The sequence below is a fragment of the Lissotriton vulgaris genome, chromosome 12 (assembly GCF_964263255.1).
Source record: "Lissotriton vulgaris chromosome 12, aLisVul1.2, whole genome shotgun sequence".
Taxonomy (NCBI): Eukaryota; Metazoa; Chordata; class Amphibia; order Caudata; family Salamandridae; genus Lissotriton; species Lissotriton vulgaris.
Genome location: NC_141700.1, coordinates 748,167,427 through 748,311,605, shown reverse-complemented (window position 1 = coordinate 748,311,605; position 144,179 = coordinate 748,167,427). Strand labels below are relative to the sequence as shown.

Here is a 144,179-nt window from a genome sequence, read left to right as displayed (position 1 = left end):
AATTATGTGGATAGAAAGTATGTGGTATTTAGTGTATAGGAATTCTGTAGAGTGGGATTATGTGTTATGGAGAGTAATTATGTGGTATGGTAGTCTGTGTTGAGGAGTGTTAATGTCAGGTTTAGTCATCCTTGTTTCCATAGAAACTCAACTATGAACTCAATGAGACAAAAAAAGAAGGAATCACTGAGGAGCAATTCTGGACCTAGTCAGAGGTATGAGCAGGGAGGCCACTGGAATGATGCGACTGTTTGGCTGCACCGACTTTCGCACAAATATACTTTTTCTGCATTTGCCACATAATTAATCATCTGCTCCCTAATCTGTAGATTTGAACAAAAAAAGCCTTGTTTCTAGCTCCAATGTTACAGCTTGTTGGAAGGCCCTTTGCAATCCTAGAATGGTCACATCTTGCTTATTGCTAAAAGTGGTTGTTAAATTGGTACTAATGGTATGCAAGCCACTCTTGCTTCCTTCTGCATCTCTCTTGCCTTTTTTTGCATTTCTGTTGCTTCTTCCTGCACATTTCTTTCTTTTTCTGCACTTCTCTTGCATCTTTCTGCAAATCTCTTCTACGTTCAGCATCTTTCTTGCCTCTTTCTGCATGTCTGTTGACTCTTTCTGCACCTCATTTGCTTCTTTATGTACCCTCTTACCTCTTTCTGTACCTTTCGTCCCTCTTTCTACACATCTCTTGCCTTTTTCTGTATCCCTCTTATGTTTTTCTACACCTTTTTTGCCTCTTTCTGAACCTCTGTTCCTTTTTTCTGCACTTCTTTCGTTTCCCTCTCTCCACCCCTCTTCTGTCTTTCTGCACTTCTGTTGCTTCTTTCTGCACTTATCTTGCTTAATTCTGCACCTCACTTGCCTCTTTCTGCACCCCTATTGCCTCTTTCTAAGCCGCTCTTGCCTCAGTCTGCCCACCCGTGTCCTCTTTTTGCACCCCTTTTGCCTGCTTCAGCAACTCTCTTAAATCCTTCTGAAGTTCTCTTGCCTCCTTCTGCACCTCACTTGCCTCTTTTTGCATCTCTGTTGGTTCTTTTGCACTGCTCTTGCTTCTTTCTGTACTTCCTTGCAACTTTCTGCACCCCTCTCGCCTCTTTCTGTACCCTTTTTAGCTGTTTTGTACCACTCTTGCCCCTGTCTGTACCTCTGCTACATCTTTATGTACATCTTTTGCCTGTTTCCACAACTCTCTTGTCTCTTTCCACAGTTCTATTGCTTCCTTCTGTTCCTCTGTTGCTTCTTTCTGCACTTCTCTTGCCTTTTTCTGCACCCCTGTTGCTTTATTCTGCACTTCCCATGCTTCTTTCTACACCTATCTTGCTTTTTTCTGCCCCCTGTTGCCTCTTTCTGCATTCGTCGTCCCTCTTGCTTTATCTTTTTTGCCTGTTTCTACATCTCACTTGCCTCTTTCTGCAGTTCTCTTGCTTCTTTCTACACTTCTGTTGCTTCTTTCAGCAATTCTATTGACTTTTTTTGCACTTCTCTTGCCTGTTTCTGTACCTCTCTTGCTTCTTTCTGCACTTCTCTTGCCTGTTTCTGCACTTCTCTTCCTTTTATTTGCAACCTTCTTTCCTCTTTTTGTACCTTTGTTGGTTCATTCTGTACTGCTCTTGCTTCCTTCTGCACCTTTCAGCAATTATCTTGCCTCTTTCTGCACTTCTCTTGCATGTTTCTGCACCTCTTTTGTACATTTCTGTATCACTCTTGCCTCTTTCTGCAAACTTTCCCCTATCTCTCCACCTCTTTTGCTTCTTTCTGCAGTTCTCATGCTTATTTCTGCACTGATCTTGCTTCTTTCTGTACTTCTGTTGCACATTTCTGTATCCCTCTTGCCTCTTTCAGCACCCCTGTAATCTCTTTCTTCACCATTCTTGCCTGTTTATTCACCTCTGTCTTAAAGGTAGTTTTAATCCCCATGCCCTATTAGGTACTAGTGCCTTACAGGGGAGGTCATGCCAATCACAGGGGTACCCCAACCCATAGTGCACCCAAGTGTATGTAAAAAAAAAAAAAAAAAAAAAATACAAAAATGGCAGCATTTATAAAGCGCACAGCTACCTCTGACGGAGGTGTCCCGGCGCTGGGGGCTGTCGGGAAGATTAGGCAAGCTATTACCCACAGTCACATAATGCTGGGTTAACCTGCCGCCGTGGCCAGGGATAGATCCATGAACCCTGTGGTCCGGAGTCAGGCACCCTGGCCGCTGCGCCACACTTCTTCCTCCTTACACCTACGTAGGTGTTTTCACTGTATTCTATGTGTCTTTCAGGATAACACTGGCTCCAAGCCTGGTTAGTCAGAGTCAGTTACCACCAGTACCAGTCAGTAAAACATTGTGGGCACAGGATGACTTTGCAACAAGGCCTCTTTCTGCAGCTCTGTTGGTTATTTGTGCATGTTTATTGCTTCTTTCTGTACCTTTCTTCGTCTTTCTGGACTTCTGTTGCGCCTTTCTGAATTTCTTTTACTTCTATCTGCCATTTTCTTCCTCTTTCTGTACATGTCCTACCTCTACAGGAATAGTATGAAATTAGCATTTAAAAAACCTTTGATATTCACTGAAAACACCATAGTTAGAAATTATGATTGAAAAAAACCTTTGAAATTCAGGGACGTTATCTTTAGAAATTAGCATTTAAAATTCACTGAAAAAAATGTAGGTTTGAGGGACATTATAGATAGTTGGACACTTCAATCGTACAAAACCATAGAAATTCGTCCGTTATAGTTAGTTGAGCTAACTATAACTTGTGCCCCCCCATGCACTGCATATGACACATATTACATAATTCACGACATGGTCAGTGACATCACTGATGACATCTCAAATTACATCACTGATTACATCACTGATGACATCATCCACGTGATATTATGATGCACCTCCTCACACCCTAATATAACTTTTGATACACCCACTCTAAAATACAGACTACCATTTTAGAAACTATAGACACACAATACCAGTTACTACATACCCACTCATTGATTCCTAGGTCTACACACATGTCCACTCATTCACCCATACAGTCACTCACACATGCAGTCTCTTATCAATACAGCACTATCATTTGCACTCATACACCTATACAGACACTCACACATCACCACTCATCCGAAGAGTTACTCACACACTTAGTCTATCATGCAAAGGACCTTTCACACTCCCATTTACTCACCAATACAGTTATACACATACCACCTCACTTATTCATGCACATACTATCACATACTTACTCTCTTATACAATCATTGATACAAGCACACACTCATTCATACAGCCACTCTCACAATCATTCACTCTCACATATAGTGATCTATATGCCCCAACACTCACATATACAGCCTTTCACATATATAGTTACTTACACATGTACTACTGAGACAGCCATTCACTTACCAACACACCCATACACACACTCACATACCTCTACAGCCCTTCATGGATGCACTCTTGATCCCATACGCCCAGTGAATTACCCACTCACACATCTATGCACAGAGTCACCCACCCCCACCCACCCACACAGACACTCGGGCACCCATACAGATACTCAGACAACCAATCAATAACCCACATAGACACTCATGTAGCTACTCTCCATCCCATGCAGCTGCTCACACACCAACTGACAGACTAAGACAGACATTCACACAGTTTAGTCACTAACCCATGCATTCAGTAAGACACGATTAATCACTCACTTATTCAGTCAGTCACACACCTACTAAATCACCCACTCATTCTTCAATACACCTTAGCATATATATATAAATATATATGCTATCTATCTATAAAGGGCATCTTTTGAAAGTATAAAATATATCTGCACTGACGAAGGCAGAAGCTGAAACGCGTTTGTCCATTTGTGCAATAAATCGAAGGAGATTTGATCTACTGCGTGTGCTGGTCTGGTCTTTCTTTGGCCGTGGAGCAAGATATATATATGGGCCAAGAACATAGTCATTTGGCACCGATAAATTGAGGACCTCTTCATTATTTGAAGAGGGTCTGTTGAAACAGTGATGGAATATATCGGGAGACTGAATTTGAATGGAGTAAATCTTAAATTCAGTGCAGACATAAGTCCCTCATCTGTACACTTTTTAGATCTGGAGGTATGTGTAATAGATGGCAATCTAAACACAAAATTGTTCCGTAAACCCACTGCGGGTAATTCAATATTACACGCTCAGAGTAGTCATCATCCTAAATTAATAAAGTGTATCCCCTATGGGGAACTCTTACGTATTAAAAGGAATGACACAAGGGAAATGGACTTCAAAATCCATGCTAGAGAATGTATGGACAGATTCAGAACACGTGGATATGATGAGACCACACTTCAGAGTGCACTCAGGAGGGTTAATGGAATTCCTAGAATTCAACTGTTTAAGGATAAAACCAAGGTAGTAGAGGAGAGCAAATTTCAGATGATTAGAACCTTTTCAGAAGAAGCGGATGAGCTAAGACAGATTCTTAGGAAAAACTGGAATCTTTTAAAACTGGATCCAGTTATAGGGATGGATATCACTGAGGGACTCTCTTACCAGTAGTCATCAAAGCGTCCAGTTGCCAAACCTGTTGGCTAACAGGTTGCAGGGATTTTATCCCTGCGGAAAATGCAAGGCGTGCTCAGGGAGCAAGAAGGTTTTATCATATAAGGTCCCAGGAAGGAAGAAACCGATGAAGATCAAGAAATTCCTTACATGTAGCACACCCTATACAGTGTACTGCCTGATCTGTCCATGTGGACTCCAATATATTGGGTGTACCATCCATGTAACTAAGAAGAGAGTTCTTGAACATACCAGGGCTATAAAAAACTGTGATATGACATATCCGGTAGCCCGGCATTTTCAATTGGAACATAAGAGTGACAGGGATCTTTTAACATTCTTTGCCCTAGATCATGTTCCCGCACATCCTAGAGGAGGTTACAGGGTGATGACGTTAAGGAGACTAGAGTCCCGATACATCATCAACCTGCAAACTAGAAATCCTGAAGGATTAAATACAAATGAGGAACTAGCAGTGCTCTGGGTAAATTACAAAGAAGTGATATGAATTTTGATCTCGATCAGCATATGATGTCAATTGTAATAGATATGACTCTGAGTGTTTGATGAGGAATTGATAAGTTATAGTGTGAAAAGACAATGCCCATGTTGGGTTTTATGTGAATGAAATGCTATGTTGTTATGGGCTTTATGAAGTATGGTATCGTGCCACACATGAAATACAGGTTCTTCTATGCTTGCGGAATCACACGCTGCATAAGAGAACCAGTAATCAAGCTATAGTACACCCATCTATGGGTTGCATGGTTTACTGATAAACAGTGCAATAATGACGCATTAATAGTAGAACAACATGCTCAAAGATGGCGCTGATATGTATGCAAACATAGTCTTTTTTTTATATCTGTGCATTTGTTTGAAATTAAATGACGTGTATAAAAAATGGCCATTTCGGGCGCGCCAATCTACCATCGACAAAGGCGACTGCCGAAATGTGTCTGGCCACTGTGAGTTCGGAATAAAGTTTTGAACTCGCCCCTGAGAGTGCTTTCCTTTCTTTATCACAAGGCAAGTTGGAGCATGGATAGTAGCGGGAGGCACCGCCCACGAAAGCACCTGTTCGTGAGTGTGTGAATTTGGTTCAACCAGGAGGAGCTTTAAATATAAATATATATATATATATATATATATATATATATATATATATATATATATATATATATATATATATATATCCAAACAGCTTGGCGAAGTTCGTGCCTGCGCCTCTTAGTTTGTGGCGGGCCTCGATGGGGTTTCGCCTCGCCCCATTAAATCCAAAAGTTTACCGTCTTTGATTGTTGACAGAGAGTCGAGGCCCAGATTAGCTTAGTTCAAGTGCTTTTATTCGGCAACACTAACACCCAACGCGTTTCGCAGCCTCCGCCGCTTTCCCCCGGAGCCTTACCTCATCCGCCGCATCTTTCCGCGCTCCTGAGTTCACCGGTCCGCCGCTCCTCGCCGCTCCTCCCCTCTCCTCCCCGCCTGTCCGCAGCTTCTCTCTGCTCCTCCCAGCCTATCCGCTGCTCCTCACCGCTCCTCCCCGCCTGTCCGCCGCTCCTCCCAGCGCTCATGTCCGCCGCTCCTCCTCGCGCTCCTGGACGTCGCTCCTCCCCGCGCTCCTGATGTCAGCACGCACGTCGCGGCCGGCGCTACTTCCATGGGACTACTTTTTTTTCTCGTAAATTTTTTAAATAACGGATATTTTTTTAATTTATATAGCCTATGTCCATCTGCATACCCTGACAATTTCAGCGATGTATCGGTGTGTGGATTGGCGCTGTGGTTCCCGAGTTTACCCGCCTCAAAGGTTCAAAGTTCTTCCTTTATAGTAGTAGTATAGATATAGATTTCCACACCAGTATTCTTTGAAATCTTGATTTCCCTTCCTCTGTTTTCTACCTCATTTAGTAGGAAATTTGTCTCCATTAGTTAAATAATCACTGCTAATGCCTGTTCCAGACTACAGGCCATAAGTTTGAACACAACCTTCCATCCTTCCGAGGACAGTCAACTGAGAACCATCAAATCTGTGAAAAGAAGATCTCATTGATAACAGCACTTTAAAATGACAAAATGGTGGTATGGATAGCTAAATAAAAATAAGTTGGCATTATTTTCTCTCCCACAATCTCCTGTAAGGGTTTGAGCAGATTCTCCAAGGGCCCTCAACTCAGTGCCATATATAATAATGCTTTGGGAATGAGCGACTGTCACTACCAGTGTGCCCAAAATTCTTCAATGGGTGGCCCAATGCAGCCCAAAGACAAATGACGATCTCAATATCGATATGGGAGTCTCGGGTGTACCATATCACATTCTGTAGGGGGGGGGCAATCATTTTGCACTACGACACTGGCTTTCCTCTCAGTGTAATTGTGTTGTGGGCTAATCTCCCATCACTGCTCAGTGGTCTGAGAAGATTAGTCCTTCCTTCTAAGTTGCAGCAGGGGGGCGAGCAACAGCTGTGGCTGCATGTTAGAGTCTGTGGTTTGCAGTATAACCCCCACACACAGAAAAGTGACAGGAAAGAGCGGTAACACCTCTGCTGCTACAGACGGGCATTATGAAGATCACACAATGCTATAGTGTACACCTGGACAGTGAATTTCGACCATGAAAATGTTTTCTTCGCCCGATTGCTGCTGGAAATCAAAATGTCCGGGGAGCAAGTGGGACATAAATGTTCATACATTTAAACATGCGCACAGCTGCCTGAGGGGTACTAATTCATTAGGCCCAGGGCAGAACCAGTTAATTATAATCTGGGTTAATTGAACTATGTGGCGGGGACAATCATGTCTCAGAGTTGACTTCATTTGATGGCAAGAAAAGGCAAACTATGCAGCATAATGCATCGCATTTTGTGATAGTATTACTTCATTATTACAATTCTTAACACTGTCTGCACGGCGGTTTTACTTCATTAATAAAAGTTTAACACCCTGATATAGCAATATTCAGGAGAAAGGTGACCAGTCAAACTTTGTGAGGGGCCTTCCATTGCACTGCAACTTGTAACCACACTTTTAGTCACTGTTGATCAGTGTGAGCTACAAACAAAACATTCTTCTTGTTAAAATCTTCAGATTATGTAGCAGTTGATGGATAATGTGGCAACTGTGGCAAACGACACGAAAATAACATGAGTGCAGTGACCATGATTATAAGCACTTGCACAGGAAGACTCTCCTCAGACCCCCCAAAACGAGAAAAGAGGTGTGCAGAGGGAGGCCTAGCTACGAACCTTACCCGAGTTTTGGAAAAAGAACAGCGAAGCACGTCTTTTCCTAGAAGCAAAACTCATGTGCTCTACTCCCATTCTTGTAGTGTTGGGTCAGGTAAGAGCAATGAGTGGTTAGATGACTGGATCTACAAATCATTAACGTGTCCTACACATTTCTTCTTGCGCCATGAGTACTGCATACATTCAAACGGAGCTCCCGGTCTCTGCAGGAACCAACAACACATCATTAATAATTACGGCGCAGAGGCACAGCAGAGGCACAGTACTGATGTCAGCACGCATGTCACGGCCGGCGCTACTTCCATGGGACTACTTTTTTTTCTCGTACATTTTTTAAATAACGTATTTTTTTAAATTTATATAGGCCATGTCCATCTGCACACCCTGACAATGTCAACGATGTATCGGGTGTGTGGATTGGCGCTGTGGTTCCCGAGTTTACCCGCCTCAAAGGTTCAAAGTTCTTCCTTTATAATAGTAGTATAGATATAGATATATTTTTTACTTTTTTCTTTTTTTGGTTTTTTTTTAAAAGGAAAAAAGTCAACAGGACGAACAAAACCATGAACTTTGAGGGAATAAAAAAAACTAGCATCAATGGTTATCAATTGCTCTGCAAACTAGGTCTACTGATTGCTCCCCATAACAAAGTAAACAATTGCACTTCACGCAGTGCATTCTAACTTTCACGAATTGGGGATGTATGTCTGGTGGTGATGTTGAAGGAGATGCTGCAGAGGTACTTAGTATTGCCGGTGGTGGAGGTGCATTTTGGGGGAGTCTTCTACATTCTTCGTGAGCATAGTTCACTGGATGCATGGATTGGAGGTGATTGCGCATACTAGCAGTGCCACAGGAGTATTTCTTGTTTGGATCTCCTCTGGACAGTACTGCCTGGCAAATCTTGCATGTTACTTTGGTGGCATTATATTTCTTTTGCCCGTCTGGAAAAGTTTTAAAAAATTCCATACGATGGATGTGTATCTTTTGGGATGGTGAATTTCTGGTACAAATTGTTCAGTAACAAAATCATCAGAATCAGATGATTCTTGCAGTGAAGTTCCGGATTCCAATGAACAAAAAGTGATGTTCTTTTCAGGACAGGTCTTCTCCTAAGGAAGGTCTAAGAAGAGTAATTGAAATGGGTGGAGCTCTTTAATAGTTAGAACAGTAAGTGTTATAAACCAATGAAATCTCTTTTTTTGGTCACTTGGGATCCGTGTTGGGTACGTACACGCAGCACGCATCTAGCGCAACTTCTCCAAATTGCATTTAAAAGTAATATAAGTTTATTTAAACTAAAAGAATATTATTGTTTTCCTCTTAATATTTATATTAAATACATATATATATGTATATAGATATATATATATCTTTTTTGGTATCGAAAAAGTTTGCAGAAGTCGTGCGCCCACTGCGTTGAACACGTAGATGATGTCTTGTGGAAACGCGAACCCACGTTGTGGCGTGATACATATATGTTGCGTATGTGCTGGAAGTCACATACGGGTCGCATAGCAATCGTGCATGAAAATACGCACCCGTCGCACACCATATGCTGATCCTACAGAACAATTCTAAAATGACGGCTACGTTCCGCGCAGTAGTTGAGAAAGGTGCGTTTTGGGTGCGGGACTCCTAAAAAAAACTGAAAAAAATGAAAACAGAAAATATGATAAAAATATTTAGAAAAATATAAAATATATATATATATATATTACATTTAAAAAATATATATATTAAAAATGTGTAATGTAATCTAAAAAATAAGATATCTAAAAATAAATATATTTAAAAAAAAATTGAAAATCAGTATCAAAGAAATAAATATAACAATTAATACATTTAAAAATTGTTATTGAAAAAATCTTTCGAAATCACTGAAAAAAACCTTGGGTTTCAGGCAGGTTATAATATGGAATTATCTTTTAAAAAACCTTCGAAATTCACTGAAAAAAACATAGGTTTTAGGCAGGTTATAGTTAGGAATTATCATTTAAAAAACCTTAGAAATTCATTGAAAAAAACCATAGGTTTCAAGCAGGTTATAATTAGGAATTAGCATTTAAAAAACCTTCGAAAACCTGTCTATATGAATAAATGAAGAGCTATTTGTATAAGTGTGTAGCTGAGTAAATGTAAATAGGATACATTGTTTGCAAAAGTGAGTAGGATGACCGCATAACTGAATAGTATATGTGCTGATGTGTAATGTCAATATAAATGTATAAGTATATTTGATTGTGTTCTATTGATCATTGACAACATGTATGAGTGAATCTATAGGTAATTGATTAGATGTGTGTGTAGAACTAGGAATCACTGAGTGGGTTTTTAGATACTTGTATTGCTGTGTATTATTTCATTTACTCTGTTTGAATCAGTTCACTGCATGTAACTTTGCAGTAAACAAGAAGGTGATGCTATGAATTCTGGGATATTGCAGACACTTTTGTTTAAAATCAAACAGATCAAAAATGTTGCCTGGACATAAATGAATTGAAAAGTAACTAAAAAAATTAATTAATTGAAAAGTTAAACATGCATGTTGAGGATAGGCACCTTATCTAAAATCTTCTTAAAATATGTGTCTATAGACCAGATTTATAGAGGAAAGCGAAGCCTTTCAAATCGTGTGGTAGGCGGGAGGCCAGGCTGTACGGCCTCTGCCTCTTTGCGGAAGACTACTTGACACATTTAAAGATGCCCAGCATCTCTATGCTGAAAGTTGAACTTCTTTGCATTGCATTCCAAGGCAGGGGAAAAATGTATTCAGGAGGACTGCCCTAAATAGGCCAGACGGCGTGATGCGTAGATGGCAGCTGACTTGTGGTGGATTGTTAGACTTGGCATCTTTTGGCGTGTTTCCCCACACTTTTTATTTTGAGTGTCTCCAACTCAAACTTCTTTGCTTCACGCCTGTCCTCCAGCTCCTCTTGGGACAAGTGAAAAAGCTTTTATTGTTCAATTATTTAAAATCATTACAATATGCTAACTGTATAAAAATAATTATCAAAAAAAATAGCTTGGGACAAGCTACTGCTGCTTTGCCTGGAGGGTTCCCCCTTCCCAAAAGCACATCCACCCTAGGAACAGGCTCCTCTGTTTCTTCACTGAGATTACCAGATTGCCCACTGGCATGTTTGGCTGCTACCCAGGCCCTCAGCGCCTTTTGTAGCTCACCCTTCTTCGTGAGGCCTCTGAACTGGACTTTCAGGTTCTTGCAAATCGATTTTAACTCCTGTACATTGTAGGCTTCCAATCTATCCCCCTCAAAGGCAATTTCCATTGACGCAATTGATGATGCTCTAGATTCAGGCATGTTGAAGTGGCAAGTTCAAACTGGCAAGAAAAAAAATATGCCAAAAAAAAAGAAGCTGTATGTGGTACGTAATGGTCTGCAATATGGTAGTAGTGCACACCAATCACTGTAAGTCAAGTGTAAACACAAGTCCTATCCCACCGCTACCACTAATGTTAGAAATAGGGGTCTCTAGTTGGTAAGGGCTTGCACCTTTGTCCAAGTAGGGACCCTTCTTCCTAGTCAGGGTCAGGGAGTTACACTCCTAAAATACTCCTGCTCACCCCTTTGGTAGCTTGGCACAAGCAGTCAGGCTTATCTTAGAGGCAGTGTGTAAAGCATTTGCACATAACCAACAGTAATACAGTGTAAGCACTACAAAAGGACACCACACCAGTTTTGAAAAAAATCCAATATTTTTATATACTTAAAACAAGACCAAATATGATAAAAATCCACCATACATTACTTTAAAAATAGTTAATTCTCAAGATGTCTTTAAATTGCAAAAATACTATGAAAACACAGTTCGTACGAGTCGGTAGCTCGGTCCGAGCCTATCGCGTTGCTGCAAACAACAGAGTCTCGCAGTTTCAGCTGACCACATCCGTACGGGCCAGCAACAGCGTGAACAGACTCGTTAACAGTACCTTTCTTAGTGCGGCTCACAGAGGCTCGGTGACGATCGTCCAGACGGCGTCGGTGAGACCAAGGCTTGCGTTGCAGGGCAAGACGGTGCTCGATGCGATGTTGTCAGGTTGGTGTGCAGGTGACAGAGCCGGTTGGTGGGAATCTGCGCTGGCGGAGCCGGAAAGCTGTGCATGACGAGGCGGTCACGGGTGTCGAGCCAGCGGCGATCATGTTGGTGAGACCAGGCCAGCGAAGTGAAGCGAGGCGGTGCAGGCTGCAGTGCCTCTTGATGCTGTGTAGGCAGTGGCTCGGTGCCGATCGTGCAGACGGCATCGGTGAGACCAAGGCTTGCTGTGCAGGTCGAGACTGTGCGGTCTGCGGTGCCTTCAGGACACAATGCCAGCAACAGAGTCAATGACAGAGTCAGACGCGTTTCCCTCTTCTCTGTGGCAACAACAGCGGTTCCGGGAGCGGTACCTAGAGGTTGGTGAAGTCTTTGCAGTCCGTGAGACTTCTTAACAGGAGGCCAGCTCGGTTTCAGGCCCTTGGAGATACTCAGCACAAGTAGAGAAAGTTCAGTCCAGTCCGTTCACTGCCCAAGGCAGAAGCAGCAGCTGCAGAGCAACCCTACAAAGCAAGAACACAGCAAAGGGGCAGTACTCCTTCTGGCAGCTTTTCTTCTTGGCAGGCTCCTTGATTCCAGCGAGTTCTAAAACCTTGGGGTCTGGGCCCCAATATCTATACCAGCAATTCATTTGTCCCTTGATGGCAGAGGGTCCTGTACCTAGTCCAAACCAGTTCTGGTCAGTCTTGGAGCACTTTGTTTACAAGACTCCTGTTTTTCCCTTGACAGTGTAGGCCAGGGACATCAGACGTACCACAGGAGGTCGAGCCAGAATTGCGTGAGGCAGACACAGCCCTATTCAGACCCAGGTGCTACTCTTCCCACCCATCCATGTGCAGATAGGTCTATTCAGCCCTGGGCTGACTCACCCTGTCTCTTGGAGTCTCCCCCATCCCCTGTTACTCACAAACCAGACAGACAATACACTACCGCGCAGAGGCAGGCTGGATGGTTAAGCAAGAAAATAACTACTTTCTAAAAGTGGTATTTTCAAACACGGAATGTTAAAATCAACTTCACTAAAAGATGTATTTCATCATTTTGAGTTCAGGCATATTAAACTCGAATTATTACCATGTTCCCTGGGTCAGTTAGGATTATAGGATGTTATAATCAAACTGCCCACTCTGGCCTATGGGGAACAGGGAGCTTTGCAATAGTGAAAAACAAATTAGGCTCTAATTCACTAATAGGATATGCCACACACACCGGGGCATGTCCTACCTTTCACATACAATGCACCCCCGCCCATGGAGGTACATTGGGCCTTACTTAGGGGTGACTCACATGTAGAAAAGGGAACCTTTATGGACTTGCAAGTGTGTGCACTTACCAAGTCGCCATTGCAGCCCCAGGCTGCGCACAGGCTCTGCAATGGCAGGCCAGAGTTACACTTTACGGGCTGTTTGAGTGGGTGGCACAATCCAGTGCTGCAGCCCACCAACAGCATTTGATTTATAGGCCCTGGCACTCAAAGTGTACTTTACTAGGGACTGACACATTAATCAAATAGGCCAATCATGGAAACACCAATCCATAACACATTTTATGCAGGAAGACTTGCACGTTACCACTGGACAGCAGTGAGGAAAGTGCGCAGATAATTACACCAGCAAAAACAGAGCAAATAATGGGAGGTCCAAAAGCAAAAAGTCAGGGAAAACACGCCAAAAGATGCCAAGTCTAACACGGATGATATGCTGTCTTTGATTATGCACCAGTAGAGCTGGAAGATGTTCCACTGGTGCACAATTAGCAGTTCTCTTGCCTCTAAATGGGAAGCAAACCATACATTTGGGGAGCAGGTGCTCCAGCTATTTATGGCAAAGCTCCAGTTTAAGCATGGGCGAATTTTGCGAATTCGCGATCCGCGAATTTGCGGATTTGCGAATTCGCGATCTGCAAAATTTGCGAATTTGTGCGAATTTGCGGATTTTTGGGTTTTTTGCGTGTTCGCTGGTTTTTTTTGCGTGTTCGCTGGGTTTTTTGCGTGTTCGCGGGGATTTTTGCGTCTTCGCGAGCCGCTTGCATAGCGAAGTTACCCATGCATTAGTTTATGGGAGAGGGAGAGAGAGATAGATAGATAGATAGATAGATAGATAGATAGATAGATAGATAGATAGATAGAGAGAAAGAGAGGGAAAGAGAGAACGAGAGAAAGAAAGAGAGGCCGGATCTCTGAAGGGCCAGATTCCTGAGTTGCCCCTAAAGAACATACAGCTTTTTATTTTTAGCAAAATGCATATGAAAATTGTGCTGTAAAGGTCTCTTTTAGTTTAACCCCTCCTGACAACTCAAAATGGGTGTATTTGCCATCCTCTCCCTTCTTCCTGTTTTTTATATCTGTATGTGCTTCCTGATGAGGTTTAATTCCTTGGACAGGTGCCTCGCTGCCTACTTGTAACTATTCTCTGACCCTGCTTCAAGGGTCAGAGCAGGGTCAGAGAATAGTTGCAAGTAGGCAATGAGGCGCCAGGAAGCAATTAGCAGCAGGTGTCCAAGTTGAAGTTAATTTGTTTGTAACCCTTTTGTAAAAGGTTACAAAGAAATTAGGTTCAACTTTTGCACCTACTGCTGTAACCCTTGCTTGGCTGAAAATTCGTCCCCGCTGATTCGTGGATTTTACAGCGATTTCGCGAGATTCGCAGATCGCGAAATCGCGGAAAATCCGCAAATTCGCCCGCGAAACGGATTTTACGCCCACCCTTACTCCAGTTCCTCCAAACGTTATATTGCCCCCTAATTAACTGATGTATTGTCACCCTTTACATTATTGCCAAATGGAAATAGATGTGTCACTTCTCATTAAACTAGGTTCAAAGTGAAGACAGAAATGAAAACAGAATTTAAACAGGTTACTACCTATAGTGGTCACCACAGATCAGACCATAGCATAAGTGTGAAAGGTTAACATCAAGTAGAGCAACTGTATCATCAAGGAATAACTGATACCATAGCGAATTAAACAATATCATTTATAAGAAATATCATGTCAATATAACGTTTTGAACAAAAAAAACACAGAAATTCACCAGTTATAGTTAGCAGAGCTGGCTTTAACTTGAGCCCCTTCTATGATCTGCTAATGACCTCACATAATGATCAATACATAGAAAAATTCACCCACACCTCCATTCATTTAAGATCGGAATTCCGATCAAGGCACAAGATGGACTAAATTAATTATGTCTATCTTGGCAATGGTTTTTACCTCTTTTATTTTGATTTATTTTCATAAAGGAGTAATTGATATTTAGTAGGCCAAATTAAGAACACATCATCAACTAAACAAAATATCACATTGATATAAATCAAGTCTACACAAAAATCAATTGTTACATATTATGCATAAATCACCACAAAAATCGACAATACATTTACACACATCAACAATTCAATACATAAATACATTCAAAGTCATTAAGCATGTCAAAAAAGCTGTTTCTATACAAACTATTTATATGTATGTATATTGAATCTCATTGCATTGCGCATTAAATCAATTGATTTAATGCGCAATGCAATGAGATTCAATATACATACATATAAATAGTTTGTATAGAAACAGCTTGATTTATATCAATGTGATATAAAGCCTGGGCTGCATGGCCAACTACCACATACAGACAACTTCCTGTCAAGTAAGGGAATCATTCAACCAGATGTTCTCAAGGCTCTATTGGCCCCGAGACCCCATGTCCAAAAATATCTTTCATTAGGGTAGGGGAACACACTATCCCCAGGCCCAAATGGGCCATGTGACACCATCCCTTGTGCCATACACTAATTATATTGGACAGGGGTGCAAGGCCCCAACCTAGAGCCCAAATGGTCTCAAAGGGACTATATAGCCCAGGGCCCTAAATTAACTATAGGGGAAGGGGTGTATGCTCACTAGAGCCTTAGGCGGCCCTGGAGACCCCATTCCCCAGTGCTAAAAATCATGGTTTTAGAGGAAGGAGGATCGTGGCCCCATCCCCAAGACCAAATGGGGCCTTTGGAACCCTTTCCAAGGGGACATAAATTAACTATGGCCTGAGCCCAAATGAGTCCCAGAAACCCAATCCCTTAACTGTAGGGGAGGGGGGTGGCCTCCTTTCCAAGCCCTAAGAGACTTAAGAGACCATGGGACCCCATCCTTGGATGCACAAATAATTATTTTATGGGAAAGGCAAGTGACCTCCCTTCACAAGCCCAAAATGAGTGCTGGGGACCTTATCGCCTGGGGCCAACCGCTAATCCTATGGGTGGGGGTGTGTGGTTCCCTGCTCCTAGTCTCAGTAGTCACTGGGGACCATATCCCTTGGGGACAATCATTAATAATGAGGGAGGCAGTTGCAACCCTTCTCTCTAAGTCTTCTTGGTCCCTGGGGACCCTATCCCCCAGGGCCAATTACCATAATTAAGAAGTACTCCCCTCCCTGAGCTCATTAGGCTACAGGGACCCCATCCCTCAGACTGAATTGCATACAAAAAGTGAGGAGGCATGTGAACCCCTCCCCAAGGCTTCATAGGCCCCAGTCACCCTATCCCCCAGGGCCAATTACAATAATTAGGAAGAGAGGGGCCACAGACTGTGGCCTGGGGACCGGGTTCCAAAGGGGCATAAATTAAGTACAGTGGAAGCACATGGCCCACCTCCCTGAGCCCAAATGAGTCCCAGGAACCCATCCTTTAATTATAGGGGAGCTGGGTGGCCTCCTTCCTGAGCCTTAGGAGACTTAGGAGACCTTGGGACCCCATTCCCCAGGGCCAAAAACAATGATTTCAGGGGGGAGGAATGGGGCCCTGCTTCCCAAGGACAAATGAGCCCCGGGGACCCTATCCCCTGGAGCCAACCACTAATAATATGGGAGTCATTGGAGACCACTTCCCCCAAGGACAACCGCTAATAATAGGGGAAGAGGTGTCAACCCTCTTCCCGAGCCTTCTTGGGCCCTGGGGGCTCTATTCCCGGCACCAAACTTCAAGGGGAGCAGGGTGAATGGCCCACCTCCATGAGTCTCATTAGACCCAAGGGACCCCATTCCAAAGGCTAAATGCACACAAAAAGGGAGGAGGCATGTGTCTCCCTCCCCAAGCCTTGTTAGGCTCCTGTGACCCCCATCTCCCGGGGCCAATTACCATAACTAAGAAAGGTGGGGCCATGCAATCCCCCTTGCAGAGACTATTGTGGCCCAAAGACTGCACGCTAGGGGCCCGATGTAGGTGGCCCTTTACCGATCGGAATCGGCCGAAAATACCGATTTTTGGCCGTTTCCGATCGGTAAAGGGCTATCGAGATGTAGGGGCACATTTTCAGTAATTTTACCGAATCGTTATCATTACCGAATCGGTAAATTTACCGAATCGGTAATATTTACCGATTCTGTAATGATACCGATTCGGTAAAATTACCGAAAATGCACTGTAGGTAGCCAATGTTCCATCAGCACATGGCTTACAGAATCGGTATTTTACCATGGAATACAAATCCATGGTAAAATACCGATTCCTGTGTACATGCACATCTGTGCATGTACACATGTGCCATGTGACAGACAGACGTGCCCTTAGGGCATGTCTGTGTTCCACATTGCACACATGCCCGTTTTGGGGGTGCTAGAGGGTGTCAAAGTGACACCCCCTGCACCCTTGTGAATTCTTTAATTATCGATTCGGTAAATACCGAATCGGTAATGCCTAATCATTCCTATGGGCTTCAAAGCCCATAGGAATGAATGGGCATTACCGATTCGGTATTTACCGAATCGGTAATTAAAGAATTGTTAAGGATTCGGTAACGAATCCAGATGTTGGGACCTACATCCCATTTACCGATTTTGAAATACTGAATCGGTAAAATTCGGTATTTCAAAATCGGTAAATGGGATTTACCTACATCGGGCCCCAGATGTCATAAAAAAGGGGAGGGGACCATTTGGCCTCCTCCCCAAGCCTTTTTAGGCCCCAGAGATCCATCCTTCAGAGCCAATTTCTATTTTTATGGTTGTGGCTGCATGGACCCTCCCCAAGCCCTAATAGGCCCATGAGACCCCACTGATCCCCCAGGACTGAATTCTAGGGGATGGGGTCATTGACCCCTCCCTTTGAAGTTCATGTCAGCCACAGGGGATGGGGTCGCCAGGCTCTACACAGGCTCGGGGAGGTAGACTGTGCAGCCCTTAGCCCCTTTTTTTACTAACTAACCCTGGGGGGCAAGGTCCCCGGTACCTTTAAAGGCTCCAGAAGGGATGCCAGCACAGCCCTCTTCCCTTTAAATATACAAATTGGCCCCAGCTATGGGGGTGCTCAGGCTTATATAGGGCTGGGGGCTGCACACCTCCCTCCTCTTAAACTTTAGCACAGGGAATTAGGTCCCCAAGTCCTGTAATGGCTGCCAGCAACATTTGACTTCATGTTTCTGACAGCCAATTAGAGCACTCGCTCCTGCAAGATTCTGACTACAGCAGAAAAAAGCTAGTTGGGCCAATCAGAACAATCTATTTTTTTTTATTGAGTTTGAGGGATTCTCACCAGAGTCCCTCAAACCCAACCATCTCTGCTATATATATATATATATTGACACCTTAATTTCTTAAAAACTACTGAACGGATTTACACCAAATTACAAAAATCCTTTTGCAGTAGTGTTATCTTTTTTATTTTAATTTTAATTTTTTTAATTTTATTTATTCGAACTTTATTTCGGTCTTTGCAACCATAAAAGTGCAAATGCAAACAGTAAAGCATTGGAAAGTTGAGTTGATGGGAATAATACAATAACTGTGCTACAATCATGGAAGTGCAAGTGCATATAGTACAGATCTTCAAGTTTAAATGCATCTCAAAAATCAACCTGATACATTTCTGGAATCATTAGTAAAAAGTATATAAATCAGATAAAAGGGTAAACAGGATAATAGCAAAAAGAGGTAAAAATTAGTATAGCCAACATAAAAAGAATATTTAATGTCCCACTATAAAATTATTGTCATTAGGTAAGGTTTTATTATGATCACTCTCATCGTTAAAGCTATAAAAGCGCCATTTTGAATATATAAAAAGTGTAAAGTCAAGAACAGCGGCAGCTACACATAGGCCTCATACGACTCTGGGCTGCCACACTCCTGTCAGGGCCATCCTTCTAATTAACCATGCATGGCTTGGGAATTTAGCCACACTGCAGGCCCGATGGGTTCGATCTAAGAATTTGCGAGGCGATGCAATACTGTCATGTGCCCAGTTGCCGGCAAATCGGTTTTAACCTCTTTGTCATGTGTGTAGAGTTTGCCTGGCATATGAACATAACATGGGCAACACTTTCTACAGGGGCCTTGCAGCACCGACAGTCCTTACACTCTTTTTGCAGTAGTGTACCTCCTGGTCCAGGACGGTCACGGTATGGACTCTTGTCAAAGGGCAGGCCTTGGCCTTTTTCACACATGCTTGATTAGTGTCAGGCTAGGGTCAAAATCCAAAACTGGGATATCAAATGCTCACTGATGGGCACATGCTTCATGAACCAAGACTGTGCACCATACAGGGGGCATTCCCATCCCAGCTTACCTCACCCAAACTGTTCGTGGGTTATATCTTAAATTACTAATTTCTATATCTAGTTCAGTTTCCACCCTACAGATGCTTTGTTGAAGCAAATGCAAAGCAGCTGCTCCAAAAACAATGAAAGCAACCAGAAAAAGTGTGCACCAACTGTTCTCAAAAGTACTGTTTCCCTGCCTTGAAAGTGAATCTCAGGACCTATAGAGGAATTATCCCTCAGTGGGATTCCGAAATTGAAGATTGTGGGGGGATGTTAAGGGGGATGTAGAAAATGTTTAGAATCATAAAAGGTATTGACTCACAAAGTTCAGAATAACCTATCTATAGTGCAATCAAGATAATTTAGAGTCAAGGATCTGATGCTGCTCTGCTTATAAATTCACCAGATGGCCTTTGACTGGAGTGTGCTCTGTGCATTGAGCTCTCCTTTAAAAAACAGCAATTACCACCTGGAACTGGTGCATGATGTGCAACATTACCACAAACCCCAGTGCATTCCTTGACCCTCTCCGGAGGGCTCTGGCTTTCATAAAAGTGTCTAATTGAGTTGAGTGTGCATTTACAGCTAGAAGAATAAACCTTTTGACAAAATCTCCAAGCTATATTTCAAAAGAGATGTCATTAATACTTGTGCGGACATCAGAAAAGGTGACATAATCATATTGTGGTGTTTGAGGCAAATAAATAGAGTATGCTATAACCTACTACAGATGAGGGTTTTCTAGATTAACTTCAATGTTTTTTTACTTTTGTTTAGGTTGTATACTGTTTTACTACTTGTGCACCATATGTTCATGTACTGTTGATGTACAGGCTTGGTTTAAAAAGTTTGCTAATTTTGGTACGAAGTGTGAGATTCAGGATCAATGGAGGTGCACACAGAAAATTATCACTGATATCTGGGCGCCCACAGGATCTCAAAAGCCACAGTGCTCTCAGGCAGCCCAAACGCAGTCCCATGACTGTTAGGGAGTGACAGGATGTGTTACCTCCAAGCCGGAACTGGAAGTATAGAGTCGGTCGGCACACTCCAGGGTGAGGCTTGAAGCACAAGCAGCTTTCCATCCAGAGAATACCAGGACATGTCAGTGTTTGAGCGAGGTAGGAGGAGGCAATCTTAAACTTTAAAAAGTTGCAGCAGTCTGAGCAGTATCTATGGCATCTAATACTGTTGATTACAGGTGGCCAACGTCTTGAAAGCTCTAGCCAGATGCCCTCCTCTGGTTCATCTCAGTATCCTCATGGACCCTCAAGCCAATTAGGGAACAGTGTGTGCCAGTAAACTCTGCTCCACCAGCCGACTGAGTTTTTTTCTAAAACTCGGTGTTCCAAGCTGAGAGCGGAGTGAGAAAAACTCTGTGGACTCCGCCGGCGGAGTGGAGTTCACCGCTCAACCGCCCCAACCAGTCCTGGGTACAATATGTGGATTACTACAGCAAGGAACTGAATGAATGGGAGCAGGGCAGTTAAGTGAATGATGACAATGGACAGTACAATCTGGTTATGAGAGTGCACATGCTCAGTATTTCATTTACAGAGCTGTGCCAGAACGTAGTTGACAGCAAGTTGACTGAACGGAGAAAACATGCTGAGGAGGCGGACCTCTGGGCTAGCACCAGAGTGACCAAAAAGGTATCTGTCGAGGGGATCCCACAAGGGTTGTCTGTGGTCCCACTAGAAGAAAGAGGGAGAGATAAACTTGAAAATAAGGAGTTCTCCAAAGGCCACCATAATAATGCCCAAGGGTGTAGTGGTAACAAGTCCAACTCTGAGTTCAAGATCAAGGGGTTCTCTGACAAACAGACAGGGGGGTTTGTACCCCAAGGCACAGAGTGCTATAAGTATGGGCACTCCAAGGGCGACTTCAAATGTCCCAAGAAGGCACAGCCCCCACTGGTGGGCAGTCACCTGTGTTGGCAAGTGTGGCAGTCGAGGCAGAAATAGTTGCAGTTAGCTTTGTGGAGCAGACAGAGGTAACCTTAGTTTGCTGCAGGATAAGGAGATCGTGCCAAAAGCTCATATGCCTACCAATAGTTCTAAGTACAGACAGTAGGTCATGATCATTGGACAACGGGTGGAGGCTCTGAAGGACACAGGAGCCAGCATGACTACTGTAAAGTTTCAGCTGGTGTCCTCAGAGTAGGTCTTGCCTAACCCATTCCACCAATTCATAGCTGCAGACAATCACAAGAACCATCTACTGATAGCTTTGATTCCCTTTGAGTGGGGGGGGGCTCTCAGGTTCTCCAAATGTAGCTTTGAGCACTGCTATGCCTGTAGATTGTTTGTTGGAAAATGACCTGGAGCAAACTCTCTGGAGGGAGGTAGAGCTCAGGTCACACTCAGAGATGTTGGAATTGCCTGAATAGGTTGTTATGACCACATGGTCCATGGCTGCCTGAGATGGGAGTTAAGGTCACCTGGAACAATGGCCGAGAGAGCTGCCAAGAAAGAGAGGGGCAAAAGGCTTGGAAAACCAACAACTGGATTTCTCACGGACGAGGTTGATGGGCACCTGAGGAGGATGCCCCAGAGCCAATCAGGGAGGACATTGCTGCCCTGGGCAATCTGCCTGAGCCTGCTGGTTGGCAAGCTGGTAGTCGGCCCATGAGGAAGGAATTCTGCAAGAGGCAGAAAGAGCGCCCCACCATAGAGGGATTAAGGTGGCAACCTGAGGCCCAAGTAGCAGGTGACGCCTCTGGAGATCACCCAATCTATTGGTAGAATGACACCCTATATTATGAGCCTAAAGCTCCTGAATCTCTGCTGCCAGTGTGCTGGTGGTACCCCAGTGTTACAGGACCTTCCTACTGGGTTTGGCTCATGGGTGTGGCAGGGTATGCTCAGATGTGAGTCCCTTGCTCACTTTGCCACTGGATTCAAGCAAGCCGGGCTGAAGACGGCTGGAATGCCAGAAACCGGTCCTCGGAAGCTTGTTTCCGGTCCAGGGAAGACATGGCTTGGCAGTTCGGGCTAGACTGTTCCCATGAGGCACAGGGTCAGACTGATTTGCATATAGCCATGTCTGAACTGGGGTGGCAGAGTGGGCTAAAGAACGGTGATGGATTAAACCCAGATCTTTTGACTGGGTGTGAGTGTTTGATTGATTCAGATGCTCCGTCCATCACCACCCCCCTTTTGTACCTCTCTTGGCCGCCATATGTGTGGCAGGGTATGCTCAGACGTGAGTCCCTTGCTCACTTTGCCACTGGATTCAAGCAAGCCGGGCTGAAGACGGCTGGAATGCCATAAACCGGTCCTCAGAAGCTTGTTTCCGGTCCAGGGAAGACATGGCTTGGCAGTTCCGGCTGGACTGTTCCCATGAGGCACAGGGTCAGACTGATTTGCATATAGCCATGTCTGAACTGGGGTGGCAGAGTGGGCTAAAGAACGGTGATGGATTAAACCCAGATCTTTTGACTGGGTGTGAGTGTTTGATTGATTCAGATGCTCCGTCCATCACCACCCCCCTTTTGTACCGCTCTTGGCCGCCATAAGTGTGGCAGGGTATGCTCAGACGTGAGTCCCTTGCTCACTTTGCCACTGGATTCAAGCAAGCCGGGCTGAAGACGGCTGGAATTCCAGAAACCGGTCCTCGGAAGCTTGTTTCCGGTCCAGGGAAGACATGGCTTGGCAGTTCGGGCTGGACTGTTCCCATGAGGCACAGGGTCAGACTGATTTGCATATAGCCATGTCTGAACTGGGGTGGCAGAGTGGGCTAAAGAACAGTGATGGATTAAACCCAGATCTTTTGACTGGGTGTGAGTGTTTGATTGATTCAGATGCTCCGTCCATCACCACCCCCCTTTTGTACCGCTCATGACATACCCTTGGCAGGACATCTGGGGCAAGACAAGAACTTTGTCAGGCCTGTTTCCTACTTCTATTGGGCCTGGATAAAGACGGCCTCAGGTGCATTATGTAGGTCCTGTCTCACCTGCCAGGCCAGTGGAAAGTCAGGGAAAAAGCTGAAAGCTGCCCTGACCCCATTACCTGTCCTAGGCACTCCCTTTAAGAGGGTAGGCTTTGATATTGTTGGACCCTTGGAACCTAAGACAGCTTTAGGCAACAGGTTTGTCCTGGTCTTGGTGGACCATACCACTCACTCCCACTCACTATCAGAGGCCATCTCTCTTAGGTCAGACACTGCACCTGCACACTTGCAGTGACCAGAGCCTGATGGGGATATTGGCCTGTGTGGGGTTCCCCAAAGTGGTGGTGTCTGAAAGAGGCACTAACTTCATGTCAGCATACATGAAGTCCATGTGGGGTGTATGTGGGGTATTTTACAAGTTCTCCACACCCTGTCACTCCTAAACCTACGGTTGTGTGAAGAGATTCAACAAAACCTTGAAGTTCATGATAATAGGCCTACCTGAGTCCATGAGGTGTAAGTGGGATGTCCTTCCATGCCTTCTCTTTGCCTACAGGGAGGTGCCACAGAAGGGAGTGGGGTTTGCCTCTTTGATCTCCTCTATGTCCAGAGTAAACTCCCAGGAAACCCCCTCAGGATGTGGTCATCTACATGCTGGCCCATCCACAACCAGATGCACTGCTTCTGGAAAAATGAATAAAGCAATCTTGAGGCCAGTCAGGGTGTTATGACACTCTGATTTGACCAGAAGGCCTCTCAGGTAGAGTTCCAACCGGGCCAGAAGGTGTGGGTTATGGAGCATGTGGAACCCAGAACTCACCAGGATCACCGGACAGACCCATATGAGGTGCATGAGGGGAAGGGGGAGTCAACCTACTAGATGAATCTCAAGAGCTTAATGGTGCTCCACATGAACCGCCTCAAACCCCACTTTGAATGGTCTGAAATGAGCATGCTTCTGGTGATAGATGATGGAGTGGAAGAAGAGAGCAAGCCTCTCCCTGACCTTCTGTCTGCCCAGGAACATGATGGGTCAGTCGAAGGTGTAAACCTGTCCCCTGCTCTGGTGCCCAGTTTTGTGGCCCTAGAACAGCAGAACGACTGTTACCAGTTGCTAGGAATATTCACTTTTCTTTTCTCCCTCACCCCTGGACTCACACCTGTGCATCCATGACATTGATACTGGAGACAGTACACCTGTTTTACATTGTGTTACAAAATGTACATTTTGTGAGATAAGTGAGGTCCAGTATCAAGGAGGAAGTCTCCAAGATGCAGGTGTTAGAGCTGATTGAGCCCTCCGGCAGTTCCTTTGGTGCTGGTACCCAAGGCTGCTACGCCGGGGCCACTCCAGAATTTAGGTTCAGTGTGGACTACTGGGGTGTCAACTCAACTTTGTTTTTTAACCCCTTGCCTGTCACAGAAACTGATGCACACTCCAACGCCGAGTTAATGAGCTAATTGACAGGCTGGGTGCTGCAACGTTTCTCTGTACTTTTGATTTAAGAATAGGGTAGTGGCAGATCGCTCTGATTAAAATGGGGTTGATAGACAAACTTTTAAGAATTAGACAGTAAAACCCAGTTCCGAGTAGCATTGTTTAGAACCTATTCGCTAGTACGACAGTTGAGTACTTTGCCTATGGGTTTCTGAAAAAATATTGGTCCAAGATCAGAGCAGGTATTTGGTGATCTATTGTTGTTATGAGTGGAGGGCAACCTGCTTTGTAATTCTCTCTGTTGCTCCTTATTGTATATGACATCAGAGCATGGCACAGGGGCAGTCATAGCATAATTAAATGAGGAGGGCCTAGACCAACCAGTAGCCTTCATTATCAGGAGTTTGCCTCCACTGGAAAGGAGGGGGAGTGCGATGGAGAGGGAGGCCTTTGCTGTGTTCTGGGCACAGAAGAAGCTGAGACCATATTTATTTGGGACACACTTCTGGGTTCAGATAGACCACGGATCCCCTCGGTGGCTCATGCAAATGAGGCGTGAAAATCCCAAACTGTTGGAGTGGTCTATCTCCCTGCAGGGAATGGACATCATGGCAGGACATCATCCTGGGTCATACCACGCCAATTATGATGGTCTATCCAGGTTCATTCACCTCAGTGATGAGAACTCGCAAGGGGTTAGATAGTTTTTGCAAATTGCTTCCAGCGTCTTTTCCAAGCTGACCCTCCCTGGCATCTTGTCTGTTGCCCTAACTTATTTTAAAGAATCTTGACTAATGCTTTTAAATATCGAAACAACCTCACTTCTCTCCTGAGTTTCTTTTTTCACCCTGCCCTGCACTAGGTACCAGGCCTTTTCTTCTGTTCATTGCTAACCTTTTGTAATTGCATTAGAAGCAGCACGTCCAGTATAAACCAGGGATATAGGCACTTGTGATACATATGTTTGATTTTATCTGCATGTTTTTCACTTTCTTTTACCTTTTGTAAAGGTTTTTAATTAACCATACATTAAAATACAATGGATACAATGGACAATGGTTTAGGTAGTTCTTCCCACTTTCAGCTGGGGGGAACAAACTTTAGACCTGTCAGACTTAGGGTGGTCTTACCCCCAATATTTTGCCTTCCTCCTTTTTTTCTGACCTTGTGTTTTCTGACCTTAGGACCCTGAGCACTTTTGGCACTGCTAACCAGTGCTAAAGTGCATGTGGTATCTCTTCTAAACATGTTATTGTTGACATGTGCCCATGGCCTGCAAATGATATGCTATTAGTGGGCCTGCAACACTGATTGTGCCATCCACTTAAGTAGCCATTTAAACACGTCGCAGGCCTGCCATTTTAGATCCTGTGTGTGTAGTTTAAACTGCCACACTAATGTAACATAAACCATCTATTTTTCAGATTTACATGTCCTTGTAGTCAAAAACACTTCAATTCCTTTTTCACTACTGCAAGGCCTATATCTCCCAGGGGATAACGTTGGGATTACCCTATTTTATATGCGTAATTTTAGAAATGGGAAAATGTAACTGGTTCATTTTTGGTACCTCTGGAACCCTAGTTTTAAACAATAAATTATGGTGAAGTTGGATTTTAAATTGCAGTTCTAAAAATGCACTTTTAGAAAGTTGGCAATTTCTTGCCTTATCCAATTGATGACTGCAGCCTGTCTCCGGTCACATGATTGAGTATAGTTGGCAGTTGGGCTTTGTGTATTCCTCCTAGACAGCTACACACAATTTTTTTTTTTAAACTGTGTGTCCCCGCGCTGACTGCAAATGCAAAATCCACCTAAAGGAAGAGAACAGGCAAACGGGGATTAGTTTTTGGGAAATAGGTGAGTTTTGAGTCTGGCTCTGAATCTTGTTTCAGATGGTTCCATACGTAGCTGAATTGGCAGGGCATTCCAAAGCTTCGTGGCCAAGAAGCGGAAGGATTTTCCTCCCATCTTCGCTTTGGTGATGCGAGGGATTTTAAACAGCATCGTGCCCGCTGATCTAAGATTTTTGATTGGCCTGTGGATGGTCAAGAGGCCTCTTAGATAGCTGGGGCCTTTGTTTTGGGCAATGCGATGTGTGTAGCAGAGAGTTTTGAATATTATTCTTTCTTTAACAGGGAGCCAGTGAAGCTTGGCAAGTGCATTTTTTGCCGATGCTCTACTGGGGAGACCGAGCACCAGTCGCGCTGCAGAGTTTTGTATGCATTGTAACTGGTGCAGGCTCTTTTGATTAAGACCCAGTAAAAGAACATTACCATAGTCTAGATGGGGAGATATTAAAGCATGGACTATAGTTTTTCTTGCTTCAATTGGAAGCAGGTCAAGTACTTTGCGCAGCACTTTAAGGGTGCTGTAGCATTTCCCTGTCACTTTATTTACCTGGGCTCTACCTGAGAGATTAGGGTCAAGCATGACACCGAGGTTCTTTACCTTCTCTGCAGGCACAGGAAGTTCTCCCAATTCGCTAGGCCACCAGGCGTGGGACCAGACGGAAGGGTTCTTCCCTACAATCAATACCTCCGTTTTATCTCCGTTCAAACGGAGGCAGTTGGCGTTCATCCATGTCGCTATCCCTAGCATACAGTTTGAGAAGTTGGAGGCTAGGTCTCTACTGTCTGGTGTTATTTTGAACACCAACTGGGTGTCGTCAGCATAGCTGACAATGCCCACCCCAAATTCCTCTACAATGTGTGCCAGGGGTTCCATGTAGATGTTAAATAAGGTAGGGCTCAGACTTGAGCCCTGTGGAACCCCATGGCTAACACTGCGAGGAGATGACTTGAAGGGAGGGCAGTGAAGTTGGAAAGTTCTGTCCGAGAGGTATGACTGGAACCATTTGAGAGCAGAGTCTTTAACTCCCATGTCTGAGAGTCGAGACAGCAGCGTGGTGTGCAGCACGGTGTCAAATGCTGCACTTAGGTCCAATAGGACCAACGCTGCTGTCTCTCCCTCATCCACCAGTTTCCGGATCTGCTCGGTGGAGAACAGAACGGCAGACTCCGTTGAATGGCCTGCTCTAAACCCTGATTGGGAGGGGTGGAGGAGAGATTCTTTCTCCAAAAACTCCATGAGTTGGAGATTGGCCACCTTTTCTATGATCTTAGCACAGAAAGGGAGAAGTGAGATTGGTCGCAGATTTTGAAGCTGGGTAATTGGGATGTTCGGTTTCTTTTTTAGTTGTATTACCTGGGCAGATTTCCAGTTACTCGGGACGATGCTCTCACGGAATGAGGTTGTGATCATGTTGCTTATATGATCCAGTAGTACGCTTTCCATGACCATTTTGTATTGTTCCGGAGGGCAGGCATCCATAGGGGAGCCAGAGCTAATGGTGTTTATGATATTCATCAGTTCCTGTTTGTTGGGGGTCCTGAAATTTGTGAACTGGGGTTTTTGCGGGCGGACGTCTAGAGTCTCTGCCTTATTGTTATCTGACCTGGTGCTAATGGTGAATGTGGCGTGAATATTTTCTACCTTTTTCACAAAGAAATCAGCTATTTGTTCACATATCTCCGTGGAGTAGATGTCTTTAGTATCCAAGCGAGATAGTGTGGTGATTTCTTTATAGATACCGAATAGTTCTTTGGTTGGGTTTTTAGCTTCTGTAATTCTGCATTTGTAATAAAGACTCTTCTCTGCTCGTACCAATTTGTGGTATTTTTTCAGCTCAGTTCTATACTTTTCTTTGAGTTCTGGGGCGTAGTCTTTCCTCCACATTCGTTCAATGAATTTGCATTGTGCTTTAGCCTTTTTCAATTTTTCAGAGAACCAGGGGGCACTTTTAGTTTGACGAGCTGGGGGCTTGGTCGTCCAGGGAGCAGTTTTGTCTAACGCTCTTGTTAGCCATGATTCAAAGTTGTCCCATTCCTCCTGTAGGGACGTGGCTGCAGTCAGGGGGTGATCGGAAAGTTCCTGCAGCAGTATTTCAGGGGTGCATTTTTTAAAGTTTCGTCGTCCGTAAGGGGGGTTTTTCGCATATGACTTGGTGATAACGTTTTTAGCTATTCTGAATGGCACCATACTATGGTCAGACCATATCAATGGAACTGGTGGGGAAGTTTCAATGCCTACGCAGTTTGTAAATATGGGATCTAATAAATGCCCTTGATGATGCGTAGGTAGGATAGATAGGAGCTTCAGATCAATAGTATTGAGAGCATTCAGAAGGAGTTGCGCTTCCTTAGAGTGGCTGTCTTCTAGGTGGATGTTAAGGTCGCCCAATATGATGATATTTTTATGTCTTACGGCTAGTTGGGTGGCCAGTTCAATAAGTTGGTTACAAAAGGATGTTGCAGCTCCAGGAGGTCTATATATTAGTAATCCAGTAATGGTATTGGTGGTGTCTAATTTAATAGTGAATCTTCCGCATTCCGTATCCGTGATTTTTTGTTCAGTTAGAGTGCACTCAAAGTTATTTTTAAAAATCATTGCCAGTCCTCCCCCCCGTTGTTTCTGGCGGTCGATTCTTAACAGGCAATAATTACTCGGTATAGCCTCTAATATCTCTGGGGAGGAGGCTTCCTCTAACCATGTTTCAGTCAGAAACACGATGTCGAGGTCTCCATTAATCAACAGGTCGTGAATTTCATTTTTATGCTTAGGCATAGATCTGCAGTTCAGTAGTATCATGTTTAGGTGCTGAGTTTTATTTAAAGTGGAGGTAGCGTTGGGAAGTAGTTGGTGGCATATGTTGCATTGTGCGGGTAAAGATAACGGATCTGTAGCATGCATACAATGAGGTGATAAGGGCTTATCGAGATTCAGCAGGTGTGCTTTAGTGTACTGATATCGTAGGCTTTGGTTGTTCTGGGGTAGCATAGGAGATTGGGAGGTGGATCTGTGGTGTCCTGCCCCGCGCCCCGTCCTGTCGCGGACGGGCGCAGACGGGCTGGACTCTGGCTTGACTCCGGCGCGCGATCGGCGCTCCCGCAATGCGCGTCCGCTGCGCGGAGCCATGTGTGTCTGGTTTTATAACGTCGGCCGAGCGACGTTCCCAGCGAGCCCACACTAAGATGGCCGCTGTTGTTGTTCCCCAGTCCCTAGAGATGACGGCCCTTCAATCAGCCACGCCCCCAGAGTGAGTCCGAGCAAGTAATCAGCTCGTGACTGTGAACCAACAGAAATTATGAGGTACTGTACACCTTTCCTCAAAGTGGATGTGGGTGTAATGCGTGGCAGTTTAAGTAATTCTCTAAATGCACTGAATGCTAGCGTGGTAAGATCGCGTCTGGTGTATCAGCGCGAGGGGGAGGGAAAGGACACACAGGGAAATTCAACAAATCGGCAAATTTTAAAAATAGCAAGGTTTTAAAAACGCATGACCTCCCGGCTCAAGCCTCAGGAGGAAAGCAAGCAGGGAACTTAGGTATGACTAAGTGGGTCATTACTGGCAGGATGGGAGGGAGAGGCTCGGCCCAGCCTCACTTGCATAGGCTGTGTCCTGTCCACACACAAAGGGCTGCATATCCCATGTAGTTAGTCTGGAGCCAGGGCAGGGAAGACAGTGCATCTGTGCACTTCAAAGGTATTCCTCTAGAAGCATCTCCCCACTTCAACAGCCCTACTGTGTAGAAAAGGACTTCAGACACCACCACTTCGGTACACTGCTTGACCTGTAGATACTCTGCCGGGAAGAAGGACAGCTATGCTGCTGAAGAACAGCCAATCTGCTGGACTGCACTCTGCTGGACTCATGTTATGCTGTGCTGACCTGCTGACTGCTGTCCTCTTAGCTGGGTGTGAAGGACTGGACCTGGATCTCTTGAACCCAGAACCTAGAGCGACTCCAAGGCCTAGTTGGCTGACCTCCTGATCTGAAGCCTCAGGGACATAACAGGCTTCCAACTACCTTTCACCTGCACCTGGACTTTGCCTTCTGTGAGTCTACTCTGCCACAAGGTGCCACCCTTATCCTGGACCCTTGGAAGTGAGCCTAAGGTGCTTGCCAGCGGAACTGACACATCCTCTCTGGTGAGCGACATCCGAGCAGAATCAACACATCTCCTCGGCTCAGCCACACAACCCCTAACAGAAATAACCCATCGCCACTACTGCATTGATTAGGCCTATTGCAAAGACCTCTATCATCCATCGCAGTCCTCAGAACCGACACATTGCCCAATCACATGGCAAATCGATAGCTCAGGTCCTCACGTTTCTTATTGACGGCAGCCTCGATGCATCACCAGTGCTGAAACCCTGACTTCGGTGTTCACATTGCAAGTCCCATCGACGAGATCCTCGATGACACAACAGTTCCTCACAAATCAGAATTGCTACATCTCAGACCCAATGCATTACTTTGACTGTGTGACATATCTTTGACAGAGGTCCACGCAAAGCGCCACAACAAGGATTTAAGGTACTCTGTTCAGCTGGCCTAACTAGGTCCCTGTAGCCAGCACACGCTCTATCGCGGTTGGCATGAATTTGTGAATTTGTCCTGGTCCGGCTCAACCAGCTATCTCCAATTGGCGCTTTGTGCTCTGTGGAGCTATTTTCACTTCAAACTTTAGAATTCGATATCTCCAGTTCTTTAAATGAATTTTTGTCATGTTGGTCTTATATGATTGATTAAAAACTTACTCTATACGTCTAAAGCTGCTTTTAGGCTCCTTTTGTGGTGTGTTTTTACTGTTTGAAGTGCTGTGCAAATGCTTTACACATTGCCTCTAAATTACGCCTGACTGCTCTGTGGCAAGCCACCAAGGGGATGAGGAGAGGTTTATTTGGGATTTGTCTGTTCCTTACCCTTGCAAGGATTGTGGTTGCTGCATGACCAGGGCTTACATCCCAGTCAACCAACAGCCCAGATTCAAACAAGAACATTATTTCAAAAACGATCCTTCAGCAGAATCTAAAAACATAGTTGTTTTTACGCCAACACATTTTAGGTCACTATTTAGCTGTGGAGATTTTCAAATTACTAAACAGGCACTGTCCTGCCTGGCAAATGTGCTGTTTTCACTGGTCACACTTTTCATAATAAATTACACTGTTGTATCTATTAGTACCTTATCGAAAAGCAATGGCTACACATTTAGCAATGTAGGGTATAATTTGGGAGCAAGTAATGTGGAATCAGTAGTTAACAAACAAAAAGCACCATTAAATAGTTCTATATGCTACAGAAGATAAAACAATCATTATTCTTGTTAATCCAGTTTTGTATGACCCTTACCCCATACCTAAATTTCCTTGAGAGACTCAATTGGATGACACAAAATTCATGGAGTAAATGGTAGAAAACCAAAAATACAGTGCAGGAAAAAGTGGTGAAATGCTGTCAGTTGCTTGCTAAAGGAGTCATGAAAGTATGACTTACAAACAGTGAGTGAGGGCAGCATGTTGCAGTTTAAAATGTGACTTTATTTTCATAAACGGAATATATCTGTTTGTTGGGCTTGATAAAAGTCTGCTTTAATGAATCTGGATTGGTGATAACAAGCCATTTTGAGTCCAAGACATAACTCAAGACTATCAAAGAAAAAAGTGAAACAAATTGCCAGCTTCTTGACTTCCCTAGTTATAGTCCTTCACATCTGACATACATTTAAAGCTGGCACCTAAAGGCTGTAGAATGTGTGCATGTCACTTCATCTTCAAATTGTCTGGGTTAAAGGTGCAGTCCTTGATCTCGATTAAATTGACAGAACTAGCAAATTCTTTTTACAGCCCCTTTACCTTATTGCTCTTTCTTGCATCCCGTCCCATTAGGTATTCCTTTGTGTTCATCTCTGATCTAAATAAGATGATATAACATTTTGGGAAATATATGCAGGAAACTAAGGAAAAACTAGAAGACAAGATTGCAAAAATTTCCATCGCGATCATATACTTTCCCGTTGTGCTGAGGTAGGCCGGAATGAATGAGAGCCAGACACTTAGGAATGCAAGCATGCTGAAGGTGATGTATTGAGCCTCGTTGAAGCTGTCAGGGAGCTTTCTAGCCAGGAAGGCCACTATGAAACTGATGGAGGCCAGAAAACCAAGATATCCCAGCATGCACCAGAAAGCAGTAAGAGATCCCTCGTTACATTGCATTAGGATAATTCCAGGCTTAATGTCAATATTATATTCTGTAAAAGGAGGAGCCAAAACTAACCAGATAATGCAGAGCAGAATTTGAAAAAGTGTGCTCACAGAAATAACTGTATAGGACAAGTGAGGTCCAACCCATTTCCTAAAGTCACTATTGGGTTTTGTGGCATTGAAGGCAATGACCACCATTATGGTTCTGGCCAAGATGCAAGAGACACAGAGAGCAAACGTGATTCCAAAAGCTGACTGGCGTATGAGACATTTTTCTACTGTGGGATAACCAATAAATGCCAAGGAGCAGAAGAAGCACAAGGTTAGCGACATGAGCAAGATGTAGCTGAGATTAGAATTACTTGCTTTGATGATGGGGGTGTTCCTGTGATGAATGAAGAGACCCAGGATTGCAAAGGGGATCACTGATAATGACATGCTGATCACTGCTAAGGTGATACCAAAAGGTTCTGTGTAGGCAAGAAACTCTGTGACTTTTGGGATACATCTGTCCTGGTTATTGTTGGGCCACTGATCCCAGGGGCATGGCATGCATTCCGTAGAATCTAAGAAATGAAAATGATGAAACATACATTATTAGAGCTATTTCCTTAACTAAAGCACAGCATTCTATCAAATGCCCCCTTTTGCTTGTTCTCTTACCTAGCTGGTAAGAAATCTCCCCCCGTAGGCATTGCACACACTGGAAGCAGCAGATTGGTTTTCCAGGTATGACACCTTTTCGGAATCCAGTGGGGCAGCTGGGAGTGCATACTGAGACAGGGATCTGGGTGGAGAAAACAAGGTCAAATGAAATTAGAGTTACATTGAACCTTTAAAGTTTAGTTGAACATTTTAGATATAACTACCAAAAATGTTTTGTGCCTCAAACATTCATATGAAAATGAAATGGCTACATACAGGAGGCATGACAGAAGTCCCAAATGGGACAGAATATAATGGTGGGAGTATATTGCAGATACTAACAATGACAGATGTTTGCTGAAGGGAACCAATTTTAGTGGGATTAACAAAGGAGCAAACAGAAATTTACATCACTTCATTTCACAGCATCGTTTTCTACAGCAAGTGGTATCACTGGGTTCCCCCCAAAAACATTTTTACAAGAAGATAGACAAGAATACCTAAATTCTCAGTATATTATCAGAGGAATTGATGTTACTTCAGTTCTCTGAATGTATCTCTATTGACAGTAACTTCAAGGCAGTTGACAGTGTTCATCTGTAACCGAAACAAAATCTCAGCATTTCCCACCAGCCAGCTCTACCAGAAGGAACATCAGCGTGTTTCCCGGTATCCATCTCTGCATGAGTAACATGAATGGTTTCCTATCAGAATCACTTTTACAAGAAGAAACCAGACAAGCAGACCTCATTCCCCAGCATCTTTTTCACTAAAGGAAGTGAAATCAATGTAGTTCTTTCATATATAGGGAAGCAATGGTTCTTCTGGACAATGTATGAATACAATGGCAATTAACACTGGGAAAAGGATGTCAAAAGAACAACTTTAATGCAGAAGAGAATCAGGAGACCAAATGCTGTTTGCACAAAATAGCGTCCGTATTGAAAAAGCATATAAACTGTGCTCTGTGACTCAAGTGAAAAATAGAACCAACACAACTTTAGTGACCAATTGTAATATACAGCAAGATTTACTAATACATGAAAACAACCATTTCTGAATAAACAATTTCCTAGAACAGCGTCTGTATTAATTTAGAGAGGCTTTAAATGGTTCATTTAAAATGCGAGACAACAATGTTTCAACCCTGCAAACAATGGGGGGTCTCATCTGGATCTAAAAATGAAGAACACCTTGATCCAGCAGTGAACTAGCAACAGATACTCCATACCATATACTCACTTGGGCCCATAAACACACATACATGCACAAGCCAGTAAAAACCGCTGGAGTCAAAGTTTTTGTTTATTCTTACTTCCAGATTTGTTACCCATCATTCCTAACTAATCTTTCACTGATCAAAAGTTCTTTCCTCTGGTCAATGGACCATTAGTTGAACTGGTGAAATGACATAAGGTATTTCTCTTTGCAATGAAATGACCAACAGACTCTGGAAAATTGTAAAGCTTTATCTGAATTAATTTCAAGTGAACCACTTACAAAGTGCAGTACAGTCTCCGTCACTCATAGGAAGGAAGATTCAATTAATCAATCATCAAACAAATATATATCACTCTCTGTGAAAACCAATCCCCATGGCCAACGAGCTGGGAAGGGTACCCTGGGAAAGATCAAGCAACAAAGACTTCAGGCCAGGAATCAGAGAGGATAGATGACCTCTCTAATACCGAAAGCACCCCTCTCTGATACTCTCTTCCTCCTCGAAATTCTTCCGCAATCTTCTTCTAAATTAATTAAGTCAAAGTTGATGGTTCTGCATTCGATTCTTCGTCAGTCCGACAGCATCCCGATCTCTTTAGCATTCAGCAAAACTCTGTCTCTCTCAGCATCATCATCTGCATCGCATCTGCGTCTCTATCGGCATCTGACTAACTAACTAAAATCTACCTCAATTTTACCTTTCAATATTCATGTACCACCCATTACTGTTTCAATATCACAAAAATACTAACTCTGATTGGACAGGCAAAGGGAGGTGATCATCACACCATGCTTATTTTTCAATTTAGTCTTTCAATCCATTTTTCAAAGATCCCACCCTTTAATTGTTATTCATAAATCTTTATTCCCACCCGTATTCACATTTTATTAGACACAAAAGTATAATTTTCATGCGTTCCCATTCATTTCAGAGGACTTCGGTGCTGGTTCCTAGGGTATGTATCTCTTGCGTCCTTGGACTGTGTTCAAGAGTCACATCACTTCTGCTGGCTCAATCACACCATGCATGTATGGAGGTCAGGTGGGTTATAGACTTTGGATTTGTACGAGAGACCCAAATGCATACTAATAGGAAAGTCAAAAAGACAAATAATAATTCCCAAATAAAATGGTTTCACTGTATACCACCAATCTCCACACTAACCCCATTTGGTGCACAGACATAATATCGACTCCAAAATATCGACTGGTCATAATATCGACTTTTAAATATAGACTGGACAAAATATCGACAGGACAGAATATAGATGACCAAAATATCGTTTTTAAGGTAAGTGATATAATATCGAGTGTTAAAAATATAGATAGTAAAACATATCGATTTTTTTATAATATCTAATTTTTTATAGTGTATTTTTATGGTATAATATGTGTGAAAAGTGTGTATTTATGTTATAATTAATTTTTATTAATGATTTTAGTTTTTATAATTATTGCGTAATTTAATTCTGTAGCGGGTTGTGGGTTTATAGGGGAATAGGGTGGGAAGTATTTTAATTATAATTAAATAAATATATAGATTTATTTATTGATAGTAAATTTAAATTAATAGTTAATTAATTTATAATAGTTAATTAATTAAATTTTAATTGGTAATTAAATATAATTAATTGATTAATTGGTAATTATGTAAATTTTACTAAATTATTTTTGTAGCGGGTTGTGAGTTTATAGGGGAATTGGGTGGGAAGTGATTAAATTATAAATAATTAATTAATTACATTTATTTATATTTATTTAATTTCAAATAATTGTTAAATACTTTTTCATTATTAAATAATTAATAGTAAATATTTTTATTAATTAGTATTAATAGGTGATCAATAGAAATAATTATTGTTAATTAGTAAATTTAATATATTAATTATTAAATTGTATACAAATATTATTTATTTTTAATTAATTATTAATAGATATTCAATAATACATTTTATATTTATTTATGAAGTATTTACTTTCCCTAATGTTGTATTCTCTGGAGTGGGAATAGTAATTTTAACCCCTACGCTATCCAACTTTTTCCCTACTGTTGCACCCACTGGAGTGGGAATAGTAATTTTAACCCCTACGCTATCCAACACTTTCCCTACTGTTGCACCCTCTGGAGTGGGAATAGTAATTTTAACCCCTACGCTATCCAACGCTTTCCCTACTGTTGCACCCACTGGAGTGCGAATAGTAATTTTAACCCCTACGCTATCCAACGCTTTCCCTACTGTTGCACCCACTTGAGTGGGAATAGTAATTTTTACCCCTACGCTATCCAACGCTTTCCCTACTGTTGCACCCACTGGAGTGGGAATAGTAATTTTTACCCCTACGCTATCCAACGCTTTCCCTACTGTTGCACTCTTTGGGGTGGGAATAGTAATTTTAACCCCTACGCTATCCAACGCTTTCCCTACTGTTGCACCCACTGGAGTGGGAATAGTAATTTTTACCCCTACGCTATCTAACGCTTTCCCTACTGTTGCACTCTTTGGAGTGGGAATAGTAATTTTAACCCCTACGCTATCCAACGCTTTCCCTACTGTTGCACTCTTTGGGGTGGGAATAGTAATTTTAACCCCTACGCTATCCAACGCTTTCCCTACTGTTGCACCCACTGGAGTGGGAATAGTAATTTTTACCCCTACGCTATCTAACGCTTTCCCTACTGTTGCACTCTTTGGAGTGGGAATAGTAATTTTAACCCCTACGCTATCCAACGCTTTCCCTACTGTTGCACCCACTGGAGTGGGAATAGTAATTTAAACCCCTACGCTATCCAACCCTTTCCCTACTGTTGCACTCACTGGAGTGGGAATAGTAATTTTAACCCCTATGCTATCCAACGCTTTCCCTACTGTTGCACCCACTGGAGTGGGAATAGTAATTTTAACCCCTACGCTATCCAATGCTTTCCCTACGCTTGCACTCTTTGGAGTGGGAATAGTATTTTTTACACTTCTGCTATTGTACGGTAATACAATAGTATCTTATTTAATTATAGTATGTTACTATATATATATGTTTTAACAAATATGATTGTAAAACATTTTTTTTATTTATTTCATTTATTATTTAAATATTATAAGTTAATTTAAGTATGTTTAAGTATATTTTAGTAATTAAATTTTTATATTAATTTAATTTAACACTGTTTTTAATAAAGTCGATATTTTTTAAAACTATATTTTTGTAAACGATATTTACTACTCGATATTTTTGTACTTACCTGTTTGTAGATACAAACTCGATATTTTGTCTGTCGATATTTTGTCCACGATATTTTTGCAAGTCGATATTTTGTCCCTCGATAATATTTCAGTGATCCCCACTATCCTCACTCCCCTTTCTATCTGGTGACCCAAGTATTTAACCCCTGTTCAGCAAAATTGCAATTTTTCTGGTGACACCTTGTGTCCTCCGTCAGCCAAATGATTCAGTAATGCTATTGAATCAGTAACAGTCATCTCGAGATTTCGATGCCACAAGTAAGTCATCGATATACTGCACTAAGACTGAATTTCTGGGCACAATTAACTTTTCTGGGCACTTTTTCAAAATGTGATTGAAAATTGAAGTATTTTCTGTATAGCCTTGAGGAACTTGGTTCCATGCATCAAATTTAAAAGAAAAAACATACTAGCTCTCGGAATGGAAAGGAATGGAAAAAGATGCTTGACACAAATCAATTACAGTAAACCATCCTGTATTCCAGGGTATCTGATACAAAATCAATGCTGGATTTGGTACTACAGGACAACAAGGCACTACAATTTTGTTAATCTTTCTTAAATCCTATACTATCCAGTACTTTCCACTAGGCTTGTTGAGTCCTATTATAGGCGAATTACAAGGACTACTCATTATTTCTTTTAAGATGCCCGGTTTAATCATATGGTCAATTTGTGAAGCCACACCTGCTTTCACTTCTGGAGTCATTTTGTATTGTCTGGTGTTGGCGTAAACTGCACCTTCAATCACCATCACATTCAAGGGGTCTACATTTGCCATTAGCTCTATTTCTCTTCCGGTGAAATCCCATACTTCTGCATTCACGTTGTTTTTAGCTCTTCTGGTAAGTCATCTTTTGTCATCAAAAAATACATTTAATCTATTTCTGTGCCTTGTTTAGCTAACGTTGTCTTATATACAATATCCTCATCAGGGGTTTGAAGAGTAACACCATCCGGGTGTTGTGCAGGTCAATTTGCACAGCAAATCTCTTCCTAGTAAATTCACTGGGCTAGAGTCGCACACCACGAATCTGTGCATGACTTTAAAATTTCCGATGTGTACCTCCATAGGCTCTGTAATTGGGTCTCTAAACTGCTGATTCAAGACTCCGACTACTTGGATTGCTTCTCCCGAGAGGGGTAGGTTTGAGATGTCTGCTGTTCTCACAGTAGAACAGGTAGTATCAGTATCCAATAGTAAAGTCAATCAATCAGGAGTTTGTTAAAGCGCGACTACTCACCCGTAAGGGTCTCAAGGCGCTAGGGGTGGGGGGGAGGGGGGGTGCAGGTCCCATTCCATCAAGGAGGGGGTCTGTCGAAGAGCCAGGTTTTTAGGTTTTTTGCGAAGATGGGGAGCGATGTTGTCTGTCTGAGGTGGAGCGGAAGGGCGTTCCATGCTTTGGCCGCGAGGAAGGAGAAGGAGCGGCCTCCCGATCTGGTCTTTCTGGTGTGAGGGACCACGGCATAGGAAAGCTGGGCTGATCGTAGGGTCCTTTGGGGTGCGTGGAATTTGAGTCGGCTGTTCAGGTATGCTGGTCCGGTGCCGTGGAGGGCCTTGTGTGCGTGGGTGAGCAGCTTAAAGGTGATTCTCGCCTCGACGGGGAGCCAGTGGAGTGTGCGCAGGTGCTGGGAGATGTGGCAGTGTTTTGGCAGGTTGAGGACCAGTCTTGCGGCGGCATTCTGGATGTTCTGCAGCTTGCGGATGAGGTTTTTGTTTATTCCGGCGTAGAGTGCGTTGCCGTAGTCGAGTCTGCTGGTGACCAGGGCGTGAGTGACTGTCTTTCGGTGTTCGAGGGGGATCCATTTGAAGGTCTTACGAAGGAGGCGGAGGGTGTGGAAGCAGGAAGATGAGACAGAGTTGATCTGGCGGTCCATTTTGAGCTCGGAGTCCAGCATGATTCCCAGGTTGCGTGCGTGGTCTGTGGGGGTTGGCGGGTTTCCGAGGGCGGAGGGCCACCAGGTGTCGTTCCAGGCGTCGGGGTTTGGGCCCATGATGAGTACTTCTGTTTTGTTGGTGTTTAGTTGTAGGCAGCTGTTTTTCATCCATTTGGCGACGGCTTCCATGCCTTCTCGAAAGTTGCGTCTGGCGGTGTTGGGCTCGTTGGATTGGGAGAGGATGAGCTGGGCGTCGTCTGCGTATGACACGATGTTGAGTCCGTAGGTTCTGACGATGGGGGCAAGTGGAGCCATGTAGACGTTGAAGAGCGTCGGGCTGAGGGAGGAGCCCTGGGGGACTCCGCAGGTGGTAGGTGTGGGGTCCGAGAGGAAAGGGGGGAGTCTGACCCGCTGCGTCCTGCCGGAGAGGAAGGAGCAGATCCAGTCGAGGGCCTTGTCCTGGATTCCTGCATCGTAGAGTCTGCGTATTAGGGTGCGGTGGGAGACGGTGTCGAACGCCGCTGATAGGTCGAGGAGCATGAGGGCTACTGTTTCTCCTTTGTCCAGTAAGGTGCGGATGTCGTCTGTTGCGGCGAGGAGGGCGGTTTCCGTACTGTGGTTTTTTCTGAAGCCGGATTGGGAGGAGTCGAGGATGTTGTGTTCTTCAATTAATGTGGCGAGTTGGCTGTTGATGGCTTTCTCGATGACTTTCGCTGGGAACGGGAGCAGGGAGATGGGTCTGTAAGTAAGTAATAAATTTATTGTGCAGTTAATTAAAACCATTACAATGATTGACCCACTATTATAAACAATAAAACCTCAATTTTCTTTATAAAAAAGCTGATAGCCATAGTTAAACAAAAACATGCGTTAAGATTGGGAAGAAAATCCACACCCCTGGCCTCGGTAGTCCATAATCTTGTTTCTTCACTTCGGCCGGCAAATATCAGTGGCAGTCCGTGAGATAAAGGTACCCCCCTTTATTAAAATCTTGACTTCAGAACGATGACAGACCGGGATGCGCCGATTTAAAATGCATAGTGCTGCCTCGGCTTCCGTTGGTTTGTGCAAAGTATGTCGTATAGTTAGCCTTTCAATGGTTTCCTTTGAGGTTTGGGTGTGGAGAAAGAAACTTGACATTGTATGCTTAACACACAATTATGGTTGTGTGCACTTTTTTTTAAAATGTAGGTCAGCTGCAATTAAAAACTTTACCTTTTTAGTAGTTTTTGAGGTCGGTGGGGTCCGCTGAGGGTTTCTTCGGGAGGGGGTTGACCTCGGCGTGTTTCCAGTCGTCGGGGAACGAGGCGGTCGCCAGGGAGCGGTTGATGGTATGGCAGAGCATGGGTGCGATGGTGTTGGCGGCTCTGTTGAAGATGTGGTGGGGGCAGGGGTCCGGGGGGGCCCCTGAGTGGATTGACTTCGTTGTCTTCAGTGTGTCTTCGGTGGTGAGGGCAGTCCAGTCCTCAATCGCTGGTTTCTGGGTGTCGGGGGTGGTTGGTGAGGGTTCAGTGTGTTGGTTGTCTTCGTCGAAGTTGTCGTAGATTCTCTTGATTTTGTGGTGGAAAAAGATGCTGAGTTTGTCGCAGAGGTCTTGTGAGGGAGGGATGTCGGTAGACTCGCTGGTTGGTTGGGCGAACTCCTTGATGATGCTGAAGAGTTCCTTGCTGTTGTGTGCGTGGGTGGAGATTCTGTCTTCAATCGCTTTTTTCTTTGTTTCTCTGATGAGTTGATGGTGGGCGTTGGTGGCGGCTCTGAAGTTGTTGTGAGCTTCTGTGGATTTGTTGTTTCTCCAGGTCTTTTCGAGGCAGCGGCATGTGTGCCTGGACTCTCGAAGTTCGGTGGTCCTTGGGTGTCGGCTGGTGATGCTAGCTTGCAGTTGTTGTTGCAGCCTGGGTTGAGTGCGTGGAGTGCTGCTGGGTCGTAGCGTTGGCGGGGCGGAGGTCCAGGGTTCCTGGTGCTGGTCACGGACGGGTCGCAGACGTGCTTGACTTTGACGCGCCTTCGGTGAACCAGTGGCTGCCATTAAGTAGGGGTCGGGGAGGGCTGGACAGCTGGGAGGCGGGAGTGGGGAGGGGAGCTGGATTGGGCCGGTCGTGCTGGGGGGGAGGGGCCACGGGGGCAGCAGCGGTGGGGAAAGGTAAAGGGAGGAAAGAAGGGATAAAGAAAAAAGGGAAAATAAGCAGAAATAAGGCACAAAAGAGCAGAGATGCAGAAAGGTGAAAGATAGAAAGGGTAGAAAAACGAGTGAAAACGAGTGAAGGAGCAGAGGGAGAGAAAGGGAAAATGGGCAGAAATAAGGCACAAAAGAGCAGTGGTGCAGAAAGGTGAAAGATAGAAAGGGGAGAAAAACGAGTGAAAACGAGTGAAGGAGCAGGGGGAGAGAAAGGGAAAATGGGCAGAAATAAGGCGCAAAAGAGCAGAGGTGCAAAAAGGTGAAAGATAGAAAGGGGAGAAAAACTAGTGAACGAGCAGAAAGAAAGAAAGGAGACAGAGGTCCACTGGACCACCAGGGATGAGGCGCAGGGAAACCTGCGGGTGGAGGAGGGCCTCGATCACCAACACTCAAGAGTGCAGGGGCAGGGGCAATTCACTTAATGGTTCCCATACTGAACTACCACAGATCTTCGCAGAGCAGCGCTTGCGCGCTGGCCCTAGGCTCGACCTAAAAATGGGGGGAGAGGAAGGTGAAAGCAGTAAAAAACATGGCAAAAGCACACACAAACAGGGAAAAGCACAGAGAAAGCAGTGAAACAAGGCAGAAAGCAGGAAAAAGCACTCAGGGAAATGGGGGAAAGGAAGGAGAAAGCAGTAAAAATGAGGCAGAGAGCAGGAGAATATACTCAGAAGAATGGCGGAAAAAGGCAGGAGGAAGCAGGAAAACGAGTCAGAAACAGGAGAAAGCGCTCAGATGAACATGGCAAAAGCAGGAGGAAGCAGTAAAACGAGGCAAAAAGCAGGAGAGAGCGATGCAACACAGGAGAGCTGGGCTTGGGATGCCATAATTGTTTTTTCCACATAAGGTGTCCATGACAAATTTTCTTCCTTTTTTTCCAACATCCTGAGTATTCTAAAGGTACCCAGGTTCTATGGATTCTTCTCAAAGGGACTGAGAAAATGACCAAAATAAAGCTACTTTTAATTTATTGGGCATACATTGGAAAAAAGTGTTCTGCAAAAAAGTGTCTGTTTTTCCTGAAATATTGCATCAACAAAAGATTTGCTGTGCTAACGTCACTGTCTTTCCAGCTTTCAATACCATGCAGAACTGAATCAAAAAGCGTGTTGAGTTTTACCACAGTTGTTGTGTTTTTTTAAAAAGAGGTAGCCTTTGGGGCAAAAGAAAGTGGCACAGGTGTTGCAGTCTGTCATTGGCCACACTCCCACCACAAACCATAGTGCAACACCTGCACCAAAGGCAAAATTGCGGGTTTCAGGGGAACATTCTATCTCCCCGGGATATATTTAGGGAAACCTCCCCATCTGGGACAAACTTCCTAACTGCCCCAAAGGCGGCAGAACCTAGTGTCTAGTGGGCTTTCTGCCCCTGGTGAGATTTCTTGGGGTAATTGCCCTTATCTGCCTCCCAGGGTGACAGAAAGACTGTCTGTGCTCTTTTAGGGTAACCAGTTCCGCCCCCTATTTTTTTCCTAGGTGTCTAGTGGGCTATCTGCCCCAGGGGGGCTGATTTGGGGTAATCACCCCTTCTGCCATCTGAGTTGCTGAAATACTGCCTGCTTCCTTTCTGGGGTGGGGACATGTTCATGACCATGGTAGGCAGCCTCCAACTTTATGTTTGTTTTAATTACCCTGGTGTCTAGTGGGCTTTGTGTCCCCCCATGGGGCATATTGGAGGAAATGTCCCCATTTGCCCCCCAGTGAAGCAGAGAGACTGTTTGTGCCCTTTTTGGGTGGACACATGGCCATGCAAATGATGGCCAACCCTCTCCCCTTTCTTTTTTCCCCTTAGTGTCTAGTGGGCTTTCTGTTGCCCCTGGTCAAAAAGACTGCCTGGGTACTTTCTAGGGTGGGGGCATGGCCATGCCCATGGTGGGCAGCCCCCACACTTATTTTGTTTTAGAAAAATAGAAAAAGTACCCTGGTGTCTAGTGGGCTTTCTGACATTCTAGGGACATATAGGGTTGATCACCCCAGGGGCCCAAAGACTGTCTAGTTTGTTGTTGGAGTGGAGGTATAGCTATGCCTATGGTGGGACATCTCCCACCCCTATATTTTCTAAGAACAAAAGCCCTGTGGTTTAGTGGGTTTTCTGCCCCCCAGCGAGGCAGATTGGGGTAATCACCTCCATTCTCTTCCTTTGGGCGAAGAAAGACTTTAAGGATATTTGAGCATGGCCATGCCCAAAGTGAACATACCCCACCACTATATTTGTCTAGTTTGTTGTTGGAGTGGAGTGTCTAGTTTGTTGTTGGAGTGGAAGAAAGGCTATGCCTATGGTGGGCCTCTCCCACCCCTATATTTTCTAAGAACAAATGCCCTGCGGTCTAGTGGGTTTTCTGCCCCCCCCCCCCCTCCCCCCCCCCAGGGTGGCAGATTCGGGGTAATCACCTCCATTCTCTTCCTTGGGGAGAAGAAAGACTGTAAGGATATTTGAGCATGGCCATGCCCAAAGTGAACATACCCCACCACTATATTTAATATGGATGTATGACGTTACAACGCATACTTTAACAACGCATACCATTACATCGCAATTTTTACAACACAGGATCCTTTACAATGAATGCCTTGACTTAATATGCCTTGGTCTCTAGTAGGCTTTCAGCCCCCGGGGCATATTTGGGGTAATCACACCCCATTCACCACCCTGAGGGGCAAAAAGACTGTTTGCCTTGTTATTGGGTTAGGGGCATGGCCATGCCCATAGTGGGTAGCCCTGACTCCTAAATTTGTGTTTGAAACAAATTCCCTGGTGTCCAGAGGGCTCTTTGCTCCCCACTTGGAGTAATCACCACCATTTGCTCCAGCAGAAAGACTGCCAACCCATTTGTTTGGGGTGGGGGCATGGCCATGGTGGGCAGCCCCCCTACTCCTATTTTTTATAACATGCCCTGCTGTCTAGTGGGGCAGAAAGGCAGTTGCCACATTTTTGGGGATAGAGCCATGGCCATGCCCTTGGTGGGCAGTGTCCGCCTCATAAATTTTTTTAGACAGATTGTCCCTGGTGTCTAATGGGTGTTTTGCCCCTTGGGGGGCAGATTGGGAGTTATCACCCCTGTCTGCTCCCAGGGGGTGCACAAAGACTGTTGATGCATTTTTTAGGGGTGGGGATGGTGTTAGTCTGAAAATCCCCTAGCTGTGTTATTCTTGCACTGTGCTATATTAGGTAAGCATTATAAGGCTAAGTTAGTAGACGCTGCCACATTTGTATGCAACCCACTGAGTTATCCTCGCAACGTGTACGTTTTAGCCAGCTCGTATGACTCCATTTTGTATTTCACAATCATTAGACTGCTTGGGCTGTGCTTGTGCTAGGCCTCATTCTTTAATCTGCTCGCTTCAGCAAAACACTGTAGTTCGTTATTATTTTCTCTCATGTTCAAGGCTGTGCCCTGACGTGCTAATGAGCTGATGTTCTGTCTCCACATTCCAATGTTAATGTGTAACTCTTCTCCCACATTAGGAGACGCTGAGACTCGTGACAGTGGCCTTGGACCACTGATAGAGTGTACCCATCTGGCAGGTGTTAGCTCATCCATGTATGCCCCTCTTTGTCTCCTGCTGCCTTCTGTGGACATTTTCTGGGTGGGTGTGTCTTGTGCTCCTGCTGAAATGTATAATTGCTATTCTTATGCTTAGGAGGGGCAGGCCCTCTCTGGTCATCTTATGGTGCAGGTCATGATGGACTCCTCTGCAGAGTATATATTGAATAAAGTAAGTTTGTATTCTCTACTGTCTGACCGACTCTTCATTTGGGCAGGCATAGCAGGTGGTTGTGTGTACAACCCGCGGGTCCCTAGAGGGCCCCATCCATCAATGGAAAGGCCCATTGTTGGGAGGCCCCACTCATATATATATAATTTTTAACAACATTTCCCTGGTGTTTGGTAGGTTTTCTGTCCGCCTGGAGGTGGCAGATTGGAAGTAATCATCCCTATCAGCACCCAGGGGGGCAGGAATACTGTTGACACATTTTTGGGGATGAGGTCATGGGAACAGCTATGGTGGACAGCCCCCATCCCTATAGATTTTTTTATAGCAACACTTATGTGGGGCCTTGTGGACTTTCTCCCCCGGGGGAGCTGATTAGAGATAATCACCCCATCTGCCCCCCCAGAAGGACAGACAGACAGTTGGCACATTTGTTTGGGTCTGGGGCATGGCCATGCCATTGTGGGCCACCCTAATCCCATCATTTTCTTTTTTAGAATTTTCACTGGTGTCTAGTAGACTTTCTGACTCTTTCAAGAGGGCATATCAGGGGTAATCTCCCCATTCAGAACCCAGGGGGACAGAAAGACTGAAATGTGAGTGGGGGTAGGAGAGCACAAGCCCTTGACTAAGGGGCCAATCCCCCATGTCCTTCGGACCTAGTGGGTGGAATCTTACTTGGCATCGCTCTCCTGTACCTATACCCAAGCAGGAATCCACTGGGCAGAGATATCATTGGATATGGGAGATTCTCTCCTCTTCAACAATACCTCTCTCGAAACAGTCAATGCTCGGGAGCTGAGATATGCTCCTGAGCTCCGATGCAGTGAAAGTAAAACAAGGCCATCCGCTCATTTACTTTTACTTTACTGCAATGACGTCAGTGCACTCTACATACGGATCAACATTGCAGTAACAAAAGACACTGTGGTTGCTCAGGAAGCTCTTTCTGAACAGCCCAAGCTAATAATAAGATAAAGGGAATCCTCGGTGCAAAGCAGCAGTGGGACCTTTATACCCCTCCTCAGTATCGGCCAGTGACCAACAGATACACCGAGGAGGGTGTACATTTCTCAGTCAGTGACCAAGAGCCCCTCTTAAGAGATTATGACATTGTGTTTTATTGAATAGCATTTTAAAGCTAAAACAATAAAGGATGGCTTGATTGATAGATTTGACAATGTACTTTCACAGGATGCCCACAGTGCCCACTCTGAATATTCTGTGGAATTTAGAGGAGTAATCCCTGCCCGTTCAGGTGACCCTATTGTTTGTTCCTGGGAAACATTCCACACCTTGTTCACACCTATTCAAGGCTGAACACAGGCTGGGATAAGCTGAATAGTTAATGCAAATTAGCCTCTGGGAACCTCAGGCAGGGGAAAAGTAACTTTCTAAAAGTTATTTGTCTTTAATATTTATTGAAAAAACAAGTTTGTTTTGGATTTATAAACCTATTTTAGCTGGTCCCTTTCCTGCATTTGTAGCATTAGTATTTTAATTAGCTCCTTGGTTTTCTACAAGGACAGACAGGACTGGCACACTGAACATATGGTAATGTTCATTTTCTTCATGTTTCACTCTTAAATGCTATGCAGGCTGCCTTGTTGGCTTTAAGGAGTACATAGGAGTGACTTTCTAATATTTAAAAAGGAGGTTTTTTCCTGTCAAAAAGTTTTGTTTACCAGCTCGCAATGCAGCGGTCAGATTATATGGGGTCCGCCTGAAGTCATGGTTTCTTTTTTTACACTAATGGATGGCACCATAAGTGCTGCAGTCCACAGGTGACAGCTAACTTTTCATGTTGTGAGTGAATTTCTGTACTATATACTACGGTCTTATAGAAAAGTTAAAAATGCCAATTAGGGATTAGTCAATTTCTCGATGTTGTAGGGGTCAGAGCACATACAGTGAGCACTGGACAGCAGCAGCCAAAGTGGTGAGTCTGAAATCCAGCAATAGCATCAAGAAAAAGGCAAACAATCTGCGGTGACCATGCAGAAAGTGGATTTCGTACAGGCCCCATCCCAGGAAGTGAGTACAATGAGATTCACTAATAGTAAGTGGTCTAGTGTTCCCTACTCCAGCTCTCTTGAGTCTGTCATCTAGACTGAATGCTGACAAGATACACATGGCTAGGTACAAAAATTAACCCAGTGTAGCCTACTCCATATGTTTCATGCCGACTCTGTGTACATGCTTACAGGTACACATATACTGTTAGAATTGGGGTCTCTAGTTAGCAGATATCCGTACCCTGTCCAAGAAGAAACCCTCACTCTAGTGAGGGAAAGTAAGTTAAACACCTGAGATAACTCCTGCTTACCCCCTTGGTAGCTTGGCACAGAGTAGTCACACTAACCCCAGATGCAATGTGTAAAGTAGTTATACACACACAAGGCCTCCACACCAGTTTAAACAATAGCAAATATTTATCTGAATCAAACAAGACCAAAACAAAAACAATCCAACATACATAAATCACGATATGAATTTTCAAAGATTAGATAAAGTTGAAGCTCTTAAAAATCAATAGTTGCACTTGATTAAGGCAAAGTACCTTGGATGCATCCAAAATTAAAGAGGATCCGAGGTACAGCTGATGCGTTGGTTCCTTACTGATACGCAGGGGAAGTGATAGGTTGTTTGAGGACATGATACCTCGGCTCCTTACTGCAGTATCAATGAAGAAATTGGCGCCCAAGGATGATGTGCCAAAAGCCAGGTCACGCTGCATCAGTTTCTCAACATTGAAACAGGTGCTGCATCCGAGTCCACTACCAGGAGATGCAAAACACAACAGTACATGTCGTACCTCTTAAATACCCTGCACTCTGCCCATTAGTCTACCTAGGGCCTACCTCAGGGATGCCTTGCATGTAGTAAAAGAGAAGATTTGGGCCTGGCAAGTGGGAGCACTTTGACAAGGTTTGCAACATGCTGTGATTTTAATTTGAGAAAGCTCACAAATGTGAATAAAGAGGGCTAAACTAACTGTGAGTCTTATCTCAATTTTATTCCTGGGACACACTGTCCTGAATAATTCACCAGGGTTTTCTGTTTTGGAGATACTCATCTTTACTCTTTCACTCATTTCTGTCTTCTTGCTGGACACAAATTCTGTGTTTCCAGTGAGTAAGCAACCAATGATGCTAAACGTGGGCATGCTGGTAAGAACCTGCATGTAGCGTCCCTGGTGTTGCGTACTTGAGGTGCTTTCTCACTCTTTCACATATTTCTGAATTATCCTATATTCACATATTGTGGTTGAGGGCATACTTTTTGCGGATTGTATTGATTTCATTAAATTTGAATAGTTGGGGTATCTAGGACTGGCATAAACTGGACAAATTGCCACCTACTGGGTGGAGGTAGACACCCCCTCTATAGACGGCTGTCCTCTGTAAAAATGTCTGCCCCTCTTAAAGCCAGGCCTTTTTGTTCAAGTAAGTGGGACTACAGGCCACGACAAAATGGAACTTAAAACTGCACATTAAGACATAGTAGTGGCAGGTCTAAGACATGTTTGCAAGGCTACTCATGTGGAAGGCACAATCAGTGCTGCAGGCCCACTCGAAGCATTTGGTTCACAGGCCCTGGCACACATAGTATGTGGTACTGGGAACTTACTAGTAAACCAAATATGCCAATCATGGAGAAACCAATTACCTTACATTTTGGGGAGAGACCATATGCACTTTAGCATTGATCAGCAGTGGTAAAGTGCCCAGAGCGCTAAAGCCACCAAAAAAAAGGTCAGAAAATACAGGAGGAAGGCAAAAGATTTGGGGAGAACCCTGCAATAAGGGCCATTTCCAACCCATGCCATACACATTTCCCACATAAATGAGTGAAAGACCTGCTTGGCAGGGGACACTAGAAATCCTTCCAAAGCAGGGACATGTAATAAAGCCTGCTTTATACTATAAATAGTATCAGTCCCACCTCTGTCAGTTGTTTACAACCCATTGAGCTGACAGTAACTCCTCCCTGAGCCCCATCCTCTTCAACATCTATATGGCCCCTCTCGCAGCCATCATCAGGAACTACAGACTCAACATTGACTCCTATGCTGACAACACCCAACTGATCCTCTCCCTCACTGACAAACCCACAACCATTAGAAACAGCTGTCATAGCGAGATGAAAGCCATTGCCACCTGGATGAAAAATAACTCAACTCAGACAAGACCGAAGTTTTCATCCTGGGACCCACCCCCTCAGCATTGGATGACTCCTGTTGGGCGTCTGCATTGAGAACACTGCCCACTCCCACATACCACAAACAAAACCATAGCATCATACCGGACTCCTCTCTCAAGATGAATAGTCAGATCATCTTACTCCCACATGCGTTGCCTGCTTTGAAAGACATTCAGATGGATCCCCACTGAATTCATAAAAACGGTCATCCATGCTCTCATCAGCAGCAGACTACATCAACGCACTCTATGCCGGCGCCATCCAGAAACACCCCAGGAAACTACGGGAAGCTCAAAATGTCACAGCCAGACTGGTCCTCGTCATCCCTCACCGCAGCTATATTAATAAATACCTCCGAAAACTCCACTGGCTCCCAGTCAACAAAATAATCACTTCAAGCTCCTCATACCTGCCAACAAAGCCTTCCTCGATGCAGGACCAGCGTATCTGAACCACCCTCTCTCATTCCAAGTACCAACCAGACACTTCGCTCTTCCCAGCTGTCCATGGCCAATGTCCCTCAGATCCACAAGACTAGAAGTGGAGGAGGATCCTTCTCCTACCTCACTACCAAGACCTGGAACACCTGGCCTTCCACCTCGGACAATCCCCATTGCTGACCAAGTTCAGGAAGGATCTCAAGACCTGGCTCTTCGACTGAACCCCAGCCCTCAGACGGTTCAGTTGCCCCTTCTTCCTCCCCAAGCAACTTGAGACTCTCACGGGTGAGTATACGCTCTTTACAAACCCCAATTAATTGATTGATATTTGACACAGAGATCCCAAATGGTGTGCTAGTGACCAAAGAGGTCTTTTCAGTGCCTATTCATGTCATATACATTAACTTAAGTGCACACAAGTAAACTTTTGCGTTAAAGGGTTTCCTGTTTGCTTTGGGGAACTTGAAGCAGTGGTGCATGCTATATTAAACTATGCAGAGGACCTTTATCATTCAAATATGTATCCTTCGTCAGGGGAATTTTCAAAGAAGTTCTGTCTAACCTACTTTGATCACTGCCTTCTTTCCTCAAGGTATCTTTATAGAACGCTGAAGATATTTGTGATAACCTCGCAAAACACAGTCCATTAACTCACCTACACTTCATCACAATAATCATTAAAGAACAGTGTATTTTCAATGCTCAGATCACATCAGTGTCAACGATCTCCTGCATGACTACCAGTTTGGTTTAAGATTGGTTCAAGCTACCGAAAAATGAAAGCAATCTAGATGGTACCCTCTTGACCAGAGATAAGTATAACCCCACCTCCTGATAGCACTGGACCTTTCAACTGACATCAACACTATTGATCACCTCAAACTCCTTGACAATCTGATGTTTCAAATTGTGTTTATTCTTTCCTGGTTCATCTCCTTCCATTCCAAGCAACACGAGAGATCCCTTTCATGTGCACAGACCCTGCGGGTACCCTAGTGTCCCCTGTCATCTTTAACCATCACATTCTATTCACAGAGAAAATCAAAATTCATCAATACATCAATGATACACATCTTTACTTGAAAGTCACCTCAAACAGTACCTGTGTCTCATTTACACACACAGTTATCCATAATCCTCAACCCCACAAAAATGGAATCTCTACTATTCACCAGGAACAAACCAGCTCAAACTGGGCTTAATGACATGAATCTGAGCAGATCTGTATCCAACTTTTAATTTTTGCCAGTTCACTCAGATTCTCTTTGTGTGCCAACCTTTTCCTTCATCACCACTAAACCCTAGATTTCCTGCCTGGTATCGTCTATCTCTCCTAAAGAAATTGAGATTGTTCCTCCAGGTATTGACTTCAGAATCTTATTTCTCGAAGGGCCTGAAGAAATATAACCACATAAACATATCTCCCTACTCGTTTTCCCTAGCTGCCCTCACCATCTTCAAAATCAGCTTCATCATCCCATTCTACATAATTAGAACCCTTGCCTCTCTGACTGATAAGTTCATCACATTCAGTCACTTCCGGCACACCTACAATCATTGAAAGTTAAGTGCTAAAAATGAAATACGAAGCAGAGTGCCTTTTTTATGTATAGATATGGGATCTGGAATGACATCCCTGCAGTGCTTAATCTGAACAAGTGGTTGTAAGTGGGGCCCCAGCCAGAACGGGGACCAGAACTTTTTGGGAAAATGTAGGAAGAGAAAGATGAAAAACAGTGTCAACTGGAGGAAGGAGGGATGAAAAGGATCTTACAAGTCTATCATACAGCAGAAGGGGGAAAATTGGTGGATGGAAAAGATGTGATATGAAATAAAGGCTAGCCAGTGTTGGTATTTAGCAACCCTAACTTTTAGCATGATTTCCAGCAGTTTTCTCAGAACAATTTAGGTCCTGTACTTATTCTTTCACAAATTAAGCACTGCATCTCTATATCCTCCAGGAATGCCATAACCCCAATTTATGAAAGAGCTGTTGACACTCCTCTCTGAAGAATACCACACCTCAACAAAGTAACAGTACACTTTTACTTTTAGAGCCCAGCTTCGCCTACCATCACTCATTAACTGTATCTTTGACCTTGACCCTGTAGGATGCTTCACTGCCTTTTTCCTCAGTTTGTGCTATCTCAATAAGACACACATGTTTACAGCTCTGCTCAGTTGATGCTCAAATGACTTGGAATGCCTCCCTTTAATCAAGATAGAAATGCCTTGTTTCCTCTTTATCAATTTTTTTTTGTTTTATATCAACAAGGTCATTATAAACAGGTATATATGGAAGGAATTGAGTACCTGTATAAATTATGTTGTATCACAATGGTACATACATCAGCATTTATACTTTTATCAAAACAACAGGATTTTTGTGTCATCAAATAATTTCAGATCTTTGAAGCTTGTGAGAGATCTATTATATCTTCCTCAAATAGTCTATCAGGCATGTCTTGCTATTCTTGATTGTCATCTGTCTTCCGCTCAACATTTTGTACCATCTTCACCCATTTTTCTTTGACTAACAGCCATTCATGCTTATCTTTTCCCCAATGTTCTAAAGGTTGGTTGTGGCCAATGTTTCATTGTCCTCTATTTAACAATCAAAGTAATAATGCCGCAAATGTACAATGATTCTTAAACTTTTTAGGTTTTGGGTATAATCGAAATATAGAAAATGTGCCTTTACTCCTACACAAGGAAGTCATTCTAGATGGTATAGCATGGTGAAATACCTGACTCTTAAACAATTGTGAAACCTGATGTACATGGGGAGAGTGGTCATCAATTGTAGCGCAATTGAAAATGAGCTGCTTTAGCGTGTCCAGTAACATTTGATAGCACATTAGTGTAGAACATTTGTGGGCTTTGCACTTGAAATGGAGCTACCCTAAATGAACTGACTCTTGAGCAATACATCCCAACTCCAGCTTCTTAAATTAGGTCAAAGTGCCTGGTAAACACTCTATCCATAATCCCTCAGATAAAGAAGTTTACCAATCCTGTTAACTTCTACATCCAATCAATGACAAAGAGCAAAACCCTTTATGTCTACCACAAAATAAAGTTGGCAGGTCATGCTTTGATTATTTCTTGCTTGGACTCTGTCAATGCAGTCTTCGCAGGCATTGCCCAGTCATCCTTGGCTGCACTGGAATTGGTCAATCATTATACAGCAAGACTCGAAAGGGTTGGAAGAGACTTTGAACACATTTCACCAATTCTGAGGCAACAATTTCAAATCTTAAGTTTAGTGCATAACTCATACAATTGTCCACCACACAAAAATACTTATCTGCCTAACCTGTTGTTCATATTCTGCAGGTTGAAATGGTCTGCGGCGCAAAGACCTTCTCTACTAATAAATTCTGAGATTATAACAGCTTAAGCATTAAAACATTTGTTTTCAGGGATTGCTGCAGATTTTGGGCTATATTTTTGCAGGCTGCGAATCGGCCCATTGAACCCAAAAAAAGGATTTTTTAATGGACAACCATCAAATCGTGATTCTGTAACTTGTTACCGAATCATAGTTTGGGTTCACGAACTAAGACAGACTCACTATTTGGAAGGGGTGTGTTATCGGGAATCTGAATGGTAGGTGGTAAAGTTTTGTGACTGAAATGGGGTAGCAAAACATATGCACTTCAACACCAACTCAAAGTTCATGGTAACCTATTTGCATATAGGAAGTGGTCCCAGAATGTTTTAAAAATATTTTTTAAGAGTAGGCAATGGACGGCCGGCTTCTCTTAAAAAATAAAAATGAAACATTTCAGTTTTTATTTTGAAATGCATCCCATTTTCCTTAAAGGAAATGGGATGCTTAAAAATTAATTCTTTATTGTATTGACCCCTGCAGGCCACCATTCCTGCAATGGCAATGATTCCTAGTGCGTCAAAAACTGCCACCTACCATATTATGTTGTTGAAGTTGGTCAATTTGTGACCCACTTGGAATAGCTAATTTGGAAATCAGGGCTGGATTTCACTTTAGCGCACTGGTAATAACGATTACTGAAAAGAGATTCGTAAAAAACACTATTTGGTAATCGCTATTACTAATATTAATGTAGGCTATTACAAAAACTTCACATATCTGAAGTTTTTGTTTAAAAGGGTTTTTCCTTATTGCTGCATTACTTCATGTGATTATACTTTTACCTTTAATTTATTTTCCATGTTATCAATTGTGCTATAGTGTAAAACATGCTAATAGCATTTGGTGTAGGTGCTCTATAGACGCATATTAAAGAAAAAATTCCTTGCTTACTGTAAGGCTGAGATGGGCTGGAAGGACCTATCTATTACAGACTTGGAGCCTGCCATAGCGGGCTCTACTGGCCATTAAAGGCCCGCTCCAGTGGTTATGGTTTAAACCAAAGGCGAGGGCCTTTAACAGGAGAGGGGGCCTGTAATGGACGGTAGAGCTCGCTACGGAGAACTCTAAGGGTATTAGAACATTCTGCAACTTGAAGCCAAAATGTTCTAATTTGTAAAACAAAGGACTCACAGAACCCAAGGGGGGTAAAATCCCCTCAAGCTCCGAGAAGCCTTTGTTCACAGCTGTTTCTGTGAACAAACATTGGAATGCTGGAGCTCTGGGCTTCCGCCAGCCATTAGAAGCCCAGAGCACTCAATTGTTTTCAGTGGAGCACCCAACCATCCAATGTTCTAATTCATATTCAAAACTGTTTGCACTTTCATACCAAATGTTGTATTAGCTAGTCACTTATTCTGTGTTTGGATGTTTGCTTTGACCACGCTATTAAATTAGACACAACTTATGTGACATGCTTTTCCTTATACTTAGTATTAAATCAATACCTGAAAGTTGACATTTCCTACCTGTGTCTTCCCTGCAACCCATTGCACAGTGCTACTGTTGATCAAGAAGGTTCTCCCTAGAGGGGCGCTGGCATCATAGCTGCCCACCTTCACATGCTTCATGATGGTCTCAGGATCCCGTTGCCAGTTTACAATGTCATAGAGTGCTGGGGGGTTGCCATGTTCGTCGAAGAACGTCTCAGTAGTTTCTCTCCGCAAGCGCACCTTCTTTATGTAGTGAAGAAGCTAGAGGAGGAGAGATGTTGGAGAAGATGTAAGAAACATTCTGCATTGAACTAAATATGTATGTATGTATGTATGTATGTATATATGTATGGATGTATGTATGTATGTTTGAGAGCTTTTTTATAGCCAAAAGGCAGTGGAGTGCTGTACATCGCCTGAGTGTCCCAATTATTTAGAGGAGCAAATCCCACTTAGCTGTCTTCTGTTTTCTGCTACCATGATTGCGTTCCTCAAAGGAAATTCACTGTGTCTCTTTGAGAAATTTCTTTTGGCAGATTAAAAATCAAAGATGTCACAAAAAATAAGGATTTGTATCCTAGCACAGTACTCTGCTACAGTGGACAGGGACTTTACAGCTAGTATTACACAGTTTGTTGTTACAATTAAGACTTCGGGTTTTTCCTGCTGGACATTTCTATCATCAAGCCATCCCACCCCTTTATAAATTGCAAAATTATGCTCTAGGATGCGTGGATTCCCGCAGGATTTTCAGGATAGCTGACAAACAAGACAAATCCACACATAGTGCATGTTAAAAGAGCTTATATACAAAGTGACAGTCCTGAACATCTGTCATGGAATTATTATTGATCAGAATGTAACTAGGATTCCACATATTTCTAAATTTGCAAAAGCTCAATCCTTCTGATTACATCTGCTTAATATAATCTACCCATCCCTCCCTCAAACATCAGGACAGCAGTACAAGCATTGCTATATCTAGGGGTATCATAAATGACCCAATTTAGCAGCTTGAGCGGAGGTTGGGGGAAAGAGGGTAGTTCTGTGTAACATGAATTATTTAAACTGGTTTTATGAGCTTCTTTAATAAGTGCTCATCAATTTCAGTTCCTGCAGAGGAATGGGGGGGTTGTGGGAGGGAGAATTAGAGAGAAGGATGGGGAAAAGGAGGGTATATAGAAGGAAGGAAAAGAGGGTGGGTGGATGAATAGATAGATGGAGAAATAGAGGAGTGGTCAAAGAGGTGATGGCTGGACAGTAGGGTGGTTAAAGGGATGAACGGAGAGAAGGATATATTGGAAAAGGATTGTGAGATGGTGTGACGTTTCCGCAGAACAGAACGATGATGGTGATACATCTGAGTGGCCCGGGGGCACTCCCCAGCACCACCTTGTGGGAACACTACTCTCCGATCCAGGGCGGGGCTCCACCCCTGATAAAGAACCAGAAACAGCTGTGCGGTGTGTCGAGGCGGAGAGGGAGAGAAGCAGAAAGCCGGAACCGACACGGGAGGAAGGAGAGAAAACGACGGAGCAGGAGACAGGAGGAGAACAGAGCAAAGTCGAGCCGCTGGTGGAGGAGGACCGAGAGAGGGAATCGCCGCTGGAGAAAACCCCACAAGAAGACGGGACGTGGTCAGAGGAAGGCGCAATGGACGGTACCGCCGGGACCCCAATGGTGGGTCCCGGCCTCAGGCAAGTGCTTCAACGGGCTGGGAACACGATGGTGGGCTGGTGGGGAGTCCAGGCCAGCTACGCAGGATTGTAGAGGAGAAAAGAGGGGAGCCACAGGCTACCGAGATTGGCAAGACGGGAGGGAGGAAAGTAGCAAAACCGGCCGAACTAGTCGTCAGGTATAACCCGTTAGGGAGAGTCCCTAGACTTTAGTGAAGGAGAGCTGGTTCACAGGTCCCCGCAGAAAACCTTTTTTTCTGCTAACACCGGTGAGGTGAACGGCCCTAGAAGAAGGCCCTGTCTTTTATGATTTACTAGCAGACTAGTAGAGTTCTGTAGGGAGATCTGAACGGGAGAGTAACCGTTTCTGTTTTTCTTTTATTTACCGAGAGCCACAAGAAGAGAAGACGACAGCCAAGTGGAGAAGACCTGAGATCCCCTGAGCCCACAAAGAGACACTGGTCACCTCAGTTTACCTTGTTCAATACAATAAACGATTTTCTAAAGCTCATCAAGTCTCACCCGTTCTTGGCCACTCGTGACAGATGGATGCATAAAAGAGTAGATGGATGGAGAAATGTGTGAATGAAAAGAACGATGGAAGGATGGCAATGTAGGATGGAGGGAAGGATGCACAGATGTATAGGAGAAGGAGGGATGTATGTATGCATGGTGACAAGGAATAATGGTTGGATAGAGAAAGAAAGGACAACATGATGGAGGGATGGATGGATGTAAAAAGACAAAGTAAAATACAGTAAGCTTAGCAAGAAGGAAAGAAAAAATATGGCAAAAACATCAGAAAGAAAGATTGAAAGAAGGAACACCTTTTCACACATTCAGAATTCCCTCAGCGGGAGCAGTGCCCCCAAATGACAGTGGGTGTGCCTCACCAGCTCTCGAAGTGCCATTTTGGAAATGGTAAGAAGTAGGGGCTATACAATTTTGCTAGCTACTACCTTGGCCGCTTCTAAATTAGCCAACAGCTATACAGCGCTAGCTAGCATTCCTAAATCTACACTAGCTGTTCTAAGTCCATCCTACATTCCACAGTTAGACTCATTACAGCAGCAAAGAAATCTGACCATATCACCCTACCTTCCAAAAAAAACATATTGGCCTCAACCTGCATCTAGATTTTCCTCTGAAATGCCATGTATCATGCACCAAACATATACATTGGACCACCCACTTGCATGAAGGAAAAGCTTGAAACTACAGGAGTGCAATTGCAATAGACAGATCCAGTCTTTTTCCTGATCTCCTCAAAACCAGAAAACTAAATTCTACACCCAGGTTTCCCCCCCCTCTGTCACCTAGAGTCTAGAATCACCTGCCAGAACACAGAAGACTGAGTCCTAAACTGCTCCTCTTTTAGTAAGAGCTAAAGACTCATCTATTCAGGGTCCACCTTACATTTACCAATTGTTTCTCAATACTGTTTTGTTTCTCTGCCCAATATAAACTGTTGACTGTTGCTGTTGCTAATTGCACAGTGCTCTGCTTATCATGTGCTCATATCTGTGCTATACAAATATGATTAAAAAGTACATAATTTCCGGTTCTGGACCAATACTGTACTCCCCAGCAGTTATTGGTCACTTTGTCATGGTTCAAGATCAGAATACCTACATTTATTGACAAATGGCAAGGAAAAGTGACAGTGACAGAAGGTCAGTTATACGAATCTTTAAGGCAACTGCGTATAACATAATTGAACAAATACACTAGAGAATATATTTAGTTACTCTAATTCAGATATTTTTATAGGCCAAATGTGTAACAAATACAGTGGAACTCTACATAATGAGGAATACTGGCCACTAGGTCAGCCGCACATTTACATAAGAAATGACAATGACAATTTATTTTGCTAATACGTTTGACACCATTCCACAATCTCAATGAAACTTTTTTTAAATACTACTTTTGCCAAGTTTGTGCAAGGACAGTTTTAGAGTGATCCATCAAGTGGAAGTTGAGAAAAGAGTGGGTCCCAAACCATGCTTTCCCCATTCATTTTTTCAATAGGAACTTTAGAAAGCTAGCTCTTGGTCCAGAAATAGGGTTTTTTGTGATTTGGTGTATATCCTGTCAGTAGGTTTTAAGCAGTTAATGCTATTAAAAACTTCTACACTGTGGAGGATCTGCAGGGCCATCAGATATCAAGGATGAGATCTGATTGGGTGCCACCACATCAACAAGGAGGTGGCTTCAGCCATCTGAAGACTCGGGACTGAGTCCTGAGTCTTAGAAAAAAAGTTACAATAAACATAAGGGGGCTGTGTGGTTACAACCTGACTGTACAAAATGAAAATAAAAAAAATAAAAATGTTGATGCAAATTAGTGAAGGATATAATGTGTGTTTTAAACCCCCTCAGGGATGTGCTGGGGTGGGGGCGTGGCATATATGTAATTAAGGATGAGAGGGCCCCTCCCCAAGCCTCTAAGAGGTCCAGAAGTAACATTGGAAAAAAACAGTAAGTATCCTGGGTTATTGTACCCATGACCTGAAGAGAACTTAGAATATTTTTTGGGTCGAGCCTGAGTCAGTGCGCATGCGTTGCTCTGGCAATGTGCTGTAGTAAAAAGTGACGCAATAGCGGCGCAAAAATGACGCAAGGGGCTTGTAAATCTGCCCCATTGTAGGCTATGTTAAATTCCGATTAAGGACAGCAGTTTACATTCTTGATATTCCAGCCTTGTCTCCTAGAGGTTTAATGGAAGGCTTGCCTATTGTTTACAACGTTGCACTCATACTACACATTTGCCTGACCGGATAGAGAATCTTGGTAGGTGCAACTCAGTTGCCGGATATGCGTATGATGCAAGATGCTTGCAATATAATACTGTGACACGTACATAATGGGTGAAAAGGTCAAGTATATGCTTCCTTTTCATGTGAATGTTTTTTTTTATGTGAATGCTTATTGACTGGGTGCTGCTCTACAACAGACTGTTTGTTGTGTGTCTTTACTTTTCTGTATTCCCTCCTTCCTTCACCAATAACCAACTCGCGTGCACACTGAAAACCAGTAGGAATTAGCACCTTTGAATTGTAGGAGATGTTATGACTGCCACACTCTGCAGAAGAGGAAAGCAGGTGGGGCACTCAAACCCCGATTTAAAGTTGCTGTGGTGAAGTGTGCCCAGTGATGTGATGTGATGTGAAAGTCATTTATAAAGCGCAACATACACTATACAGTTTCTTGGCGCTAGGGCAAAAAGGACAGTGGGCAACTGCCTGGACAGGGCACGGGAGTGCATAGCAGCAACAGGGAAAACAAAAGAAAGATAGAAGGGACCGGGAAGGAAGAAAACATTTTAATTGTACGCAATGCGAAACAGGTAAGTCTTAATAGAGCGGTCCGAGAAGAAGGTGCACAAGGTCACGGGTACTAACAGCAGACCATTTTAAATCTGATCTGTGCCCCGTCTGGAGTGGATGTTGCCTGCACATCACATGCTTGCTCTTGATAAGGAGAGCACTTACCTTCCAAACTACAGTGGATGACCATCCAAGGACTTGCCACAACTGAAAAGATATTAGGATGGGTGTTCCACTCCAAAACACGCCCCTGACGATACAGCCCTGAGTAGTGTCCATCAAACCAATGCCATATGTCAGGTCCATGCCAGTCTGTGGCAGCCGGTGGATTCTAAAAGCGGGGCGGTCACTGAACGAGTGAGCAACCACATCTGAATTGTAGGAGGCAGGGCAAGTCCTAGGGTTTGTGGTGCCCCAAGCAGAATAGGAGCATGTGAGGCCCCCCTAAGATGTACCATCAAAGGATGTGACATCGCAAGAAGTGGTATCAATAAATATTAATGTTCTGCAATTGTTGAAGCAGCTTTGCATGAAACCAATTCCTTGTGTGGATATCACTAAAATGTCTTAAACCTAAATAATAATCCTAATAAAGTAAGTTTACATATTTTAAAGCTGTGTTGCTTCGAAGTACATTACATGAATCCATCTTGCTAAGCAAGCTAGCCTAGGTGTCTTCAAAACGGATATAATTGCTACAGTATTCACTAATTGTTTCCGGATTAGAACATGATAAAAATTCCAAATTAGATTGTCCCAGAACTATACAGCAAGACTTCAAGTGACTCCCCAGCCCTCCCTTTTCACTAGTTAAATATAAGACAAGGCATTTAGGGGCTCATTTATGAAAAGTGACGCATTGTTGAGTGAAAACAGCGATGCGTCACTTTTCACTGCGCCCTCCTTGCGAGACCAACGATGCATCATATTTACAGTATTACGCATCATGGCGCAAGGAGTTACAGATACGTCAGTATTTCTGACATATCTGTATGGCGCAAAAGTGACGCATTGTTGGAGTGTGTCACAAAAGTGACGCAACTCCAGCAATGTGTCCTTTCACATGGGGCAAGCCCCATATGAAAGGGCCTGCGTCAGTATTACACCTGCTGTGAGGCAGGTGTAAGAAATTGACGCGTTTGTGTACTAGTAGTGGCGCAGTGAAATCTTATAGATTTCATTGCATCACTTCTATGACCCTATCTTGCGTCAGAACACCCCCCCCTGTATACATTATACTGGCGTAGGTATAATGTAGCGCAGGGGTTTACAAAGTGACGCATCTACCTAGATGCGTCACTTTGTAAATATGGTGCAACAAGGCACATTTTTTACGCTGCTGGTGCGTCACAAAAAGTGACGCACCGGCGGCGTAAAATTGACGCACAGCCCTATAAATGAGCCCTTAGTTTTCAGCAGGCATGGGGGATCATCATAAACAGATACATGCTATCTCCGCTGAATGTCCTGCAAGAGCTGCAGAAAACAATGAAAAGCACAGATTACAAAAAAAATAAGCAGAAGAGACAAAACAAACATCTTACACAGGTGGGATGACTAATATATTGTCATGCAGAAGTTCCAAAGTCTATCCCGTACCTTACACTGAGCACCTAAACATAGGAATTATTCTCAAACTCCAGTTTTAGGAGATACAAAGAGCTGAACTAACAAAGATATACAGAAGAGATGCCTAAACAGAAAAATAGCTTGTGGCCTGGGAAAAAAATGCAAGATCTACCTCCCTTTACCTATTGACTACCTGCTCACACATGCTCCGTGTTTGGCAGATCACTCCATGTGCATTGATATACTATATGGAATGCCCCCTTACATCACAGCACCCTCCAGCCCACGGTCCATCTCCTGTACAATCCCTTCTTCGCCTCATATCTCAAGGTAGGACAATTCTATCTGTGCTCCCAAACCTCTGCCATTTCCCTAGATCTTGCTGTCACTCCTAGAGGTTTGTTTGTTATGGGAAAAGGTGCACATCATACTGTGCATGCCAAGGCCGGCCCATTGTCATTCTGCACATGACAATGCATAGGCTGGCTATGTGTGCATGGTCAGATTGACTGTGCACCCAACCACAAGGCTGCAGCATCCCTTTGGATTGTGCACCAGCGGCCAAGCCAGTCCAAGCAGGGAGCCCAGTTTATCCACAGACATAAATAAATCACTTCACCATGTGGCCTGGCCTTAGCCCCATCAGTTAAATGTGAATTATCTGTCTTTCCTACTTGAATCCAGCCCCTTCCTTGGGCCTTGCAGCATGTAACTCTTGCAGGGTGGACTACTGTCCATTATCACTTTGCAGGACGCTTTGCACACTCAGAGATATTGTAAGATGTGTGTTGGGTATGGGAGACTAGTAGTCACAGAACACATTTCTTGTTGTTTCATGACCTTACCACCCGATCTAAATCAGTGTACTTTAAAAGACATATTTTACATCCCAAACCTTTATCACATCTGGAAGTAAGCTTTCAGCGCTCTCTATTACCACCCTTGGATAGACAAGTTTCTAAAAGGAATAACTCTTAAACAAATACAATGAAATAGCCAGCTCTGAAACAGCAATTACAAACCACTGTATCCACACCTGATGCTTCCAGTCAATCACCTATTGCTCCTGACCCAAAGAAAAGGTCTCACAATGTACTTTAGCTTTCCCCTCGTACAGAATATTATTAGGGTACATTTGAGGAAAAGGTAGCTAGGAGATGTCAGAAGATGCAGAAAAGGTTTGAGCCTGCTGAAGGTTTTTTAAGCAGAGAAACAACCATTGCTTGAATGTATGATGAGGTTAGCAAGATATTGCACAGGGAGTTCAGGGCAGGAACTGTGATCTCTAAATTTACACTCAGGACATGGGCAGGAAAAGGTCCCACTGGGAGTAATATTTAACAGAAAGGTAAAGATGGGTAATGGAGTACACAGAAAGCAGGCTGAAATTTAGCAAACACATTGAGGATGATTCACGATGAAAACCCTTTGTGAAGGATGACACAAGCATCTCAAAACAAAGACAATGTTTTTACATGTTTTAACAGGAAAATAAAGAGATAGGAAACTGCAAACTTTGGCAGAAGACTCAATGGGTATAGTAGTGTTCAATGGTTAAACGAAATATTTACCTGTTCTCCAGAATTTTACTCTTTTTGCTGATTCTGCCCAATTAAATCTACCTCTCCCCTCTATGCTCTACTTATCACAGCATTTCTTGCACATACTATTGCCTACTCTTGCTTGTTCAGCCCCCTCTTATATCCACATTACCCCTGCATTGTCTTCTTTTCAGTTAGCTCTCCCCAAACACCTTGCCTTCTCGCTTTGATTCTGCCCTCAATTCTCTACTCCTTTCTTCTCATCTCACCCAGCCTCTCACCTTCTCTTGCCACAACTTTTTACAGGTTCTTCCCCCTTTGCATCAATCTCTCCCTTTTACCCAGCATCCTCTTGCTGGTTCTACCCTGCCTACATCCACAACACCTGTCCATATGCTGCTCTTTACCACTCTTCTCCCCCTAGCCTCTTCCTTATTTCAGATATCCTCTATGTTTACATTCATTTCTCCTGTTCAAGAATCACACTCTCCAAACGCGTTTTACCTTTTTGCATGGATTCTGCCCTTTGTAACATAACTCTCTTTTGAAATACTATTATAGGTGGAAAAGCCACTGAAACCTCAAGCCTGTTGCTCGGGTATGTTCAGCTCAAGATCCCTCGGGAACCTCACGCCCACAATTAGCCAAGCTTTCACAGGAGGCGAGGTGCCCTCGTGGCTACAACTCCCCACCATGCATCAAGGGCAGCCAGGGTTGAATCAAGGTCTTGGCTCAGCATCCTGTGAATCCAGATAAATCTTCATGCTGGAAATAAATGACTGCAGTCTGTGTCTGTTTTGAAGCATTTTTATGTCCATGGCTAAAGTTTGTGCTATGCCAAACTGCCAAAAAAACAATGTGGACCCTGCCTGTTACCCAGACTTTAGTCTCATGCACCAAGAATTAAAGATGAAGCTTTAAGCTGTAATGCAATAAAGACATACCCATGTAGTGTCCGAATTACACAGTGAGAAACTGGAAAATCTAGGATCAATTCCAGCTTCCCTGCTTGACCAAATTGTGTGATCCAATGCAAATGCTTTATTTCAGCAAAACCACATTTTGTTTACTATCACACATCAGACCACATTCCAATATGTGTAGCTAGGGTGTGTGCTGTAGAACACTGCCTGAGTTTGATGTAATAGACTATATTTGGCTGCATGATTAATAAGAATGTAGCCCGCTTATTGAGTGCACAGGAACCCTGACATGCCTCTTATCCAGGGCCACTGGATTTATTTAAATTTGCGGTCACTGCATCTTCCACATCATTATGGATTTGCTGCATTAGCCATCTGCTACATAATCTGTAGCAAACAAATGTTGTTCTAGCTCAAACGGACCAAACGTTGCCACAGTGGAAACCCCTTCACAAAGGTTAACTGATCACCTTGCTGAGCTTCTTGCTGTATTTGGGCCGCAAAGGCCCCCCAAAGGAAACACTGCATGCCTTTCCAGGGCGGAGTCTCCACCATGGAAAAGCATTACACCGCCACCATCGTAATATGGATGGCGGTGCCTGCAAGGCACCGCCACCATATTGCAGGCCTTTTTCGCCCGGGAGGCAATCGTGACGATTGCCTATCGGCGGAAAAGCAGTGATAGGTCTTTCCGTCCACCGCGGTACCCCCGCCATGCTAATGTGGAGGGGGGTAATAGGCCATCCAGAGGGGAAGGGCAATAGCGATTTGCCCGCCATTTTAATAGACCCCTAAATGTTAATAAATGAATAATTATAATTAAAATGTTATAAATTAGGTGTGTGTTGTAATTCTAGGGGGATAACGTGGGAAGATATTTAAGAAATAATTCATCAACAATTAATTATTTTATTCATTACTTAATATTTTAATTGTGTTATAATATTGTAATTACATTTATATTTTAAATGTTGGCTGCAACGTTTGTGGGAGTATATTGTGGTAAGTTAAATAATCAATTAATGACATTTTTTATTTGAGATTCATAAAAATGTATAATTATGTACATTGTTTAATTGTTTTTTAAATGAAAATTATATATATATATATATATATATATATATATATATATATATATATATATATATATATATATATATATATTTATAGTAATAGTTTTTATTTGTGTTCAATTAATACATACAAGCCACCTCCCCAGGGCTTTAAATAAGACGGAGGGGAGCCGTGCAGCCCGCCACCTGGAGCCCTAGATGGCTGTGGAGACCTCCACCCCACAGGGCAGGCTCCAGCTACCTACCCCCGGGATATTACAGTTTGCTATGGCAGGGCGGGAGCATGGTTGTCATTGCAAAACCTGCTCTCACTTCCATTAAGCAAAGCAGGGTGCTTTTGGACAAGGGGAGCTGCATGTCAGAAGCTCCCCTTGTCCAAAAGCAATACTCCCGTAGGAGGTGGGGAGGCCGCTGGGACCGCGGAGGCATTGGGACTCCCCCCCGTGGTCCCCAACATAAAACCAGGCCCTGGGGGATGGGGTCACTGGGGCCAACAGTGGCCCAGGGAAGGGCTCCACGCGGGCCCCTCCCATATAGATAATTTTTTTCTTTTTTTTTAAACGAGGCCAGGCACCGGGGATGGGATCCCCAGGGCCAAAAGTGGTCCCGATTAAATAATACAAATAAAAATAGAAAACAAGGCCATGCCCAGGGGCATGGGGTCCCCGGAGCTGAAATTGGCCAATGGACAGGGGCCACACAGCCCCTTTCCCGTTTGTTTTGTATTAAAACATTTTTTTTTTAAAAGGCTCATACCCTGGGGGATGGGGTCCCCAGGGCCCAAAAATGACTAAGAGAAGGGGGGACACACAGCCCCCTTCTAAAAAAATAAATAAAAGAGAAGCTGGCATCTCCCCAGAGTCCCCACCCCAACTCTGTACCACTCGGCAAACGCGCCTCCTGCTGTGTTTTGGGTTGGGGGATGAAGTCCCCTAGAATCTTAAGGGTTCATAGGGGCCAACTAGCCTACCAGATACTTCCAGTAAGCCCCACACAGTGGGATTGCTGAGAGGCGGTCCAAGGCCGCGCCCCTTTTTAAACCACTCTGCAAACGCACCTTTTGGAGCACTGCTGGTGGTGCGATGAGGTCCTCTTGTGTCCTGAGGACCTCAGGACTGAAGTGGACTCCATCCCTCGAGCAGCAGTGGACTATGAGGCGCGTTTGCAGAGTGGTATAAAAAGGGGGCATGGCCTCGGACCCCTCTCAGCAATCCAACTGTGTGGGGCTTACTAGAGATAACAAGAGTGCTAGTTGGCACCCAGGGACCCTCAGGAGACATGGGGACTTCATCCCCCAACCAAGAGCGTATCAGGAGGCGTGTTTGCAGAGTGGTGGAAAAAGGGGGCGTGGCCTGTGTCCACGTCTCAGCAATCCCACTATCTGGGGCTTACTGGAGGTGTCAGGTAGGCTAGTCGGCCCCTAACGATGCCCAGCAGCAAAGGTGACTCTAATCACCATCCAAGAGCGCTCTGGGGAGTGCGTTTGCAGAGTGGTGGGCAAAGGGGGCATGGCCTGCTTTGAAAACTTACCAACGCTGCTGTGTGGGGCTTACTGGATGTACGCTGGTCCCCATGGTTGTCCTTGGGGGCCATCTACCCCTCCTATTACCTCCAGTAAGTCCCACACAGTGGTATTGCTAAGAGGTCTTCGGAGGTCATGCCCCACTTTCCCCGCCACTCTGCAAACTTGCCTCCTGCACACTACAGGCTGGGGGATGAAGTCCACTTTATTCCTGAGGGACTGTGGGGGGCCAAGAAGCCCTCCTGGTACCTCCTGTAAGTCCTACGCAGCGGACCTCCCGAGCACTGGTCGGAGACCCAGCCCCCTTTCAGCCCCTTTCAACCCTCCCACTAAACAAACACAATCTCAGCTGATATACTGTAAGTAACCTCCCCCCATTAGCATTGAACTGCTTGGAGAGTTCCTTCTCCTCTATAAATAGGGCAAATTCCCCTATACTCCTTAACACCAGCTGCCAGTGATGCCAGTTCTCCCTAATGCCTGAACCTCCTGGCATCACACATGCAAGTTACACAGCACCAGGTAGGGGTGTTAAGGCTCTGTTGGGTAGATCATTGTCATTTAAACCATTGCAACAATCCAGCCGGGGCGGAGCCTAGTATCGCCTTGTTATACCAAGGCCTAGCAGCAGGGCTCTTAAATGGGATCAGAGGACCTTAAACAATGGCACATTTCTGATTTCTGTCCCAAATTAAGGCTGCAGGGACTAACCAAAGGACAGACAGCTTTAGGCCTCTGCATAGTCACTGATGAGGTGGCTTTCAGTTAACACTGTGTTTTCTTTTTGCTGCTATCTTTCTTGAATTTGAAAGACAGACTGTTTTAGCTCTCCAATCATCGCTTCACTCATTTAAGAGCAGTGGAGAGGTTTTAAAGTGGCATCTTTTGAGTTGTCTGAGAAGGCAAACTATTTTCTACATACAACAAATAAATTGAATGGTCTTTAGATGAGGCAGTTTCAATAAGAGATTCTGGGAATGTTCAATACATGTAATGGACATTAGGTGTAGGTGAATATTTATGGTGAAAATGGACATAAGCGTAGAGTGCAAAAAATTTTTGTTGGTGTCAGTTATCACAAAACTCAGTTGTGCTCATTTGATCACCCTCAGAAGCATGACAACTGAAGTAGGCCCAGCAGAAATTTAGTCATGAATTCTATGCATCAAATGCTCATCTCAACAGTGGATGCATTACCCATTGAGCAATTTTAAAATACCTGTATCTTGGACATCTAGATTACACCTGGATTTCTGCAGCAAATGACCAATTGGAGAGTCTTCTTGAAATTAAATCTGTGACCCTGAACTATGTTACTGGTATTTCAAAGTGAGGCATGCTAAATAGATACAGACCATTGTTCTATATTAGCAGCGGTCCACCTAGGCCACAATTTAGCTATTACATTGTTTAGTGAGTTAACATATATACTGTGTAAATCTGTGGACAATGGAAATATTTCAGGTTCACTAGGGTTATGAGAGAGACCGAGAGAGAGCTGGGCAGATGTAGGTGATGGAAAGAGAAGGTATGGGGTGGTGGGCGAGAATACTACATAGTAACAGTGCTGAGCGAGGGATCCATGGCTACTGAATCAGTCCTCCAGTATTCACATTCCGCACCAGTCGGAAGCTAGTGACAGAGAGTATGCTGATTGAATGGAGGTGTGATTGACAAGCCCTCCGTGACAGACCAAATTATCTATCCAGTCTAACAAAATTAAATACAAAGTCCAAATCGGGCAAGTGACGTGCAGAGGACACTATTTAAAACTTTGTGAGCAAAAAGGTGTGATTCGCAGATGTGAGCCTGTTTTTTGTTTCTGCCCAGGTGTTTATTTGATCCTAATACAGCCCTGGCTGTCTTTTGTTGTCCAGTTATGGGAAATGGGTACATTTTCATTGCTTGTATTTGGGCCCATGTTCCCGTTGCAAGACCACGCTATTTGGTGGTGCAAAGGGTACAAGGACTATGGTCATTGTGGAAAATGTCCAAAGGGTCTGTCAGTGATTGCCAATATGTGCATGCACTTTTAGGTTACAGCTGCTTGCCCCTTTCAAAGTATCTTTCATTTGGTTGCTATTTGGAATAATCGGCAGCAAAGTAACTTACCTGCCATGGACGGAACGCTAAGATATTTGCACAGGTGCCTTGAAGGAAAGGCCCGCCACCTTCCAAGCAGTTCCTTAGATCCTGAAGAGCCAGAGCTGTGGCATAAACTGCTTTGTAGATAGTGTAAGTAAGTCTAAAATCAAGGATGCTGTTGAGGGGAAGGCTGTCCAGTCTCTCAGCCCCAGTGCAGTTCTTGATGTTGTTGTCCCTGGTCAGGAGATTTTCCCTGTCCAACCACTGACAACTAAAGGCTTCTTCCCAGAACCTTCCCACAAACGTATCCCCAGGAGTTGCTGAAGGGTGGATGCTGGTGAAATACTCTTGAAAGCCCAACATCTCTCCACTGTGGATTGCAAACCCAATGGTGCCTGATAGGATGCCAGAATATTTCTCAAAAGGGGCAAGAACAGAAGTTGACCAGGCTTCGCTGGCAATCCAGATCTTCCCGGTAATATTCTGCCTTATCATCTCATTCAAGACAGGAATCAGGTAAGCAATAGATGAAAAGATCACAATGGCATTGGCGTTTGAGTTTTTGATAACCGGTGCAATATGAAAAGCATTCTTGTCTGCTCGGCTTATGAGGATGTTCTCGTTGAAGGCCACACAAGCCCCAGCCGTGATTAGCTCTTGCTGTACTTTTTGACTGCCCAGTTGTCCATATTCATCATCAGAGGCCAGAATTCCAACCCATGTCCATCCAAAGTGTATTACCAACTGGGCCAGCCCAAGAGATTGGAAGTCATCACTGGGAATAGTGCGGAAAAAGGAAGGAAACTGGATACGATCGCTCAAGAGTGGGCTTGATGAAGCATAACTGATCTTTTGCAAAATAAAAACAGACACTTATTACCATATGGCAATTTCAATTAAAAGTAATTTCAAATGGTGAGCTGCATACGATATTCTCCAAAGAGATTTTCTTATCTTTGGTTTTCTGTTGGCTTTTTATACTCAGGGGCAGATTTACAAGCCCCCTGCACCACCAGTAAGTCACTTTTTGTGACGTACTGGGGGCATATGTTACTGCTGGATATTTACAAAGACAGGAAGTCACCCTGCTTGGATTTTTCTGTCCTTGTAAATATGGCCCCTTTACATGCAGCACTTTGTGTGAAAGGGGCGTTCCGTGGGTTTTGCTGTGGGTGTTCCCACCCAACACCCATGGAACAAGACACATTTCCAGATTTACGAGGAATCATAAATCTGGAAATGTGTCTGAATGCTACGCATCCCCAGATCCCCAGGGGAGGGGTAGGGAGGTGCAACGAGGAGAAATGTTTTCATTTCTCCTCATTTTTTCCTCTTTCACTGCATGCTGCATTCAACAGCATGCATGCATGCTCATGACCAGCTCAGCTCATCATGAAGCACTGCGCTCCTGTGCTCATGACGAGCTGAGCTCGTCACAGGTGCATTGGCTCCCGTGGAACGTTCAGCACAGGAGGGGAATTCTCCCCTCACCTATGCGTTCCACGGGCCATGACGAGCTGAGCTCATCATGAGCATGGGAGGGGTTAAGACACCAAAACTTGCTAGCCTCTTCCGATGCTTGCTTCTTAGAGTGCCAACCATTTTGAATGAGAGACACAAGTTCAGAAAGAACAGAATCAGCAGATAACTCTTTACGCCACTGATGTTCATCAATGATACCATCCCCAACAACACAAACTTGGATATCATTATCATCGCGACTTGCGCCTTGTACATAATTTTCAACTTTTATCACAAGTCTAGAAAGTGTATGAGCTATACCATTCTGAATGTCAGGAATGTATATTATGTCAAAGTCATACTCTTGAAGAGCTGTGAACCCTCTGCTTTTTCTGCTAGACACCATGTCTATCCCTTTCTTTTTGAAGATTTCACAGAGAGGCTTGTGATCAGTCTTTCTCATAAATTTGGGACCCCACAAAAACTTTTTTAGTTTCTTTACAGCCCAGAATACCGCCAAGGCCTCCCTTTCAATAACAGAATAGCGAGATTCAGCATCTCTGAGACAGCAAGAGAAAACATAATAGTTTGCATTCCCCCTTCACCTTCCTCCTGAAGAACAGCTCCCAAACCTTTGACACTGGCATCAATAGTGATAAAGAAAGTCTTCAAGGGATCAAAACTTGTGAGATTAGGAGCACTACTGAGTTTTTCTTTTAAAACTTAAACTCAAAACTACACTCTTGAGACCACTTGAAATCCACCAGGAGTGGGCCTAATTGGCGGAGTACTACCACGCGGAATTCCACAAAGTTGGTCAAAAACTCTGTGAATTCCAATTCCGTAACTTTGCTCTGTTGGACTCCCAATTAAGAAAAAAGAAACTTCATATACTTTGTTAAAGTCACAAGCATTTCTGTCTTTACCTGCTAAAATGCATGAGGTCATTTCACAAAAGTGAAAATGAAAATTTAGCAAGCAGGGAGAGAAGTGATGATTTTGGGATCCTCCCTAACCTATGGAGAGAACCAAGCAGATGCCTTGAAAACAAAGAGCACATCTTGCTGAAAAATTCAGTGGTGGTCCCATCCTCTTAGGACCACCTTATAATTTAAATCTTTTGCATTTGACTCGTGAGGGACACCTAGCAACGACTAGTTGAACTGCAGCTCTTTGTAGAATTATTTTGATATTGGATACTATAATATTCACTGCCCACTGCTAATCTTGTCCCATAATGCTTTGCAGGGCCTTTTGTTGGAATTGTATTTTTGCCCATAACTGGGCTTGGGGTGATCCTAAGAGGATGGAACAACCACTGAATCTTTCAGCATGATATGCTCTTTGTGTTCAAGGCATCTGCTTGGTCCTCCCACCAGATTAGCGGGGACCCAAACATCATCACCTCTCTCAGTGCCTGATATTTTTTATTTCCAAAATTCACTTTTTTGAATTGGTTATATGTTTTTTAGCATGTAAAGATGCTTTATCATTTGTGGGTTTAGTTTAGTAGCTGACTCCGCTACATAGAGGAACAGAGTTTTTGCCTGAATTCCCTGATCTTAATGGAATGTGTAGTTAACAAATCTCCACAAACTTTGGCAGCAGGGCGGAGTTAATTGCCCAGGCCTAAAATCCACCCCTCTCCTCAAGATATACCTCATGCACTACTTTTCTCAGGAAAGTTCTCAATTAATTTATTATAATACATAATCATTCCAAAGAACTTCATGAGTTCCTTCCTAGATGTAGGAGCAGACATTCGAGTGATGGTGTCTACAAGATTGGCCTTAGGAGCAATACCCTCACCTGAGACAGTTTGTCCTAAATAGTTAATGGAGGATATTCCAAACGGATACTTTTCAGCTTTAATTGTGAGGTTTGCTTCGCTCAATCTACCCAAAATGCTAAACAGACGATCCTCATGTTCTCCATAATCATTCCCAAATACTCGGATATCGTCTTTGTAGATACACACACCCTTGCAATCTTTAAGGATTTTTTCCATTACACGCTGAAAAACAGACGCCGCCGACACCGGGTCAAACAGCAACCTTACAAACCTGAATGTCCCAAAGGGTGTTATAAATGCTGTATAGTCCCTTGAGGCTTCAGCAACGCAATTTGGTGGTAAGCTGAAGCTAAGTCAATGGTGCTGAAAACTTTAGCTGCTCTTAAAAATACTAACAGCTCTGAAAAATTAGGCAGAGGATAATGATCCACCAACATGCAATTATTGAGTTGCTTCAAGTCTACACATAGACGGAGAGACCCATTGGCCTTGTGGGCTTCAACCACCGGAGCCAACCAATCCTTCCCTTGAACTTCCTCAATAATTTCACCCTGCTTAAGTTTGTCCAATTCATTTCTCATTTCATCCCTCACTGACAAGGGAACATTTCTCACCTTGCAACTAGATGATGGAGAGTTAGGATGGAGGTGTATATTAAGCTTAAATCCCTTGGTGCACCCAAGCTCATCTCTAAGAACAGTAGGAAAACTTTGGAGCATATTACCAAGGGCCTTATCGATGCTTTAGCGGCACTTTTTGCCGCTAAAGAGACAGTTTTCTTTATCGCCCTATCAGCAAGCCGTCGCTAACAGGCGTTAGCGACAGTTTTTTGGCGATAGCGGACAGTTTTCCTGTCGCCTAACATGTCAGCGATAATTATCGCTAATGACATGCAAGGTAGGCGTTCCCAACTAAAAGCGACTGAAAACAGTAACTAACACAACTTCCCCCTGTTAGCAACGCAGGTAAAGCGATGAAAGAAGTCACGCTAAGCGCGATTATCACTAGAATTTAACACCTGCTAAAAACATGACTTAACTGTTTCTTCAATGGGAGGTGGATTGTCAGGCTATGTCCATCATGGCGTTAATGCATGAATATCGCTGAATTTCCTGCGATATTCCCGCATTTATTCACTACCGCTGGATATTTTATTGCATTGGAGATGCACTGTGCTAATAGCATGCTATCTCCGCGATAATATCCAGAGATAGGCGGAAATAAAAAAAACACGCTAAGCGCGTTTTGCGATAATTATCACAAGTTGTTGCTAATATCCCCCTTGGTTTGATCTTCCTTACAATATCAAGATCAGGTTTTTCGCAAATTGTGTTAACACATTGCTTCAGTTTGATGGGACAACTGCTACCTGGATCCACCATAACGCCTAAATCTCCTTGATGGAACCAGAATATTATGCTGTTCCCTTTTTCTGACACATACATTTTGCCAGAGACGTACCTGTCTTTGTACTCAATGAGCCCATTGACGTAACCACACAGTGGAATGGGTTCCCCACCATATGCCAAGGGGCGTATATCAGGCTTCAGAAGAGAAATTTTGTGAGACAACTTGTTTTGATAGAAAACTCTTGAAACAATGGTGATCTTAGCCCCAGAGTCAAACAAAACTTGGGTGAATTTGTCTTCCACCATGATGTCATCCACTGGGTAAGACTTACGTTTTACCCCAGAATCTACCTGAACAACTATTTGACCATAGGCAAAGTCCTCCTCCAAGATTTCAGCCTCCAAAATTTTAAAAAAGGAATCTTGGTTTTACAAACCACAGAATTGTTTTTTTTTTTTTGCATTTGGAACAAATTACATTTAATACAGGCTATTTTTGTAATTAGCTAAATGTCCTAACTTGTCACATTTGTATAATACAGGTTTCTTTTTAGTCTTGGAGACAACATCAGGTTTAGACATGGTTTTCAATTCATCTTTAACCACTTGAACAGTAGTTTGCTTTTCTAGTTTATCCTTCATAATGGTGTTAACACACTTGATGGAATGTTCCACCCTTTTTGCCACTTGGATTACGTCCTCCAATGAGGGTTCGTCTCTCAACAACAGCTCTTCACGAATCTTGTCAATATTGCACCCAAACATGAATTGGTCCCTAATTCTCTCATCCAGCAATCCTGCAAACTTGCAAGATGAATTGAGCTTTCTGATTTGAGTGATGTATGCCTCAACCCTTTCACCTTTGTTTTGTGACCTTTTGGCAAATTGATACCTATCCAATATAGTGCTAACTTTAGGCAAGTAGTGTTCATTCAGTTTTTTCATACATATCTCAAACTTTTTCAAAACCATGCCCTCTGCGTCACTGAGTTCAGGGAGATGATCAAAGACATCTTGCCCTTCCGATCCCAAACAGTGAAGAAGAAGAGAAGATGTGTGCTCAGCGCTGAGACTAACCCCACAAACATTCGCATAGTGCTCATATACTCTTTTTCATTTCTGCCACTTAATTGGTGGTTCCCCATGAGAAAAAAACTGGGGGTCTGTAACGTTCTGCATGGTCACTGTTAAAGCTAAATGGTGAAATGCTCGAAGAAATATCAAAAGTAAAACACTTATTGAAGAGACTGTGCAAATAGTAACACTTAAAGTCTGTGTGAATAATAATACTTTAAAACATGTGTGACTGTGACACACAGAACTGATGAGGATACTAAAATCAGAATTAAATGTGTGTGTGTGTGTGTGTGTCACAGAAGTGGCACACTATGCAAAGTGACCTATAAGAAAAACAGCACAGTTTAAACAGTGTGTTATACACACTAACAATGCACAGATGCAAGAAGAAAGAGTATTCAAACAATTAATCCAGAACTGTGTGCGTGTCACAGAAGTTTACATAAACAAAATAGAATCCACTCTAGTGGTGGTAGTGGTCCCTACAATGGTGAGGAGCACACTGAGTTGTGTAAAATACCCCTTACACACCAACAGGCCCCTTGGTGTCATACTTCATCATTGGGGTCTTCGCACCCCTCTACGGGATGCGGCGTGCTATGACTTACGACTACGTAGGAGCACTTGAAGTGAACTATGTGTTGGTGGGTGTGTATTTTTTTTAAGTGTGAGTGGTGAAGTGGTGAGAGGTGAAGGTTAAAAAATACCTGGCTCGTAGGGTAAAAATACATTTTATTAAGCCCTTGGCTGGTATCGTTAAAAGGGTGCAGGGTGAGGTTGTTACTGTGTTTTAAGGTACATCAACCTCAGAAAGTGCGTCAACATGACATGTTTCGGAGTAGGGAAACTCCTTATTCAGGACAAGGGAGTGCACAAACCTTAGGTGTAATGTTCCTAATTATGTTTATATTCCAAAAGTCTGTTGCGCCCAGTTGGCGATAGAGCAGCATGCTTCGATGGGCTGTCATCCCCTCAACGCGGCTCCGACAGCCCATCGAAGCATGCTGTAACCGTAGCCACGTTGAGCCGGAAGACAACCCCCAATACCACGCAGTGGCTCATGAGGCCACCCTGCCTTGATATATAAGTCTTGTTCTAGTATCGCCAACTGGGCGCAACAGACTTTTGGAATATAAACATAATTAGGAACATTACACCTAATTTGTTGTATCAAATACCTTAACATCTACACTGCATGTGAGTACGGTGAGGAGGTTTGTGCACTCCCTCGTCCAGAAGAAGGAGTTTCCACACTCCGAAACATGTCATGTCGACGCACTTTCTGAGGTTGATGTACCTTAAAACACAGTAACAACCTCACCCTGCACCCTTTTAACGATACCAGCAGAGGGCTTAATAAAATTTATTTTTACCCTACGAGACAGGTATTTTTTAACCTTCATCTCTCACCACTTCACCACTCACACTTAAACCCCCCCCACAAACACCAACACATAGTTCACTTCAAGTGCTCCTACGTAGTCGTAAGTCGTAGCACGCCGCATCCCGTAGAGGGGTGCGAAGACCCCAATGATGAATCATGACACCAAGGGGCCTGTTGGTGTGTGAGGGGTATTTTACACAAGACAATGTGCTCCCCACCCACCATTGTAAGGACCACTACTGATGGAGCAAGGATTTGCACGTGAAGCGCCTTGCCCCGTGCAAGAACCTCGCCAAATGTATAATATTACTAAAATCATTGTTGTCGTTTATTACACGTTTTCCCAAACACGCGGGTGTCCCCGGATGCTTGCCTGTATGTCTTTTTCATATTAACGAAGCTTGCACTAAGAAAAATGGCTGCTTCGCTGAAATTCAGTCTGCGCATGCGTCGGTCATACCCATGTGATGTGACGCACTCGCATTCTGGAGGGAGTTCTGTGCACATGCGCACTGTTGCTAAAATGGCCGCTTGACTCTCACCACGCTCTCCGCTTATTGCTGCTGCTTTAGCCTATCTATCTTTTCGCACTAAACCTTAATGCTATAGTCATTATAAAGTAAGGGTTGGATAAGATTTTTCATGGTATACAGTGTGATCATTCTGGATGTGATATTAATTTGTTTTCGCTTACTTTTCATGTACCGCGTCTTTGGGGGCTGGGAGTGCTTGAGCTACGCCATGTTTGAAGCTCCTCTGGGTTTTGCCATGTGACCTGGGAGAAACTCGACTGCGCAAAAGCTGAACCAAGCCAGCTGGCTCCTGAAGCAAAATGCGCCTGAGAACCCAGCACAAATTGTGGACAATCACCTTGAAATTAACAGACTTTGTTGCAACTGTCTTATGCGCTCATACTTTCTGTTGTATTCTATGGATGGGAACGTGAACCCGGGGGGCGGGTATGCAAACCTGAATATTAAATATGGGAAAGCTGAAGTTTAGGAGGTGGTAATGATCGCACCACCTCTCCTGACCAATCAAAATATGGGAAACTGTCACTTGCAACATTAGTGGGTGGTCTGAGGGTCCCCAGAACTGTATAATTGCCCTAGTTTAGCTTATGGAAATTGTCCGACTTGTCCGAGTAGCAGACCTGTCACTGACCCTACGATCTCAATAGGTGCTCAATCTGAAAGTGCTGCGAAGCACTTTGTCCATACTTTCCACAAGCTCCTAAGGGGTGGAAATTCCTAAGTGCTGGCGAAGCACTTTGCTGGGAGATTCGAAAATCCAATCGGGGTTTCTGGCGGATTACTTGCAGAAAGGGGTAACGCAGGCGTTGCTGTCCGAAGCTGTGGGTGTTGGTCGTTCCCTGGGAGGCCCAGTCCTTTGACCCGAACCTGAGGGGTATCCTGTCCTGATCTGTCCGTGGGTTGTACCTGTTCGCATTCTGGTGTGCCTTTTCTGAGGGTCCTTGTCCCCGTCTTCCCAACTGACCCGTGGCCAGGGTTGGTCTCAATCTGAATTAGGTAAATATTGTTTGTGGGTTTGCGTATTCTCTGTATCTTGTCTCTCTCTCTCCCTCTCTCTGTTTCGTATAAACTATTAAAGCATTCTACCTGTGATATTGCTCTATTGCCGTTGAAACATCCAGTATATGTGTCTGATTTAGTTTGGTTCCTTCTCTCCCCCCCCCCCTCCTTTAGGAGTTCATTGATTTTGTCCTAAATAATAGCTTGTTCCCATTTTTCCCTTTCCTTTAGTGGATTGCAGTAAACTTAGTAAGAATAGTCTTAAGTGATAAGGATAAGTACATGTTTTAGGTCCCTCCACAACTCTTGTCTTAGTATAAAATTGCAGTGATTAGTTTTGTGCCAAACCCTACCTCTAGTCTCCCCATATATCTTAATGGTCGTGATTTTCTTCGTGCAAAGTTACCTATTGGTGTTGATATTAATGTTTGACATAGTGTTCTGCATATCGCTTATTGTCTTGGCATCTTCTTTTTGAATTTTCATATAAAGTGTTAAACTTCATCAGGTGTCTGTGGTCATTTTACAGAAAAGTGGATAAATTATATGGACGTAAAGAAATGTTTTAAGGTCCTGTCTACTATTTTCCCTTTTAGCTCCAGGTCCATCGTAAGTTTGTGCCTGTGGTAAGTCAGGTGCATGGTAAGCAGAGGTAATCCTGAACCATTTATTACTCATAGTAGCGTGCTAGGATCTCACCCGGTTCACGGGAATCACTGATTGAAATTGAAATGCACGCCAGGGCCCAGTGCGTGTGAGAAAATTTGGTGACCCGGGTGAACTGCGCGCTCTATCAGTAATTTTCTGGCAGCCAGAGGATGGTTTGGACTAGTTAGATTAGGTAGACAGGAAAAGTTAAGAAACAAACCGTGAAAATAAAATGTGCTGCTGATTTTCTACTATATTGTTTGAAATTTTTGGAATGTTTTAAAGATTTATATGTAAATGTATATGATTTTTACATTGCTGCTATAAATGTTGAATTAACCCAGAATTGTTTGTGAATGTTCAGTGTAGTCCGAATCCCCGGGGAAGTATTTTAGCTAACGGTGAGCAGAATCCGGTTAGCTGTTGAAGTCACTAGGGTCTGAATCATTAGTGCAGGGTTAAATGAATAACTGGAAGCACTAATTAGGATCTTTTGTTATATCTGAATAATTGATAGCTACGAGTCCGGTATTAAACTTTCATTGCGATATCACCTAGTAAGGGTCGCATACGGAAGGAGTAGTAGGGTCTCCGAGGCTTGTCTGGTAAGTAAATAGTTCACTGGTGAAATCCCGGCTCAGTACATATCCCTGACGACAGTGGATGAGTCGGAAGAATAACGGGTTCTATATTACTTGAGTGTGAGGTTAGGCAAAGAAGTCTACCCCGAGTGAATGAGAAGTAGACAGAAGTGGTTTACTTGCAGTAAAAGGAAGTTTTTCTATCTGTTTAGAACACTCAGACATAGTGGCAGACGTTGTGTGTTAGTAACTAAGTTTTGCATTTGCACTTTAGGAAGAGTTAAAAGTTTCCGTTACCTTGTAAAGGAGGGAGTCAGTCGGAGAGCTGCTCTGACGTCACTCCGTGCCGCGCTGGTATTGGTCAAGACAGCGGGCGTGTAGTGAAGCTGAATTTGTGAAGGAGGGGTGAGTGCCGCAGAGTGAGACTCTGTCTCGCGAAAAGGCCGCGCACCCATTTGCTAAGAATTTTTGTATTCTCTGACCTGATTGGGTAGTGCGAAGTAAAAGTCGCGCTAGCATTGGAAGCACCAAGGTAAACAAAATTAATCAAGCCGAGTTCGAAGAGAGTCCTGAAGATTATATGTGGTATCCAGATTTTATACCGAATCCAAAGTACCTAGGATTTTATAAGGATCAGCTTATGCGAGGTAGACCACACATGATGTACGGAATAAAGAGGAAATTGTCATTTTCTGACAAAATAAAGAATTTTTTCAAAGCCGACAAGCCCATTAGAACGAGGGAGGGTGTGCTCATTCCCCCGCCGAATACCCCTGCTTCTTTCATGATGTTTGATAAAGGGTATCACACTTGTGTCTGGTTAGAAAATTGGGCAAAATATACTGCAGATGACGGAGTTCTAGCATTCCCTGTTGAAGGTACTTTTAATGGTCGGATCCTGTTTAACCTAAGGACCCGTATGAATGACTTACACCCTAGACCTAGGTTGACTCAGTACGAAGCTCTGGAGGAATGGGAAATTGAGGCTGCAGAGCGAGATAAACCCAGGATGGATAAGGGAGTGAGTAAATGGTATCCTAAGCTTCCTACGCCAACTAAAGAGCAGAAAATGAAACAGTGGAGGCAGTCTATGATAACTGAAGGGCTGTTCCCTATGATGGGGGTGGCTGAGGAAAGGAAAGGAAAATGCAAAGAAAAAACCCATCACCTAGCTCCTATGGGGGACTTAGATGATGAACACTTGGAAGATTTGTTAATGAAAAATCCACCTCCCTATGATGCAGACTCAGAACCTGTGCCCTCTCGAAATCCCTTTGCAAAGTATCCCAGATGTAGGAGGGACAGTAGTACAGATGGAACAGGGACAGACAGTAAAAACAGTGAAAAGGACAGGTTTTGCAGACCCAAACCCACAGTCCCGAATTATCAGCCATTCGGAGAAGATCCTCCGCGACTGGTCACTCCGACCGCTCCGAATATTTATCCGTCCTTAGTACCCCAGGTATTGCATGACAAAAATACTGGAAAGGTATTAGGAGAAAAAGAGAGAGAGGTCCTGACTAAACAGCGAGATGAGTTAATTCGAACCATTACCCAAATGCAGCCCCATCCTGATTCCTTGACTATTCCAGTAACTATTGGCCCAGCTATTCCACTGTATAGAAATGACATGACCAGTCCCCAGCCTCCTGTTCTCCCCTCGATGCTGCCTACTTCTAGCATCCTGACCTCGAAGAAGGAGATATTCATAGATGAGGATCAAGAGAGTGAGTGTGAATCTGAAAGTTTGATGGATCTGCCCATAAGGGAATCAAGGGCCAGTGTAATAGGGACAAGAAGTCAGCCCAGACCTAAGGAGGTGGGAATTGAAAGTGCAACGGGAATTAGGAGTGCCACTTTAGTTTCCCCTAAAGAATTGGACAGATGGACAAAGGAGCTAGAGAAGGAGGCCACTCCCCAACCTAAAGCATTGGAAATATATAAATTGAGAATAGAAATAGAAGAAATGATGGCTGGAAACGTAGGAGTAGAGCGCCTAAGCTCGTATAACGAAGAAGAGTTGCTGTTTATCAGTAAAAACCTTACCCGGAGTGCTAGGTCACTCCATGAAAAGATAATGGATACAGCAGAAGAAATGGGAATAGATGTTAGTCGCTCCAAAATCCTTCAGAAACCTTACAGAGTGGATTTTTCAGACAAAGATTTAGAAAGCCTGAATGTAATGGGAAAACAGGTCCAGGTAAAAGAATTGTTAAAACTCCTGCAGAAGTGGGGCGAAGTGGGGAAATGGAGAACCCGGTGGGCAAAGAAAAAGGAAAACAGCAGGGCTGGGTCAGTGACTTCAGAATTCGTATTAAAGGAAGTAACACCAACAGAAAAATTGTGCCCCATGAGGGAGGTCCCGGGAGGAAAATATGTCCATGTCCCTTGGTCCCGACAGGATATTGTGTCATTTACAAATGACTTCCCGAAATTACGGGAGAAGCCAGTTGACTGGTACAGGCAGGTAGAACGCTTCATAAAAGTTCAGAAATGTCTGCTGAAAGACCTGGATGGGTTTTTCGACATTGTGGTCCCTGTAGATCTATGGACCGAATGTAAAATAGAAATTGATTGGCCTAATGATGAATATCCCAGAGATGAGAAAACCGGAGCTCCCTCACCTGACGTAATGAGGAAATATGACCAGGTCATACAGTACCTTAAGAAAAAGGTTCCCGCAAAGGAAACAGATTGGACCCGAATAGATAGAACCACCCAAGAACGTGATGAAACTGTTCACTCCTATTATGAAAGGCTACTGCAAGTGTTTAAAACATACAGCGGTATCGACAATGTGGACCTGAAAGACATGACACATTTCAGTTACAGATTTGTGCTAGGATTAAGGCCTGAAATTTCCCAATGGATTAGAGACAATAAAATCAGTTGGCAGGGAGAACCAATAGATGCTGTCCTGAAATATGCAAAATATTGCGAAGATGAAATCGAAAACAAAAGGAAGGCCCTCAAGGAGAAGGTAATGTGGGCCCAGGTGAAATTAGCCGAACAGCAAGAAAAGCAGTTAAGTAAATTGACTTCTGATAATAATGCTCAGAATGCCACTGCTGGGGGAGGAGGGAAGCCCCGCACTAAAATGAGTAGAGAAGAAGCCATGAAGAAATTCCCGTGCCATGGGTGCGGCCAGATAGGGCATTGGAGAGACGAGTGTCCACACCTGCAGGCCGGTAATGCCCCTGTAAATGGTTTAAATCCACAGGTGCAGAAAGAGGGGACGAGAAAGAACCAGCAACAGGTAAAATTACCCCCAGTACCTCGCGCTCCTAGACAGAATTTTAAGAATAAGGGTCAGCAGAATGAAAGGGCGGAAGTATGGGAAGTCGAGAATGAAAGAAACGCAGTCATTCCACAGTATTTGTTAAATGATACCTTCCTTTGTGAAGATCAAGATTGACGGGGCCTGAGAGGGGAGGATGAGGAGTGTGTACTTGGCGCCTCCTTACCGGTAGACCAGACTGGACCATACATTGAAGGAAAGGTTGAAGGAAAAGATGTCACCTTTCTGTTGGACACTGGTGCTACCAGATCTACTGTAAGAACAGTGGATGTTCCTAACCTACCCCTCTCGGGAGAAGCAATCCAAGTAGTGGGAGTCTCAAATCAAATAATAAGTACTCCAGTAACCGAACCAATGGAAATTTCTATAGGAAATTTCAAGGAAATGCACAGATTTGTGGTCTGTGATTCCAGTCCCGTAAACCTGCTAGGACGTGATTTGTTGTGCAAGATGCGTTGTACCATTTACTGCACACCAAATGGTGTCGAAATTCAGACCCCCGATGAAGATGGCCTATACAAACTGATGTTAGTTAGACAAGATGCTGATATTAAGACATTGACAATTGAAGATTTACCTGAAGAGCTCCAGTTAAGAGTAGTACCAGAAGTGTGGGATTTCACCGGAAAGGATGTAGGCCTGATGGCAAATGTGGACCCAGTTAAAATAGCAATAAAAACGAATGCTGTATACCCCAAAACCAGACAGTACAAAATGAGTGCAGAAGTGAAAGCAGGAGTGGCGACTGAAATTACCCGGCTGCTCGAAGCAGAAATAATAGAAGAAGTGATGAGCAGCCCCTGTAACTCGCCTATCATTGGGATCAAAAAGCCTAGTGGAAAGTACAGGGTAGTGCAGGATCTGCGCAAGGTAAACCAAATTGTTGTACCTTGCTGTCCTATTGTACCTAACCCTGCAGTAATTCTCTATCAGATTCCCTGGAATGCAGAATGGTTCACTGTCATTGATCTGTGCCACGCATTCTTTTCCATCCCATTACATCCAGAAAGCAAATTCCTTTTCAGTTTTGAATTCGACAGTCATATCTATGTTTGGAATCGTGTCCCCCAGGGGTACACTGAAAGTCCATCGATTTTCAACCAGATACTGAAAAAGTGCCTTGAATCCCTAGTGCTGCCAAGAGAGTCTGTTCTGGTGCAGTACATAGATGACCTGTTAGTGGCATCTAGAACCCAAACTGACTGTGTCACTGACACCATTGCCTTGCTGAATCACCTAGGAAAGGGAGGACATAAAGTGTCGCCTGACAAATTGCAGTTTTGTAAGAACTCAGTGAAGTATCTGGGGCACCAGATAGAAAAAGGAATCAGGAAAGTAACTACTGAAAGAATCAAAATAATTAGAGCAATGGAACTGCCCAAAACTCAGAAAGAAGTGAGAATGTTTCTAGGAGTTGTGGGTTACTGTAGACAATGGATTGTAGGATTTGCTGCACTGGCCAGGCCCCTGATAAACATGACCAAGAAAGGAGTAGAAGACCCCGTCAGCTGGGACAGTGAAAGCATGAATGCTTGGGTAACATTGAGAAATTGCCTATGTACCGCTCCTGCATTAGGTATGCCGGACTACTCTAAATCTTTTGAACTATTCTGTGACACCAGAGAAAATTGTGCTCTTTCAGTTCTGACTCAGGAGCACGGATTAGTTAGACGCCCAGTGGCCTATTTTTCGGGCACCCTAGATCCGGTGGCTGCTGGATTGCCGGGGTGTCTGAAGGCAGTTGCTGCTACTTGTGTCAGTCTGGAACAGAGTGAGAACATTGTCATGGGACATCACGTCGCTGTATATGTTCCTCATTCTGTTGTAATCCTGCTAACTAGAACTAAGACCCAGTACCTCACACCTAGTCGGCTGACTAAGTATGAAAGAATCTTGATTGGTGCTGAAAACGTCACCATTTCCCGGTGCAATGTCCTAAACCCAGCGACACTGTTACCTGTCCCCCTGGATGTAGAATCAGAAGAAGAAGGGGACCATAATTGCGTTGATCTGACTGAGTTCAGTACAAAGCCCCGTCCAGACATTCGTGAAATAGCATTACTTGATGGGGATGAGACAATGTTCGTGGATGGCTCGTGTTTAAGACATGAGAATGGGGGCCTGAGTGCTGCCTATGCTGTGGTTACATTAACGAAGACCATAGAGGCATCATACCTAAGCGAGGTGAAATCTGCACAAGTGGCAGAGCTCATCGCGTTATCCAGAGCCTGTAAGAGGGGTAAGAACAAAAGAATAACTGTGTACACCGACAGCCAGTATTGTTACGGGGTTGTTCATGACTTCGGCCAGTTGTGGTTGCAAAGAGAATTCATGACTTCCTCCGGCACCCCTATCAGAAATGGAAAAGTGGTGCATAACTTACTGGAAGCTATCCAATTGCCCAAAGAATTGGCTGTGGTCAAGTGTGCGGCTCACAGATCAGGAAATGATGATGTGACCGCCGGTAATAGATACGCTGACCAAATGGCACAGTTTTGTGCCCGACATCAAATGTCTCTCCAAATTGCATTGTGGAGTGGAAACAGCTGCCAACTTATGTTGTTTGAGAATGTGTCAACATGGGAAGAACTAAAGGAGTTGCAACAGGCAACAGACAGGCAAGAAAAAGGCAGGTGGGCAGCAAATGAATGCAAGTTGAGAGAGGATGGTGTGGTGGTAAATCCGGCTGGGGTGCCTGTACTGCCTGATAGATTGGTAGACCCCATGGTCAGAATGATACATGAACCAACACATATGGGAAGAGACGCTATGTGTCGGGTGTTTGAACAGGTGTTCTGTAACTCAAAGTTCAGGAACCAGGCGGAAAGGTTTTGCCAGAGGTGCCTAGTGTGTCAGCAATTTAATGCAGGAAAGAAGACTGTAGTAAAACAGAGTACAATTGGGAAGGCAGTAGGACCCTTTGTAAGAATGCAGGCAGACTTTGTAACCATGCCAAATTGCAAAGGATATAGATATATCCTAGTCATAGTTTGTCTGTTCTCCAGGTGGGTGGAGGCTTACCCAGCAAAGAAAATTGATGCCCTAACTACAGCTAAGCTATTGCTCAGGGAGTTGATACCTAGGTATGGAATCCCAGAGACTATCGAAACGGACCAAGGTGGGCATTTTGCCAATGATGTGCTAGAAGAACTCTGTAAAGCATTCAAAATGAAGAAAAGACTACATTGTGCCTACCATCCAGAGGCTTCTGGAGTAGTGGAACAAATAAACGGCACCCTGAAGTCCAGGTTGGGAAAAATGTGTGATTCCACAAAAATGAACTGGATAGAGGCTTTACCCCTTGTGCTGATGAGTTTGAGAAGTATCCCGAACCGAAAGACTGGCCTGAGTCCCCATGAAGTGTTGATGGGGAGAGTGATGCGGCAGGCATGGGTACCCGGACACAAACTGCTAAGCATTTCTGATGATATGGTGCTAGAATACTGCAAGCAGCTGGGTGACCAAGTGCGTTCTCTCTCTCAGCAGATTGGAGAGACAGAAGACGAGTGGCCAAAGACTCCAGCACACAACTTGCAACCAGGAGATTGGGTGGCGTTAAAGAAACACACCCGGAGCAGTTGCCTGAAACCCAGGTGGGGAAAGCCACGACAAGTGATCCTCGTCACTACCACTGCTGTAAAGTGTGCTGGTGTACCGAAGTGGATCCACGCCAGCCACACGAAGCGGGTAGCTGGAGAAGACGCGACTATAGCTGAAGGCAGCTCAGCTGATGAGGCTTCCGAAGAGGAGAGTCCGGAACTAGCTGACATCGAGCTGCCGAGCACAAGTCAAGGCGTTGAATGGTATCCCGCCGACGACCCGGTTCATGATCCAATACGAACCCGGAAATATTCCTACTTAGACAGTGAGTGGGATAGTCCAGGTGAGTTAGAAATAGACGAAGCAGATCAGGTCCACGAGAATCACATCACACCTGATCAGGAAGTAGGCCAAGTAGGGTCAGATCAAGGCATCGAGACTCCTCCTGGAACTCCGGAGTCTGGAAAGGGACAGATAGTAATTAGAGCTGACGTTCATGCAGAAGAAAGCGAAGGGATCGAAGAGCATGAACAGGAACAGATAGAACTAGATCAAAGTGCTCAGACAGAAGAAGAATAATTTTATTGCTCAGTTAATTAAAACCATTGCAATCAGCATATTTACATGTGAATGAACTTAAAATAAAACTTTTGTCTAGTAAAATATGACTATCAAACATTTCAGTTAGATTAATTTTAAAAATGTTCTAAGAGCTTACTTGAGCAAAAAAAAAAAAAAATATATATATGTTGGAAAACGATTAGGCTTTCGGTTATCTAAATACTAAGTCATTTTGTGAGCTGGAAGAGAATAAAGAATAAAGAATAAAAGGCAAGCTCGCAGACTCCCTGCAGCCTTTACAGATTCTTTGGGGTTCGTAATCCATCCGTGGTAATTGTGGCTTGAGTTTGTGGTAGCGGCTTGATGGGACGGTAGTCGGAGTTAGATGTTGTGTGGATTAGTGTCTTCCGGGCTCTCCCTTCTGTCATTCTGCTTCTTACCAGCTTTTTCCAGGAATTTTACCAGATGACTTGCTAATTGGATGTTTTTTCCATCAAAGCATGCTTTGACTGCCTGCCGGCATGTCCTTATTCCCAGTTTTTTTAGGGTTGGCTTTAGATGTTGTCGGCGCTCTTTGTCCAGACCTTTACAGATGCATATTAAGTGAAGGATATCCTCTTTTGTGTCCCCACATAATCGGCAACTTGGTGGCATTTGTGGCCGTTTCCACGGGGGAAGATGGATTTGAGATGGGAGGATGCCCAGCCTTAGTTGTATGAATTTCTCCTTTGTAGACCGTGTGAAACCGGCTCCTAAGTAGCTTTGGCATGAGCTGCTGGTGTAGTTTTGGATGACGATCCAGCCGTGTGCCCTTTTCGTTAGTGCAGCTTTGTCCTCTATTAGAGACTTGGTCCTTACAGATTTATTTGCTAGTTGTTTGAACAAATTATGAGAGATGTTGCTCTTCCAGGCTTCTTGTAGCTCCAAAGTTTCTATGGAGTGCTTTAGGTAATTTGCGGCAGCGCTCGTGTTTCTCCCTGATAGCTCGTTCCAGAGGTGATAATCCATGGATGAGGCATCGGCTCCTCGTATTTTGTGCCAACTTTTGGCATAGACCCCCATTCTTTCTGTTACTTGGTTTCTCAGGCCAAATTCGAGTCTTATCTGTGCTTGTGAAGTGTATTTGGGCAGATTGAATAACATTCGCATTGCCCTGGCTGTTGTTTTGTTCAGTATCTGTGCGTCCCTTCCTCGGAGACATTCACTTCCATAGGTAATAGCCGGTGTTAGTTTTGCTTGGATTATTTGTAGGAGTGGGGTGAAGCTGCAGCCAGATACTTTCTTTTTAAGGTTTCTCAGTGCAGCTGATATTGTGGTACCTCTCCTTGATATTGCTTCCTTCTGAGGGAGAAATGTCCCTTTACTGTCAACAATTACACCCAGGTATTTGTACTCGTCCACAGTTTCCACTGTTAGGCCTCCCATTTGCCAGAGAAATTTAGATGTGGCCGGCTTCCCATTTACTCTCATGGCTTTTGTTTTGGAGAGGTTTATGCTGAGGCCGTTCGTGGCTGCGTGGGTGTATGTTGTGTTGATTAGGTGTTGTAGCCCTATCGGCGTCCGGCTAATGAGCACGATATCATCGGCGTACATCAAGTTTGAGACTGTAAGTCCTCCTAGTTTTGGGGCGTGAGGATTGCATTCGTCTAGCATTGGAGAAAGATCCGACATAAAAATATTGAAGAGGGTCGGGGCTAGAACGCACCCTTGTTTGAGGCCCTTGGTCGTCTGTACTTTTCTTGACAGGCAGTCTCCTGAGCCTAGCTTGATTTGTACCCATGTGTCCGTGTGTAATAGCACCAGTTGTGATAGTAAAGTTGTCGGCATTTTCCTGTTGGCAAGCTTCTCCCATAGTAAATTTCTGCTGATGTTATCGAAAGCGGAGGTGAAGTCGATGAAGCATATATAGAGGGGTGAACTGGCGAGTTTGGCGGATTCAATTAGCAGAGTTAGGGCCATAATGTTTGTCATTGTTCCTAGTTTTTTCCGAAAGCCTGTTTGGGTGATGGGGATTACTGCATTTTCATTTACCCATTCTGTGAGCTCCTCTAGTAATAGGCCAGCATAGTATTTGGCCTCATTGTCAATTAGAGCAACGAGTCTGTAATTTTTTGGATCATTTTTGCTGCCTTTCTTATGAATGGGAGCTATTATTGAGCCTTTCCATGAGTCGGGAATCGTTCCCGTTTCAGAAATCTGTTTGAATAGTGGCAGTAGGGCTGCTGCCCAATATTCCGGTTTTCGTTTGTACAAAATGGGAGGAATTCCGTTGGGGCCTGGCGCCCCCTCTGTCTTCCCTTTTGCTATCCTGCTTATGATTTGTTTTTCTGAGAAGCACTTTAAAGTTGACTCTGTTTGTTGTATGCAGTCTGAGTTTTTTCTATTGAGTTCTAATGTCTTCTTGGCGGAGTTATTTGTTGTTGTATTGAAATGGAGCCATAGAAATTCAGACCAGGCTTCTTCGGTGATGTGTGAGTTTATGCTGGGTTTTCTGGTATCCTGGAGGTCTTTCACTGTCTTCCAGAATCTTCCACTGGTGTTTATTCCTTTTGCATCATGGAGCAGCTTTGCCCATAGGTCATCCTCTGCCTCCCTTTTCAGGTTCCAGATTAATTTCTTCTTGATGGATTTTTGTTTTTGCAGTTCCTTTTGGACTTCTTTGTTCGGGCCTTCTCGGTGTAGTTGCCTCAATAGTTTGTTGATGTTTTTCTTGTGAATCTTTAAATTGGTGTTCCGTTTTATTTTCTTGTCTTCCTCTTCCTTGGAGCTTGGTTGGTTTTGATTTTCCAAGTTTTTAAAGGCTGTTTTTGAGCTTGTTTGGGCAGTTCCAAGGCTGCTGGTGAATGATTCCCATCGGCTTAGATTATCTGTCCGGGACTCTTTGCTTTTTTCCCACAGTTTTTTCGCTTCTTTTTCGAAGCCTTCTAAGTTGTGCGTTTTGCATTTTATCCTTTTTTGTATAACCATGTATGATAATCCCACATTGGCTACTGGTAAGATGGCCGCGGCCCCATAGGTGTCAAGAGTGATCTCTTGCGGTAGGTGGTCGCTGGCTGCGGTTGTTCCTATTCGAAAATCCCGAATTTTGCCAAACAGTTGTAGAGATGAGAATGTGAGGTCTATTGTGGAGCTTGCCATTGTGTTGTGAAAAGTGGCTGCCGATGGGATGTCGTTTATGAAGCGGCCGTTTAGAGCTACAAGGTTAAGATGTTCCAAATCTTTCAGGCTTTCTCTTGACAATCTGCTTTGTTTTCCCCATTTGCTGGCCACCTGTTGGGGGATTCCCCATATGTTAAAATGTTCTTCTAGGAATGAGTCCCTTAGCTGGGGCCCGCCTAGGTACATATTAAAGTCCCCTGTTACTAAGATGTTGGTTGTTGACTCCTCTGACAGTATCTTTGTTACTTCTGCAATTAGTAGTTTAATCCCGGCTTTTTTTTCCCGGGGGTGAACATATACGTTTAGCAGTATTAGCTTTTGATTTTGGTCTTTTCCCCCTAGTTCCAGCACTATTGTTGCTCAGACAGCGGAAACAACAGCAACCAAAAGTAAAAAGAAAGTGCGATTTGAATCTGAGCAGGGTCAGAATAGGGACCAGGCAGAAGAGATAGATGAAAGACCTGGAACTAGCCAGTCAGGTAGGGAAACAGAAGTGCCACAACAAAAAGTAAAAAGAGTGCACGAAGAAGGGCAAGTTTCCTCAACTACTGGGAGGAAAGGAGGCAGAAGTGCACCTCGATACGTAAAGAGACTGAGGCTCAGACTAAAGACAGCCGGAGAAGACGACAAAGACCGAAAAAGGGCTCAAAGTGAAAGAAGGACAGCCCAAGGAAAATCGCTGAGAAAGAGCGACAGAATAAAGAAACAGAGCAAACGGTATCGAAGCCCTGAGTGGACTTACTTTGTGTTGGAAGAAATAGACGAACCACACCACAGTGGCAACAGTGAAGACGAGTCCATTGCTGATCGGAGCTCTGACGAAGACCCTCCTTGAAAAAGCCCAGAAGTGAGCCTTTGGTGCAAAGAAACGAAGAGGGGCAGCGAAAGCCACCTGTAAGCTAAAATGTCTGATCCGAGTGTCTCTGGGAGGTCCAGATGTGGGTGTCTAAAAACTTGCTGTAAAGTATGCTTTTGTAGCGTAGCTGTGCTAATAGTCATATGGATAGGACTAACAATCTTCTTACCGTTTATGATAAGTAAGAATCCTAACCTTTCCCCTACTGAACCTGAAGCAGTAGACGTAGGGGCTGACCCGACTGCAGAAACACCACGAAGCTTAGAAAGACGCGACAAACTAGTAGGCTTGACACACACACGACCTAATTTAGAAGCATCAGATGAGGATGGACTACATTTTCACAAAATGAAAAACAGGACACACCTAAATGTTTTTGCTAACTTGTTAGTGCATTACGTAGAAGCTATGGAAATAGAAGACTGTTATGTCTGCATGAAGCTACCTACCTCAGTAGCTGAAGGGGTGACATACCACCACCTACCGTTAACCTATGGAATTTCCTGTAGTATTTTAGCTAGCTTGTTCTATAGAAGCACCTTGCAATACTATTATTCAAATGATGACGTAGTTTTTTCTGAACTTCCTGTTAGAAAACACTTGAACCGTGTACATACTACAAGTGACGTGACCCGTTATATGGGAGAATATTTTCTGACTATAGGTAATATAGATTTAAATGAAGCAAGAGAATCTAATCTGACCTGTTCTCTGCAAGAGCAGGAAAAGATGTTCATAAAGATGGCAGACAGAAGGAGAGAAAAGTTTCAAAAGAAAGCAAATGATGAAAAGGATAGAGTCCCTAGGTGGGCTGAACACATGGATAACACCTCGCAGGGTGAAGCTAATCCTGCCTTGTTGCTGGATTTTGAACGAAAGGGGAAACTTTGTATCCATAGGGAAAAGACAGAGTACTATAACAATGAATTCATCGGTTCCAGCGAGTGTGAACATAATTACAAGGTAATTGGAGGTTGGGGTTTCAAAAATGGGTCAGAGCCTGTGTTTCCCGGAATATATTATATATGTGGGAACAAGGCTTATTTCAAATTGCCGGATCACTGGTATGGAAGCTGCTACTTTGGCATTGTTTTCCCGAAAATATACCATGTGAATAATGCCGCTGGAAGCAATGAAGAAACTAATGGCTTAGTGCGTAGTAAGCGCGAAAGTGTAGGTGAAGTTATAGGTGATATTTTCAGTGCACTGATACCTGGAATGGGGGTAGTTCTGAACACCCATAGAATCTGCAAATTGTCTACAGTAGTGGACCGGTTATCAACGGACACTGCTGCTGGATTCCTGCTGGTCAATACTGAAATGGTTGCGATCAGATCAATGGTTTTACAAAACCGTCTTGCCCTTGACACCCTATTAGCAAAAGAGGGCGGAGTCTGTAGAATGCTGAAGGCGCAACATTGTTGCACTTACATTCCAGATAAAAGTATCGAATTAAAACAATATGTGAAGAACATAACTAATTTGGAAAAAGAACTCAAACCATTGGAGGTTGACAGTGCCTGGACGAGACTGACTGTAGGTCTCTCCTCTATAGGTAGTTGGTTTGCTAACTTAGGTAGAAACCTGTTGTGGAAAATACTGATGCCAATAGTTGTGATAGGTATAATTATATTGATTATTTTTATCTGCTGCAAATGTCAGAAGTGTAAAAAGAAATACACAGTAAATCAGAGAGGGGTGAAAAGAAATATTGATGAACTGGAATTAGAAGAATTAAAGAATACTATCTACAAGAAGGCGAAAAATCACCACTCTCATAGAGAAGCCGAAAGAAAACTGAACAATAAATTCATAGAAATTGAAATGAGTGATGTGGATGAATGAGAAAAGTTGGCATCTGTTTCCATTATGTAGTGATGATAGTAAATATCATCAAAGAGGGGATTGATGGAGCAAGGATTTGCACGTGAAGCGCCTTGCCCCGTGCAAGAACCTCGCCAAATGTATAATATTACTAAAATCATTGTTGTCGTTTATTACACGTTTTCCCAAACACGCGGGTGTCCCCGGATGCTTGCCTGTATGTCTTTTTCATATTAACGAAGCTTGCACTAAGAAAAATGGCTGCTTCGCTGAAATTCAGTCTGCGCATGCGTCGGTCATACCCATGTGATGTGACGCACTCGCATTCTGGAGGGAGTTCTGTGCACATGCGCACTGTTGCTAAAATGGCCGCTTGACTCTCACCACGCTCTCCGCTTATTGCTGCTGCTTTAGCCTATCTATCTTTTCGCACTAAACCTTAATGCTATAGTCATTATAAAGTAAGGGTTGGATAAGATTTTTCATGGTATACAGTGTGATCATTCTGGATGTGATATTAATTTGTTTTCGCTTACTTTTCATGTACCGCGTCTTTGGGGGCTGGGAGTGCTTGAGCTACGCCATGTTTGAAGCTCCTCTGGGTTTTGCCATGTGACCTGGGAGAAACTCGACTGCGCAAAAGCTGAACCAAGCCAGCTGGCTCCTGAAGCAAAATGCGCCTGAGAACCCAGCACAAATTGTGGACAATCACCTTGAAATTAACAGACTTTGTTGCAACTGTCTTATGCGCTCATACTTTCTGTTGTATTCTATGGATGGGAACGTGAACCCGGGGGGCGGGTATGCAAACCTGAATATTAAATATGGGAAAGCTGAAGTTTAGGAGGTGGTAATGATCGCACCACCTCTCCTGACCAATCAAAATATGGGAAACTGTCACTTGCAACATTAGTGGGTGGTCTGAGGGTCCCCAGAACTGTATAATTGCCCTAGTTTAGCTTATGGAAATTGTCCGACTTGTCCGAGTAGCAGACCTGTCACTGACCCTACGATCTCAATAGGTGCTCAATCTGAAAGTGCTGCGAAGCACTTTGTCCATACTTTCCACAAGCTCCTAAGGGGTGGAAATTCCTAAGTGCTGGCGAAGCACTTTGCTGGGAGATTCGAAAATCCAATCGGGGTTTCTGGCGGATTACTTGCAGAAAGGGGTAACGCAGGCGTTGCTGTCCGAAGCTGTGGGTGTTGGTCGTTCCCTGGGAGGCCCAGTCCTTTGACCCGAACCTGAGGGGTATCCTGTCCTGATCTGTCCGTGGGTTGTACCTGTTCGCATTCTGGTGTGCCTTTTCTGAGGGTCCTTGTCCCCGTCTTCCCAACTGACCCGTGGCCAGGGTTGGTCTCAATCTGAATTAGGTAAATATTGTTTGTGGGTTTGCGTATTCTCTGTATCTTGTCTCTCTCTCTCCCTCTCTCTGTTTCGTATAAACTATTAAAGCATTCTACCTGTGATATTGCTCTATTGCCGTTGAAACATCCAGTATATGTGTCTGATTTAGTTTGGTTCCTTCTCTCCCCCCCCCCCTCCTTTAGGAGTTCATTGATTTTGTCCTAAATAATAGCTTGTTCCCATTTTTCCCTTTCCTTTAGTGGATTGCAGTAAACTTAGTAAGAATAGTCTTAAGTGATAAGGATAAGTACATGTTTTAGGTCCCTCCACAACTCTTGTCTTAGTATAAAATTGCAGTGATTAGTTTTGTGCCAAACCCTACCTCTAGTCTCCCCATATATCTTAATGGTCGTGATTTTCTTCGTGCAAAGTTACCTATTGGTGTTGATATTAATGTTTGACATAGTGTTCTGCATATCGCTTATTGTCTTGGCATCTTCTTTTTGAATTTTCATATAAAGTGTTAAACTTCATCAGGTGTCTGTGGTCATTTTACAGAAAAGTGGATAAATTATATGGACGTAAAGAAATGTTTTAAGGTCCTGTCTACTATTTTCCCTTTTAGCTCCAGGTCCATCGTAAGCTTGTGCCTGTGGTAAGTCAGGTGCATGGTAAGCAGAGGTAATCCTGAACCATTTATTACTCATAGTAGCGTGCTAGGATCTCACCCGGTTCACGGGAATCACTGATTGAAATTGAAATGCACGCCAGGGCCCAGTGCGTGTGAGAAAATTTGGTGACCCGGGTGAACTGCGCGCTCTATCACTACCACCACTAGAGTGGATTCTATTTTGTTTATGTAAATTGCTAGGGGAGATCGAATCCACTTTCCGTCTCCCTCCCTCCTTTGTTAAAAATTTGTGTCACAGAAGTGTCACGCTTAAAAAAATAAAAGGCAATTCTTAAAATAATTTCCAATGTGTGTGTGTCACAGAGGTAACAAAAAATATTGTAACATAGTACCAACACTCGTGCTGGTATAGAATACCTGAAAAAATAAAGGTTACAATACAAAATTTTCTTGAGATGTACTCTCAAAACTGTTGTGGCAAATGCTTCCAATACTGTGTGCGTGTCACAGAAGGAACACCCAACGTACAAAAAACAAAATGCAACTAAATTAAATGTCCAATGTGTGGGTGTCACAGAAGTAGACACGCAGTGGTTCTTGTGTGTGTGCGTGTCATAGAAGTTGACACGCAGCAGCACTCTGAAGAAGACTAGACCGATAAATGCTCCTAATCTGAGACGTGTGCCTGTCACAAGAGTGGCAAGCAGCGATTCAATGGAAGAAAGGACAAGGAAAAGACAAATCTAAGATGGACTCCAAGCAGGTCACGCACCGTCAAGGACGTGACTGCACCCTTCTCAGATGCTCAGAAGCATTCCTTCATAAAATGAAGAAAATTTCAGCGTACCAAGAGGATTCCAATTCCCGGCTGAGATAGGGGCTCAAACGGACTGCACAAGGCAAGGCTGATTTTTTTGAAAATAAGCAGGAGCAGAAAAGCTCGCACCGGCGGCTCCGCTCACTCAATACAATACAAAGAGTCTAAAAGGTGGCACCAAATCTGAAAGTAGGAACAAGGTTAACTGTGGCAGTAACTCTGCTATACACAATAAAGAGAGTCTTAGAAGTGACACCAAATCTTCATTAAAATAAAATCAGACAAGCAGACATCCATCCCCAGCTTACAACGGCACACTTTCCCTGGAAATTTCCTTGGAGAAGCTTGAGATGCCGACTATGCCAGTGTAAGATTCTGAACTGAGCGAAAAGGATCAGGTAAGAAGGCAAGTTTACAGGAGAAATTCAGATTTATTTCTCTGAAAGAAGAACCCATCCACAGCTCCTCATCCAGTCAAGGCACCAGTCCTGGTCATTTAAACTAATACATTCCATCACCTGGGAGACCAGGAGCAAGTACAGAAGCCCTAGTTGCCATGACATGGACATCCTCAGAAGAACCTGCTATATGCAGTGGGATGCAGGATACCACAATATTCAACAGGAAGAACAAACATAAACTGGACAAGCTGGGACAATTAAATCAATTCCATAAGAAGTCAGCATAGGAAAGTGGAAATAAAGGCAACCAAGGGTACACAATGAATGGGCTGTAAGCCCCTGTCATTTCTTGGTAAAACCAGAATATGTTTTTTGTAAACAGACAGCTTTGGCTGTCTAGTAGGTTAGAGGCAAAAAGGGAAAACAAATCAAACTGTCCACTTCTGCATCACAACGTATTTGCTTGCATATATGGCCATCCTGGAATGCTTTTCTTTTTTATGAGCAAAACCATAACATGATGGCCACCATTGAATCACCACACATGTGCATTAGTGGACTGCCATCCTTGAATGTTTTTTCTCATAAGTAAAAAGCATTCAGAGATGGCCGCCTATACCCGCTCATGCTTATTGAAGCACTAGCGATCATTTTGCCATTATTATTCAAAGTTGCATTTCCTATTCCCAGATGTTTTTCAGCAATTTGTGAATGAAAAGTGTAAAATAAAGCATACACCGTCCACAAAAGTATATAAAGGAGTGGCCCAGGAGTAAAGTGGAGAAATGGAAAAGGAAGGCCTGAGAAGGGATGGAAAAGCAATGAATGATTGAGCAGAAAGGAGCTTGGTGGTGTGAGGGTGCTGGACCCTAACAAAAGCAGGTGTGCAAAATATCTATTAAAAAGCCAATGACGCAGGTGATAGCAATGGTGTGGGAGCAACAAAGCAATGGAGAAGTCAGGATAGGCTTTGGAGGGTAGATGGGGAAGAGAATAAGGAAGGCTATTCACTACTACTAAGGGCCCGATTGCGATGTAGGACAGACTGGAGTCCAGCGACATCCCTCTAGAAATGGAACGGAAAAACTTCCTGTCGTCGGTTCCAGCCCAGCTATAAGAATGTGACTGAACCCTGTTTGGTTGCAATCCTATACTTAGGTATGGGAGCATGCATGCTCTCATAGCAAAGAGCAGGGGTGTAATTCATCCCTGCACCCCGTGGCAGGCACCTGTGCATGGATAGGTGCCCCCTAGGCCACCATTGTAGGTCATAACCAACAAAACTGTGACAACAACTGCAGTGGTTTAGGTAATTGCTTCATAAGCTGGGAAGATATAACATCAAGAAACACCCAAGACAACCACACAAACCAGATCAAAATGGGTGGATAAAAAAAAAACAAGGACGACAGACACACTCAGTACGCCCGACCAATGAAACCCCAACAAACAGTTATACGGGGATCGCCCGGGGTGACCAAGAATTAAACAAGACAAAAGATCACAAGGTCCACCTAAATTCCACCCCAGATGAAACCATGCAAGCAGACAAAACACATACAGATCTATGCCTAAACAAATCTTAGGGAGCTGATACAAACTCATGAAAAAAAAAATTCTCCAGAAAGTGTCCGGGGCACTCACCTGATCAGGAACACCCCCATAAACAACAAGGACACACAACAAATCATCTTCACCCCACTATATAACCCAACATGACATTCTTAAAAGGGGGAAAATATTAAAATTGACTGCCAAAATGCCAGGACTGAAACACATAGAATTCATAGATCTGCTACAAGTCGAATTCTTACCCAACAAGGACTTTAAATGGTCTGAATACCCTTTAACTACATGACAGATTGAAGAAATAGTGCAATTGATATTGAACCACACAATCTATTTTGAAATTTGGGGCATAAAACTAACAAAACAAATGAAGAAATGCTTGCCCCAACCCCTAATGGTAAAAGCTCACCACCAAAAAGCACAACCCCCAACGAAACTACTGGGAAAATCTTAGTTCTGCTCTGTCCTGCAGAACACACAAGGAAGTAGCCCAAACCAGCCCCAAAGAAGAGTAACTTTGACATGTAAACTGACTCTAACTAAACACAGTGAAACTGGCTTGCCACTACACTAAATGCACGCAAGGTAGAATGACCCAGGGAGCTCACACCAAGGAAGAGGAAGAAAGACGATCTACATCTCTTACTCATGGAACATAGCCGGAGCAAAAAAATTGTTAGAGGACGCCACACTTTCCCAAGATTGGGAAGTATATGATATAATAGTATAGCATTCCAAGAGACATGGGCCTTTTATAACTTGCCCTTGGGAGGTTACATTCACTACTTTGTAGAAGCAAAAAAAAGGAGCCCAATGGCCGCCCAAAAGTGTCTACATCACTTTAAATCAAATCCAAATAACTCAAATCTCCAGATCCTAGCCTACAATCAATCAAACTCATGAACAGGATGAAACTCCAAATTCAGTACAGTACTATTGATCAATGTACACATACACCCAGGTTCCAACAAGAAAAAAGCACTAAACTTGTACTACTAACAACAGAGGTAAGAAATGTGCATCCTCTCTGGGATATAATCCTAACAGGCGACTTTAATGCCAATCTGATCCACGCACCGGATGAAAATGAAAAACTGATGTCAGACAACATCGCAATACCTAATTTTGACATACTGTCCAGATCATACAGGTTAGGCATTTGTGACAATGTTAGAGTACCTGGGAATGCGGGTTATTAATGGGAGAACAATGGAGGATTCTCCCCCGAAATTCCCATTCCACAGATCTAGTACCCAATCAATATTGGACTATACAATCATCTTGCTATCTCTGATGCCTCACTTAGTTCAATTTTCAATCACCTTCTCGACTCTGAGTAATCATAGCCACCAGCATATATATTTTGGGCTAAACCCCACAAGGCAAGTGAAAATCCTGGTACTGGAAGGCACCGTAAACACAACCGTAAACACAACAAACTTAAAACACCTGAGATGGACCAATGCATCACTACAAGAGCTAAATTGCATGATAACGGCCCTGTCATTAACCAACAGCAATAAAAACACAAACCCCATAAGCTCCTGGATAGAAATTACAACCAACCTGACATCATTAATGACATGCTGCTCCAGGAGAAAAACAGGGAAGGAAAATAATGCTGCTTCATGTAAAATGAAAACATTAAAACAAGAATTAAGAAAGGCCGTAAGGAACACCAAAACCACTGACACAGATCAACTAGGAACAAGGAAAAGTACGCCACCTGAGAAAGGAGTACAAACAAGACTACATTGGGAAGAAAAAAGAACTTGGGGCAAAGCAAACTGGACCAAATTAGTATTCAATGCTGTACAAACCAACATTTGTGTTTACTGGGGCATAGTAAACAATCTGAGCAGGCCAATCAAAATTCTAAATACCTCGAATGTTCAAAAGGAAGTCTGGGTAGACTTCTGGGCCAAAAGATTTGAAGGGAGAGTTCTGTCAAAATCAACGCCAACGCTGCAAACTAAAAAAACACCTAATAATGCAAATGATACATGAATAATGACAACAGCAACATCAGGCACAGTACGAAAAACCCTTCTCTCATAGAACAAGTCCACAATCACAAATTCTTCCTTGAAGACACCATCAACACAATAAAGAGAGGAAGAAGTGAAGGGGCGCCTTGACCAAATGGCATGACCCAAGCCATCTTATTTTGGGGGACTAATATCTCTACATTATTCAATGAAGTAGAACTACTAGGCAGCACTCCACCTAGCTAGCCAGGTTCAATAATCAACCCGATTTGTAAAGGGGGAGACCAAACAAACCTGGCAAATTACAAACTCATCGCATTACTCGATGTCAGAGCAAAATACTATGCGACAATGATCCTGGTAAACTTGACCGAGTGGTCAGATGAGCTAAACCTGATCCCGGTTATTCAAACCAGATATAGGAAAGGGACCAGATCAACAGTGAACATGCTAGCGGTCTTGCAAATCACCATGCAAAGGTGAACCATAAAGATGACACCTTTGCTTCATAGATCTAAAGGCAGCCTTTGACTATGTGGACCAGCACAGGCTGTGGAAAAAACTGAAAGGTTGGAATATCCCGGAAAACATCTTGTGAGGAATAATGCTACTCTATACCCACACCTGGGTAAGAGTCAAATTGGCCGATGGCACTAGGGGCTCAAGAAAGATCCTAACTAATAGCGGTTAGAAACAAGGATTCTTTTTTTTTGACAATCAAGTCAAGTCAAAAACTTTATTCGGAAACATGTAAATCATGTCCATAAAAGTACATACATACAATACATGTTAAAAGAGAAAATACACTTAACAATCGCAATCCGCTAAAAATACAGTATGATACATATAGCGAATCAAATAACACATTTTAAAAAATTTCCAATGAATAAATTACTTTAAAAGTTGTTTGCTTAAAAATTCATGCTTTTCCTAGAGCTAATGGCCCTGAGTAAATAACTAGCCGTATAAAAACAGATGTCAGGGTGATGCAAATTAAAAAGTAATTTCATTGCCGCTTTGATGGTTCTTGCTCCAAATTTAATAAATAAAGGTTTTAAAAAGAATTTTCGGTATTCACTATACAGGTTACATATAAGTAGAAAGTGCTCTGTGCTTTGTTCTGAAATGTTGTCGCACCGACATGGACCTATAGGGCGCATCTTAATCTCAGGGAATGCAACCAATAGGTGGACCGTACCCATCCTCATCCTGGTAAGGACAAACCGATGTTGCCCTTTGGTCACCTGGGAGAGGTAGGGGTGTAGGCCCACAAACTCATTCAGTTGGTTGTAACGTATACAGGTGGAAAGTTTGAGATCATCCGTGGCTCGTCTTTCTGCACAATAATTTAAAAAGGTTGATTTCAGGCTCTCTTTAGAGAGATCCGAAGCAGAACAGTGATCTAATGTAACGTTTAACCCAAACACACTAGAGAAAGATTCAATTGTGTATTTAATCCATGGGATTTTGAGAAAATAGTCTAGACGTAAACAATCCTCAATGATGGCCCTATTAAATGAGGTTTCGTCTTTCATCCAGACCGAACGCCATAACATCAGAGGTCTCAACAGTAATAGATCATTTAGATGATGTAGTCCTAACTCTTTGTGGACCAAACTATTAGCAGTGGATGTCGGGAGACACAATAATTTTTTCAGAAAGGTATTCTCTTCTACCTGTAGAGGTTCTACCCTGGTTACCCCCCATACCCCTGCTCCGTAGAGAGCAGCCGAGAGACACCTAGCTTCAAAGATCTTAAGCATTACTTTAGGCCTTCTACTACCTAATTTACTTGCAAAAGCAAATATTCCATTGGCACTCCTGATCATTTTGTCGCGCACCACCTTGTGCTCGACATCCCAGTGGCCATTTTTGGAAAAGGTAACCCCCAGGTAGCAGAAATTTTCCACACACTGCACCACCTGGCCATCAATAAGATACCTATAGGGCTTTTTAGTTTTGACATTACTAGCTCCACACTCCATCACATATGTCTTGCTCTTGTTAATGACCAGCTTTCTTTTTTCAATAAAGGCCACAAATTTGTCCATCAAAAGCTGTAGACCCCGAGGGGTCCTAGAGAGCAACACAGCGTCGTCCGCATAGAGTAACACGGGGATGGTACTTGTGTTTACTCTAGGGGCGTCCGCTGGTACCTTCTTAAGGATCGAGTCTACTTCATTAATAAACAGAGTGAAAAGCAGGGGTGCCAAAACGCACCCTTGTCTAATACCTCTCCTGACCCAAAATTTGTCTGTGCATTCGCCCGAAGGCCCGTACCGGACACTCGAGCTGAGCCTCTCGTACAGGCGGGCCAGAAAATATATAATTTCCCTAGGTGCTCCCATTTCTAGCAAGGTAGTCCATAGTATGGCGTGATCCACCAGATCAAAAGCGCTGCTCAGGTCAGCGAAACAAAGGTAGAGTGAACCATTTTTTGCTCGGGTGTATTTCCCTATCAGGAGTTCCAGGTTTAAACATTGTTCAATGCAACCTCTTCCTTTCCTAAACCCGTATTGGCAGTCTGTCATTATCTGATTAGACTCTGCCCACTCTTCTAATCGGACGAGGAGTACACGGCTCATAATCTTGACGGACGAATCCAGCAATGAAATTGGCCGGTAGTTTTTAACGTTTCCTCGGTCCCCTTTCTTGTGAATAGGAACTATTATTGATTCAGACCAGGTGCACGGGATAGTACAGTGAACAGCAGCATTAAAAACTTTGACTAGTACTGGCCCCCAAGTCTCAGGTGCAAATTTATATACATCAACTGGGACACCATCGGGTCCCTGGGCCTTTCCGCCCTTACTAGCCCTGATACTACTTAGGACCTCCTGTAAGGTGATATCTAGGCTAAGTACTGGCCAAGAGCAACTTATCGGCAACATTACCGTGTTAGGATTAAAAATGCCAGAAAAATGCTGTACCCATGATTCCTTACCTACGTTTGAGGTCAACACGGGGAGTTTATCATCCTTTAAAAAGGGGCTGTTAACTACTGCCCAGAAAAGAGTACAGTTATTCGATACAGCCGCTTGATCAAAACGCTCCCAAGCTTCCTCACGTAGTTCAGCTTTCCTTTGCTTAAGAGCTGAATTATAGTCAAATCTAAGCTTAGCTACAACCGTTTTGTCTCTAGGTTTGATGGATAATGCCTTTTTTAGTGTCTTCAGTGCCACAGTACATGCATTATTGAACCATCCCCTTGCTTTATTGTTAAAATTTCCAGCAGCCCTAGTAAACTTACCACTGATAAAAGCATTGATTTTTGTAAAGTGGAAAATACAGGCCTCCATATTTGATTTCTCATCAATAATTGATGTGATGTCATTTAAGCAGCATGAGATAATGCAATTAGAAGTTACTTCAGCTTTATCCCCTGCCCACCTTATTCTAAATCCGTTCGGCCTATGTACCTCAATGTTTGTGATAGGGCTACTATCTGGGATTATGCAAACTTCCCAAAACCTAGTTTCAATAACAAGACAGTTATGATCACTAACCATGTGGTCTACAACCTTGACATCAGAGCTAAAATGAGCTAGTTCAGAAGACATGCAAATAAAATCAATTACGGTGTTCGCCCCTCTCCCTACAAAAGTTGGCAAGCTATCACCCTTCTCATCCTGCTCGATCTCTAGGATCTCCATATCATGGGCGAGTAGGAAGGAGTTCAGGGTTTCTCCATATGTATTGTGTTGGAAATGTGTAGCTGGCTCTCCAACACGGTTCAAAGTGCCACACAAATTTTGATTAGAGAGCGGGCAAACAGAAATGTTAAAATCTCCAACATATATGAAATCAAAAACTGTATTAGAAGCTTTCATCAATTGTTTGATTGCGACGTCTAATTCTAAGATAACCATATATCTGCTAGCATCAAAAACATTATTATACATATTAATCAGCAGAATGTTTTTGTCTGCCTCATCAGCTAACCACAGCAGTTGGGAATTATTGCCCACGGTGATATGCTCCTTCACCCTAATTCGCATTTTCACAGAAATCAGAATTAGCAAACCACCTTTGGCCCTCCCTGAGGTAGTTGCTACTGCTGGTAGCTCATATGCTACAAAACCATCAAGGCCCTTAAAATTTAAACACCAGGTCTCTTGTAAACAAAGGATATCAAATATTCTAATTAGTTCTAACCACCCTAATACTTCAAATTTAGAAACTAGTCCTGCTATGTTCCAACTGGCAATGTGGCAAGATGTTGATGCCCCCTCTAAGGTATTACAGGATATACCCACAGACTTAGGCAATGTACCACCTAAAGAATTTGGGGTCTGATTTAAGTCTACTCCTGCTGATACTTCGGCAATCTCGTGCCTGACCTCTTGTCAATCGCAGTTATTAAGACCAGACAGGGCATCAAATCTGTTATGTAATAGCAGGCTTGGTACTAGGGGAGAAGCCCAGCGGTTATGCATATTCAAGTTGTTATCCCATCCTAGTGCTGGCGTTTTTGGCAGGGTTACATTTTGCTGTTCCCCATAGAAGAATTTTAATGTTAGGGGGACCACCGTACCTTTTCTACGCTGAGGCGGAAGAATATGTGTTAAGACATTTGGAAGTACATCGGGGTGTGCAAATGTTACCGCCACACAGTCCCCTTTAAATCTTTTAGGGCGATTCCCTATCCAAGGGACACGCTTAACTGCTTTAATGTCATGCGCCAGTTGCTGTAACCCTCCAGGCGCTAACCTCATATTACCTGAGAGCCAATGGAGGGCCTTGCTACTCAGAGAGCTAGATGACTCGGTAATGCCGTCATCCAAAAGGGGTACATTAGCTAACACCAGTACAACGGGTGAGGCTTCCTCAATAAACTGCAGTGGGTCTGTACCGTGAACTTGTGCTTGTGGTAAATTTACTAACAACGGACACCCTTCTGCTGTTATTACATGTTGATTAACTTTCGGGACCGGCATGTGGACTGGGTTAGTCAACACACCCGATGTCCCTTCTCCAACTTGGTTAATCCCTTCAGTGCTATTTCTTGTTATTAGTAAAGTATTAAGGTTGCCTATTTCCTCCGTCAATTTAGTTTGCACACCTCCAAGTCTTTTTACTTCAGCCTGCAATTTATCGATTTTAGAGATCAGAGGTTTTACAATTTCAATAAGTTTGCCCTCTACAACCTCAAGCAGTTTACTCAACATTTCATCATCTCCTCTGTTTCTTAAAGTCCCTTCCCCTACAGCCTTTTGGGGAGCTCTCGAAGGACCTGGGGATAATGTTCTTTTCCTTTTCACTCTTGGCCTTGGGCCGCCCTGTTTCCGCTGATTCTTCACACAGGTGCGCACAGGCCGGGGAGTGTGCTCAATCGGTGGTAAATCGTCCTCCACAGGACCAGTTTCAGTTTCGGGGTCTGAATCTATAACATTTTCTGAGTCTCCATCCAGAATAACAGGGGATGGTAACATGATCAATGGCTGGCTGCTAGACTCAATAATAGGTGGTGCAATTGGTGAGACCCTGGTTTCCACCAACACGAAAGGGCTATCATCAGTTGACAGAGGGAAAGTAGGGCTTAGCCTGCACAAGTCTGGTGACTGGCTTAGCCCAAGTGATTCCCTCCTTTGTTCGTTTATTTTCTTGACTGTTTGCACAACATAGTTGTCCATGGTGTTTGTGGGCAAAGCAGCTGGTTTCTTTTTAGACATCGTCTATATATATATCGCTGTTAACAGATAACACAGGGACGACAACAGAGTCTTACTTGTGGGCGCGTCTCTGATGGAAAAGGGGGTCGAGCCCTGCCCCTGCCTCCTCCTGCCGATGAGGGCCGTAGAGGGCCCGCCCTTTGCCCGGGCTTCGCCCCGGGCGTCCCGCTCGCGTCCCGCGACGCGGGGGTGCTCCTCCTTTTATCCCAGTTCCTTAGCGCTCTCGGGGCGCTGCCGCGTCACTCTGACGCGCCGCCGCGGTGCCTGCCGGGATTTGCAGTTTCCCGGAGCGGCGGCGCGGAGTCCGGTGTTTCCTGACTCTTGGCGGCGGTGGCGGCGATGTGGGCAATGTCCTATTGCTCTCCTTCCTCTGTGGCCGTTACAGGTGAGTGCAACTGACTCTCGGCGGTGGCGGCGATTCTGCAATGGTCTCCCCAACAAGGATTCATGAATCCCCCCATCTTTTTAATCTGTTCATGTCTGTTTTAGAACAAAGACTGAACTGGACTGATTCCCATCCGCCCTGACTGGGTACATTAACCCTGTCACATCTCTCATATGCTGATGATGCGGTATTAATGAGCCTAACACAAGTCGGCCTCCAGAGAGTACTAACAGAAATGCAGGATTTTGTCACAATCAATAAAATGGAAATCAACACAAGGAAGTCTAAAACCATACTGACCCAAAACCAATCAGGCTGAATGGTAAGATGCTGGAGGAAGTAACAAGCTAGAAATACCTAGGATACTATAGTCTAGGAGTCTAACTCAATAATAGAATTTGATCAACTTGAACAGAGGAACTACGCAAAAAAAGGGTTGGTCACTAACATTCACCTTTAGTACACTAGCAAAAAAACCTTGAATGCCCGTCTTTTAAAACACTGCTATCTGTGATAGCTGCAAGGCTCTTGCCAACACTATCATATGGTAGTATCACCCAATATGGAAAAGACTCAACACTTCTAAACAAACTGCTTGTTACCACCTATAAACTAACCTTCCTGTTACCCAAAAGAGCATCACCAGCACAGGTGTGGCTGGAATTTGGACTAATTAACTAATCATTAGGAAGGATGAACTCCACCTTGAAAAGCTGGTACACAAAAAACCTTGACCTAGAACATTCATAAATCACTAAAGCACTTTGGACAGAAGTGAAAAAAGACAAAAAAATCCTCATACAATGAATATCAATAGAAAGCTCTCCCAACCACCAAGACGGGAGATCTGTGTGTAAAAAACCTGTCTTTCTCAGCTTTTAGACGAATTACCAACAAAAAGGCAAGACTTAATTCGCTGGTAGAATATACAAACATGTTTAGCCAGCGAACACATGCATGGATGGTAATCAGCAACTAGGACTCTCTAAAAAAAGCACCTTACCTAAGCCTTACATTTTCTGTATGTTTAAAGAAACGACTAATTGCACTTCAGTTCGGTGAGCTACCAACAATAGCCGACCAACCTGGTTGGAAATACAACAGTCCCATAGCATGCAGATTCCGTGGACAAAAAAAGAGGACTTTTTCCATCTAATTTGTAATTGTCCATACTTCTGTCAAGCACACGTCACCTTCAAATCTTCAAATTGGGAAAGATCAGGACATGTAGGGGTGTCATCATTCAGTGCCTCAACCCATCGGAACCCCAACTGAACTGTAAGCTGTTAAAGTTTTTAAAGCTTTGTGAACTTGCCCTGAAAACATGGCCTAGACTCCCCCCCAACGCAATCAATATCAAAAATGGAACATTCATACCACACTTAACCCGTTAACTGCGGTGCAAATTCTGCCACAGTGCCAGACTTATAATGAGAGGGCGGGCCGTGTCGGCCAACAGACATGCGCAGCACTAGCCAGGTAGTGCTCGCGACGGCCGTTGGCCGACGCACGCACGGAACAAGTTATTTGTAATTTTCGCTTTTTTTAAATTTCTTTTAACCGTCATATCATGAAGGTTATTTCTACTGTATGGATTATACTTATATATTTCAAATGTTTATATGTAATATTGTTACAGTTTTAACCCGTTGCATGCTCATGACGGAGCCGCTCCGTCATGAGCCGCGGTTGCGCTGTGCACATGACGGAGCGGTTCCGTCATGGCCCTGCCGCCACGTTCAATTGAGCGGGCGGGGCCATTACGGAACTCGCCCCCCCCCCCCCAGCGCTGCGGCGGAATTGCCGCCGCAGCGAAGGGGTTAATTAACCAAACAATAAAAGTTTACTTACTTACACGTAAATACGGTGCATTCCTGCCCTTTCGAATTGGTGTAGGGTAGCGCAGCAATATAACTTTCTGCGCTGCCCTACGCCAATTCTCTGTAAATATGCCCCCTTGTGTTGTAGTCCACATTTATGAATTAGTATCGCTCCTGTCATACTGGTCTATATTAGTGTTGTTGTCTTACCTGAGGGTGTCTATATAGACCCAGGATGAGCGCAAGAACAATCGAGCGTGTGGATCCAGAATCCCCTATGATGGCCGCTGGTACCAAGCTTCTGCCACACTGGTAGTTTGGAGTTGACAACTCTTGTCCTGAAAGCATCCATAGGGTTCCCTTGAGTGATTGCTTGAACGTTGCACACGAGTCGTAGATCTGGAATCCCAGAGTGATGTTGGGTAACAGAGTTGGATTGTTGTTAATTTCTTTAATAGCAAATACCATAGCCTGTACTAACTGGTAATTCTGCAATCCAAAACTGGAAGATACAAAGACAATCTCAATTGAGACACATACAGAATCGATGTTGGTAATGGAATCTTGCCATAAGTTAGCAAACAGCAATAAAGAAGAGAACATGAAATTGATTTATTTTGAGGCTTCATTCATCGAGTTTTATACATGTTTTTTAGTGGATCTATTACAGTGAAATATCCTCGACATTAAATGTGTTATTTTCTAAATTCATGATATTCAATTAACCTGAAACGTTTTAGTTTCAACGTCGGGCACAAGAATCCCTCACATTTCTACTATCTATATTTCTCAAACAACATTTAGTACGCCTAGCTAAAGCCCAATTGCCACTAAATCATGAGTGTTTCTGCCTCTTCAATATAAATTCGAGATTACAAAGACCTCTACACATTTGCTGCTTAGTGTATTTGTTTCCCTTAAGATAGGAGGTATGTAGAGGTGTCTGGGTTGTTAAAGTGATTTCTTAAATTGTCATGGCTTAATATTTCCAAAGCCAACTGTTCACAAGCCTTCCCTTCAGAAAAACAGAGATTTAAATTAAATCAAAACATATAACTGCATTTAACAAAAAGCATAAGTGAATTCCAAGACTGACTTACCTGTAGCATCAATGCACTGCATCGCTCCCTGTATTCCTGATTTGGAGCAGGCTAAAAGGGCTGAGGAGATGTTCACCATGGACTTTAGAAAACTTTCCTGCCATTCAGAAACCAAGTTTAAAGAGACTTAGGAGAATGACAACTGCACTAGAGAAGGATCATTGCACTCCAGTACTGAGTCAGTGCCATTACATGTAGTGCACACCTGTCTGCATGGGCCCTCTTCAGTTGGTTGCAATTAGAGGAAAGTCCATGAGTTTTTGGAGGATCCAGGAACTGCTAAACTGAAAAGTGACATTGAATAGTGCTGCTGATTGATTTGTTTCTAGAGTCAGGTAAACTAGTAATCTCACAGAATCATTCTAAGGGTATGCAGCGTTTAGAACGCAAGCATTACCACGGAATACCTTTACAACGCGGGCGTAACAACGAAAGTTGTTACCACGCATTGCACTGGGGGGCGCTCAAGGATAGTAAATGATTTAATTTACTATCCCAACACCTTCCCTACTATCCACGGGGACTGGTGTTGGAATAGTAAATTAAATTAATAAATATTGCGCCCCCCAGCGCAATGCGTGGTAACAACTTTCGTTGTTACGAACGCGTTGTAAAGGTACGCGTTGTTAATGTATGCGCTCTAACGTCATACATCCATTCTAAGGCAGAACACAATCTGTCATACTGCCATGGATTCAGATGCTCTGCTGCTCTTACAGATATCTCCTGGACAGGAGAATTGATCATGAGTTGTCTGTCATGGGATTTTCTCTGATGAAAACAGAATGTCTCTGCACATGCAGTGGGTTTCCGGGAACACTTTTTTAAAACAATTTTTTTCTTTTGAGAGTGATAGTAAACGAATGAAAAAGCCCATAAGAGGCAAATTTTTTACTTTTGGCTAATATACATTTGATTAGCTAAATTGAAAGAAAAATGCACTTGGATGAAAATACTACAATATTAAAACCATTTAATAAAAACAGAAAACCTAATGGTAAAAAAAAGCCTCCAAAAGGCGGGGCACTAACCGCTAAGTCTACCAAAATTACTACTGCTCTCTCTAGGCTGCGTGACATTCCCAACATTGGCCCACTATAAGTATTTCTTATTTAAAATTAATTTGGCAAAATAAAACAAAGTGAGTAAAAAGTTTTTAAACTGACATCGCACCCTCACCCATTAGTTAGTGGCATGGTTCATCATCAGATTCATTCCTGAGTGGGAAGTTGCATCCATTCGAAGTCCAAATGTTTATTTGGGTAGTCAAGACTTATAGGTCTATCAGTAGAGAGAGTCAATCTAATCTTACCTTTGCCTGCTTCCTATAATCAGAGGAAAACACCTATGGCTGCCGCCTAGGGTGTCTGTGGGCAAAACGAGGGAAGGACCCACCTTGCCACATTGAATTGGGCACACAGGCAAAGGGCTGAGCTGGTGAATAGAAGAAAGAAGTTCTGAAGGCTGTTACTAACCGCATGACAGCCTTCAGTAGAACATAGGGGGATATGTACAAGCCACTATCACCATGGGTATGTCACTTTTTGTGACGTTCCCGTGCCAATAGGGGCCTTGCCCTATGTACAAGGCAGCGTTAAACCACTTCGGTGGCTTAACACTGCCTTGTACATTAGGCACCTTTTCACGCTATGTTTAGCGTAAAAGAGGCATGGAGTGGGTGTTGTGGTTGGTGTTCCACCGCAGCACCCATTGTCTTTGACACGCCTCCTTATGTACAAGGATGGCGCACATAGGAGAGAGCGCCAAATTTAAGATCAGGAAAACCCTCGACTTAAGGTGGCGAAATGAGTAGAAATGCATTATTTCTCCTTGTTTTTGCTTTTTCCATGTGTGCTGCCTTGTGCATGGAAAAAGCAAAATGTCATGTTTGTTTATGTACAGGAAGGTGCCCCTTCCTGTACATGAACGAGCTTTTTTAAAAATGCCATTTTGTACACATCCTTGTAAATATGGTGCAGCCTTGTGTTTCCGAAGTGGCAGAGCATGTTAGTTAAGCCCAGGAGGCTAACGATATGCTCTGCCACTTCGTCGTAGATATGGCCAATAGTTTCTATCAGATGTGTCTCTGACTGAATCTTTTTCTTTCCTTAGCTTGCCCACTATGCAAGGTGCAAATTTGGGACCGTTCAGAATTTTGCATCCTCCAATTTTTTGGGATGTTGCCAGGATAACCCCAGTCTGTGGGGCTCCTAATTTTTTATTCACAAATAAGCGCATACATTGATTTTCTACCGGAGTTGCAGAGTACAGATTCATTTATTCTCCTATGTGATTGTCCTCAGCCTCTACTACATCCTCTCGCTGTATGTGTAGCTGCATCCTGTATCCTCACTCTATTCCCCCATACTTAACATGCCCCATAACTGAAATCATTGACGGTTGGTAAAGTTAAACGTTATCAAAGCCTACCTTCGACAAGGTTAAAAGCAACCGGCATATAACCTTTGTCCCTCAATGTCAGCAGATATCAACATGTTGAACATTTCATCAGGACTTTGAGGTTTCTTTATAGAGTCAAAATTAGCTGTGTGTAACTTTCACCTGTGTCTATGATACAAACAAAGGATGTGGTCTGATTCCTGCCCTGGTGTTGCAGCTGAGGGCTCTAATTTCCCACACAAGACCATGCACCCAGGTCCTGATTTAGAGTTCTGAGGTACCTTGCTGCAGTAGAGTAGCCTCCTCTGCTGACATGCTTAAGATCCATCCATCTGTAAATCAGGCGGGTGGACCTTGCAGGACCATCCACAGAACTACTGAGATACCACGTTTACTCTAGGTTCACAATCTCACTTTCCTATTGTCAACATTTTTTTTTATCTCAATGCACTTAATTTAACACATCATAAAGGTCAGGGAAACCTGGCTGGTAAATTACTTCTTTTCAAATAAACATTGGTAAATGCAATAGGTTTCGCCTATGAGATTATTAATAAGCTGTTTTTTGTCATAACTTGTAGCTTGGTGAGCAGTTGTGCATTATAAGTTTCTGAAATTCTGTTCAAGTGTTATGAATTGTTAATTCAGAAAGGCAATATACTGTGCTGTTACTGGTGGAACAATAAAGCGGGAACATTAGCTAATTTTTCTTTTCACTCAAATAGTATCCATCTCACTGGTACTGGACTGGGAAGTTGTAATCTACGGGCAACACATATAGGCTTAGATTTACCAAACTGTGTACCAGTGCTGCTTGAATAACTGCAGAGCTGCGTTAAGGGTAAACAAGAATTGTTGGCTTTATAAATGTGTTTTAGCCTCACATATGACCGAACAGCAGCACCACTGGAGTAACAAAGCAGCAACACACCAGCCTACAGTAACTGAGTTACAGCACCACCAGGAACACATTTGCATGAGTAACTGAGCTACAGTCTCACTTGACAACAGCGCATCAGGGCTTCAGCATTAACTAAGTCACAGTACAACAGGGTTGCAGTTACAGCATTACTGGATTAAGCGGGCACCAACATTACTAATATACCTAAGCATCAAACTGACTTCACTGTGGGATGAGTGGGTAATCTACCTTGAGGAGATCTACGGCAAATGGCCAAGAAGGGAGGCAATAGTACCATCTAGTTGGCCAGGAGTAAGGGGTGAAGTAATGGAGCAGTTCTCCCACGGTCGTATTAAAATCGTGATAGCCAAATTAAACTTAACACGAGCTGCTGGTCCAGACAATCTACCCGCCATTATCATAAAAACAAATATAGATTGGTGGGCGGATTTGTTCGCAAAAACGTTCTTAAGAATACTAAAAACAGGAACGTTACCAGATAGCTGGAAAGGGGCTATTATTAGACCCATACACAAAAAAGGCGACGTAAACTCCCCTAAAAACTATCGCCTGATAAATCTCTTGGACATTGGGGAAAAAGTCTTCTCTAAAATCATTCTGGGTCTATTAAAAGATTGGGCTGAAGATAATGATATAGTACCTCCTGAACAGGGGGGTTTTAAAGAAGGTCATTCAACAGTGGATCATTGCTTTGCCCTCTGGGCGGTAGCGTGGAAGTCTATAGAGCAAAGGGGTAATCTGTTCTGCTGCTTTGTAGACTTCCACGCAGCATTCGATCTTGTAAGCAGGGAACAGCTATGGTCTACCTTGAAAGGCTATAAGTTACACGCAGACCTGTTAGCCCTTATCCAGGCCTTGCATACAGATAACTGGGCCCAGGTAGTCCTGGACGAGGATGGTGGATTATCTGGCAAGATCCAGATTGGAAATGGCCTGAGGCAGGGGTGCGTATTAGCCCCGTTGCTATTCTCTTTGTTTATAGCGGACCTACCTCGGAATCTAAAAGAGGTTAGAGGGGCTAGCCCAAAGCTAGGGGGTAACCATATATCCTGTCTGCTTTATGCAGACGATCTGGTGATCATGGACCAGACGGAGATAGGCTTGCAGAGGAAACTAGATATGTTCCATAAATACTGCTTAAATAAAAAACTGATAGTAAATATGGAAAAGACCAAAATCCTATGCTTCGGCAAAAGTAAGACCCGTTTCTCTTGGTATTTAGGTACGGAATAACTTGAGAAGGTAACGGAATACAGATATCTGGGAGTATGGTTCACTAGTAACTTGAAATGGACCACCCATCTGGAAGCGTTAAAAATCAGGGCAACAGCCTCTATAAAGGGCTTAAAAAGGTTTAATAGCTTCTACGGAGACTTGTCAGATGGGCCGGCTATAAAGGCCTACCTGGCAATGGTCCCCGCGCAATTCCTATATGGATCAGAGGTTCTCCTCCTTAGCGGGAAAAAAGGTTGGGATAAAGAGGAGGGCATGATCCTAAAAAGCTTGTTCTCATTGCCGAAATCAGCAATGGTACAAGCAGCAAGATTGGAGATAGGAGTCACTTCCTGGGCAATTACATCCAGGATGGCACTAATACGGTTCTGGAAGCGTCTGGAGACATGGGAACCTCCCAGAAAAATATCACAGTGGTGTAGAGAGGAAATTGCCTCCAGCGAGCTATCGTGGGCTAAAGAAACAAGACTCTCACTAAAGGAAGCCTATGGGAAGCTAGGGATAGAACTAGATACCCAGTTAGGACATACCAATATAGGCAAAAAAGAACTACGGTCATTGGGAGCGGAGGTGTCCTGCATATGCGATCAAGAGTATCTCCGACAAAAAATATCAGTGTCCCATATGATCCAAGTATGGATTTCAGAAGTCCACTCCTACCCTTACTTGGATAGGTTGCCGAATCAGCACTTAAGAAGAGAGGTTTTAAAACTGAGAATGGGCATAAACCCCTGTTATGTAAATACCAGGGTTAAAAATTACATGATAAATAGTAATGGCAATTGCACATGTACGCTAGGTACCTCCTGTGATATTATTTATATTTTATTAGACTGTAGGATGACCCTTGATATACGTAAGGAGATTTTAGGCCCGCTATTCAAAACTTATAGGATTATGAATAGAAAGCAAGCTGTAGATCTCCTGGTGGGGATGGTAAATCTGGATATAGCCTGCGCCTTGGGTAAATACATGAGCCGAGTCAGGGGGTTTCTCCAGAGTACAGAGGTATAGGCGTATGGTAACGAGATTGCACTTCAATGTATGTATTATGTTTGGAAGACCTGGTCACATATGTTTTCTCATGTTCACCCTTGTAATTTTCACATCCTAGGAGGATACTGATTAATAACAAAGTTACTAGGGTTCCACCCGGAAAGGACTGATTTGCAATTTTACAAATTTTATATATTTTGTGTTTTTATAAAGTTTTATAAATGTATTGTGTATACTTTTATGGTTGTAATAACCCGAATAAAGTTTTAATGACTGACTGACACTGTGGGATGTCCTGACACTATTGGCAGTGGTCTGCACCTAGAACATTTATGTACTAGTTGGATCCTTAGATATTCTACGAGAAATCCAACTTTTAATACAGCAATTCAATAAAATGTCTGTTTTTGTGCAAATTAATAATATTTGGATTACATTGGCGTGGAAATTGTGATGAGCAATATATCTCCTGGCACAGTATTTAACACTGATATTATTTCTTCTGAGACTCCATTTGTGAAGTATTGTTTCCAGTGAAGCATAATATATCATTTACCATTTATCTCAAGCAGTAAACATTTGTCTGCTGCACATCAGTGTTTTTAGAGAACACACATATTTCAGATGGGTACACAAATGTTTTTATTCATACAAAAATACAACTTAGGAAAAGAAAAAAAACCCTGAAGGCATTGAAGTATGTCTTGTTTTGGATTTACATTAATTTGATTTAATTAATTTACAGAGCTCTTCTCTAAAAACCAAAAAGCAAGCTAAATGAGAATCTATGACAGACGGAGCAGGGGGGCCGTGACTTTGTTGGATGATTGGATAACAATATTCAATTGAAGTACTAGAGGATAATCCAGGTACTATATGCCGTCGATAAAAGCACAACATCAATTAAGGCTGCGGCGATAGAAACCATTGCCAGATGCAAATGTGATTTTATCCTGCACTCTCCTATGATTACCTGTGGCTCCTCTGGATGTGAAAAGGATACAAAATCATAATCTGAGGTTATATAAACCAGATGTGAATAGCAGAACCAATGCACATCTAGTTGATGGTTCACAATCATATAAATCCTTTGAAACTAACCTAAAGATCACTTTGATAAGTGTCTACCTTGAGAAATTGTCCTGAAGAAGGTGTAAGAATTTGTAAATACCGAAACGCTGCGTCGTCTTCTTTTCTCAAATATTGTAACCTGTTCAAGCAATGTATTTTACTATGTGATGGATTTTATCACGTGATTTTGATTTGTAAAAAAATGTTCTGTATGTGATCACGTTGGAGCTAAAAATATTTTTGTATATTGTATTCAATAAAATGAACAATAGAATTTTAATATAATCAACAATAAGTCTTTCTTTTGTAATTAGTTTTTCTGCACAGTGGTTTTTTGAACAGTATGGCACGAGTATCATTTTATTGTTAGCTTAAGGACATCCAGTTCTTTGTGCTTAGGGACTTTTCTTCTTTTAGCTTAAATGAGAAGTGCTACATACAAAATGGGAATGCCATAAGAAAAAAGCATGTTAAAGTTAATAAGAGATCGATGAATGAAGGTGGTCATTTGTAACGGATCAAAATGAGTCGCAAATGTATCCAACAATTCATCGAGTTATGACCTTCAGTAGAAGGTACTCATGTGACCCACCTTCTCATACCTCCTCCTCTGATGTGACTGGTCACATTTAATAAGCTTGCTCAATCTGTATAGCATGAGATGGTCATTAAGAGATTCCAGAGCACTTTTGGTTCGAAGGCTGGCCCTGCCTTTATTGACATCTTTTAACACTGGCTACCAAAATGGCACAAAATCCGACTTTAGGATCTGCACTAGCAAAACAAGATGCTTGAGCAAGTCAAAAACTCTTCGCGCTCCACATTTTGGCAAAATTGCTAACCGCCTGCCATACCCAACACCTGTTCTGGAAATACAATGATGCTTACTAAACAGAGGAGGCTGCTGTTAAGAAAACAGTCATAAAAGAGAAACAACAGAAAACAGTTGGTGACGCCCTTTGGCCCTTCACTGGAATTCTTTTTTTCAATCGATGAACCTTTGTAGTAGCTTAGAAGGTAAGAGAGATTAAACATCAATCTCAATTTACATTAACAGTGTAACTCATTAGGTTACACAATAAGACCAAGACTACTTGGAGAAGATTAGATTTTATTTATAATAGACTCAAAAACAAACTGATATAAATGAATCTTAATAAGCAGCACTCAAATACAATTCCTACTACTACATCTCAGCTGGACCCCGATCCACTATTTGGTACATCACTGGTTGTCAGAGGCTATTGATTCTTCTCTTCCTCTTTTTGCCAAATCCCAACATAGCTAAAAGACATTCACATTGACAAAGTCAATAGCTCTGGCATTGCCGAGAACTATTGTTGTTTCTTTCATCACCATTGGCTGCATTGCCCTTTCTACTACCCACCCCATGCACTCAAAACCCCATCAGGCAAAGGAAGAAAGCATCAGTTCATTATCAGGTGATGAAGTTGTGTTAACAATGACATGGCTCCAGGACAATCAAATGTAATGGTGGAATGATCCACATTGTATTGAAACATCTTTTCTAGTGTGATTAGTACCAGGAATTTTAATGGTGCAAATTGATAAACGTAATATCACTTCTACCTGAGAGCAATAATTCTCTAATTTGTGGTGGTCACGTCTAATGCTTGACCAGGGCAAAGGGAAAAAATAAAATGGAGACATGCGACGACTGAGAACGGTAAGGCCTGTGTCTGTCAGACTGCCAATTTACAAATCCCTGTATAGAAATGCTACCCACAAAATCAAGCACCAGCTCTATGAGGGTCCACTGCATGGCTCCCAAGACACAGCAGCAGCGTCATTGAAATCAGCCCACTAGTAACCTTGTCCTCAGAGACAGACCCTGGTTGGCACATAAAAATATCATATATGTTGGCTTAATTTAGAACAACGTCTATGGTATCTCAAAATGCACTGAATGACAAACAAAGGCAAAGACAACTGCAAAAAAAGGCAAATAATGCAGCATTGTTGCATGTAGTGCTACTGTACTTAACCGGTTCCGTGCTGATGACAGAAACACTCCGTCATCAGCCACGGTCGCGTTGTCCTGATGACGGAGCGGTTCCGTCATGACCCGCCCGACGCGCCTGCGCGGCTCTGATTTCGCGCCTGCGCGGCGCGTTCTATTGAGTGGGCAGGGCCATGACGGAACCGCTCCGTCATGAGCACAGCTCAACTGCGGCTGGTGACGGAGCGGTTCCGTCACCAGCATGCGCCCGCCACGCGGACCCCCGCCCCCTTAGCGCTGCGGTGGAATAGAGGCCGCAGCGATGTGGTTAATTTGCAAAAGAACAAGTGCAGAGACCAAAGTTTTGATAAGAAGTCTAGGCCGGCACTTTTGAAGTTTGGGGGGCTGAATACTAAAGCTTCGGGGTTTTGATTCGAACTGTACTTCACCACTAGACACTCCCTGCCTCTTTAGCTCACTCTTTCATATTCTCTTTCATCCCTGCTCTCTCCCTTTGTCACTGCTTTTCAGTCTTTATATTCCTCCTCCTTCCCCATTTTGTGTTTTCCTCTCCTGCTTTGGATCGAAGTCTGTTGAGAAAATTAAGCGTCTGTCGCTAAAAATGATTGCCAGCGGGCCCCACCTGCAGCCACTGGAAGAAATAAAGCACTATGGCCCAGATGCATCAAGCTAAAATCCGCTCGCAAAGGGGCAGATTTTCAGAATCTGCCTCTTTGCGACTGTTATTTTTGCATTTGGGATGCATCATCGCAAATGCAAAAATCGCAATTTAAGAAATCGCAAAATTGTGATTATTTAAATAGCTATTGCATTCAAGGAATCTCAAATTGAGATTCCTTAAATGCAATGCATTAAAGTTAAAAAAAATAGTGATTTCGCTAATAGGGGGTGCAAATTACCATGAAGTTGTTGTTCATGGTAATTTGCAAAAACTTTGAAAAATGCACTAAAGGGCATTTTTCCAAAGTTCTATTTTACACACAAACATGCCCTTAGGGCATGTGTGTGTGCAAGATGTACCCATATGCAGATTTCAGGGGTGCAACAGGGTGTCCTTTTGACACCCTGGCACCCTTGAAATTGCAATCTTAATTTGCGATTCTCTAATTGGGAATCAGAAATTGAGATTGTCTTCCCATTCATTCCTATGGGCCTCTAGGCCCATAGGAATGAATGGGGAGGTATTCCTTAATTGCGACTCGCAATTAAGGAATTTTAAGAAATCGCTATGTTTTAAGCGAGATCTTCATGCATAGCATTTTGCTATTCCTTATTAGCGAATCCTTATTTTTCGCTAATAAGGAATCGCAAAATGGGTGCTTGATGCATCTGGGGGTAAGTGTTGCACAGAGCAGCATCCTTCAGCCCAAGACCACTGGAAGGTACGAAAAAAGAAGTGCACATAAATGTTCAGAATATTTCTCCTGTCCATTTACATCTAAATTCTGTACGACTTACTTTATTTTAAAATACCATCAATTTAGTCTATTCCTGCACACCTGAACACTTTTTATAGACTTGTATATACAAACCAAAAATTTTAAGTACAAGTTTCATAAACTACAAATCTTTCTTCATTTCCTACTTCCCACTGATCATCTTCGGCTTGTTTTTCTTTATCAGTATTTGGCTCATAGCAGAGAGATGAACTCAAAAGAGGAAAAGAAGGAGAAGGAGACAGAAAAACAAGTGACAAAGAGCGACAGTGGGGGTAAGAAAAATACCCCTTATAGTGAGATAAAGAGGCAGTGAGTGTCTGGTTGTGATGAAAGAAGCATGAGGTAGAATCAAGACTGAGCAGCCCCGGTGTTGGCTCCCCTGGCCTTCAATAGTGGCAGCCAGGGGCTTTTGAGCAAAGCCCCAACAGTTAGTCCTTTACAAATTAGGCACTGTACTATAGGTTGCATCGAGAAACATCTGAACTACTGGGGGATTCAGAATAGTGACCTGTGCATTGTGCACTCTCTAGGTATACATTAATGGGTTTCCTATACCTAGTGTACTGTATAGTACATGTTACAGATATTTGTCATTGGTGACTTCCCCATACAGCTCTCAGAACATAAATAATGTTGTAGTGGAGCTTTATTTAATTTTGAATGTGGTCTTGTAAAATACATTATGAGAAGTACAAATGCCCCCAAAAGGCGGTGGTAAGTCAGAATAGAGTGTACAGAATAATCCGACATAAATATGTTGTCCTATATATTGTCAACAAAAATAAGTCGCATTAGATTGAGATTTTCTATTATTTACTTCAATGGACGATATTTGGGTAGCTGAAATTTCGAATTAAATATTTGTCAGATGATATTCTGACGATAGTCATGTACTCCACCTACTGTGCAGTACACTAAGCTCAAAATCAACCCTCTCTGACCTAAGGAGGCAAGGCCTACTCGGAAAAATTGTCCACCTTCTCCTTAAGGCCGAAAGGCCTTCTAATATTCAGTCACTATTTCGGCTTCAATTTGAGTTAAATTAAATTATTGAAGATACTCCTCAGAGCGAGCAGTTCACGTTATACAAAATAACAGGTGGCCGTCCTGACCTAGAATTTAATCGCTGACATCATAATCACGAGCTGACTCCTGGGATATGTGAAATCAACCAAATAATAACAAGGCAGAAGAAGGAGGGCCCAGTAGTTTATTTATTGAACACCTAACCCATAGTCTGCTCAGAGCAACTGCCCATAGTTAAAGACCAATAATTACAGATGCTGAATTAATCAAATCTTCACCCCCACCCCCCCCCCCCCCCCCCCGTCACAGATCTGGGTTAAATCTTCCGTTTTTTTGCATGCCACGCCATTCCAGTTCAGGCCCAGCCAGAACACTGGTTATCAAAATCATGCTGATGACGTGACATCACACTAGTGACATGACATCACACTGGTGGTGCAACATCATACAAGGGACATCCTAGCAGGATTCCTCTACCAACACAGTGATGCCACAGTGTGCATTTCGAAAAGGGTGGAATAGATATCACAGTGCAGGCATTTTAACCAAGTACAACATGATTATTTATTTAAGGTTTTGTACAGCACAAACCATATAAAGTAGGTGTCTGGCTGCCTTACATTGGAGAGACACAATGTGGAGAGCCACTTGCTTGGGAGAATAAATATAAATACATAAGTACATTATAGCATGCAATTATTTACAAAGTCAACTGTAAAGAGACTACTTGTCACAGTCAGTTGGTTTAAGCAGTGCAATAGTAAAATTTGGACATATAAACCAGCAGATTTATTTGAGTTGATATTAGCTCTGAAATTGAAATGGAAAATTGAGTAGGGACAGATTTTTGATGAATGTTGTTTTATAACTGTTGACAATCAGGTATGTCCAAATAGTGGTATGGTGGCTAAATGGTGATTTAGTGTTAATATTGTATTTGTGGCATTCCTGTTTTGAATACTATGTATTAGAGGGCCTTCTACAGGTCCGGAGGCAGCCATTTCTTTTTTGACTTCACGGAGGTGCTTAAGGCAAAACTTTGCACTGGAAGTATTGAAGCAGACATGCAATACTAATTACTAAAACAAACTTTGACTATGAAACCTCAACCTATATACCTTGGTCTTGGCAGATTTGTTTACAAGACAATATCTCTGTGCTGGTTAGATATTGTAGTGTAGTTCCTATTTTCCCAATAGGCTCTGCGCATCAGAATAATATATCCTATAGATGTGACGTAGGACTTATGTCTACTAGGTCTCTATCGAAATATATTAGACTTAGTTGTAAGTGCCAGCTAGCTCAGGGGTCACTAGAAACGTTCTCGAGTTCACAAGAAGGGACTTAGTTTCTGACAATCGCATAAACATGACAACTTTGTTTCCCCAAGATAAAACTAATCTTCAGAGTCATGTAAACAATAGATAGATATTTTACTCAGTCAATCATGCATGCTTCGTTTTATCAGAGGTGCAGAGAAACAGAGAGACGGGAGTTTTCAATAAAAGTATTTATTGAACAGACTTCTTTCTCGTGCAGAAGAAATGAACTGCTACAATTGTAATACTGGTTGCAAAGTATAATGCGCGCAGTAAAAAGAGTAGGATAAAATAATACTGTGAGAGCATTGTATGGTTCCTAGACCATAGATAAATACATACATAAATAACAGAGGCTAAAAAGTACTCAACTGATGGGTCTAAAATACGCCTACCCCGATGTACCTAACCTAAGCCTAGTACGAGGGAAGGAGTAAGTGAGGTGTAGCATAAATGTAGTATTCTTTGCCAAGAATCATGAGTGTGTACATCTATTCCAAATGAATATGTCAAGGGAAAATTAATCTTAAACAATAGATCACAGTTCCTCAGGAGCACTCAATGCTAGGGAAATAGACGTAACAGTCGACGTTTCGGTCTATTGTGGAAAATCATCCATCAGACCTTCTTCAGGACTTAGAGGTAATTGTTAAAAAGAGTCCCCTGTATAAAGATAAAATATAAAATTACTGAAATAATCTGTTAAAACAGAAATGTTTTTTGCAAAGAAAGAAAATATAACCTGTGTAAAAAGTAAAAGACAATAGCAATAATTAAAATCTGCTAAACGTGCAAAGTTCAACTTTAACCTAAAGATGTAGTAGGAGTCAGAATTAATCAGAAAGAACCGTGCAAATTGAGAAGGAAACAATAGAAAGCAAGTGACTGATCAAGAATATAGCACCAGAAAGTGACTATATAGAATTAGTCTACTTACTATGTTCAGATACGTAGTCAATATAAGTCCAATGGATCAAAACAGGGGCCTTAAAAATAGGCTCCAAAGGGTATATAGAGAAAGGGAGGAGTTATTTAGTCGTTATACTGTTAGTTTCAATGTATTATTAGTTATGTTTAGTCTGATCACAACCTATATAAAATATTACATTTCTCCTGGTTAAACGTATTATTAGTTCAAAGGAAAAGACTCTAAAGTTGAAGAAAATATTATTATTATTCAAGTTTGGTAGCCACAAATCATCTTCTAATTATGTAGTTGTTGGAGGGCCATTAAATAGTCCATTGTAATCAGACTTCCTAAAACTATATAAAATGACTTGTACTTTTTGATGGAACAATTTCAACTATGGGTACAAGAAGACCAGTCAGTAATAAAATCATGGTCCCTCTTCATCTAGTACATATGAGGCAGTAGAAAAATCAAACAGAGGGACTGGAGCCATCTGAATGCCTAGATCTATGAAGTTTAAATGCATGTACTTGTTATCATCGTCACACTGGATTGTATTCAGCTGACATAATACACCTGGGCTGCAGTGTGAACCTAAGTGTGTAGCCCTGTGGTGTTAGCCTGAGATTGCTAACAGACAGGATGGGATGTGAGTCTCTAGTCACACCTGATGGAGCAGTGCAAGCCAATGTTGTTATTGGATCAGAGTGATGCAGCTCTTTTCCTTGTGGCGGAGGTGACAGTGATATTGTTCTGCAAATGTATTCATTGTCTTGCGTGTGTGCATTTGCTTTGCTTAATTTTTAGATCAGTCTAGTGATGTGTCAGGGGGAGATAGTTCAGTAGTGCAGTGCTTTGGAGCATAGATTATTTTGCACTGAGATCCTTTCACAAAGAAAGGCGTCTTTTGCACACGAAGTGAGGATGTGAAATTTAAAAACATTGATGAACCTTGGCTAATAATATATTAGTTTTTAATAAAAATATGTTTTAAAATGTTTCGCGTTTGGTACTATACATTCTAGTTCTGCACTTATAACTAGAATCACAAAAGATTATTTTTTGGTCCTTTTGGAACAAATGTTTGAGTGGCCTTTCGGATCCCTTCCTCCCGCTGGTACCAATGACTAATCTCTTTATCATGACATGTGCCCTGGGAGCGGCACAGAGATCTGGCTTAGTTACATTTCATCAGCCATGGTCAGATTGTACTTTGACCAGAGAATTGAGTCACCCATTGCACTGTTAGCCAATTTACAGCTTGTTTTCCATTTTAGGTGATCACTTAAACAAGACAAGCGAGGAGAAGCATGATAAGCATGTCAAAAAGAGGATAACAACCATTGAGGGCTTTGGAGATTTGATGGTAATGGACTAGATAGCCCTGCCCTCAATGAGAGAGCATAATGCTAAACCATCCATAGTGCTGCAATAAAAGCCAACTTGTGATGTGCAACGACTCGTAGCATACACGCGACCGACAATTTACTGAATTCAAGGAGTAACCGCTGCCAGAACTGCACAACAGACCCAAGAGAGAGGCAGAAAGGTGCTAGATGGCCATGTGACCTCCATCCAGTTGTAAGAGAGGGAGTAGAAGGATGCTGGGTCACCATAAGTGTGGTCCATGCAGATTTAAAGGGCAGGGTATTTATTTATTATTTTTTATTTTTTTTATTTAATGCGATTTTATATAGCGCGAGCTTTACCCGAAGGTGTCAGAGCGCTTTACATAAGAGCCAGTTGCAAAACATAAGGACTAAGGATTACATGCGTTACATAAAAGATACAAAAGAAAAAAATTGCAAATGTACAAGATGTAAAGTCACACAAGGGAGAGATACAAACAGAAAGAAAAATTGCAAATGTACAAATAGTAAAGTCACTCAAGGAAGAGAAATGAATGGATATATTCTAAGAGTCATATAGGAATGGTATAGAGTACAAAGGTCTACTACATATACTAGTGATTAGAGTTATCTCCATATACATAAGGAAGGGATACAAATGGATATACTCTAAGAGTCACATAGGAATGGTAGAGAGTACAAAGGTCTACTGCATATACTAGTGATTAGAGTTATCTCTATATACATAGGGAATGGATATAAATGGATAAGCTCTAAGAGTCACATAGGAATGGTAGAGAGTACAAAGGTCTACTGCATATACTAGTGATTAGAGTTATCTCTATATACATAGGGAATGGATATAAATGGATAAGCTCTAAGAGTCACATAGGAATGGTAGAGAGTACAAAGGTCTACTGCATATACTAGTGATTAGAGTTACCTCTATATACATAGGGAATGGATATAAATGGATAAGCTCTAAGAGTCACATAGGAATGGTAGAGAGTACAAAGGTCTACTGCATATACTAGTGATTAGAGTTATCTCTATATACATAGGGAATGGATATAAATGGATAAGCTCTAAGAGTCACATAGGAATGGTAGAGAGTACAAAGGTCTACTGCATATACTAGTGATTAGAGTTATCTCTATATACATAGGGAATGGATATAAATGGATAAGCTCTAAGAGTCACATAGGAATGGTAGAGAGTATACAGGTCTACTGCATATACTAGTGATTAGAGTTATCTCTATATACATAGGGAATGGATATAAATGGATAAGCTCTAAGAGTCACATAGGAATGGTAGAGAGTACAAAGCTCTACTGCATATACTAGTCATTAGAGTTGTCTCTATATACATTGGGAATGGATATAGGTGGTGCAGTGCTGCCATCCAGCCTGTAATGACTGAAGGCGGTGGTAATCGTGGGGAGAGTAAACGCAGATGAAGTTAGAGTGGTTAAAACATGGACGGTGGATAAGGAAGACATCAACTAAGACGGGTTGCCAGGAAAAACTATGATAAAGTGACTAAGTGACAAGAGAGTCGGCATCTGCCATCTCAGCATCTGATGTTTATTGGTTGTAAGTAAATGCTCCTAAGAGAGACAAAACGTTGTGGTATACAGAGTAAGATTTCAACCTGGCACCACGCTGTGGTGTACTATGCAGCCAGTTCATTATTTTAGGAGGTATTATTGCTCCTAAAAATACATCTTTGTGAAACTATCATTTTGACATTATGTGGTGTATTGTATCAGAAGTAACACCACCTCACCCAAAACATGAGAAATCTGACTACCAATCACAACTACTTTGAGTGTGTTTTCATGTGCGGGCATGTGTGTGTAGGTATGTGTGATGTAGTGTGCTTAAGTCTGCATGTGTCAGTGTGTGCATGTATTTGTGTGTGTGTGTGCTTGTCTTTTGGGGGGGGGTGGGGGTAATTCAGGATTTTAATGAGGTAACATACCTGGGAATAGTCTTGACTCTCCTAGACCCTGTGTTGGTAGGGAGGTGGACTGGCCCGTGGACAGCCATCTTCACTGTCACTTAGAGCAAAAGGGACATGACCTTCCGGTGGCATTGTGCCAGGGCGAGCCTGCAGCAGCGCAGTGCACATGATGTGCTCTCATCAGGAGCAGCGTAGGAAGGGAGAATCCATGACCAAGAGAAAGTAGGGAAGAACGTTTACATGGACAGAGCCACTGAGCTATATTCAGAAAGCCAGAGAGCAGAAAGCCTGAGTAAGGCTACTGAAATAAATGGGAGCCCTCACACTGTCTGCCTGGCAGGAGCCCTCGGATGCGGGACTAGAGTCTTCAGTCTTCGGCCCTGCATGTTGCAAAGGAGTAGCGCATAATGGGGGTGTGCCCTTATTTGCACAGTGACATGGCCCCCGCATAGGAGGGAAGCATTAGTATTTCCACCCAGGCAGGGCTTTAACTGGGATGAAAAAACTGGGGTCTCTCTCAAAGGGGCGTGGCGGATGAAGTTAAGTGCATGGCTTAAAGCATCTAAGCTAAAAAAAAATCTCTGCAGAGCATAGTATGCCGCCTGACTGGCATTTTGCTGCTTGTGATTGCATCCAGAAACATAATACACGAAGTAAGATTGCTTACAACAATCTAGGGCTATTGGCTTTGTCAATGGTTGTTAGTCGCATAAGATATGCAAGCAAAATCTAAGGCTTTGTTCCATATAACATGGAAAATACTTCAGTTCTAAAATGATGAGACTGTAAAATACCTATAACGAGTCTCTTTGAAGTTGCCTCAAAGGCAGTGAAGGGTGGTATTGCAGCAGAGTTAGGAGTTTTTTTTCCCACCCTGAGGATGAGGGAAAAAATGGAGAGCCCGATAGAGACACGTTTCGGCACCTGCCTTTTAGAACTGCCGGTGCTCAGCACCGGCAAGAGCCCGCCCACTTAAAGCCCGGAACCCAGGCTACTCTAAAGACATGGGTGCAGGGGCAGAGATGTCAGGAGGTGCTCCGATTGAGCCCCAGACAGAGGTGCACACACTCAGCTCATCCTGCAAGCATCCCCAGCCACGAACTGCACCTGGCACATCCAGGTGTAGGTGAACAGAGGCACAAAATAGGAGGGCGCGCTCTGTTTTTAATATCACTTCTGATTGCCAAAACGGTGCCAAACTCCCTCTTAATTTGGGATAACATTAAGGGGATCATTATCGTCCTAAAACATGACTCAACAAAGTCAACAAAAAAGCGTCATATTATTAATACAATTCTTATTCTTTACCAAATTACTAAAGAAGTTATGAGAAACAATATTAGAAGTATCAGTGTAACACTTCAAATTGTTTGTAGAAATAGTGAAAACCTACAACTACATAATCCCTTTTAAGTGTGCTCTACTTCGCGTGTTCGCAGATGACTAATTTGCACTACTTGAAAATTTCCACCGGTTCTAGGCGTCTGTTTGATATTGCGGTGCAAACTCAGCGGTGCAAGGCCTGCATTGTGCCTTGTTGACACATACTGGGGCTTCAGCACGCGAGAGCTGGTTTGCTTACGTCTGGCACGTGGCTGCTGCAGGCTCCTCTCTGAAGGTGATCTGTGGCTGCAGCGCTGAGAAGTGGACACGGAAGATCCCTCCCAGCAGGATGTCGCCATCTCTTGAGAATCCGCGGACTCTGTCCCTCTTCAGCCGACATCCGGGCACTGCGCTCAGGGCAACACACACTGGCATCAAACACCAGAGCAGGTGCGCTGCAGCTATGAAGCAGAAACGAGGCTTGAATGACAGACTTCGCATGGCGGGAATAAACACTTCACCCATTGCACCTCTGGCCTGTGGTCTGAATTCACCGCTAGAGGGCGTGGGTGTCTCGTCAGGGGCGGGAGCGCTGCCTTCGTAGTATCTTGTGGCCCATGCGTGACTTTACGCGGATGAATTTACTGCGTCGGCGTCCTTATAACCCACGTGTGTATACAGCCAAATCTAGTGGCGGCCGATAGAGAAATAAAACCCCACACTCAGGCCTTGATAGCGATGGATGACCCTGAGTGTGAGCCGGACTCAGTGAACCCTAATATGGTGTCTTGCCTCTGTGCATCACTGAACTCAGCCGTGGCAGGTCCATGCCTTTTATGGGAGCCCGAGCCCCCGAGGGAGGGGCAGGGGGTGGCTCTGATTGATTGCTCTCATTCCCTCAGCGGGCTTCGCTGTTAATTACTGAGGGGAGGTGGGAGGTTAAGTGCACGAACAGCGCTCCTACAACTAACACATTATGTTAAGTGGGAAACAGCCTTTAAGTACAAGTTGTCAGGTGGAAACAAAGTTGGTAAGTAAAATATGATGGCTAAGCAGGCCACAATGAAACTGCCTGATCAGGGTCAGGACTGATTTGCATATGGCTGGTTCCAAACAGAGGTGGCACGGTGTGCAAAATGACAATTGACTTGGATACAGTAGGGAAGTTAACTAGTAGCTGAAATTAATTCAAGCATTCCATCCCTCACTTTTCATTAGGTCAAGCCTTGAGAGCGCATGCGCTGTCGCAAGACCTATAGTAAACACAATATGGTGGGTAATTTATCCTGCCGCTTGCCATTGGTCAACTCTGGCATTGCTCTTCTTAGCTTGCTTATTATTGGCTGTCAATCCGATAGGTCACTTCCGTTTATTCTGGAAGCAGCACCGCCTAACTACAGTTTTCGTCGGTTTTCATGATTCATGTGTCTCCGAGGGGAACTTTTTTTTAGGATTTTTGCAGCCCAGCATGCTGAGCTGCAGCCTGACATACTCACTTGCATACATTATATTTATAAGCACCCTATCTTTCTGTGCCCTCTCTCCGTCACTCGCTTCAGTTCAAAAACATTTTCACTATTAGCTTGGTGCCGGCGCGTGTTACCACGCTCAATTATTCAGAGCAATAGACACGGGCATTGACGGAGCACGCAACATAAACAACTTAATGCAGTCCTCCAGTCTCGCCGCGATTTAAGACAGCACGCGCAATTGGGGCCAGCCGTTGACCCTGCCTGTCAGGAGGAGGAGGTGGTGCCCTCTGGTGAGGGAGTGCGGCAGCAGACAATGCCCAAGTGGCAGCGATGGTGCCAACCCTGCGGCCAGACTGAACATCATCCATTAACCCTTTCCTTGCTGCCGTCGACCATTGGCCAACGGCAGCACTACCTCCCCAGTGCTGCCGTCGGCCAATGGCCGACGCGGCCCCGCCCGCGCACGAAAATGCCCGCACCACGGCGGAATTACCGCCGCTGTTAACGGGTTAAAACAGACCAAGGCTCGAGCACCTGGCGCGTGTCATTCACACGTGCAGCAGAGCCTACTCCGACATTCATGCTCCTCAAGTCCATTACGCCAGTGTATATTACTTAAACTGCAATGGGAGAACCTATTTTGTGGAATGCTCTACAAAAATGCTAATTGACAAAGTAGACACACAAAAGAGACACCTCACTCACCCTGAAATCCAGCCTCACCCCAGGCAAACCATAACAAACCCATGGACTATAATTGAGTTTCACACCATGTTATGGGGTTAAGGTGTTAGATGCCATCTTTTAATTTAATAACTTGCCACAGCCATTGGCCTTTTGACCTTCGGATAATCCTGGCCAGCTTAAATAGGAACAACACACAGGGTTTCTCCGCCTTCTCCCCTCCAACCTGGGAGTGAACCTCTCCTTTTGTTCTGGTTAATCACATTAATTTACAAGAGCCACTAGATTAACCACTAACCTTGGGTCAGGTAGTAAGCGCTATATAAATGCAATTACAACTACAAATGATCTCAGCGATCAGTAGACACTTTTTAATCCCAGCATCCCCCCTCGACTAAATTGTGCGATCTTCGTCAAAGCACTTTATCTGCTTCTTTCATTATTTGCCAAAGTTCAGAGCATTTAGAAAAAGGTTAACTCCGAGTATTGAGCGTTACATGAAAAAATGTATATGAAAATGTCTTTGTTTATCCATTGCAGGCCTGATCAAGTAAGATCAGTGGCCATTTTTGAATGGTTACACCTTATTTTAATGGTATTGCTATTGTATGCACTCAAGGTCAGTATAATTACGTTGCCATATGGAAACATGCACATTATGGACTCACGTTTTGGGGAATACGTTAAGCCACAGTAGGCCTGTTCTGGGACTTCTTTACTTTGCGGATAAAGCAAACTATTTCCGCTAACTTAGCTTTCACGTCTACTTCAGGACCAACGCGGATAGTAAGGGTTTATAGGATCCTGTGTGCTCTTGTTTTCTATTGTCTCTAAAATGTTTAGTCTTTATGCGCACTCTGAGCCTGTCTCTTTTACGATCTTGAATGCCACATGCTAAGTTTAATGCTCAGCTGGCCGTTCCCTGCACTGTCGGACTCGAAGTCCACCTGCTATTAACCCCTTGGGTGCTCATGACGGCTCCACACCGTCATGAGCCACGGGCGGCGTGTGCTCATCATGACGGCGTGGAGCCGTCATGCCGCTGTCGCTCCGCCCACGCAGCACTAATTCCCCACCTGTGCGGGCAAATTAATGAGCGGTCATGGTCATGACGGAACCACGCCACCATGAGCACACGCCGCCCGTGACTCATTGCTGCGTGGAGCCGTCATGAGCACCAACGCGCCGCGCTCACCCCCTAGCCCCCCACTCCGCGGCAGAATTCGCGGGGCAGGGAAGGGGTTAAGAGAGTCCTAATACCTCCTAATTGCTGTTTGTTTACAGCCTCCAAAGCAATATGGTTTCTGTTTCTGTCACTCTCTTTTACATTTGGAGTGGTGTGGCTCACTGGTTAGAGGCTGCAGACCCGGAAGCAGAGGACGGCCTGGGCCCAGGGTTCAATTCCCGACGCGGCAGGGTCGTGGACCAGGGTCAACGGACTCGATAATTCTCGCCTCGGTGCCTACTCTATCCAGGGATCACACTCGGCAACTCTGGGCATTAGCTTGCCTCATCTCTACAACGGCCCCCCACATTCGCCGGGGATACCTGGTTTCACCTTGGAGATACCCAGTAGGGACCATCTCACAGGGATAGCCAGGACGGGTTCCCCAGCGGTCTACAGCGCCACGACGCCTCAGGGCAGCAGTGCGCTTTACAAGAACACATACATTACATTACATTAATGTTTGTGATAAAGAATTGGAGGTGCCATCTGAGTAGGTAGCTGCTGCAGGCAAGGGCATTTCTGGCCACTCAGTCATTCTTGTTAGGCATATGTGAGCATGTTCAATAGTTTATAACTTTCTGCTGTTCGCCAGGTTTTACCTTTTTCCGTCTGCAGCTGCACTAGTAAAGGGTTTGCCCCTTGTGTTGATGTTGGCACCAGCGCACATTGCAGAGTAAAATGGCCATGGTCTTTGTGAATACGTTTTAACATAGCATTCCTGGCTTTGCACAGATGGGTAGCTAATGATATTAAGTGCAGATGGTATTATTTTGATGCCGCTTCCACTTTCGATGTTCGCCCATACAAGGAGGTTTGGTTTGCCAGTGACTGCTGTATGTTCTATTGCGTGCGTGGAATCCGTGAGGGAGCAACCAATGCCTTTCATAGTGTTATGCATAATGTACTGCTCTCACGTAGGTGTTTAAAGATCCTAAGCGATCCCAAACCACCCCTGCCCCCCACCATGGTCTTGCTGCTCCATCCGGGGCCCACCTCCTTGACAGGCTAAGGAGCATTAGGGCGTCCTATGCAAACTATTTTAAACTGTGCACTTTAATTGATACACTTTCCATTCCATGTTTCATGCAAACATGGATTCCTGAATCAGACTGCATGACTCAGTGTGTATTAATTGTATAGCTGTTCAATCCCTAGTGGCACAGCACCTCGGATAGTGTGCTGCATGGCTAAACACTTACAAGGTCCCAAAGGCGAGGCCTATAGGCTATGTCAATGCTTGTATACTTTAGTGTATCGCCCTAAGTGGGATGGTATACCCAGACATGGGTCTCATGCACACTGGCTCACTGGAGCCAAACTATACCCCACTGATGAGCACTAACTAGGTTGAAACTGATTATGGGTTGTTTGTGGTCCTTTCCAGGGAAGACCTGACCTGGCAGTTCTGGCTGGACTGTTCACATTGAAGCAGGGTCAAGACTGATTTTCATATGGCTGGCTCCTAATCAAGGTCGTACAGTGGGCAACATACAATGAACTCAGATACGGCCAAAGTAATTATGAGTGGCTGAGGCTAATTCAAGCTTTGCATCCATCAGTTTTTTGTTTACATTATTTTTAGAACGGTGGCATGTTTCTGTCTAAACCAAAAAGGTCTTTCTTCCAATGTTCATGGTTACATGACTATGAATATCTCTCTTGTGGTGTGATGTGTATCCTTCCAGACAAGAGCCAAGATAGTTTTGGGTGTCTGGATAGGTATTCCTCTACTCAGCAGGATGGCCTGGGCATTTGTACTCAGCACTTACCGAGCTTCAAAGGGTAGCCCAAGGGTGCCTACCCCCTTCTTGACTTCTGATCTTTTCTGCTCTATCACTGGCAAATACAACCCACACCAGGGCCTGTTGGCCCCGTTGTTTTTCCTAAACAGATTGGACCCAAGCGACAGAGCAGAACTGATCAGAACCAGTTAGGGTTAAACAAAGAGAGTGACTGTCACACACAGGCTGGCACTGGGCATAAAAGTGGCCCCTCAGAACATCTAATCAGAGCGCACCTGGACATGCGAAGCTTCAGAAAAAGGAATGTCCTGCTGTCTGAAGAAGGACGCCTGGACTTTCTTGCCTTGAACCCAGGATCCCAGAAGTGACCACAAGGGTCAGTTGGCTAACCTCCACTTTGAGCTGCAGGGACACAACAAGCTTCTAGAGGCCTCCTCAGCACCAACTGGACCTGCTTGGACCCTGATACTGGCCTCTGCTGGAGTAATTTTTGATCCCGGAAGATGTGCCTCCCAAGGTCGTGGATCCTTTGCTGGTGTCAGAGTGTATTTTCCCAACCTAAAAACTTCAAGAACTAGACTTCAGATGAAAGTCTATAGGTTATGGGTTCTTTGCATCAGAAAAGAACCATCTCTGGTCATCTCACAAGCATAAGAGGACTTCACAGAGACCAATGTGAGCCCTAAATCTGACTACTGATGTGACCTTTCTGGTTACAGGCTCTGGACATCAATACACAGTGCACTTTACATTAACAACAACCGTCCAAGTGCTTCCTGCAGATGAGTAGCTCTGCCTGCTGCTCAGATTATCACGCTGCCAACAGTTGCACTGCAACCTGAAGTTCTGACAGAAGCTCCTCATGTGCAATGGGGATAAGTTACAAGGTAAACTTCCACATTAATGAACCTGACCCCTGCATCCTACCTGCACTCCAATGTGGTTGGCCTGATCTTTTGACTTTGATCCAGTCGGACATGACAAGATAAGTGAAATTGGCTAGTTGTGCTTCTTGGTGCTATTTTTACTTACACGTTTAAACATTCATAACACCAGTTCTACTTCTTGGATTTTTGTCATATTATTTATTATATTAGCGGATTGTTCTTTCTTTTAAGGTGTCTTTTCTGAATGTTTGAAGACAGGACAGGTGACAGCACTGCTAAAGTTATCAACCCTATCTGCTCATGTCAATTAATTAGTGTTCCATTTATAACCTTGAATCACAGTTACCTTAGTTGGTAACTGATAGCAAACTCTGCACACTTTAAAGTGCGTGCGCACTCTGAGTGCCTGTGCTGAGAGTGGCCTGCCCTCCTATAGGAATGCATGGGGGATATGTGTGTCCATGGTAGTTCCTGATATGTGGGGAGTTCAGGATCGAGTTTGGTATGTGCGAACTCATGAGGATAAATGCTGCGTGATGGTGTGCGCCGATTATTTTGTGTCTAGTGTAGAAGTGCCACTTTTAGAAGTTGGCATTTCTGTGTGCTGTGAGATGTGAATTGCCTGTCTGGCTTGTGAGTGACGGGCTGGCTGGTGTGCTTGGCTCCAGGAGCCACGATGAGTCTGCCCAGTCGTGAATAGAGAGATCTGCATGTAGATGGGAGGGAGGAGTTGCACCTGGGACCTGAATAGGGCTGTGCCTTCCCTCCACAATGATGGCTCCACCTCCTGTGGTACGTCTGATGTCCCTGGCCTGTCCTGTGAACAGAGAGGGGAGCTGAGCAAAACAAAGTGCTCCAGAACCAGTTGTATCTGGTTCTCCCCTTGCTTACTCTTTTAGACAAAGGATTTAGCTGTACATAAGGAGGGGATGTGACCCCATTAAAATGTTCTTGTTTGCTACTTGAATCTACCAGGGGCGTGCTGCTGCTGGGGCTCAGGGGACGGTGATAGTGATTTCCTTCAGACAGCACAGTTTTATTCCTGGTAGAGGAACTACCGATCATATTTGAAGTGTTATTATGCTCTGATTCTGTTCTGAAGTTCCCAAGTGTTAATATGCTCTGATAATCCCTTCCAAAATTCATAGATGATTATATATTTCTCAAGTAATAGTTAAAAAAATCATGATGCAGCCATTCAGGAATCTTGCGAGTTTCTTTGAATTCGCTTTTATTAATCAAATGCAAACTTGACAGAAGCCGTCTTCAACACATGTAAAATTGACAGGAGAAGTCCATCCATCCCAGCCAACGCGTTTGTTCACTTTGGGACTTCATCAGCAGGGCCGGACTGGGAACTGAAAGCACCCCTGGCAAATTTTGCCAGACCAGCCCCCAACTGGCGCGTAGCGAGTGAGCGAGCCCGACTGTTACTAGGGGGTTTTGGAAAACGACAGACCAAAATGGTGAATTTTACAGTACATTTTTCATTAGATATTCAAATTGTATCAACTTTCAAAGCACAGTATATAGTAGATGATGACCTTAAAGAACATAATAGTAATTTTTGTGAAATGTACACTCAATACATAGTGTATCACAGGTCGTGTTTTTGCCATGGCTTGTGTCTGGGTTTATTTGGGGCTACCATTGCATGGAAACTGAGCAGGTACCACTTTATCTGATTTGACTTGCCATAGCTTTGGATGAAATCCTAGGAGTGCCAACACTTTTTCCACCAAGATGTGCCCACTTTGCACAATTTAAAGGTGTTCCTTGCATGCAATGCGCATTTGGTGCTGTACTTGTGTCCTCTTTTGTTGCAAAAAATGTTTTGCTCGCAAATGTTGGTCAACTCAAGGCTGTCTTTTGTGCCACTTAACGACAGACATGCACAATGAAAAATCTAGGCGCCAGTGCTCTGTTCATTTTGGAGAGTCCGCCCATGCAGGTGTGGCTAACTGAGCCAGTCTCAATGGCCCTTGGACTTGTGTCTCAATTTTCTCCACTCTCACTGACCTATTGGCGGTTGAGCCCCACACCCTGGGCTGGAGTCCCATAGCTTCGGAAGCAAATTTTGCACTCAGGCATCACTCGTGCTTTCCAGTGAGCAGAGAGGGTGCTTGTGGAGGTGGAGTTGTTTGGTCTGCTGCCACTGGCAGTGTGTATGTACATGCATTGCTTTGATATCCCGACCCCAGCCAGCCATTAACAACATGCGGTCATAGCTGCCAAGGTTTCGGATTGCTTGTGTGTGACATGTTCTGAATTTCAGTGCAATTTCGAGTGACATTTCAATGACTATGAGTGACACTTTCTCGCGAGCAAAATCAAGCAATGAAGATGAGGGAAACATAGAAATTACAGCAATTTAAGCAATGAGAATCTCTAAGATCATCTTTAAAAAGCTGCAAAGCACCAGAAATGGAAGAGCTTGATATCAGGGTTTTAAGTGGGATGAAAAAAGTGTGAGTTTCTGAAAGGGGCATGATTGGCCAATGTAATTAACCATATGGCTTAAACACAAACTACATTTCTTCAGTGGCAGCAACTTGCAGGAAGTATTACATCTAAAACAATGTTATTGACCGCTTATGTCACACTTCACAACCGGGGCATAAATGTGCATGGTGCAATCACAAGAGAATGCCCCATCTTCAAGAAATGCTTACAAATTTGTGCAGTGTTTCAGTTGTAAAAAGGTTCCCCCTTAACTACTAAGGCGTGAAACTCTTCCTATCAAAATGAGAGAATGAACGAAAATGTCCAGTTTACTGGGGCTTTAAAGACACTCCTATCTACCATTTGACTCACCTGGGACACATACGGCTACCATTGGTTGGAATTAAAAAAAAGTGAATCACTATCCAGGGTAAAGAGTCGAAAAGCAACACATTGTTGTTTATGTCTCAGTGTATACACTCAAAAGAGTCATTTAAATAAACAACTGTCCAACTTCGGACCGAGAGTGCAGCAGCCAGCTCATACCAAACAGCAGCTGTTCCAGTCGAATCTGCACCAGAGTAAGTCCTCCTCGCACCAACATTAAATTACTCCCTGCGCTCTCTGGAAGCAGGACATGATGTCAGACGTCCTCCTGCTGCGCTACGGCTGGGCCAGCGGTATCCTCCGCACTTTGTTAATGTTAATAAATAATAAGCAGCCCTGCCCCTGCGGCCTGCCCGTCCCGATCACGGCCCTAACCATGCCTTTTGCTTTTCATTTCTATTTCGAATCCGGCCCACACGCCCAAGCCCAGCTGCCCCAGGATGAATCAGGGATCGGATTACAATTACAAAAAACAGCATGCAGGCCTGACACACAACATGCATTCAGCAACATACACGACTAGACTGGATCGGATGGTACTGACTAGAGACTCACCTGCAGACGGGCAGCCGGGGGGGGGGCTAGAAATAGTTAAATTCTCTTTTTCTCTGTCGTTATCTGACTCACTGGTCTCTCTCTGCCTCTGAGATCACGATATCGATGCCTGCCTCCTTGACCTCGCACGTACACTTTGCAAGAGCCCGATCCCAAGGCGCATGATCTCCCAATCCAGACCCCACCCACCCTAAGGGGGGAACTACACCTTGGCTTGCGGGGCGCGATCAGACGTGGGGGCCAGGCAGAGGAGAAATCTGTGCTCTGTGTGCACCAGCAGCAGGTGCATTTATTTAATAATTTTAACATGGAATACTGCTAGCATTCGCACATAGCATTAAGTATGCAGCAAATTTAGCTGCTACTGAACTGACTCAGGTCGCGGACCATCACCAGGGCCAGGGTCCAATTCCAAACCGGCCCCTGGCACAAAACCGGCCCCCTGGCACAAAACCAGCCCCCACCCCATGCAGCCTACCGGGGGATTGCCCGGTGCCCGGACTTACCAGTCCGGCCCTGTTCATCAGGACTGAAAATTGAAAATATACATATCACTAATGCTGTGTTGTATATACATAATTACCAAATGACTCATAGATCATTGAAAGAAAGAAAACATGCACACAAACCCCACCAAGACTCCCTACCTATATACATGCTAATTCAATTTATTTACTAAGGGCCAGATGTAGGTGGCCCAATACCGGTCAGTAACGGCCGAAATTACCGAATTTCGGCCGTTACCGACCGGTATTGGGCATTTGGGATGTAGGTGGCCTAAATTGCAAATTTGGTAATTTACCGATTCGGTATTTCAAAGAATCGGTAAATTACTGATTCCTTAAAATACCGAATCGGTAAATTACCGAATTTGCAATGTAGGGAGCACTCAAATGAGTGCTTTTCCCATTTTAGGATTCGGTTTTACCACCAACTATAAGTTGGTGGTAAATAAGGAATACCTTTGAAAATGCAAATCAATGCATTTTCAACTGTGCCATGTGGCAGACATACATGCCCTTAGGGCATGTATGTGTGCCACATCTGCACACAAGCACGATTCAGGGGTGCAACAGGGTGTCAAAGTGACACCCTGTCACCCTTAAATGTGTCCCCTATTTTACTAAATCGGTATTTACCGATTCGGTGATTGCTATTCATTCCTATGATCTAACCTACTCCCAACCCCCCCTGCATCCTCCATATGCCTTCCCCCCTCCCTGAGCCCCACTGCCTCTCAGTCCCCTCGCACCCACCTAAATCTAGAGGCAACCAGAGTAGGGATGGTCTGGGTGATGAATTCTGTGCTCAGACCTCCTGAGGTTCTGTAAAGTACGAACTTGTTCGTGCTCAGCCTCCATTTTGTGATCGCCGCCATTTTATGTTGCCCTCACTCAGGCAGCTTGGCGAACGCAATGTTTTTGTCATCTCTGCCTTTGCGTGTCCGGTGGCTTCTTTGCTTATGTTTACTAACGAGTGTCAGGGTCTGGCCGAGTACACTAATTCCTGTCTGAGCTGATTAATCCCCGTCCAGACTACATGTTGGTTCACACCATTGTTTCCTTTAAGTTATCTTATCTGCTGTCCTTCGCTACATGTCTCAGGCATTCTCCAGTTTCATGACTATCCTTCTACAACACGCAGCTGTTTTCTCTACTTGTAAATCGAATTGTGTGGATTCATTTGTAAATTACTTAAGGGGTCGGGTGACAAATGGAACCGGGAATTTGAGTTGCCTTAGTCTTAAAACATTGTCTTTAACGTTTGTCTATAGCTCATGCTCTTGTGTGATTGCATTTTTGCATTGTATTGGATCATATATAAACCTGTGCGCCACAGAGTTAAGTGGCAGTCTCTTTTGAACCTCGTTGTACTGACGACTTCTAAGACCACTGTACTAGCTGCAGCTAATAAATACCATCTTCTACGCCAGACGAAGAGTCCGTGTCTCTGTATTTGACAAGGCAGGTGAATCCCGGGATTTCAGGCGTACCCTGCGCTGCCGGGCCTTAAGGCTGCGGTTCTCCAACTGGCGCCCAATGTGGGGTGACTTCAGCGGTAGCGGTTGAGCCCGAGGGTCGTGAGGAGCCCCGCAAGAAAATTCCGGAGGAAGCGCACCACGTGATCGACCCCTGTATGTCGGAAGTGGACCGAAGGTCTTTGACAGCGTGGCTACTCCTCTCCGACAGCTGCTGACGACTGCTGCCCTGACTCTCGCCCTGCCTTGGACCCTTCTGATGATGTTTGGTAAAGCGAGACGATAGACGGACCTTCGCTGGTGTAGAACGATGCTTAGGTGGAAAGACGGAGCTGAGGGACCTCGGCGTCCAACAGGAGAGGTACGTCCATCCTCACCCCTGAAGCAGCCCCACCAGCGCGCAAAGGAGGAAAACGAGGGACAGCAGAGCCGAAGGGGAATGGAAAACGGCGCGCCTGACTTTAAAATGGCGGCCGCGCCAGACACACTCAGCCACTAGATGCTGCCACTCACTAACCCAGGGGCATAGACAGCGAAAGTGGACTGACAAACACAAATCTCTTACACGAAGCAGATTACTGAATGCAGTAACATGTAGAGAAATGTCAATGCTCCTACCATAGCTGTTCTTCATGAAGCTCTTGTGAGGTGACAGACCTCTCATAGTGTTAATCCACTAAAATAAAAATCGATTGATCAATAGTAAACAAACACTGCATATTAATGGGCACTATTCATCAATGCCTGCTCTGCATATCAGCATCATCTGAAAAGGAAGGAAGTCACCCCAGACCCCCCCCCCCCCCTCCGAACTGACGAGTAAAAGTGAAAAGGGACTCTGAACTGACGAGTAAAAGTGAAAAAGGACTAACAAGTCCAGGATGGGAAAGTGAGACATTGAAAAGGGACAAAACAACTATTTCTGAAGGGGAATGAGAGAAAGTCTTCTCAGGAGATCATCAGGGACATAGGCGGCTGACATCTTGAACTGTTTAACTCATCACAGACAACCCTCTACACAACTAGAGATAGCTAAGTAACTAATCAATGTGGATGCAATGTAATTACAAATGTCTATTTGAATAGGATAACATAATTATCCAAGATCAATTAGAGGATACCCACTACAGTGGAACTACACCTATCACTGCGAAACACTAGACGTGGAATCACTTCAACCTTCATATCTTCCACGATTACAAAGTATAGTAAGAAGAAACCACATTACTAAATAAACTACACCTACCACGGTGAAACAGTAGCACAGGAGTTACTCAGATCTCAAGATCTTCAACAATATATTAACGGGAAACGACTCATAACAAAGAGACAATGGAAATGAGTAGAAGATACCGAGGGTCGACTGGATCTAATGCAAAGAGCATAGAATATCCTTCTACGCTATCTAAAAATGCCGCCAAAAAATTCAAACATAATACCCTGAGAAAAAATCCGGACACTTTGTTCGTTGACCCTTATTTCGATAGAGTTAAAGGCGTCTTGATGAATGACTTGATATTCTACACAGACAAAACAGCTAAATGGCGTAATGCCATTACAAAAATGCTGTTCACAAAAAATATAAAAAACATACCACATGGCACAAAAATAACGACTTCACTAACTAAAAGATGTAATACAGAACTATGCATCACCATGTATAAAACAGGAATAGTGCTGATACAAGCAGCTAACAGAGAACTCGAGGAATTTGAGATAACCTTCAGAACCTTAAAGGAATCCATCGAAGATCTAAGCTACCAACGACACTTGACTCCACTAGAGGGCAACCCCGTCAACAATGGCCCGACCACTAGAGACGCCAATCAAACAGACGGCCAGAATAATCAAACCGCTAATTCCAGAGAGATAACTGAACTCGCAATGGAAATATCGGAGAATGTGATAGAAAGGATAGCGAAGTCTACCAACCTTGGAAATAAAGAGAAGACCCGGGCCCCAAGGGAGGAGCCGATGCCACTATCTCAAAATCCCACTTCGCCTGAAGAGAGTACCTCAGCTCCTAGCGAATCCACCTATGAAGACAACCATATAATGAACAAGGAAGAGGGTATCCACCTTCCTTTACCACATGTGAATGCGAGACTTGAATCCCATGGATCCCTACCCACATTTACACGCCCAACATCACTCAACATAGGGAACAAGGGGGGCACCTCTAATAGAGTCAGGAATGACAATAAAAGGAAGGATAAAAAAGAAAGATCTGTGGCAATGAGAACAGATCAATCAAGGAGAAATACAAAATGTAGAACACAGACAGTCAGGTCTATACCCCATAAGAAAGCATCCAGAACGGAGAAAGAAGTCAAAGAGCTCAAGAAACTGGTAAGCGACCTGACACAAGTCTCGATGAAAGCCTCACAGACAATTGGAAAAATTTGGGAGACGACGATAAGTACGCACACTAAAGTTTCACACATCCAAAATCTTGTACTCAGGTCCAACAGACCAAACAGGACCAATCCCTTGGCAAAGGAAGAAACATTGGCCTTACTCCAATCGTATGAACAACTGGCCCGGGGAAGAGAGGAGAATATCAAAACAGTATCTATTGACTCTAATAGAACGTCCAGAAAGAACGACAGGAAAGCAATCCACCACAACTTACGTCATATCCAGGTAAACGCATCCAATCCCGACAATGGAAACCTCTCTAACTCACTGAAACCCCTAAAGTGCCTACTACTTAACTGTCGTTCGGCAACAAAACATGCATCAGACATAGCGGCTCTCATCATTAACAAGGAAATCGACTTGGCTATCTTCACGGAAACATGGCTCAGTGAATCATCATCTCCTAACATCGATCTCTTAGAACCACCACAATATAATATCGTTAGATTAGACAGACCAAGGAAAGTGGGAGGAGGTATAGCTTGCATTCACCGATCTGAGATCGAAGTCAGTCAATTCCAATCGGACCCCCTAGACTCTTGTGAATACCTTGGTCTTAATATAAGAGCAACAAATAATCAAAGATGCAATATACATGCGTTCTACCACCCACCGGGAGAGAACGCAAAGTTCACAGAGCAACTAATAGAGATCATAACGGCCAACACTAACTCGGATGCCAATAATATATTCCTAGGCGACTTCAACCTCCACTGGGACGACGACAATGACAAACTGGTTAACTCGCTTAAAGACTTCCTGATTGAGCTAAACCTTACACAAGCCTGCACCCAACCTACTCACTCACAAGGAGCGACATTAGACTGGATTATTTCAAGAAATAAAGAGGCATCAATCCTTGCTATAGACCCGTGTGACTGGTCGGATCATCACGCCATAACATTCACGATACCTACAATGAAAAAGGGCAGGACCATACAACCCCGCAAGATCAAAAAACTGATCCGAGATACAAAAGAGGCCAATATTGAACGATTGGTTGAAAGATGCGAGAAAGACCTGAAACCACCTAACAGTCAGAATGTTAATGAGTTGACGGATCACTATATAACATCAATAGGAAACATCGTCAATGACACCATGCCACAAAAAATGAAAAGAGTCTCAGAGAAGCCAAAAAATCCTTGGTTTAGCGAATCATTGAATGAAGATCGGCGCAAACTGAGAATGGCCGAAAGGAAATGGAGGCAACATCCCTCCTCTCCCGAGCTGAAAGCCCTCAGAAATACCAGAAATCAATACAACAAAAAGATAATCAATTCCAAAAAAGAATTTATAAGAGCGGAACTGGACAATGCCACAAACAGACCCCGTAAACTCTTTGAGATTCTAAAACAACAGTCAAATAAACTAACCAAAACGGTTCAAGAGAACGCAAGAACTCCCATAGGTTGCGAAGAATTCTCCACATTTTTCACGGAGAAAACCAAACTGCTGGAAACTGAGCTCACTAGTGCAGCGGCCAACCTCCGGACCCTTCCTTCTCCTGATAATGAGGCCACTGCGACAACAGTGGGTAGCCAAACAAAAAATAAAGCAAAGTGGGACACTTTTGAATTATACGACCAGGAAAAGATCGCCAAAACGCTAGCGGAGCTCAGACCAAACAACCATTACCAAGATCCCCTACCGGCAAAGTGCTTAAGAGAAATCAGCCACACCCTAGTTCCGATCTGGACGGAGATAATAAATGCCTCACTAACACAAGGGATTCTCCCTGACTGCCTAAAATCTGGTCAGGTTGTGCCCATCATCAAAAAACCGACAGCGGATCCAACAGACCAGAACAACTACAGACCAGTGACCAACATCCCTTTACTGGCCAAACTTATTGAGAAGTGCGTGCAGGGCCAACTGAGTCAACACATTGCGAAGTTCTCATTATTAGATGATTGCCAATCTGGATTCAGAACTGGGCATAGTACGGAAACTGCGATCCTGCATATTGTTGATGACGCCTTACAAGCCCTAGACCAAAATCAAGCATGCCTACTGATTCTCCTAGACCTGTCATCCGCATTTGACACGGTAAATCACGAAATGCTGATGACCAGGCTACATGACAGGATGGGTTTGTCCGGAAATGTGCTGAAATGGTTCAATTCTTTCCTGCAGAATAGGACTCAACGATTCCTGGTCAACCAAGCAATCTCCGACCCGCGCCCTAACACAACTGGGGTCCCACAAGGTTCAACGTTATCCCCTGACCTATTCAACCTGTACGTGGAACCTCTCACGGAAATTCTTCGAAAATCACAGATATCCTATCACATGTATGCAGACGACACGCAAATATACATAAAGATCGCCTCCCTTGTTGACATCGACCTAATGAACGAGACACTAAAGAGAGCTCAGCAATGGTTAACCTCTAATCATCTAAAACTAAATGCCCATAAAACAGAATTCTTACTAATTTCACCAACAAAGAGCTTACCCGAGGTAAAGGAATGGACTAAACTGGTGACCGCGCTGAATTGCACCCCGACCCTAGTAAATTCAGCTAAATCACTAGGAATTACGTTAGATGAGAACCTCGACATGAAAGACCACATTAACTCAATGGCCAAGAGCGCCCGTTTCCACCTGAGCTACCTAAGAAAACTGAAGCCATTTATCTCAGAGGCGGATCTAAAATTGGCTACCCAATCCCTAGTTATCTCGAGGATTGAATACGGCTGCACCACGTTAGCTGGCCTACCAAAATCATCCACTGCACCACTAAAAGCCTGTCTCAACGCAGCTGCAAGACTCATCAAGGGTTCGAAGAAATTCGATCACATATCTCCTCACCTGAAAGCACTAAACTGGCTACCTTACGAGGCCAGAATGCAAATGAAGATGGCTTGTATAACTCACAAAGCGGTTCACTTCAACACGCCGAGATACCTAGCCAAGAAAATTATGCTATCTGGAGGTAACAGACCAACTAGAAGCGTTAAGGAGTTACTACTGAGGCCTGCCTTTTTCCGTAAGAAAAAGACCTATGACCGAGCGTTTTCTGGAGCTGCCCCTAGAGTCTGGAACTCACTACCACCAAACATCAGGAAGATTAAAAATACAGTAACTTTCAAACGGGAACTGAAGAGCCACATGATGAATAAATACCTTACATAGGGAAGCATATTGAACACTGATATGAACATCTACGCCAAAAAGGCGAATCGCCTTGTCAAGAATTTTCTGAAGACCAATATCCGACTAATGACTTTACTATTACTTCACATCGATGTGATCTGATAACTGTATCCTATAACCAAAACTATATAACATCTACCTCATTTTGGCTTATATCTGTGATACTGGATACAAGCTAAGCCTTATTCAACTCTTAATGCTAATTGCACACTTGATTGAACTGGTAATGCTATATAACCCTACCTCACTGAGCCTGGCTTTATGCCTAAGACTCAAGTTAATACTTATTTACCTTGTAATGCTAACTGCACAGGCTTAAGAATATATATATATCTAATCACCGTTATAGCCTATGGCCTTCTACCTCGTATATGTTTGTTGTTATATTCGCTACTATAATGTCTATTTGTAATCTACATTCTATGTTAAGCGCTCTGATACCCACGGGTCTTGTCCGCGCTATACAAAACACTATAAATAAATAAGTTAAGTATTTGGTGGGTCGCTCCCACAGACCTTTGTTTTGTTTTGTTTTTGGGGTTTTATTCAGGTATTGCAATAGCTGAAGCCAAGGGGTAAGTATGATTGTACTGTTTCACTGATCTATACCCCTTGTTGTTTGTGATTAGTCTAGAGAAGTGACAATGCCTGGGCTGAGTAAGTTTAAGAGATTTTGTTGTTTAGGTTGCACGAGGTATTCCCAGTTGGAGGAATCATGTCCGATCCCTCCAGTTGGAACTCCCACTTATGAGCTCTATTCGAAACACGGTATTGGTCCCATTACCTTTAACGAGACATGGGTCGGATAAACGAAAAATAGTGGAGTTTTGAGATGGCCCCAGAATGGTAGCTTTGACCCCGCCGTACTAGACAATTTGGAAACAATTTTATTTAAAAGAAAAGCCCGGCCGGCCATGTTTGACTCCTTTCGCCTTTGGCGTAAAGAAGCCAAACAGAAAGAAATCAAACAAGCAAAAAAGGATAAGAAAGCACAAGACATGTCGATTTTACAGGCTGCCCAGCAGTTTAAAGATAACAAAGTAGATGGTGCGAAGGAGGTACTAGAGAGACAACATCGTATGGCGATAGATAGATGCTATCCGATGCTGCCTACTTCCTCTGCAGATAAAAATAAGGAATTAGAAGATGCCTTAATGTCTTGTTTATTGAATTTCTCTCCGCCTTATGTCCAAAATGCTAGCGCGCCTTCGTTACCCCCTCCCGTTGCTCAACAAGTGGTTGCTCAATTGCCGATTGTCCAGCAACAGGCTCAGCCTATTAATGCTTCTTTGCCTGCTTCTGCTCTATCCTCACAGTCTGTAATTCAACCCCCACCTTCTCCCGCTCTTACTCTTCAGTCTGCTACGTTTCAGTCTCCGTTGCCTTCTACATCTGTAATGCCTCCTATCCTTTTAAGGGATTCTCCTACTTCACAGAGGAGTATAGCACATGCTGTTTCAAGTTACTTTTCTCCTCTTCTTGGGTCTTTAAATCTGTCTCCGGCTTTTTCTAAATGACAATCTCGTTGTCAACTTCCTCTTACGGACGAGAAAGTAGTTTTGGGTTCTCTCACTCGTAAATGGATTGAGTTTGGATTAGAATATAGTACTGAAGATATTATGAGTTGCTTCTATCAATGGCCAGAGCCCACACAGAGATATGTTTTCAA

At 43.5% G+C, this 144,179-nt stretch overlaps 1 protein-coding gene across 1 annotated transcript; it reads right to left on the bottom strand.

The window, feature by feature from the left end:
• Nucleotides 1-32,411: 32,411 nt before the first annotated feature.
• On the bottom strand, nt 32,412-126,059 carry LOC147678564 (extracellular calcium-sensing receptor-like). Its single transcript, XM_086945694.1, has 6 exons — nt 125,818-126,059; nt 106,735-107,026; nt 68,862-69,683; nt 55,144-55,377; nt 33,438-33,561; nt 32,412-33,340 (listed from the first exon to the last, which is right to left on the bottom strand). Exons 1-6 carry the CDS (start codon nt 126,057-126,059, stop codon nt 32,412-32,414), a joined length of 2,643 nt encoding a protein of 880 aa, XP_086801820.1.
• Between the last annotated feature and the right edge of the window lie 18,120 nt (nt 126,060-144,179).

Coding starts and splice junctions, on each gene's coding strand:
- LOC147678564 (XM_086945694.1), bottom strand. CDS start 126,059: ATGCGAAGTCTGTCATTCAAGCCTCGTTTCTGCTTCATAGCTGCAGCG. Junction 55,378..68,861: donor TAGCGTTCCGTCCATGGCAG/GTAAGTTACTTT, acceptor CTCCTCCTCTAG/CTTCTTCACTACATAAAGAA. Junction 33,562..55,143: donor GGAAGACACAGGTAGGAAAT/GTCAACTTTCAG, acceptor TTCTCCACCCAG/ATCCCTGTCTCAGTATGCAC.